Source organism: Dermacentor andersoni, chromosome 8, assembly GCF_023375885.2.
Source record: "Dermacentor andersoni chromosome 8, qqDerAnde1_hic_scaffold, whole genome shotgun sequence".
NCBI lineage: Eukaryota > Metazoa > Arthropoda > Arachnida > Ixodida > Ixodidae > Dermacentor > Dermacentor andersoni.
Window position 1 is genome coordinate 74,673,790 of NC_092821.1, and position 121,375 is coordinate 74,795,164.

Genomic DNA, 121,375 nt, shown 5'->3' on the forward strand with positions numbered 1-121,375 from the left:
TAAGGGAGCCGCGATATCAGAGTACCTGGGGATGTACCTCTGATAGTAGCCGGCGACACCTAAGAACGACCGAATATCGGTCTTCGTGCGCGGTTGCGGGAAGTCTCGCACAGCGGCCACTTTTATTTCAGAGGGGCGGCGACGACCCCGACCAATCACGTGTCCGAGGTAGACAACCTCGGCCTGTGCTAACTGGCACTTGGGAGCCTTGACTGTCAAGCCCGCATCGCGCAGGCGGGTTAGCACTGCCCGCAAGTGCGCCATATGCTCAGGCCAGGATGCGGAGAATATCGCTACGTCGTCTAGATACGGTAAAGCGAATTCTTGCTGTCCCCGCAACACTTTATCCATGAGGCTTGAAAAGCAGTATGGCGCGTTCTTCAAACCAAAACTCAAAACTTTAGGACGGAATGTCCCCATTGGTGAAATGAATGCCGCATACCTACTAGCCTCTTCTGTAAGTGGAACCTGCCAATAACCCCTGACAAGATCTAGGGTGGAAATAAACTGAGCGCTACTCACTCTCTCAAGGCGCTCCTCGATGTTAGGGATCGGATAAATTTGATCCTTAGTGATGGAATTAAGCCTGCGGTAGTCGACGCAAGGACGAGGTTCCTTGCCCGGTACCTCAACTAAAATCAAAGGGGAGGTATAATCACTCTCACCCGCTTCAATAACACCGAGCTGTAGCATTTTCTTTACCTCAGCCTCCATAATATCGCTCTGGCGGGGTGACACCCGGTACGCCTTGGATCGTACTGGCTCTGGGGAGGTAAGTTCTATGTCATGAGTAAGGACAGAAGTCCTACCAGGCCTCTCAGAGAACAGACCTTGAAACTCTTGTAAGAGCTGGTGTAGTTCGGTTTTCTGCTCAGGCGACAGCGATGCTTTACTTATTAAGTCACTAATGACTTGATCGGTGTCTTTCCTGTTCGTCACTGAGCCTAGTCCCGGAAGCTCGACCGGAAGCTCTTCGGGAACGTTTACCATCATGCACACCACTGCTTCCCGTTGCTTATAGGGTTTGAGCAGATTACAGTGGTAAACTTGCTGTGCTTTCCGCTTTCCTGGCAGACTCACCACGTAGTTAACGTCCGACAGTTTTTGAACAATCCGTGCTGGGCCCTCCCACTGCACGTCGAGTTTGTTCTTTAGCGATGTGCGCAATATCATGACCTCATCGCCCACCTCAAAACGACGGGCCCTGGCTGTCCGATCATAATAAACCTTGGCCCTCTGCTGGGCCTTTGCCATTGCTTCACCTGACAACTCCTGTGCCCTTCTTAAGCGTTCGAGGAGCTTAAGCACGTACTCTACCACGACTGGGTCGTCGCCCCTGCCTTCCCATGATTCTCGAAGCATGCGAAGCGGAGATCGCAGCGAGCGACCGTACACCAGCTCAGCTGGCGAAAACCCCGTAGCCGCATGCGGCGCGGTCCTTAATGCAAACATCACTCCAGGCAGACACAGCTCCCAGTCAGTTTGATGTTCAAAACACAATGCTCTCAACACGCGCTTCATGACGGAGTGGAGCTTCTCAACGGAATTCGACTGGGGGTGGTGCACTGAGCTGTGTAACAGCTTTACCCCGCACCTTTCGAGAAAGGCTGTCGTCAAAGCGCTAGTAAACACTGTACCCTGATCTGACTGGATTTCTGCAGGAAAACCAACTCGCGCAAATATGGACAGTAGTGCATTGACTATCTCAACTGAGCTGAGTTCTTTAAGCGGCACTGCTTCAGGGAACTTTGTCGCTGGGCAGATCACAGTCAAAATGTGTCGGTACCCCGTGGCTGTTACCGGCAGAGGTCCCACTGTATCAATAACGAGCCGTCTAAAAGGCTCCGTAATGATAGGTACCAACTTCAACGGCGCCCTCGATTTGTCCCCTGGCTTGCCCACCCGCTGACAGGTGTCGCATGTCTTCACAAAGTGGTCTGCGTCCCGAAAACACCCTGGCCAATAGTACTCTTGCAAGAGACGGTCCTTAGTTTTCTTAACTCCTAGGTGTCCGGACCACGAACCCCCATGCGACAAGCGCAACAGATCCTGACGATAGCATTGAGGCACGATCAGCTGATCGAACTCCACTCCCCTGCGGTCTAGATACTTCCGGTACAGGACCCCACCTCTTTCCACAAAGCGAGCATTTTTCTTGGCGATACCTTCCTTGACAATGCAGCGTATGTTTTCTAGGCTGCCATCCTTCTTTTGCTCGGCTATCAAAGCCGACCGGCTGACTTTTAGCAACCTGTTTAGTCCGTCTGACGTAGGCGCGATGAGCAAATCTGGAGACAGCTCTTCTAACCTTCCCGTGTCGGGATTTTCCTCTCCAGTATCTGGTGCCTTTAACGCTACAGGCTCAATTTTATTCAGTTCGGGCGTGCTCTGAATACCAGCTTGCTGCGCCTCTGACCCTTTCTCATCGTTCAACAACGTCGGCCCCGCATCTACCGCCTTTGCAGCGAGCTCCCGAACCTTCGATCTGGTTAAGGCCTGAACGCTAGCCTCACCAAACAAAAGCCCCTTTTCGCGCAGGAGGTGATCGGACCTGTTCGAAAATAGGTACGGGTACTGGGGGGGCAGCATAGATGACACTGCGGCCTCCGTCTCAAGTGCTCCGAAAGGTCCTTCAATAAGCACTTTTGCTACCGGCAGACACACGCTATGAGCTTCCACTGCTTGCTTGATCCATGCGCACTCGCCCGTGAACATATCGGGTTCTACGTAAGAGGGGTGAACTACATCCATCGTAGCTGCGGTATCGCGAAGCACTCGGCACTCTTTCCCGTTCACGAGGAGGTCTCGCATGTAAGGCTCGAGAAGCTTGATGTTCTCGTCAGTGCTGCATAATGACAAAAACACGACTTTTGGTTTTGTTTCTGGACACTGCGCCGAAAAGTGACCCGGCTTCTGACACGTATAACACACGCGCACTTGCCTCATCTCGAACCGCTTTCTGCGTTCGGCTTCGGCTGCCGCCGTCTCCTCACGTTCGGTCGGACACTGCGCCGAAAAGTGACCCGGCTTCTGGCACGTATAACACACGCGCGCTCGCCTCGTCTCGAACCGCTTTCTCATGGGCGTGAACTTCGGCCTCTCAAACTTGGAGCCAAATTCACCCTTTTGACCGTCCTTAGCTCCGCGAGCCCGACGCGTCACAAACTCCTCGGCTAGCTCAGCGGCTCGAGCCACCGTACTAACGTCTGGCCTATCCAAGACCCAGTACCGCACGTTCTCAGGTAACCGACTATAAAACTGTTCTAGCCCGAAACACTGCAGAACTTTCTCGTGGTCACCAAACGCTTTCTCTTCTTTGAGCCACTCCTGCATATTTGACATAAGCCTGTACGCAAACTCTGTATATGACTCACTGTTGCCTTTCTCATTTTCCCGAAACTTCCGACGGAACGCCTCCGCTGACAGCCTGTACTTTTTTAGCAGACTCGATTTCACTTTGTCGAAATCCTCTGCCTCCTCTCTCTCCAAGCGAGCGACTACGTCGGCCGCCTCGCCGGGTAGCAAAGTGAGCAAGCGCTGTGGCCACGTTTCCCGAGAGAACCCCTGCTTCTCGCACGTTCGCTCAAAGTTAACCAGGAACAAACCAATGTCCTCTCCAAGCTTAAACGGCCGCATCAGGTCAGTCATTTTGAACAATACTCGTTCTCCTGCACCGTGTGCCTGACTTCCATTACGAGCGCGTTCCATCTCTAACTCGAGACGCTTCATTTCCAAAGCGTGTTCGCGCTCTTCTTTTTCTTTCTGTTCTTTTCGTTCACGCTCATCTTTCTCTTTCTGTTCTTTAAGTTCGCGCTCCTGTTTCTCTTTTTGCTCTTTAAGTTCGCGCTCCTGTCTTTTTGCCGTCTCCCTCTCCTCAATGGTCTCAAGGCATTCCGACAGCTCGTCATCCTCAGCTTCTAACTCAAGAATAGCCCTTAGCAGTTCTGGTTTTCTGAGTTTGTCTGAGACATCCAGACCCAACTCTCTTGCAAGCTCCAGCAATTTCGGTTTGCGCAACGACTTCAAATCCATGGCTGCTCTGAATGCTGCTTTCTCTACTGCCTACTATTGTCTTGCCGCAAACTAACCCGGCAGCAACGACAACCACAATTACCAGCTCTGTTTCTGACACTAACAAAAGCCTGGCAAAACTCAGAAGAAGAAAGTCCCGCACTCACCAAACCTCGCAGCCAAGACTTCAGCGCAGTCGTTCCGCTGCAGGCAACCAGTCATCACACAGGGCTCGTTGCACTGCTCCCGGATGGTCGTTGTGCTGCTCAGCATACATTCAACCGCATCTCTTCGCTGCTGGCCTCCGTTGTCGCGATCCCACCGCTGCCACCAGTTGTTGGGGTCTCGGTGCTGACGCCCGTTATTGCCAATGGGTCGCAAGCCCCAAGGGTAGCGTTGGCCTGGCGGCCTGGGGCACTGGAAGCATCCGAAGGTCCCGGCAAAGCATGAGAAGACTGGTAACAGAACAACTTGTTTATTCTAACATAGCAAAAGAGCGGCCGGTCAGGTCGACCGAAGTGGAGAGACGGGAGAGCACGTAACTCAACAGAAGAAATCGGAGCCTCTCTCCTGGCGTCCGGGGGCAGCTGCTCTTATACTCTCGGCGTCGCGGGCCAGAAGGAAGGTCACGGGATGAGCCCACGCGACGGCGGAGCATGAGCTCACGACGGCGCGCACGGTCGAGCCGAGAGACATGCTGAACCGAGTGTAGTGACGCATCGCCAACCCGCCGACGGACAGACCTGCTGGCTCCTCACTTGGGGAGCTCCGCTCCCCGGCTACCGCGCTTTGACAAGCGTGGGCACACACACACACACGCACATACGAAGACACGTGGCACTGAAACACGCCTGGACACGCTTGGCGGGTAGGCGTTGCGGCGGCGTCGAACGGGCCAAAATGTCCGCCGCTTTGAACAAAGCCCCGGCGTCCGTTGCATCCGCGCCGGCATTACCGCGCGTTGTAGGCGAAACGTAACAAGGCTTTCCGTAGGAGGCGTATGTTACATGACCCATGCTTCACTCACTCAACCAGGTGCAGATAGCCTAATACCTTTTTTTTCTTATCATGCAGGTGACAGCGGCTACCCCTGGAACCATGACTACCGACTCGGATCCCGGGCCATCCTTTCACGCGCATTGCAGAAGCCAGGTACAACACTGCACACACTGACATGCAGTCCGTAGTGGACGGGTGCCTTGGATTTAGAGCCGCTACAACTACATTAACCAGTACTGCGCCCTACCCTATGAACCGCACCGTCCAGCCAACGTTGTTGCAGGGTGTGCGTTGTTACACAAACTTCGCCTTCACTAAGGAGACAGCGTGTTCGCTGATTTCGATGATGACTGTAAACAACAGTAGTGATGATGACAACGGCGATCCCCTCCCACAGGAAGTTCCCCCGAGTGAAGGCAACGCGAATAATGTATCTGGAAGGCTGCATTGCCAGGGACAATATTCTGAGATCATTCGGCACGACTCTGCAGCAGCACCAGCACTACTTTCGAATGGTGCGAAGGTGGCGGGGCCGACAGCAGCAGTAAACATGTTTCTGACACTGCCGGGCACATGCTTATTTATGCTGTTTGTAAGCCTAATAGAGAAACGAACCACCCTGAAGTGTTTGCAATTAGTGAATAGCTTACAGGTTTTTTAAAATAAAATATGCTAAAATAGCATCAGTGTTTTCACATAGCCTTTCCCAATGAGCCGTTGCTACTAGAGATGATTGCATCATTCCACGGTGACACTACATAAAAGCCTTTCTTTTGTAGCTGTGGACAGAACACCTCTTGCACAACAGCAGAATGTCGTAGCTAGCTCTCTTGGCGACTGGAGTTTGCCGATTAATTTGCTGCTGCAGTTGCTGTCGCTTCTGTCATCTTGGTGCATCTCGCTAATGCCGTCACCAACACTGACACCGCCATCTTCACCGCGCTTCGGTGGACATCGGTTTTCGTCTCCTCGCTTCCTGTTTGGACTACCGCAATGCACAACACTTTTCGCTCCACCACTTGTACGGTTCTCACGCAACTTGTAGGCCCTGCACAAGTTTGCCTCACAGACACCGAACTACCTTGTCGAATGAACAAGTCATGTTGAAAACGAACGCCTGGCATGTCAAACATATTAGCCTTCCTTCGAAGAGTGTACATTTTAGATAATTGTAAAATTGAAGGTTCGATAGTTGTAAATATTCATTTCTAGTGCAAGTAGCGTTGTTGAAAATTATTTATTGCCAGCGGAGCTGTTTGAGCTTCTAGTTCCGCTGTGGAGCGTTACCAGAAAACTCAGCCCAGCTGTGCGCTGCCTCACGTTGCCAAACAAACAGCTGCGAGAGCCCCGAGCCACGTAACCTTGTCGCAACCCGCGCACGTAGGGCGGAGTCATGACGTCACAGCGAGTAAAAGCCCGGAACAGCCGGCGTGGTGACTCATCTCTCGCCTCCTGTACTCCGTGCGTACGTGCTGCTGCCATGGGCAGACCGAAGAAAGTCCGGTCTCCCGAAGAATTAGCAGCTTACCAGGAAGAGCGCCGTACTGCCAAACGAGAACGAGAAACGCAGCTTCGGCGCTGAGCACCACGCCGAATCTGCGGCTGAGAAGAGGCGACGCTGAGTTGAGGATCCCGAGTTTCAGTCCAGAAAACACAAAAGTCACCGCCTCAACGCTCGACGTGGCCGAGAAAGCGACCCTGGCCTACGACTGCTCGAAAACGTCTAGCGTCAAGCCCACCCAGACAACAACTTAGCAAAACCTAGTGTAACCTCGCAAAACTTAGAAACGACTTAGCCAAGCCCACCGACAGCTTAGCAATGCCTATAAACAACTTAGGCAAGCCCCGTAAAATCTACGGGATCACAAGCTCCTCTGTTGACTCTAGCCTTGCACAACTAAGTGCAAGCTGCGCACGTTTTTGATATTGCCAATGTAAATAAAAGAATCTACCACAACTTGCAATGGGTCTAGTGGCCTCCTGCAAGCGCCGCATCTCCGCTGCCAGCTGCTGCTGCACCACGTGAAAGGCCTTCGTCTCTTCCACCAGCTGCTGATGCTGCTACGAAACAAATTCACTTACTCCAGCTACAGGTTATGTATTGCAAATGTTTCCATCAGAATCTTTCCGAATGTTATAGTTTCACCCAGGTCACTTTTGAAGGCCGTGAAAGCAAATGCATATGACGTGCGAAATTATAGTGCAAACTGTATACGATCTGTAATGTCACAAACATGTTAAAAGGTAACAAATACTACCAATTCACTTCTACCTGTAAGAAGTCAGTGTTGGTGATTAGTCGAAATTTTTACCCTCCGTGGTTGCTCAGTGGCTATGGTGTTGAGCTGCTGGGCACGAGATCGCGGGATCAAATCGCAGCCGTGGGGGCCGCATTTATAGGGGCGCGAAATGCTAAAACACACATGTACTTAGATTTAAGTGCATGTTAGAGAACCACAGGCGGTCGAAATTTTCGGAGTCCCTCACTACAGCGTGCCTCATAATCAGAAAGTGGTTTTGGCACGTTAAACCGTATAACTTAACTTTAATTAGTCGTATTGATAAACAAAGGCTCACGCTATGGTCGTACCTGTAACCACGGAAAGCTTTGTAAATTGCTATGTGACGGCCTGAGAAAGCAGTTGAAATAACACCTATCGCTTCGCTTTAAAACAAAACTAATCCAAAATTTAGCACCGCGAACTGGTTAGGTATGCAGCCGCATACTGAGATTGTGATAACAGCTGCGCCTCGACAGCTGCCCATGCTGTGGCGAATGGAAGTGCTTTCCGGGGTTCCGTATCGGCGACGAAATCGTCAGTTTTTGTGCATGCTTTGAGCTTTCTTCTGTTTTTTTTTATTTGCCGGTTTTTTTTTTCACTTTAAATAGTAATTGGGTGGTTTTCTTTTTTTCCTTTTTTTTGCCTCTCGTATTTCGTCTGCGCGGATGTGTTTCGTGTACACTTGGTTTTGCAGGACGGTTAGAGCGCCCTTTCGCGCCACATGCTTCAAAACGTGCAGCCGGTGGGATGTTGAGTTATTAGAGACTAATAGCTATTAGTATTAGTCGAGACTACTAATACTTCAGTTGACTACTAATAGTTGACTAAAAGTGACTAGTTGACTAGTGCAGAAACCCGCAAGGTGGAGAGAAGTAATTTTTTCCTTCATTAAATACTTCTCTCCAGCTTGCGGGCTTCCGCTGAACTATTGCGTCAAGATGTGGAAGTGCTCGGCAAGTTGCGCTGCAGTGACCATAGTATGGTAAGATCTGGAATTAGCCTAGACTTGAGAAGGGAATGGAATAAACTGGTACATAAGAAGCCGATCAACGAGTTACCGGTAAGAGAAGAAATAGAGGAATTCGAGATCAAGCTACAGAACAGGTATTCGGCTTTAACTCAGGAAGAGGACCTAGAAGAAGTTACCAATAGAAGTCATTGGTAACTTCGTTAAACAGGATACCGGTAAGCTATCGCAGGAAACGAAAGATCTTATTAAGAAACGCCAGTTTATGAGATCATCTAACCCTACACTTCCATAGAACTAGCAGAACTCTGCAAGTTAATCAACAAGCGTAAGATAGCCGACATAAGGAAGTATAATATGGATAAAATTGAACATGCTCTCAGGAACGCAGGAAGCCTAAAAGCGGTGAAGAAGAAACATGTAATAGGAATCAGATGTGTGCGTTAAGAGACAAAGCCGGCAATGTCATTACTAATGTGCATAAGATATTTCAAGTGGCTGAGGAGTTGTATAGAGACTTATACAGTACCAGTGGCACCCACGACGATAATGGAAGAGGGAATAGGGTAGAGGAATTCGAAATCCCAAAAGTAACGCCGGAAGAAATAAAGGAAGCCTTGGGAGTTATGCAAATGAGGAAGGCAGCTGGGGAGGATCAGATAACAGCCGATTTGTTGAAGCATGGTTGGCAGATTGTTCTAGAAAAGCTGCCCACCCTGTAACGCAACGCCTCATGACCTCAAGCGTACCGGAATCTTGGAAAAACGCCAAAATAATCTTAATCCATAAGACAGGGGACACCAAAGACACGAAAAATTACTGACCGATCAGCTTATTGCCCGTTTCCTACAAAGTGTTTACTAAGGTAATCGCAAATAGCATCACGAACACCTTTGCCTACTGTAAATCAAAGGACCAGGCAGGATTTCGTAAAAGCTACTCAACAATAGACCATATTCACACTATCAATCACGTGATAGATAAATATACGTAATATAACCTGCCCTTATATATAGCTTTCGTTGATTACGAGAAAGCGTTTGATTCAGTCGAAACCTCAGCAGTCATGCATGCATTATAGAATCAAGGTGTAGACGGGCCGTATGTAAAAATACTTAAAGATATCTACAGCAGCTCCAGAGCCACCATAGTCCTCTATAAAGAAAGCAACAAAATCCCCATAACGAAAGGCCTCAGGCAGGGAGATACGATCTCTCGAATGTTATTCACAGCGTGTTTACAGGAAGTGCGCAGAGACTTGCATTGGGAAGACTTGGGGATAAGAGTCAATGGAGAATACCTTAGTAACTTGCGATTCGCTGATAATACTGCCTTGCTTAGTAACTCAGGGGACTAATTGCAATGCATGCTCACTGACCTGGAGACCCAAAGCAGAAGGGTGGGTCTAAAAATTAATCTGCAGAAAACTAGAGTAATGTTTCGGTCTCGGAAGAGAACAGCAGTTTACGATACGTAGCGAGGCACTGGAAGTGGTAAGAGAATACGTCTACTTTGGTCAGGTAATGACCGCGGATCCATATCATGAGGCTGAAATTATCAGAAGAATAAGAATGGGCTAGGGTGCGTTTGGCAGACATTCTGAGGTCATTAACAGAAGGTTACCATTATCTCAGCATATCGTATTATGCTCTGTCCTTTTTGCAGAAGAGAAAAGGGCACCCTGCCTCACTTCTTGGCAGAGTGCACAGAACTCAAGACCCCCCCCCCCTCCTCTCCTTCCCACCAATACTCCCAATCTCCAACCCCTTGAGCGATGGGAGACCTTGTTATCCAGCCCCGCCTTACCGATTCAGCTCGCACTGACGGACAGGGGCCAGGAGCTGCTGGAAACATATGGGTCCCGTAACTAGGGAACCACCCCATCTTGTGCCTGCGTGCACCACCGATTTATTTCGGGCCCAGTAGAAGTTGCTTCATCATCATCATCTTGCTTTGTCGACGCAGCCGAATATGCGAACGGCCAAACATACGCCGCCGTAGTCATAGACGCAGAGTCAAAAATCAGAACCACATGCAGTGTATACACCAAACACTCGGAAATAGCGGAGGAAGTAGCGATTGCGCTGGCCCTCACAGAACAGGAATGCGAAGTCGTACTAAGTGACTCGCAAACAGCAGTAAAGAATCATGCCAAAGGTCGAATTTCCAAGGAAGCCCTGTCCATTCTGGCCAAAGCAGGCAGATCCAAAACCGCGAGCTCGAGGATCATATGGTTCCCCGCGCACGTCACCACGGAAGGCGACGCGTTCCCCAACCTAAACGAGACGGCGCACCGGACGGCGCGAGACATGACCCGCCGCGCCGAACAGGGCAACGCCTCTCGCACGATAGCGAACGCTTCTCGAGCAGAACGGGACAGGCTCACCAGATACAACGACATCACCAGTGCATATTTGAACGCCAGAAGGATATACCCACCACCGAGTCCCAAATTGAACAGGAGGCAGGCCGTCGCCTGGCGACAACTCCAGACAACACTCAAACACATGCTGTGGGAGTGCAATGTAGTTATAGGAGGGATGGCAGTTACTCCGGAGACCCTGTCGTCGAGGTGGGCCGCTGCTCTGCGCAGCTCAGACCTCGGAATCCAGATGTGGGCAGTCCAGCAAGCCCGTGAGGCGGCGTTGAGGCAGGGCCTTGACGTTCCTCCGTGGGAGACCTGAGCCCGGGTCGCGTTAAACCTTGCCGGACGTACAAGAAAGTTGTATCCATCCATCCATCGTATTTCGCAGGGTACATGTGGTTCATCAATACGGGATGCGCAAGCGATCCCGCCTGCGCTCGACGCAGGATTGTCTGTTGTTGCCTGGTGAGCTTGAGGTGCGGTTCTGGCATTCTGCACCTTTCCTCTCGGTACATCCGGGTAGTGTCCCGAAAGCTGGTAACCGGGTGCGGTAGCTCTTCCGGCTCGTGCTCGGCCCGGATTGACATTTCTCGGGCATGGTAGTCGGCGATGGTGTTGCCTGCTACCTGCGAGTGAGCCGGGATCCACAAGAGCTCTATGGCTCTTCCCGGAGGCTTGTGCTTGGCTAGAATGGCTCGGGTCGCGGAGGTGATTACCCCCCTGCGGAGGCTTCTGTAGGCTGTCTTAGAGTCGGTGACTATGGTGTCCACGCTCGGCTGTGCGAGTGCGAGGGCCACGGCCGCTTCTTCGGCAACTGTGGGGTCTGTTGTCTTCAGGGACGCGCTGACGATCAGCCTGCCTTTTGATGTAATCACCACCGCTGCACGGTCACTGTGTTTTCGGAGCGAGGCGTCCGCGTAGAGGACCCTGGGGTTCTCTTCCAGCTTCCGGGCTAGGGCTTTGGCTCGCGCGGTGCGCCTCTCGTCGTCCTTGCCCGGCGTGATGTACCGGGGAAGGGGTTTTGTCTGAATGATCGTTTTCCAGTCTTCCGGAAGGGCCGTCTTGATGGGTACTGGCTCGATCTGCCATCCTATCTTGCGTAGGACGGCTCGTCCGTGTTCCGTGTGACTGAGCCGGATTCTCTGATTAGAGAGGTGGGCTTCGATGAGCTCCTCCATTGTGTTGTGGGCGCCCATATCTAGCAGTTTTTGCGTGGACGAGTATATGGGCATGCCCAGTGCTTGTTTCGTTGCCTTACGAAGCATAGTGTTTAGGGTGTCCCTATTCGCCTTCGTCAGCTGGAGATACGGGGCGGAGTAGGTAACCCGCGACACGACGAACGCGCGTACCAGGCGCATGGCATCGTCCTATTTAAGGCCTCGGTTTCTGTTGGATACCCTCCGAATCATGCCAAGTATCTGTTCGGTTGTAGTCTTGATCTTTGCGATGGCGGCCTGTGCCTTTCCGTCGCTCTGAAGTAGTAGGCCGAGAATCCTAATCTGCTGTGTTGGCTTGATGGTCGTTCCGGCGATCGTGATAATCACGTTCGGCGGCAGCTCCTTCTTGGATTTTCCTGGTTGGATCATGAGCAGCTCTGATTTCTGGGGAGCGCAGCTCAGTCCGCACGACTTTGCGTACTCGTGCACGGTCGTTGCCGCCCGCTGCAAGACTTCCTCCATCCAGGCATCGGATCCGGCTCGGGCCATCCACACCGTAATATCGTCGGCGTAGAACGCGTGGTCCACGTCTTCTTCGATTTGCTTGAGTAGATCGGGCAGGGGCAGCAGCGCCAGATTGAAGAGCAGGGGCGACAAGACCGATTCCTGAGGGGTGCCCCTATCGCCGAGCTTGACAGGGTCCGACTTCTCCTCCCCTATCCTGATGGTCGCCGTTCGGTTTGACAGATAAATTTTTATGTAGCCGAATGTCTTTCGGCCACACCGGGTTTTGTTTAGATTCTGCAACACGCTCGCGTGGGACACGTTGTCAAACGCTCCCTTCAGGTCGAGGGTGAGTATCCCGCGTGGCGCGTGCCTCGTTGGCGGCTTGACGATCAGTTCGTGGAGTTGGATCATCACGTCTTGGGTGCTGAGATGTTGCCTGAAGCCGTACATCGTCTCTGGCATCTGATCCGTTTCTTCGAGGTGCTTCTGCAGCCGGCGAAGGACCATGCGCTCCATCACCTTCCCCACGCAAGATGTGAGGGAGATGGGCCGCAGGTTGTCTATCGTGAGGGCCTTGCCGGGCTTTGGAATGAAGCGAACCTCGGCGTCCTTCCATTCCTTCGGCAACTGCAAGCTCTCCCAGGCTTCGTTAATGTGCTCTAGGAGGCCGCGCGCAGCTGTACCGCTCATGTTACCGAGTAATTTGTAAGTTATGGCGCCCCTGCCAGGTGCACTTCTCTTGTTACTGTCATCTATCGCTGTCCACAGTTCCCTCATGGTAAACGGCCGGTCCAATTCTTCGTTGTCGGGTCCTTCGCACCTCTCTGGCACCGGGTACTGGGCCTTCTCTGTCTTTAGGTACTTGGCCTTCAGGTCTTCCAGGAGCCTGCGGCCGTCTCCCTTGTACGTGTTCAATACTTTGGTGAGGTTGCGATTGGTCGCACTTTTGCTACTCAGCGGGTCGATCAGATGCCTCAAGAGGCACCACGTCTTCCACGTCGAGCGCTTGCCCTGTAGGCCGTCGCAGGTTTTCAGCCAATTTTCCTTACATAGTTTGGCCGCGTACTCGGCGATCTGTTTGTTCAAGACTGCTATGCGCTTGGCCAGCTTTCTGTTGTGTCTCTGACGTTTCCACCGCCGCGTCAGCGAGTGTCGGGCCGCCCACATGTGGGTCAGTCTGGCGTCCACGTACGGTGTCTGCGACGTCGTTGCGATTTCTTGGGTAAATTTATCGAGGGCGTTCTTCTGGCCTCTCGCCCATTCGGTGTAGGTCCTTTGTGTTTCAGCTTGTCCCGGGTCTTCCTCGGATGCCTCTTCTTGTTCTTGGGTAAACTTTCTCATCATGTCCCAATCCGTGATCCGCGCTGTCCCCAGCACAGCCCGATATCGGGAGCCTCTGATCGTTATGCCGATCACGCTGTGGTCAGACCCCAGGTCCACTTCTTCGCTTCTCCAGGAGACGTCTAGCGTGCCTGATAACCACGACAGGTCTGGCGTGGTGTCCCTCGCGGCACTGTTGCCTCTTCTGGTGGTTACGTCCGGCTCGCTCAGGAGGGCCATCTCGTGATCCTCCATTGCTTTGGCCAATGCTTTTCCTCTCTTGGACTGAAACTTATAGCCCCACGTTGTGTGAGGGGCGTTAAAGTCGCCGAGGATCAGGAGCAGCCTGGTCCCCGCCAACCCTTTCGCCTGGCTCACGATGTGGTCAAATTCGTACTGCCGTTTTGACGGCCGGCAGTACGCGCTCATTACAAATGAATTGCCCGAGCTGCCAATTTCTCTCGCATGAATTTCGACCAGCGTGTGCTCGCACCCACCCTGCGCCGTGACATGTTGAGTAGCCGCCACGTTGCTGCGGACGAGCACCGCCGTCCCGTTCTCCGTGGGGTCCGTGTAAGTGACGTACCCCGGGAGTCTTGGTTTCCCGTTTGTTTCTTGTAGAGCAATTACATCGGGCTTGTTTTCTTGTCCGTCCATGTGTAATAGCAGTTCCGCTTCTTTGTTGCGAATCCCGCGGCAGTTCCATTGGTAAATTACGGTGGTATTCCCCCCGGTTTTCTTCTTGTGCTTCTTACTTGGCTTCTGCATCACCCTTTCCGGGCGTCTCGAGTCGATTGCGCCTTCTCGCGATCGCGCCTTTGATTTTTTTGGACCGCTCCTTTTTCAGGGACGCGAAGCGGTTCCTCAGCGAAGTTGAGGCTACATTTGGCGCTAGGCGCTTGTGCTTTACCGATCGCGTGTGAGGCTGACTCTCGACAGCCTCGAGTCGGGCGTCCATTTTGCCTAGCGTTTCATTAATTTGGGAAATTGCGGCCAAAATGGTCGTCAGCTCTCCTTCTCGTGGGATCTGTGTCGTTGCCGTGGTCGCGGTCTCTGCGGTCGCCGCTTCCTCTCCGTTCGCGCGGCACATTTCGGCGTCCATCGCCTCTTGACTACTTGATGCACGTTGCGTAACCGCAGCCTCTCCCGGCGTCCGCCATAGGCGGGGCGAGGGGGGGGTCCCTCCGCGGCAATATGCGCAAGCCTGCGGCGTTGTGTGCCGCCGTACTGTTGTTTTGGGGACTTGCAATTGCCGAGCTGCCGTTATTCGCCAGCGTTTCAATCTTATTCATAAGCGCCCGTATTTGGGCGTTCTGCTCCTGGATCTGAGCGTTTTGGCGCTCTATGATCCTCTTAAGTTCTATCACTCCGCTACTGTCCATTTGCGGATTCGCTTGTGAGTTAAGGGGGTGGGAGGGGGTGAGCGGTGGGAATTTGGTGTTGGTTTGAGCGACGGGAGACCTGTTGGTCCAGCCCACCTTTTTCTCGGCGATCCCTCGGCGTCCGGTTGACTCGCTCCGGGACCTTGAACTGGCCCCGGATCTCGAACTGGTCCGGGAGCGCGAGCGGCGGTTGCCGCTGCCGTTGCCGCCCCCGGATGGTGTCTTCGAGCGGGAACGACTCCGGCAGCCGTTTCCGCCGCCACTGTTGTTGCTGCTGCGGCCTGGCGTGTGTGACCGGCCCCGTTGTTTGGAGGCGCTACGGCGGGGTCAGCCTGCAGGACATCTCTTGTCTCGGTTTCTTCTCCCGGCGTCTTCTTCCTCTGCTCGGCGCCGTTCCCAGCGTCGCCGGCGGACGACGTAGGGCGTCTTGAAGCGGGCTTTGCAGGCCTTGTCCGCGGTCAGGTGTTTGCCTCCGCACAGGCCGCACTTCGGGACACATCTGTGGTCTTCGGCGGGGTTGGAAATTCCGCACCCTCGGCAGAGCCTGCTCGAAGGATCCGGGCACACGTCCATTCTGTGGCCCACTCTTCCGCACGCATAGCATACGTCAATTTGTTTTCTGTGCAACGTGCACGCCGTGAGCAGGTTACGGTATCTCACGTAATTGGGTACTTTGTGCCCTTCGAAAGCAATGACGACTGATTGGGTTTTACCGATTCGCTTTGCCTGTAGGGCCGTTGGGTTATGCTTGTGCACAACATTGTCCTGAATTTCCTTGGCCGTATCCTCGAGCGGCATGCCCCTTATGACGCCCTTCACCGTGCCGTGGGGGCCGCTTCGTAGGTACTTATTTCATGCGCCGTGCCGCGTATGTCGAGCCTTCCTACTGCAGCGTATCGGTCGGCGTGCTCTCTCTTGGAGGTGCTCACCACTACGATATTTTGCTGTAGGTTGGGGCACACGACGTCTTCACTTGCTTCATTGGCGGGGATCTGTGCCGCCGCGGCAATTGCACGACTTAGTTCAATGCGAGTCACGTCGCTCACGTGGAGCCCGCCTCGCGGTCGGAACACGATCTTTATGTCGCCGCGCGGCAAGTCTGGCATGCGCGCGCCCTTCAACCATTTGCCCTTGTTTATACGTTTCGCCCTTGAGTGACGTGTATCGCTGCCAGTGGCGCCACCGCCGAGGTTGTTGCTCCGGCTGTTGACATCAGCCGTGGCCTTGGCGCCATCTTGGCTCGTTTGAAGTACGGGATTTAGGCCTATCTTGCCCGTGCCTTTGTGCCTGACTCTCTCACCGGCAGTTTTCCAGCCTTGCGATCTTGTGCACTGGTCCGTCGAAATTTGGATTCCATCCACCTCTACACGCATAGCGGTAATCATCTTAGGTTAATGCTCACTTGCGTAATCACCGATGGTTCGATGTTCCGCTGGCGGCTTCACCGAGGCTCGGGCTGGGCCTACCACTCCCCCGGCCAAGGCCGAAGTCGACGTTAGGCCCAGCGGCGGACGCTCCTCTCGGAAGAGCCGCCAGTGATTGAGAATTAGGTTTGGGAAGGGCGCAACAGAACTAAGTCAGAAACAAAGGGAGCGCTAGTCGGAATGCTCATGCATTAGGAAGCGAAATAGAAAACAGTAGATTCAAAATGTCAAGAACACCTTTGATTATCAGGTACATTGAGTGGAAAGAAAACTTGGCTGCGCGTAACGTATTTTCGGATCGGAAATACAGAGAAGAATCAAGAGCTAGTGGAATTCTTAAGTGGTTTTATTATAGGTTTCGGGAATGATGCCGAAATTATCCTATTAGGTGACGTGAATACCCACATACAAGATTTAATTGGCTATACGGACAACAACGGGAAGCCAATGGTAGATCTTTGTGAGTAACATAACCTTGTCATCGTGAAAACAGGGCCTAAGTTTCAAGGGCAGACCACGTGGGAAGTGGGAAACCGGCAATCGACTATTGATTACTGCCTGATGACAGAAGGAATTCATGATAAGTTGAGAGAAATTGTCATTGACGTGGAAGGCTATAGCAGCACAGGTAGTGACCATAAACACATCATTTTGAATATGAGATATGTGGTTGCGATAAAGAGCAACGAGTGCAAAATGGCCAGTCCCAATTTGAACGCTGAACAAATAACACATGTCACAAGAGACGAGGAACAACTTGGCAAATGGCCAAGTAAAGAGTGGTAACATAGTGAACTTCTAAGTGTGATAACGACGGAAATACGGAAAGAGAAACAACATGTTCTTTGGAAAGGAGAAAAGAAACCGAAAAGCTGGTGGAACAGAGATATACAAGAAGCGATGGCTGAATGACAGAAAGCATTCCGCCAGCACAGGCAGGCAAAGAAGGCGCAGTTGCCGGAGGATGAAGTAGTCAGTAAATGGGAAATATATCTGGGAGAAAAATCTCTGGTTCAAATACTGGTGCAAGCAACGATAAAAGGTGAAAGGGAACGTTGGTTTGTCATAAATACGTGAGAAAAAGAAGTCCACACCTAGAATATTTCGGAACCACACAAAAGTATTACACAGGAAGTCAACAACAATACAACAACATATCTTAGACGATGTTGGAAACAAACTGGAAGGGCACGCGGCATTAAATTGCATCCCAAAAATAACAGTCGAATCTTTCCAAATCAATGAAGAGGTTGTATTTGAAGAAAAAAAAAGAGCACGAAAGAGAACGAGATTGAAAACGAACTGCTGATGAAAAATATAAATTGGAAGAAAGCGAAAATTCCTAAGCACACAGCCAGAAGCCTAGGTGAGGTTCTCCTTGGCTGGTTAATAAACTAGGACCAAGAAGTAAGGAAGCGCTGGTGAAAGTAGTGGAAGAAATCTGAAAGGCAGACAAATACCAGAGAGTTGGCGACAAAGAAGAATGAATTTAATTTATAAAGGTAAGAAGGACAAAGCTAGAATTCACTCGTATAGACCGTTGACCATTACATAGGTAACTTACAGTTTAGCAATGCATGTAATTAAATTAAAGCTGCAGGTATTCGCAGAGAACAATTACATTTTGGGAGAACTTCAGAATGATTTCAGAATAGGTAGGTGTTTGGATAATAACTTATTTGTTCTTACTCAGTGTATTAAAATTTCAAGGGTAGAAAGCGACCATTATGTGTGGCCTTTTTGGGCATTACAGGAGCGTATGACAATGTAGACTGCAACACATTGTGGGATTATCTGGAAGGGGAAGGCTTAGGCGACGAGTGTCTACCGCTTTTGAGAGAGATTTACCTAGAAAATACCGTTTGCGTTGAATGGGAAGGGATGAGGAGCGAGGAGCACGTTGATATCAACAAAGGACTCAGGTAGGTGTGCTCTCTATCTCCACTGCTGCTTATGTTGTACATGGTGAGGATAGAGAGGGTGCTAGAAGGAAGTAATAATGTGTTTATTCTCTCATGCAACAAGGCGGGTACAATAGTAGAGCAGCAGCTTCTAGGTTTCTTTTAAACGTATGACATTGTGTTGCTAGCTAAAAAGCGAAGTGATTTGCAAGAAAGTGGGGATCTGTGGACAGGAAAGCAAGACTTCAGGTTTGAAGTTTAGTGTAAATCAGGTGTCATGGTATTCAATGAAAACAGTGAACAGACAGTGGCAATGCAGGGCCAGGAAATGCCTCGGGTAAAATAATATATATACCTTAGTATATGGATAAACAAACGCAATAGATATATGGAAACAAAGGAAAAAAACAATAACAGTAAAGGGGAAGAGAAATGCAGGCATAATGAAACATAGAGCGCGATGTGGATACAATACCTACGCGGTCCTTCCGGGTATGTGGAAAGGTGTAATGGTTCCAGGACTTACTTTTGTCAATCCGGCTGTTTACTTCAAATGAGGGGTACAATCAGGACTGAATGGCAACCAAAGGCCAGTGGGACGCCTCGCATTGGGTGCTCACGGGAAGACTACAGATGAAGCTGTGCAGGGTGATATGGACTGGAGAAGTACTGAAGGGAGGGAAGCTAACAGTAAAAGGGATTATAGAGAACGAGTGAGGAATATGGAAGAAAATAAATTGGCTGGGAGAGTGTCTAGGTATTTGTACCGAAAAAACATTAATTCACAGCGGAGGAAAAGAGGAAAAGTTTCGAGCGTTCCCCGCTATCTTTGTTCACTGACTGACGTCCAGGAAAATCAGCATAGCGAGAAACTCGGGACATCGTGCTTCTCTTTGTAGAAGAAGCACGTCTGAGTGCGCATTCGTGCTTTCATCCTTGAGCACGCGCGGAGAAGAAAGCGGCGCACCGCAGATGATGATGCTTATGCTGATGTGACCTTTTCAAAAGGCACGTTAAGGACCCCGTGCACGTGAAGTTTGCAAATAACTGGCCAACTATTCCATGGGGAGCCTTTTAACGCCGTCCATGCAAAAGGTGACAAAGGTAGGCTCACAGGACGCTGGTAGAGACTCAGTCCAATCGGCGTACGCCTTACGAGGGTCATAGGAGCGCTGGCCGTGTACCCGGCACGACCACCAAATATGAAGAGGTTTATTGCCGACGTATAGTAGAGCAGTAGATGCGGGCAGAGTGCTGTATCCAAACTAGGCTGCTGCTGGCACTCCTCGTCTTTGTCACACAATATAAACAACCAAGAAAAGATTCCAAAGATCTGCGCGAAGTTTTAGCAATTTTTCACCTCATATTTTTTCCAATCGTGTCTTCGTTGCTTCCCCATCTGCTAGCTACTTAGTTAGCGCATCACTGAAGTTGCGTCGGTAGCGGCAGGCTGAGTCTTCAAGATTTTCAGCTCAGCCACGTGAGGTGGAACATCTCAGTGACAACCGGCGAATGCACGGAACACGCATTGTGCACATGAAATCGAGGCGGAGCAACGCGCCTCACCCGAGGTTTCAGATTGGATGCCATGGGCACCACTACGCTCTGTTGCGGTACTTTACCGTGCATTTAATCTTTCCGTCCCCTTTTCCCTTTCCCCAGTGTAGGGTAGCCAACCGGGCGCAGTCCTGGTTAACCTCCCTACCTTTCATTTATCATTTTCTCTCTCTCTCTCTCTCTCTTACCATGCATGGAATTAGCTCTCGGGTGGAACAACTGTGCCCCACACGAGGCACTGTACTTTTACAATGTAGCTGTTTATGGCTAACGTTCAGTGAAAACGGTTATCATCAGCAATGGCTCGAGCAACTGCTCGCGCGTTCATCGTCCTCTTCTTCCACCGCGTGCTCCGATAGCGCTCATGCCAACGTTCCCATTCTGCCCCTCCCTCTGCGATGGCTGCCAGTCGGCGCGGTGATTTTGGTCCCAAATTCTTTGCCTCAATATATCACGAAGTGAGAACACGAATGTATTAACGAATGCATAACACCAATGAACGCGAATGTATAAAAATAAATGTGAGTGCGTACATTTCGTCACACTTACCACCGATCAAGACAATAAAAGTGTTCTAACCTTTGTTCGAAATTCTATGTCACCTCTTCCTCATGTGCTACCCAGCTGCGCAACTCCATGGGGGGCCTGTTCTATTTACCTACCTTGACAGAGTGGAATGCCTCATGCTTTTTATTTTTGCTCGACAACCCATTTTACAGCGAAGCTGTTAAGGGCTAGTTCACCCAAGATAGGGTCCGTAGACACAAAACTCCCCATACGTGGGCCGATCCCGAAAATAGTGAAATGCCGGGCCGACCCGCGGCAGAGGTGCATTTAGCCATTCATAGGCCCATATACACAGCTTCGCTAGCCATCCTTCCTCAAAAACGGGAAGGGCACTAAGTTTCCCTTAAGCATGTGGCTTATGTGTGGAGCAAATATGTTTAGCATAACATCATTTACGCACTCATCCGCCGCGCGCAGATTCCAATTGCTGAAGTGCTCAAGAGAATGGCGCTGTTTTCGCATTCTTGTGAAGTGCTTTTCCAGAGACTCGAGCTATTAACTGAGAGCTTCGCCACAAAGCAACTACTCTGTCTTCTCAAGACATCAAGCCTGTCACTTTAAGGTTAGAACGTGTAAAACATCATCAAAAATAAAGCTGCAGAAGTGAACCTAACACCATGTCTTTTGCGACCATTTACTCCCCTCAGTTTATGTGAGACTGCTCGCGGACAATTGTTGAACTTTTTGTCGTGTGAAATGCGTGATTGAACACGTTTCCTGAAGTGCTTTTCTGCGAAAGATTTTTTGCTGATGCAATAAACGTGAGAAACTAATAAAACCTAAGAAATTACTTTGCACCAACGTTTACAACCATAAGAAGCCGTTGATACTTTTTGTTTGCATATTGGGTAAATTAAACATAAGGTTAGGGCAAGGGATCTTGGTGCGACCATTACAAGCAACCTGAATGAAAATGATAACTGAGTAAAGATCTCCTAATGAGCCACACAAACACTCGGCGTCGCAGACCGGATAATAAAGCACGGAACAACCCGCTGCAGGAGCCGTCAATCGCGTACGTGGCTGCAGAATTGCGATGGAAGCAAAATGCGAAAACCCTTGTGCACCCTACATTAGGGGAACGTTAAGTAACGCCTGGTGCTCAAAATCAATCTGGCGTACCGCACAAGGGCATCCCTCAAATTCAGATTGGGGTTTTGACACGTAAAAACACAGAATTTATTTTTGAACCAAGTGTCTAAAGCTGCTTCCCGCATACACAAGCTAGCAACTTAGTTGGTGTTAATAAAGATTTCGCACATCAATACGGATAAAGTTCTTCAGAATTCATATCCAGGGATTCTTCGCGCTACATTTAAAGTATGGTTGTCAGAATGCGTAAACTGCTACTCATCGTACACGCGCAGCTGCTGGTCATCGATTGTCCTAGGTGGTTAACTCCTCCAACATCAGAGGGAATGTACGTAATCACTTTCACGGCATTCATTGATTGCCTGGCTGTTATAATGAATAAGGCGCTTAATATGCCGCCGAACGGCGAGTACGTTGTGGACAAGAAGGTTAGAGGGGAATGTGAGTACAGTTCGCAAGAATCAGGCTACAGAAATAAGAAATCAACAGAAAATGACGCGGTCGAAGCCTGAGCAGTTGTCAGGCAGTCGTTAGTATTATAGATGGAGACGCGAGTGTGCAAGCTCCAGCGGTCGCATTGCGATACTATCTATGATTGCCACGTTTCGGCAGTTTCGGTCCCGGTTTCAATTCACGTCATGGATTCCTGCTAATTTAAAGAGCCAAGCTTTTCTTTGCGGAACTCGCCGGGTTTCGGGACCGCCGCTGCGGCTGCCTGGCCTCGCCGAATACGGCTGCCTGGCCTAGCCTGAAGCTACTCCCTCGCCGAATAAGTCAACCAATCAGAGCGGAGTTTTAGCACTACGTCGTGAAAGTACAATGGCGGACGTGGATCGTGTTTTGTTGTTGCTGTTGTTGTTGTTGTTGTTGTTGTCGTTGAACGCGTTCCTGGATAAGCACATATGATCGAACGTAATTTCTAGTGTCACAGCACTGTACTATAACATGGCCTTACAGCTGTTCATACACTCAGTAGCTATGGTGTTGGGTTGCTCAGCCCGAGGTCGCGGGATCGAATCCCGGCCACGGCGGCCGCATTTCATTGGGGGCGAAATGCGAAAACACCCGTGTACTTAGATTTAGGTGCACGTTAAATAGCCCCAGATGGTCTAAATTTCCGGAGTACCCCACTACGGCGTGCCTCATAATTAGAAAGTGGTTCTGGAACGTAAAAGCCCATATTTTTTTTAATTGTTCATGTATGAAACTTGCACCTTACACTTTTATAGCATGTGAACTAAATGTTGTAACAATAGCGGGATATATTTGCACCCGCGCAACAACATTCAACTAGGGCGGCGCCATGTCGTCTGCTACTGAGACCTCGCACGATGCGTGCGCGATGCCTGCACTTCCAAAGTAGCGAGTGCAAGAGAACCGTGATGTCGCGCACGTTGGGCGAGGTCAAACTGAAGAGCGTGGGGCAGGTGGTGCGTGGTGCGCCGTAGAATCAAGGACAAGAAGTGCTGCACTCCCTGAACTGGTGCCGAAGTTGCAGGCAAATCCGGACGAAGCTGTGAATAAAAGACGGCCATCACGAAATCGCACACATTCAATATTGAGAGACGTGATAGTGAAAGACCCACCAATAATGTCGGCGATCTCCTATTATTTAAAGAGCATCTGTATAAAATTACACGAACACTTGGCATTTAGTTTCCGTTGGTGTGGCATCGGGTGCAGACACATTTGGAGAATACCAGAAGAGAGGATTTCCACAAGCCTGGGACGTGTGCAACACTTTTTCTTTCTATTTCTTTAGGAGAATGGGTAGCGCGACATAGTCTGTCACGTGTCCTCTCGTATGGCCCATTGGAACTAGTTCCCCAATCGAAGCGCGAATCATTCGCAGGACAACAGGCTACAGTCGCAGGAAGTGACAGAATTGACAGTTAAGCTAGCACACTCACGATAATCGATAACGCTAGTACTCTGACAACTACCTAGCGAATGAAATTACCTACAAGGTTTTCTTCGAAGCGAAGGGCGAGAAGCACTGATTTTGTGCAATGTTAGCACCCGCTAGAAGGCTGTCCCATATGGCATTCAGGATGAAGAAAGTTCGCATATTAATTGGCTGGGAAATTGATATTTCTAATTAATGGAACATTGCCTAATTAGCGAGATGTTATTTTTATGGCGAATAATTCACTGTGCTCATCATAGAAAAATCCGGCGAGCGTTGACATCGAAGGCACCGCTCCACTTGTTCAATATTAAGAAAGAAGATAAATTAAGCTCAAGTGCTCCTACTCGGGCTATACATCTAAGTCTCTAAACACTGTACCCAGTCATGCTAGCTGAGTGTCGAACCTGGTGTAGGAAAAGCTATTCTAGCGTGTCGAGGTTCAGCAGACGGTCGGCGACGTCTTACACATAACGATAACGTCTCCTCTTTTCTTTAATTTATGGGGTTTTACGTGGCAAAATCACTTTCTCATTATGAGGCACGCCGTAGTGGAGGTCCCCCGAAATTTCGACCACTTGGGGTTCTTTAACGAGCACCTAAATCTAAGTACACGGGTGTTTTCGCCCCGATCGAAACGCGGCCGCAGTGGTCGGGATTCGATCTGGCGACCTCGTACGCAGCAGCCCAATTGCATAGCCACTGAGCAAGCACTGCAGGTTACCTTAACTTCCTTCTTTATTTCCGCAGCTGGAATGTGTGACTACGTCTGAGCGATATGGCAGATTCGCTCATACACTGAGAGAGGCGCCGACGTTACACTAAAGGCCACTGCTATTGATTTGTAGCATTTAGTTATGCAATGACCTTACATTTTTAGCTGGCGTAAACACGAAGCGTACTGAAATATTAAATCACGTATCCAACAAAATCTTCTGAATAATGAGATTGACTGTACTGCTTATATAGCGGAAAGCTAGAGGCACACACTATCGTTTCATTTTTCAAAACATGTGACGGTTGCTCTCGATTTCCCGAAGTGTCAAACGTCATAGTTGTTCTTCTTTCTTTTGGCTCCGAATGCGCATGCGTGGTCATGCAGTATTGCGCTGTGGCGAGTACACAGCAGTTCTGTTCATTCTCAGCACCAGACATGTCAAGAACCATTGGACGCAAGCTTCGAGCTCGACGCAGCAGGGACGACGCAACGCCGAGTACAAGCCATGCAGGCACCGACGACGCTCCATTCACTGTAGCCGACTGCAATACGTGAGTCTTCTGTGTCACACTTTTATAGAGGGTTGTGACGTGTACAGACGACGTGGAACGGACAGGTTAACAGTTAAATGAATAGATAGCGAAGCGAAGCGCCGTTCTTTTGGCAAGGCAATTCCCGGGTACCTGGTGTGCTACTCTGCTACCACACGGCCCCTACCAACAATAAAAGCTTCCGCTGTCTCTCTCTTCCACGGCAAGTACCGCGTTGTTCGCAGTTCCATTGTAACTCTATCATTTTAACTTAACGCTAGCGTTGCTACCGAAAGCGAATGTTTGCTTTCGATTGATGCATTTAATTTCCGTTTGTTTACCGCACGATAGACTGCATTTGCGTGACTGGTTAGCTGTCTCTAGAAAAGATTAGTGTAACTGCAAACAGTATAGGGAGTTCTCTCATGTTCACCATTGGAAGTAGTTTGCCAATCGAAGCGCTATTCGTTCCCAAGCCAGCAGCCTACAGTCGGAAGTAGTGACGGCACTCATAGTCAAGCGAACGCAACTGGTAGCAATAACACCAACACTATCACGACTACCTCCCGATTGAAATTACCTGCAATGTTTTCTTTGAAGTAAAGCGAAGGGCGAAGAGCACTGATTTGGTGCAAATTTACCACCCGCTAGAAGGCCGTCTGCTATCACATTTAGGAAAAAGATCTACTTATTTATCAGGGTGGGCAATCCATCAGTTTCCTTTATAGTTAATCGAATATTGTTTTATTGTCGATAGATTATTGCCATGGCGAATAATTCACTGAGGTCATCATAGTAAAATTAGGTGAGGTTTAACGTCGATTTCGGGGCTTGACATGTTCAAAATCAAGAAAGAAAAACGAATAATTAAATTTATGCTCCTACTAAGATGCCACATGTAGGTCTCTCAAAACACCCACCCATGCTAGGCTCATGTCGAACTTGGTGTAGGAAAAGCTATTTTAGGACTCGGACGGTCAGCATAAGGTGGGCGACGGGCCTGATGGGACGTCCGGATAACGTTAACTTCCTCCAATGCTTCCGCAGCTGGAATATATGATAAAGTAATGCCATCGTATTCTAACAACATGAAATCGCGACTAGATATAATTGTTTATGGCATGACATAAGTTCACCGATATCTTCCACCATCTGAAATAACACGTTGATAAAAAACGCCAAGTGCGTTGAAGACGCTTGTTTGCCCGGCAGTGACCTCAGCTGGTATTTATAAAATTTATACTATTTATGATATTTATGGAAGGCAGCACACGAGCACTTGATAATCTCGTAGGGCAATATTGCGCACCGCGACGGCCTAAGCTACAGAGGCAGTAGTACACCGTTTATTCTGCCACCTGCATCCCCGTAGCGAACGGTAATATTTTTTAAAGCGAAGCTATCTTTGGCTCAGCTACAGGCGTTCCCGCTCCTGCTGCTGTTTTACACACTAGAATATACACAGGATGGAGCCGCTATCTTCATACCCCAACTTGCGAATAATCCAGCGTTGTCAAGTCATGGTCTTTCCATCGTCGCCATACAGTTGTAGTGATTCCACTGCAGTCCACGCGTTATCGTTATGCCCGCGGCTTGAACTCTGAAATGGTGAGCGAGTCACGGAAAACTGCGCTGGGCGGGTCGCATCGCCGTGCAGCGGCAATACGTTATCATGTCGTCTTTGTCGTTGTGAAGCCACTGTCGTCGTCGCATCGTTTTGAACGCTGCTGGCTGCAATTTTGAACGATTGGCTGGTAGCGGACATGATGCATAATGGTAATTGAGACAGTCTTCGGTGGCAGTAATGGCAAGTAAGCGCGGACGTGAGCTCCATCATTATTATGCCGTCATTGTGATGCCGCCATCGTCATTTTATCGCAGTTAAGACATCGTGATCATTCCTTCGCTGTCCTTAATTCATCATTTCGATATTTTCCCTCTGTCGCCGCTGCGTATTTCCCATATTGTGCTGACGCCGCCAGCTTAGAGCCGTCGCCATCGGTACGCCGTCGTCATGCCACTATTCTCATTATGCCGTCGTCACAAAGCCGCCGTTAGGCCAACGCCTTTGCTTCGCTGTCATGTCTTTCTCAGTAAATCGATTGTCTTCTTCACATTGTCATCCTGTCTTCTTCGGGACACCACCCTCTTTATACGGCAGTCTCCATTACAGCAACATCATACCGCTATAGCGTCTTAACAACATCAACCAATTATCTTCTTGCTGTCATCCACATAGCAGTGGCGTCACCTCATTTTCCCATCTCGCCATCATTCTTCCATGATCCCGGCGATCTGATACCACGATCTTCTGCGATCGACATACCATCGCCATCATTCAACCATCAGCATCATGTTCCTGTCACATTTGGTTTTGACACCGTAGTCGCCATGCCATCGTCACCGCATAAGCGTTGTCACCTCATCGTGGCGAAGCATCGTGGTGATTGCACCACTGTCATGCAGTCGTCTTCATGCTGTCCTGGTCGTTCTGTCATGGCCGTCGTGATGCCATCATGATTCCTTTACCACCATTATGTCGTTTCCACACAGTCATGTTCACCCCATCATGGTCATTAAGTTGACTGTGACATAGTCATGCTTGGTATGTAGATGATCGAGTGCACCAAGTTTACGTTGTACACCAAGTTTATGCGCCCTATGGGCCGATTGGGCAAAACGGTGTCCAACTGGGCCGCGTAGTCTCTAATAACAATTTGTCGCCTAGCAGGAACGGCGTCCTTCACAAACACCAATAAAAGATTCGCATAAAGAGGCACTACAGCAGGCGATATCCATAGATTTTCTTTAAATGGGAACACTCGTGTATATCACTATTGTGGAAGTAATCCGCAAAGTTCTTTTGTGTACCGAGATATTTATTCAGAGTATCAAATAGTCTGTTCGTGTTTCAAACTAATTTCATCAAAAGAATACACCTGCATGCGCACGATGTGTTGTGGTGCTCATCCTATTCGGAAATTAAACTTTGCAGCACTTGCAGGGTGTACAGCGCAGCGGTAACAACAGATACAAAAGAGACACGGATGAGCACTAACTTCGAACTTGAATTTGAATCACATATTTCCAACAAGCATGTTACCATATCCTTCCTGGTGAACAGAGAAGCCATTCTCCAAGTGGCAGACATCGCGCGAGACTCAGTTAGGAGTGGTTCTAGAGGGACGCCACAAGGTCAGTCATATTGCCGACCCTCTTTAACCTCGCCATGATCGGTCTATCGAGGAAACTCTCCGAGTCGACGGCATTAACCACGCGGTATATGCAAACGACGTCACCATATGGTGCATCAGTGGCAGCGACAGACGCTTGGAGGCTTCGCTTCAAAAAGCCGTCGAGGTCATAGATGACTACCTGAGACCGAGCGGCCTCCGATGCTCGCCGCGAAAATCAAAGCTACTAACATACAGGCACAAGCGTAGGGGCCCCAAATAAAAAGGTCGGAGGCCTGTAGAGGACCACTCCAAGGGCAACTGATGGCTGTCATCTCCAGAGTGGACTCTCTCCGGGTGGTTCTGGGTATGACGATGGAATCGACCGGCTCCGCTAACCAGACCGTACTGAAGCTCACTGAGAAAGCGGACATTGCCATCAGATAGATAAGAAGGGTTACCAACCGGCAGCAAGAACTGAGCGAGGACAACATTGTCCGGTTTATTGGTGCGTTCGTGACGTGTCACTTAACCTACGTCGCTGACATGCACAACTGGCAGAGGTCGGAACGGGTCAAGCTGAAGGCGTTGATCAGGAAGGCAGTCAAGAGAGCCCGCGGGCTTCCCATGTACACGAGCTCGGAGCGACTGCTACACCTCGGCGTGCACAACACGCTTGAAGAGATCGCGGAGTCACTGGAGAGGGCGCAGTTTTTACCAGACTCTCTACCACCAGTGCCGGGAGAAACATCATGAGAGAACTTAGAGTTCCCCCAACGGTGATTGAAACCAGTTTCTGCAGCCTACCTCTAGAACAGAGATCTCATTGCCGTTGCCCTCATTCCTCGGAATGACCACTTTGAATACAACGTGGGTTGACGGAGGGCTAAGGCTAAAGCCCTCCTGGAAGAGGCCGGCGCGCGCCTGGAGTTGTTGTTTCGTCGACACAGCCCGGTACTTTGACGCAAAGGCGTTCACTAGTCAGCGTCGACCAAGTAGGGTAGATCAGGAACTCCTCGACGGTCCGGACGACGGCGGCCGCGGATACAGAACAGGCCGCAATAGCGTTGGCCCTGCTGGACGACGGGAGAACGTCGATATAAAGTGACTCGAGATCGGTGGTCCGAGCATTCTCCAAGGGCACCGTTTCGAAGCCGGTCTTGCGGTCCTACGAGACAGGAAAATCAAGCAACAAACGACGCTCTGGTTTCCCGCTGACATGGGAGAGATCAAAGGTGCCCCGTCGAACCTCAACAGAGCTGCGCGAGGAGTCGCCGACCTCGTAGCTATCGGGTGGCGCAGCGTTGAGGTTCCAGACAATAGGGATCTCCCTGCCTCGTACAACGAACTCGCTAACAATTTTATCTGAGGAGGCGGAAGTACATTGAAGAGACCTCAGGCATTGACAGTCACTCTTGTAAGTCGTCCATACCCTAGCCCGGGCCGCTTCCACCGAATATATCCCAATATTGAGACGTCGAACACTTGCACGCTTTGCTCAGACTTTGACAACTTAGATGGCATGCTCTTGTGGTGCCGCGCTTCACGGGGCGGCGAAGACGTTACCTCGCCCAAGTGGGAAACTGCACTACACAGTCTCGATTTAGAAGCCCAACTACGGAGCCCAACATGCACGCGACGTAGCCGAGAGGCTAGGTCTTTTTGTCCCGACGTGATAGTGGCTTGCTACGTGCTAGTGCACGTAGCGTTCTGATGGACCCTAATATAATTTTCCACCCACCCATCTGTCCATGTTTACATACTTGCTTGATGCAGATGGGAGTAAAAGACATTTAAAAGCAGCTTGAGAACAGCATTCGTACTTGGCAGTGCAGGGCAGAAAACACAGTACATTCATTAGACAACAGATAATTACAGTGACGTCAGAAAAAATCTCCGTCTAAGCACTCCGTACAGTTCGTTAACCAGAGAACCTGAAATGTGCGGCCCCGGTGTTTATCAGTGGGTGAATCCCGACGGTTCGTTAAACGACGGCTTGGTAGGCTGCCGGATGCTCCGTACGCAGTTGCTGCCTGCGCTAGGCTGCGTGAGCTTGTTCTTGTACCCGGGCTGCAGCATGTGATCAGCGTTTCTATCGGCGTGGCTGATAGAAAGCAGCCTGCTGCTAAGGAGTACGTATGACGCGTGGCCTACCCATTTCGTAACCGGAGAGAAACTGCTGCGCGCGCGCTCGGCTGCTACGAAGAGCAATAACGTCACCACTTACTAGGCCAATCCAACACCACCTAGATAGCACAAGGCCTTTTCACTCCTTTCCATGACGTTATATTACTTGGCCCGACTGCCATAGACTGTAATGAGGATGGAAATTTCGGGACAGGCAGCGTGACGTCATGGATCGGAGTTGACAGGCCTTGTGATATCGAGGCGGTGTTTTGCTGATCGCGCGCCCCTCTTTTCTCTCGTGTTCTTTTTCTTGTGCAACTTGTGCAAAGTGTGGAGTCCCGGATCACCTCTCCGATAACTGCAGTGACACACCTCACTGTGTGAACTGCAGTGGAGACCATCCAGCCTACTCACGCTCCTGTCCGAACTGGAAAAAAGAAAACGACATAATCACCCTCAAAGTCGAAGAAAATATTTCGTTTAAGGAAGCCCGTAAGGGGTGCTCACCTTTCCACAGCACAACTTATGCTGATGCGGCGCGTCGGGAGGCAGCGTCGCAGCGGCCAATGCCAAGTGCCCAGCCCGCGTGCAGCGAGCGGGTGTTTTGGTTTCTGCCCCCAGGGTGGAAGTAGGTAAGCCAACTCCATCCAACCAACAAACAGGCCAGCCTACCCATGGGTTGCCGGCCCCACAAGAGTTATCTGTGGCAACCTGTGCTACACGCACTGATCTCGCAGGACTGATAGCGGCCCCGAAGGTAGGCGCAGCCAAGGCTGCCTCCACCTCCCCGGTCACTTCCAGCGCTGGCAACAGCCGGCGCAGCTCAATCCCGCAGGGAGCCCCATCGACCTCCAGACTAGTGGGCGCAGGGATCTTGCATTTCAAGGCGGGACTCTCTCGAAAAACTTATCGCTCACAAGAGCGTGTTTCCGGCGCGTCACAAGAGGCAATGAACACTACACCTATCCTCAGGGCGCACAAAGCGCCTAAGGCGAGGCTCCGTCAAACGCTCCAGAAAGGACAAAACTCCCGTTACAGGGCCTCAAAAGGACTCTGTAGTCTAAGGCACCATTTCAGTTTCGTACACACAGCACCAACTTACTCTTATGGATACACAAATTATTCAGTGGAACGTCAGAGGTCTTCTAAGAAACCTTGATGATGTGCAAGAACTCATCCACGATCACAATCCAAAAGTGCTGTGTTTACAGGAAATACACTTAAAATCAAAACATACAAACTTTCTTCGACAGTATGTTACTTTTTGCAAAAATCGCGATGAAGCTTTCGCAGCACTTGGCGGTGTTGCCATTCTAATTAACAAAAGCACACCGTGTCAAACTTTACAGCTACGAAAGCCCCTTTAAGCAGTGGCGGTTCGAGTTTTTCTTGCTTACATGCCCCTGCATTACCTATTAAACAAACATCAGTCTTTTATAGATGAATTGCCAGAACCTTATATTGTTCTTGGCGATTTCAATGCACACAGCTACCTGTGGGGCGAACCTCGTATAGATGGCCGAAGTCGCCTTGTTGAACAGTTCCTTTTTTCTTCTGGTGCACGCCTGCTGAATAAGAAGGAACCCACATATTACTCTCTTGCAAACACAACCTTTTCTCCAATAGATCTTAGTATAGTTTCCCCGTCTATACTGCCCGAACTCCAATCGGAAGTTACGAACAGTCCTTACGGGAGCGACCACTTTCCCATACTGCTAAGGACATCTAAAGAAAATGAATATGCTCCACAAGCTCTTAGGTGGAAGATGTACAGCCAACTGGCAAAACTTTCTCTCACTAGCATCTCATGTGCTGATATGTCTTCTTTAGAAACTGATGCTGCTGTGGAATATTTTACAGCATTCAGAATAGATGCCGCATCTAAATGCGCATCCGAAGTAAGTGGTTTGGCATGCAAACGACGTGTACCGCGGTGGAACAACGAAAGTAGGATCGCCCGTAGGAAACGTAACAATGCGTGGGGATCGTTACGCGCCTCTCCCACTACAGAGAACCTTATTAACTTAAGGAGGTAAAGTCTCAAGCCAGGAGAACGCGCCGACAGGCCAGAAGAGCGAGTTGGCAGAAGTTTTTATCGGGCAGCAACTCTTATACAGATGAGGCAAAAGTATGCAACAGTGTTAATAAGATAAAAGGACGACAAACATATTCACCCCCTCTGGTAAACACAGAAGGCGATACCCTGCTTGATCAGGCAGACTCACTTGGGGAGCACTTTGAGAGCGTGTCAAGTTCCACCCGTTATTCAAAACCCTTTCTGAAATATAAACAAATAGAAAAATGAAAGCCACTCATAAGAAAGTCTCGGCAGAATGAACGGTGCAACCGTCCTTTTAGTATTGCAGAGTTCACGGTTGCCTTGAGCGCATGCAAGAGCTCTGCACTGGGATCTGATAGACTGTTCTATGAAATTATCAAAAACTTACACAATAATACGCCAGTCACGCTACTTACACTTTTCAACACTATCTGGGATGCAGGGTACCTTCCAAGCGCATGGAAAGAAGGCATTGTGCTCCCTGTTTTGAAACACGGCAAATACCCTTCCTCAGCGGCAAGTTACCGCCCGATAACCCTCACAAGTTGCATTTGTAAGGTCTTTGAAAAAATGATAAATCGGCGACTCATTCATTTTCTTGAACTGAGCAAAATGCTTGATCCCTATAGTGCGGCTTCCGAGAAGGGCGCTCCACAACCGACCATCTTGTACGTATTGAAGGAAATATCCTTGACGCATTTGTACACAAACAGTTTTTCTTATCGATATTCCTCGATATGGAGAAGGCATACGGCACAACGTGGCGCTACGGAGTCTTTTGAGATTTGTCAGAAATAGGCATTTATGGTATTATGCTAAACCTAATAGAAAGCTACCTGTCCAATCGTACCTCCCGGGTAAAAGTCAGTCGACAATGTACTGTAACGTCCTTTTACACAAGAAACTGGTGTACCCCATGGAGGCGTGCTCAGTTGCACACTCTTTATTGTTAAGATGACAACACTTCGTGCTTCCTTACCACCGGCCATTTTGTATTCCGTCTATGTGGACGACATTCAAATAGGTTTCAAATCCTGTAACCTTGCAGTGTGTGAGAGACAGGTACAGCATGCCTTGAACAAAGTGTCAGTGGGGGCAGAGAAAAATGGACTTAAGTTCAATCCTAAAAAAAGTTATTGCGTTCTTTTTACAAGAAAGAGGAGCCTGGTCCCGGATCCTTGTTTAGAACTGTGTTGACATCAAATACCTGTAAACAAACAGCACAAATTTCTAGGTGTTATTGGCCTCGAGCTCCACCACTGGAAAAGCTGGCGCCACCGTCGGCGTGACGTGCTAGGAGGGATCACGTGGACAGAGCGGCCGCGTCGACTGCTTCGGGAGCGCCGAAGCGAGCTGAAAACGAGTTTAAATTCCCTCGTACGCTGCGGTCCTCATTTAGTGGCGAAATTTTCCCGCTTCGAGTGTCACCTTTACAACGCTTGAAAGCACTACAATAGGTAGTGGCTGCCTTTGAAGGCGCGCAACATGGTAGGCTACTGCTCGGTGCCGCAGGGCCGGACGCACGTAACGGAGGCCGGTGTCAGCCTTATTCACACGTAGCAGCAGGACAAGAAGCTGCGTGAAGCTTGGCTCGTGAAACATAAAACTGGCAAACAGTCATCGGCTACAACTCGGGTATGCAGCAAGCACAGACGCGAGGAAGATTTCTGCTACGGCTCCCGGTCTGCGATGTTCTGAAAACGCGCACTGAGACGCTCGCCCGAGTCCGCTGCCCGACTAATGTCATGACTGTTTGGTCTATGAACTTGTCGATGCTATAGATACTGGCAAGTTCAGTGGAGGGGAAAGGCAACGGTAAGAAGCACATTTAAAAAAAGCATGGCATATGGTCATGTTTGTGTTATGAATTAATGCACTGGATTACAAGAAAAGGAGCAGCGGGAAATGGCATGCTGAGAACACCGATAACATACAGTGCGACGCAAATCGAGAAATAATATTGAAAGGTGAAAGAATTTAGAAGAAAAAAAAGAGTGAATCGTCGCGACGGCACATCACAGTCCCCGTAGGCGTCGAAGTCTCTACAGTGAAGTTATTTTTGAACAGCTCTGATAGCACCCACGCAACAATGGTTATACTGTCAAATGCTCATATTCTGCGGCCTGAAGCTCATGGCACGGTGCGAAAACGCACGCGCGGAGAAAGCGAAAAAGTGCGCGGACAAGCATGCAGACGCGCAGTCGGTCGCTGCGAATCTACGCGATCGCTGCATTGAGGCTTCGTTCTATTACGCTCCATTTAGTTATACAACCACTATAAGAACATATTTCACACAGCTTGCTCTCAGCGTTTACCTATCTTTCACGCAAGAAGCCGGTTCGGGAAACTCCATCGCGGCGACCGCGCGCAGTGGCGTTCACTGTACGTATTGGGTAAAGAGATAGCGTCTGTAAACGATTGTGTGCTTTCAGTTTGCCCAAGATTATTATTTAGACAGTAAAAAACTTCTCTCATTTCGAAAGTATTTACAGAAATGTCCGGGAGAGCTCGCGCGTGGTGTTTTCAGTGAGCGCTGACAGCAAAACCTATGAGGAGCGCGCCGCGCGAATCCCTCATACTACGCCAGCGAGGCGCTTCCGCTAGATGGCGACTCCGTAACTCCTCGCCGCCAATATTTGACTGTAGACTTACTTTCATTCCACACATTAAACATCTTAAAAAAACATGTCTGAGAACGATGAACATTATGAAACTTCTATCCCAGACTACATGGGGTAGTGACAGGAAGTGTCTAATGAATCTCTACAAGAGTCTAATTCGGTCACGATTGAATTATGGTGCCGTGGTGTATAACTCTGCCGCCCCGAGCGCGCTAAGGATGCGGGATCCTGTCCACCATCTAGGTATGCGCTTAGCCACTGGCGCTTTCAGAACAAGCCCGATTCAAAGCTTATACGCCGAATCGAATGAGTGGTCGCTCCATCTGCAGAGATAATACATCAGCTTTACCTGTTTCCTTAAAATGCACTCTAATCTGGAACATCCATGTTTTAATACCGTAACCGATATGACATGTGCTACACTTTTCCGCAATCGTCCGTCTATAAGACAGCCTTTCTCGCTGCGTGTGAAGGAGCTTAGCGATGAAATGCATGTCCCACTCCTCAAGCATCGCTTGATGTGCCTAGCCAAGCTATTACCTCCTTGGGAGTGGCAGGTGATAGAATGTGACGTATCCTTTCTAAAAATCACAAAGCACGCTCCAGAGGTCGAAATCCGAATGTATTTCCTAGAACTTCAGTACAAGCACTCCTGCGCAGAGTTCTACACAGACGCTTCGAAGTCAAATGCCGGGGTGTCCTATGCAGCCGTCGGCCCATCCTTCTCGGAATCTGATGTACTGCATCCGGAAACAAGCATCTTTATGGCCCGAGGCCTACGCACTACTGTCTGCTGTGAAGCATATAAGAAAATCAAAAAGCAGCGACCAATACAGACTCTCTAAGCGTCGTGAAGGCCTTGATGTCACTCTATACACAAAAAAAACATATTTAATGAACTCTATTCTGTCTTGTGTAAAGCGTACATATCTAACCAGCATATCATTATATGCTGGGTGCCTGGCCATAGGCTAATCAAAGGTAACGTTCTCGAAGACCAGATGGCTACGTCAATTGCATCCCCTGCTGTCAATACTACTCTTCGGTGCCTCTCACAGATCTGAAACCTTACATACGAAAGAAACTCCAAAACCATTGGCAATGCATGTGGGACGCAGAAATAAATAACAAATTGCATGGGATAAAGCCACATTTAGGTTCTTGGCCCTCCGCAACAAAATCACGGCGAACAGATGTCCTATTCTGTCGTCTCAGAATCGGACACACATTTGGGACCCATCATTTTCTACTCCCTGGAAGTGAACCTCCAACCTGTGGCAGGTGTGGTGAGAGGCTGACCGTCCTCCTCGTGCTCGTGGAGTGTCGGGAAGCCGAAATGGAGAGAAAGAAACATTTTCTGCTTGCGTTCCGTTATAACATTCCTCTACACCCGGCTATGTTGTTTGGTAAAGAACCGCTTTTTAACACCAAGGCAGTCCTCAACTTCTTAAATGATGTCGTTCTACATGTTATAAGCCCATTAAATTTGTAGAGCACCCTCGCTCCAGAGGATGCCGCTGCGATAATTGTTTTGCATAGCACATGCCTCCAGGCCCTTGTGCTTTAAGGGCTCTAAGGAGGCAGTAGTGCTCTAGCATACTTTATAACCTGATATATTTTGCACATATTATCGTTCTATTGAAATGCATCTCAATGTTCATAGTACACGTCATACGTCATCGCCACAATATTATTATACAGATTTTACGCACTTTATAGCGACTATTTTTAAGGTCCCTTTACAGCCACGACACACGCACATCATAGCACTCATAATTACACTGAGAACTCATTACCACGGACATGCGCTCTTTGGCCATATTTGGCCCTTGTGCCATTAAACATCAAATATTCATTCATTCTTTCTTTCGCGCATGGGTTTCCGCCGCAGAAGTTTTCGGCATACAGGCGACCGACAGACGGACGGACGACCTAGTCGGCTAGCCACATATAGCTTCGCTGTAAAAAGTAGTGCAGTGTGATAGCAAACGTGCAAATCCAACAATACGAGACATATATTATTAGAACACTTTTAACTTTGTTAAAATGGCACTCTCAAGCAATATTATTTTAGATCATAGACAAAATTTCTCGTTTGTTTTAAAAGAAAAAGAGGAGGTGGTTATATTTTGCCGCGTGATTTTAAACTCGTTTAAAATTTATTGTAACTAAGTGTTTGAAATCCATAATTTGTGCGCGGTTGTGGAACATGCCACTGTTTATGGCGTTCGTTGTGTTGCAGAACTTGGGGGAATTTTGTGTAAGTCGCCTACGTCTCGAAAAAACATTCTTTTGTCTTACCTGAATTTTATAGTACTTGGTAATGCGAAATTAATATGTTTTCTACTTTCTTGATATGGTATTTCATAAGGAGGATATTTTGCGGTCTGAACATAATGGTTTTAGATTTTTCTGCGTCAGTTGCCTTGGTTTTAGGTTTGTTTGCGTTAATTGCCAAGGCATTTCTTCTGAACCACACGTGAAGTTTTGCGAGAACATCATTTCCCCTACACATCAATTAACATACATTCGTTGTTGCAAAAATTATATATTTAACCTCATTATCTATTTTGCATCAAACCATTTACGTATATATTTAGTATTATGGACCCCAGTATGCTTCCTCTTGGGGGCCCTGTGGCTAATTGATTTCGACTCTTGGCGACAATATTCTAGGTGAGCCGATTGAGTGTGATCAGTCAAGTAGCTTGAAGGTAGATTAAGTAATGCATCGCGGACAACATACATTGATTTTCTTCATCTGAGTTATGTGATATATCCGGTCGCGCGCTTTCGAGAAGTCTACAAATACACTTAGGGTAAGTACTTTGAGTTAGGTAGTTGAACTTGATTACCGAAACTCAGAAATATATATAGAAAGAGAGCAAATATGATAAAATATTTAACATCAAAGAAAGTATATATATTATTTGAATATATTTCAATTTTTCGACAATAATGTTCAGTGGAAAGTGAGCGCTCGTCCATGTCTCCATTCTTGTCCCTTTTACAGTTGTGCTGAAAACCCTAGAAGATGCAACCATTGTCCTCAGTTATATTGTGAATCTGTCACATAGGTTATTCCCACTTGAGGGCGTGGAAAAAATCTCAATGCCTTTCAACACTGTGAAGGAGGACCAGGGAAGTGAATGGCGAACAGCACGTCCACCGCGGGTCGGCCCAACATTGCACTATCTTCCGGATCGGCCCACCTAGGGGAGCGTTTGACACCTGTTTCACCTCCGCCGTGGGTCAGCCCAGCATTGCACTATCTTCGGGATCGTCTGACATATGTGGATTGCTTAACGCCTGCTTCACCTCAGCGGCGGATCGGGCCACCATCGCACTATCTCTGGGATCGGTCCACGCATGTGGAGTTTTTTGCTTACGACGTGAAAATATCCTTGGACACTAAAGGTATACACCTTCGCTTTAATCAGATAATTACGTTGGTGGAATCAGAGCCCTTGCATGCGTTCTAAAATTTCTGTTGGCAGTGTCTGCGCAAGTCAATAAGTAGTTCCGCGAACGGAGGAAGTGCCTCCAACATGACAGTTAGGAGTGAACAGGCAGAGTGATGTAACTTATGAAGCATATTTTGCCTACGATGAAAATTAAACATGGCGAGTAACATGTTTCTTATCAGTCCAGTTTTAATGTTTCAAATGCACTCTTTTACAAAATTTTTGTCAGCTTTTTACTATTGGAAGTAGGTAAACATTCTGACGCCAATAAATATGTCTCATTGCAGGACGTATGAGGACACCAGGGATGGCATCCGGCGCACACCGTACAACCCGGCCAACGTAAAACGCGGTACGTGCTTTTGTTGTGGTACGTGGACTGCTTTTGGCCCACCAGTACAACTTCAAAAGACAGCCCCACATACACTGCAGGGGAACGTTATGTCTGTCACTCCAACGCGCATTCATTCCTTACAAGGAAATAGATAGTTAGCCTTGCTGCCCATTCCGAATGAAATACTTTATCACAAGCTTGACTGTGGCATTCCTGCAGTGAGGAAACCCTGGTAGACTTGCTCGTTCATATTAACTAGAAAGGTGCAGTTTTATTGCGGTGGAAACTAGATGGGCACTCTAGGTCCAATTCTGACGCCGATGTCGGCGTGATGTTCCGTATAAAGACCAAGGGCGATAACATCATCGCCGAGCACTGTGTGTGCGAGTGAAAGCGCGTAAGGGTGAGTAGACGATGATGGCTCATTCACGCACGCGCATGGGAGGGAAGAGGGGACGAAGTGCGCCGTTTTCCGTCGCGCGCAACGCACCAGGGGAAGGGGAGGCTGCGAGAGGGTTCTATTGCGCGGCGCTTGCTGCCGCGCGCGCCCAATCTCGAAAGCGATTTGTGGTTAGTACGAAGACTAGGTACACCGATGGATAATAGCTTCGTGTGCGCTCTGTTCTTGCTGCTTACTTTGCGTCGAAGCCAGGTAGCATGAAGGTCAATTCGCTCGATGCTGGTGCCACGCCGTCTTACTCCAGTGTGTTGATAGCGAGTGCGCGCTGCCATCGAGTGAAATGCGTTCACTTTGGCTTGGGCGCACGTGATACCATGCTTCGTAATTCAGTTAGTAATCGAATGTTCACAGGCCTATACAACCGATAAAACTACTATCCTTGCTTCGTACAGCTGCCTACTAATTCGCTACGGCAATCGATGCTTCTTCTTTCGGGCGAAACTACGACTTTTTTCAATGCTATTCCTTGCAAAAAAGTACACACGTACGCTTTTAGGTGCATGGGTAAGAAGTTGAGCCCATAGTATATGGCGTGATTAAGACACCACACTTAAAGGTATTTTGCGCTTGTCAATGTGTCCATGGTTTTATTTTCTCAGGCGAATGCTGCTTTGACTTCACTCTCACATGTGCCCAGCTGCTTTCATACTTTTATCCGAAGCAACCGTAACGGACACATTAAAGCAAAATTTTTCTTTCTTCCGTCGACTCTGGGACTGCTGTTGCTGCTGCAACTGCTTGCCGAAGCCGTGGCTCACATTGAGAATAATATCTTCCCGGTATCGTCGAGGTATGGCTGTCAGGTCCGGCTCATCACTGCAGTGTTGAACAATTGACAGTGCCGAAGGTAGTGCAGACACAAGATGTAGAGCAAACGGAGGCCTCCCGTGGTGGCAGGTGATACAGGCGAGCGCGGATGTAAGCTCGAGTACTAACAGGCTGTCGTTGTCCCGCCACCGCCTCATTCCGTCGACGTCATTCTATAGTGGCCGTTCTGTCGCAGTCATTTTATCGCCACCATGGCATTGCCGTCATTTTGCCGTTACCAGAGTCGCGTCATGCCATCATGGTCGTTCTATCATGATCACCTCGTCGTACTGTTGTAATCCCTGCATGCTGCTGACTACAGTCTCGATGATTGGCCAGTACCGAACATAGCGCAAACAATCGCCCTGTGTAGTGGGAATTGAGGTGGCCCTCACAAAATCCGTGGATCATGCTGAAGATAATGTCATACCTGCTGATTCCTGGTTCCAGGCTTGGAATATTGGCCTATACCGGACGTATGAAAACACCCCATGTAGTTCGAATTCATGCAGCTCGCGGCAGCAAATATTTCACATAAGCGTGAACGAAACCTCCAACCCTAACACGCAGTCGTCATATCATCGTCGTCGTCGTCAATCCGTCGTCCTCGGTCCGCCGTCTTCATCGCATCGTGGACATGCCATCCTGTTCGTTCTGTTCTCACTTTATCGCAGTGCAGCTGCCGTCCTCCCATTCTCGTCATTCCTTTGCCCAAGAGAACAGACTAGTGGGTTAGTTGGTAATGCATAGCTTGAGGCAAAGAAACAAATAGCACGTAGGACAGCAGAAGGGAACGAAGACACAACGCTACTAACAACTGAAATATTAAGGCACATGGTTACCCCGTATATACCATAATACAACAGGAAGTAAAAAAAAGGCCACCGTCGCGATATAGATTTCTTTCCGGAAAAATTATCCACCATAGGCCGCTTCCACGAGAGGAACATGATTTCTTTTTCTAACCGCGAAACAGATAGGCGAGTTGCAGAGTTACGGTTTCTAATCTATTCGGATGCCTCAATGTGGTTCTCATACCGTACTTGCTGCAAGCTGGCCACAATCTGAAGACAATTTTGGAATAGCGTTGACGTTGACGCTGTGTTTTCAGCCCCTTAGAAATTGTCGGGTTTCTGCGTGGAAGTTAGCAACACTGCAAAGATGCGCCATCACTTCAATAAATAACACCGAGAAGAGTTTCTTTCGCGCATGCAGGGCGTGGTATGCCGTATTCCTATAGGCTGCGGGAAGGAATACATTGCTCACATGGCAAGGTGCCGCAATAATCCCTTGCGAGAACATTTCAATAATGTCAATAATCAGGTAAAGTCTGATTATCCAGCCGCACTGTGCCTCCGTTGTGTCTGTAAATCCATGTTTGACAAATCACAAGTAAATACTAGAAACCCAGATCAAGTGACTAAGGAGATCATCGAGGCATTCGAAATGATAACAAACGATAAATCTGTAACTTGCCCATCTATTTCGCTATCAAAAAAAATCATGTTCCTATTATGGTAGCGTCCTAAAGAGGACGACTTTCCCGAAATCCATGTTGCGACAGTGGCTTTTTTTTTTCATACTGCAGTACTATAGTATATACGGCGTAACCATGTGCAATAAAAATTCAGTTGTTAGCAGGATTGTCTTTGTTCTCGACTTTTGTCTCAATTGCTATTTCGCGCTTGGCCTCAAGTTATTCCTTTGTCGTTAGGCCGTCCTAAGCACTCCTGCGTAGTTCCACCTTCGCCCTCCCTTTGTCATGTCGTTGTCATTCCACAATCGCCATACCGTTGTCGCCACGATCTCGTCATACTATTGTAATCATTTTAGCTTCGTTATCCTGTGGTCATTTTGTTATCTACATCTCTGTCGTTCACATCACCACATGATCATAATAATGACGTCATGGTCAGAACATCGGCATCATTCAAGTATCCGTATCAGCTTGTCATGCCTTCGTGTTCCTAATTTCATTGTCACGCCAACGTCGTCCTCCAATGGTCACGTCAGTGTCACTATTGCATCGTCGTCATAAAGAATTCTTCATGCCGCCGTAGCCATACAGACGTTTACGCTCCCTTATCATCCTTTAGTAGTCGTCATACAAATGTAACCGATTTTCCATCACCATTCCGTCATCGTCATGCCTTCATGCTGGTTCCATCATCCTCATTTTGCCGGAGTGATTACTCTGTGGCCATGCGATTGTCATCCTGCCGCTCTCGCCATTCCACCACTGTCTTTTCATTATCCTAAGTGATCTTCATGCCGTCGTGGTCGTTGCGTTATCGTAATTCCTTCGTCGTCATGCTTGGCATCTGCACGATGGAGCCGAACTGGTTTATATTGAGTGAGGCATTTCATAGTAAAATGTACCCAACTGGGCAGTGTTCTCTCCACTTGCAAGTGATCGCTAAGCAAGAACAGCTTTCTTAACTAACAACAATGAAAGATTCGCCTAAAGCGAGTCTCACAAGAGAAGTGATCCACAATTTTATTATTGACCCATCTACAAATTTGTTGCCTTGCAGCATGCGCCGGCACAGGATGTAATGCGAACGGATAACTGCGAGGTGGCAGGTTGATGTACGTAAACGTGGGCATGAGGTCCAATACAAGGACGCCGTTGCCGTCATTTCATCGTCGTCGTTTTGTCACGTTCTTTCTGTTGAATTGCTCATTCGTTGTGAAGCCGACTTCGTTGTTCCGCCGTCTTCTCTACGTCATCGTCATGGCGTTGTCATTTCATCAACATGTCGTATCACCATCGTCATTCCTTAATCATTTTAGCGTCATATCATCGTGATTCAGTGGTTGTCATCATGCCATCGTCTTCATTTGGTCGGCGTCAGACCATAGTAATGACACTGTAGTAATCGTGCTGCTGTCATTTCGTCATGCTGCTGCCGTTATTATGCATTTGTGGCCATTTCATATTCGGGATGCCGTTGTGGATAATCTATCGTTGGAATTCCGACTCCGTAGTGCCATTGTTATCTTCAGGATTCGTCATCTTGGTGTTGTCACGCGGTCGTGGTTATGCCAGTTATATCATCGAAGAATTGTCAAAGGTTGTTGTGAAAGATCGGCTTCTTGCAAATGTGACCATTTTGTCATCCCAATGTCATCGTTAGGCTACCATGGACATTTTATCATGGACATTCTGAGGTGAGGTGTCAGTCATCTTACTATTCTCATGCGCTCATCGTGATACCATTGTAATGGGATCGTCATCCTATTAACGTCATCATTTCAGTATCGTCATTGTATAATAGTTGGGATTGAAGCGTCATCATACCATTGTCAGTACATCTCCTTGACACCCTATTGATGTTATGCCGTCGGCGTTATGCCGTCATCTTCACAGAACAGCCTGATTCTCAAACGCCAATAAGAGCTTCACTTCAACCAGTTCTTGCACATAGAGAAATTCACGTAACTTTTCGAAGTTAGAACCTCAACTGGCTTTTAATGTTAGTAGCGACAACGAGTTGCTCCTAGACAGATCTTTGTAGGCAATCATGCTTTTGTGATAATACAGAGGAAGCTATACTCTTCTTGTGTTCAGTTTCTAAGATGTGCTTCCATGGACATAATAGTTTTATGCTTTCCCCACGCTGTAAAAGTTAATGAAATATCTGTCATACATATTCGCCATGTAATCATTCTCACGTCGTTGTCTTAATTCTGTTGTAACGTCGGAGTCGCCATAGCCTCAACGTCACATTATGGTCGTCACGTCATCTCTGTCGCCGTCATCAAATCGCATTCCTCGCACACACAATTGAAAGTTTCGCTTAAGCTGATTCGTACAGCTCGTGCGATCCACAAACTTTTCTACTGCACACAAGCTCGGTTCCTTCTTCGACTTAATACCAACATAAAGTGGAGCCTAGGCTGATCTTTGTTGAAAAAGAAACCTTTATTCAACTATGGATTTGTGATGAAGGTTCTCTTCTGAATATGTGTTGTTATGCTCGTTACAGTATTCAAATGTTTTGCGTGTACTGTGACAATGACCCACTTGTGTGTGCATTAAGCCAATGATATGACTTAACGATGACGTAATAAAGCAACTGGCATGTGGTCTTCCGGGCAAAGCACTTCTGTCCAATTTGATTTCTAGTCAAAAACAGGCGCCAGCCGGTATGTAGCCAAAATTGGGGGTATGTGTTTGCATGACGTGTTCCATTTCGTTGTTTGGCTTAGAATTGTAAAGGATAGATTACATTGCAAGTGCATGTGATCATGCTCGTATCTTGCTGCATCAAGTTGCTCTCGCTTGTATTGCGGGCGTTGTTTCCGAACAAGCGCTTTGTATGGCTGCACCCATTCCAAAGGGGGTAAAGGGGAGGGGGGGGGGGGGGTATTGCCTAAATGGCCACCTTGTGCACGTGTCCATTTCGTCTGCTGCTGAAGTGCTGATTAACTGGGAGCATCTACCTTCTTTCGACTTGTACCAAAGCACAGCCAATCAGAACCTCAGTACCAGACGAAATGCACATGTCCACTAGGCAGTCACAGAATATCCCCCTCCCCCAGCTCTCGTACCACTAAAGCTGAGCTACAAATTGTTTTTGACGTTTTAGCGCAAAATGTTCACAAAAAGGGAGTCACCCTTGACCAAGGGTGAATCATTGAATCTGCTGTTTTCAGGGCATACAGACATCACAAACATTGGAAGCAGTGGTAAGCCGCTTCAGGTTTCCAGCCACAGCAGCGATGAGGCGATACCAAGTACAAGCCGCGCAATCATGGAAATAGCTTCAGTCATTCCGAAAGACAACGCCAGGTAAGCCTAGACTATGAAAGGTTCTTTGAGGTAATGAAACTACAGAAAGGGTCGAATATGCTACCTGCGGCACAATTGCACTTGCATAGACACACCTTGTGTCCAGGGAACGTCTGATACCTGAAATGCCAATCTATCAGCTGTTTTTCAGCGAAGCTGTATACGGCTACCCCATTTGCCCATCCGTCTGCCTCCTGAACGCCAAAAGCGCCCACGGCGCAACCTCATGCCCATGCGCGAAAAAAGAAGCCGCGAGCCAAACGAGGAAAGAGCTCGTTTACGCCGTGCCGATGCTGCATCCCGGGCACAACAGGCTCGTGCAGCCGAGCGCAAACAGCAACTGCGTACGGAGGGTGCGGCAGCCTATCAAGGCGTCGTTTAATGAACCACCGGGATTCACCCAGTGATAAACGTCGAGGCTGCACGTTTAGGCTTCGCTAATTAACCACCTCGGGCGGTTATTTTTCATCTCCCGCAGCGCTCCGCATTCACTCTCATCTTTTGGAGTGCTCGTTCGCTCATTTAGGAGTTAGGACGCCTACGCTCACCGCAGGAACGGTCGCCTAAGAATTCCGCTCTAAAACACAATAAAAGCAAGGCCGATACTCTCTAACAGGAATTCTTGTAAATGTACCAAGCTTCTGGTCTGTATGATAATATGGTCTCATGTTGTAGTGACGGTCAAAAACACAGTAGCAAAACGGTGAACGGCGAAAGTAGCCTTTTAACGGAGCTACCTAGCTGAGCACAGATGTCCATGCACGCACAGTACATGCGGAGGTGCGTTTTGCGCATATATACGAATATTTTATGTATAAAAAAAATAATAAAGAAGATAATGCAAAACCAAGGTGCAGGAAACAGAATGAAGTTTGAACTGTTGGAGTATGGACGATGGCGGCCTGCGTAGATGGGCCTTAAACAGTGTGATCACTATTCTTGTCTTAGGATGATTGTTTTTTGATAGCCACCTATATTGAAGTTATACCGATATATGCGCTTTGGGAAAATAATTGCACCCTCATTATACAATTATCTGAAAAGCGTTCCTAAATTTCTGTATCATAATTCATCGGATCTGACTTCGCGTAATTTATGAGAGATTGTGAATTTATGTGAACAGCGTGTGGTGAAATATGTGAAAATCATCAAAACTGAGAAATGTAATCTTCAAGCGGCACTGATAGTAATGGTTTTTCACCAGCGCACGTAGTTCTTTTTTATCACATGCATTGCATACCTTTGGTCAGTCTGTTACGTCCGGTCCAGTCAAGTGTAGTGCCGACTTGTCAAATCCTTGCTTTAGAGGATACAAGCAGTTTATATTGGAACATCACAACTTTATTCTATATGTAGAGTGTTTGATGTTGTACGACTACCAACACAAGACGGAACTGATATTCTTCACTTTACATCGAAATTGACCCTGTCAATATTTACCATCCGAACACTCGAGTGAAGCTAGCTCAAACCTTTTGAGGAAATATCAGGCATGGTTAGGGATATTGTTGGCCTTAGGTTAGAAGAACTAGTGAGGCTTATTTATTGCTGACAAATGGCCCCGTCCTCTACTATATAGGACTTTCAGATAAGAAGCAGTATGGATTAGGATTTCTAATCCATAGGAAAACAGCAAGCAACATTGACGAATTGTACAGCATTATGGGGAAGGTAGCAGCAGTCTTAATAAATTGTAAGAAGAACTATAGATTAAAGGTAGTACAAGCCTACGCTCCAACCTCCAGTCATGCTGATGATAAAATAGATCAGATGTACGAGGTTGTTGAATTAGCGATGAGAAAAGTGCAAACTCAGTATTTATTTATTTATTTATTTATTTATTTATTTATTTATTTATCATACCCTCAGGGCCATTACGGCATTATAGAGGGGAGTGGTTACAAGCAAAAACGGGTAAATACAACAAACAGGAGTTGCTAGTGCAGAAAATTATGTATATAAATATGTATAAACAAAACTATTTAACAAATGGCACCTAGATATACAATGTTAGCCAAGGCATTTGTGAGTACAGGTTGAACAATATGAAAAAAAGGTTCCTAGTTATACAGTGTTAGCTATGACATTCTTGAATAATTGGTGATCTGCGATAGTGGCTATCGAGGCGGGGAGGTGATTCCACTCATTGGAAGTGCGTGGTACAAATGACTGCAAAAAAGCGTTGGATCTGCAAAATGAAATGTCAACCTTATGAATGTGGTCTAGTCTGGGTGATACATACGGAGGCGGAGAAATAAGTTTGTTGCGTAGCAGCGGGTGATGAAATAATTTATGAAAAAGGCACAAACGGAACAATTTTCGACGTGATAACAAGGACGGTAGGTTAAGGCTAGATTTCATGGCACTAATACTCGCGGTTCTATTATAGTTAGAAAGAATGAAACGAGTAGAGTTATTCTGAACCATTTCCAGTGAGTGTATTAGGTTTACTTGACCTGGATCCCATATTGAAGCAGCGTACTCAAGTTAAGGTCGTATTAGAGTTTTATAGAGGATTAATTTTAAGGAAGAAGGTGCTTTGGAGAAGTTGCGTCGTAAGTAACCTAGCATTCTGTTAGCGTTACTTATTATATGGGTGATGTGGGTATTCCAAGTAAGATCAGAGGTGATGTGAAGGCCAAGGTACTTGTAAGTTGTTACCAATTCTAATGGAGTGTTATTAAGGGAGTACACAGGAGGTTCACTGGTAGTTCGAGATACACGCATGAATTTACACTTGTTAACGTTTAGTTCCATTAACCATGAATTGCACCATGCAGAAATGGCGTTAAGGTCAGCTTGAAGCCTGGTAGCATCCTCGTCGCGAGTTATTTCGGTGTAAATTACGCAGTCGTCAGCAAATAGGTGAATTTGAGATGAAACACAGGAAGGTAAGTCGTTAATATATATGAGAAATAGGAGGGGTCCAAGCACGGAGCCTTGTGGTACACCTGAATAAACAGGACTCAGATTAGATGTTACTTCGTTAGCTGAAACGAACTGTGAACGGTTAGTGAGGAAAACTTCAAGCCAGTACAGAATTTTAGGCTCAAGGTTTAGTTGTTGCAGTTTGTAGATCAATAAGCTATGGCACACTTTATCGAACGCTTTTGCGAAGTCCAAAAAAATTAGATCTGCAACTGAAGAGTGGTCAAGCAATAGGTTTAGTTTATGCGTGAATGATACTAGTTGGGTGTCACATGAGTATGTTTTGCGGAAGCCGTGTTGAAACTCAGAAAAAAAGGAGTTTTCTTCTAAGAAGTTGGCAATATGAGAAGATAGAACATGCTCGATAATTTTGCATGGTATACTCGTTAAGGAAATAGGCCGATAGTTCAGTGGGGAATGTTTAGAACCTGTTTTGTAGAGTGGAATCACCTTCCCCACCTTCCAATCAGCAGGCAGTGACCCATTGTCAAGTGATTGCTGGAAAATCTTTGCAAGAATGATGGACTGCAAGAAAGTATACTGTAGTAATGGGAGATTTCAATGCATAAGTAGGTAAAAAGCAGGCTGATGATCAAGCAATTGGCAACTACGGCGTCGATTCTAGGAATAATGGAGGAGAGATGTTGGTGGAAATCGGGGAAAGGAATACGCTGCGAATACTGAACAACTTCTTCAGGCAGCGTAGAAACGAAACGCGGACCTGTCAAAGCCCTAATGGCGAAAGAAGACATGAAATTGTTTACATACTTTCTGCTGTTCCAAGAACACTGCAGCATGTTGAAATGTGACGGAGGGTAAAGTCCAACCATCATAGGTTAGTGACGTCTAGGATTTGCCTCAATTTGAAGATAGAAAGCGTATAATTGGCAAAAAAACATGTCAGCGTATGCGCAGTAAGCGTAAAAGACCAATTCAGGCTCGTACATGCAAGCAAATATGCAGCTTTATAAGAAAGGTGAAAATGACATAGACGTAATTAAGAAAAGCGTAACTAAGCTGCCATGAGAAGCAGCAATTCAAGTGGGAGGTACGGCACTATCGCAACCAGGAGGTAAGCTCTGCCAAGTAACAAAGGATCTAATAAAGAAACGACAAGGAATGAAAGTGTCCAACTCGGGAGATTAGGTAGAATCCGCGGAATTGCCAAAACTGATCAAGAAGAAAATAAGATATTCGAAATTATAACGTAAAGAACAATAAGGAAGCAGTAAAAAATGGACGCAGCATGAAATCAGTGAGAAAGAAAGCTGGTATACGACAAGCCAAGATGTATGCACTGAACGATAAGCGGGGCGATATCATGAGCATTCTCGAAGATATAGTAAAAGCAGCGGGAGAATCCTATACTGACCTGTACAGTACCCAGAAATGCCACGAAAGCTCCATTTGAAGGAGCCATAAACACGTTATAGGGGCTCCTCGTGTAAGTAGCGATGAAGTCAGAAGGGCCTTTTAAGACATGAAATGGGGAAAGGCCGCAGGATAAGATGCAATAACAGTCGATTTGTAGAAAGATGAAGAAGACATCATGCTTGAGAAGTTGGTGACCCTTTATACGAACTCTCTCACGACTTTAAGGGTCCCAGAGAAGTGAGAGAATGCCAACATTATATTAATCCAAAAAGGGCAGACGTTCAAGAACTTAAAAAATTATAGGCCCATTAGCTTGCTTCTAGTATTGTATAAAATATTCACCAATTTCCAATAGAATAAGAGCAACACCGGACTTCATTGAACCAAGGGCAGTTCATTCACTTCATTCAACCAACCGGCTGGCTTCGGGAAGGGATACTCTACAATGGGTCTCATCCATGTTATCAATCAGGTAATCAAGAAATCCCCATAGTACAATAAGCTTTCATACAATAGGAAAATGCATTTGATTCAGTAGAGATTTGAGCAGTCATAGAGGCATTACATAATACAGGAGTACAGGACGCTTACGTCAATATCTCGGAAAATATCTACCGAGATTCTACAGCTACCTTTATAACTCCACAAGAAAAGCGGGAAGATACCTGTAAATAAAGGGGTCAGACAAGGAGGCCCAATCTATTCATTGTTATTCAGTGCCTGGATTGAAGCATTATTCAAGCTATTAAATTGTAAAGACTTAGGAGTGAGTATAAACCGGAAAATCTCGGCAACCTTCGATGTGCAGATGACATTGTCCTGTATAGCGACATTAGGTACGAGTTACAACAAATGATTGATGGCTTCAACAGAGGGAGTGTAAGAGTGGGGTTGAAGGTGAATATGCAGAAGACAGAGATAATGCTCATTAGTCGAGCAAGGGAACAAGAGTTCAGGATCGCCACTCAGCATCTAGTCTTAGGAGTACGTTTACCTAGGTCGATTACTTACAGGAGACTCTGGTCACAAGAAGAAAATTTACAGAACATTAAAAATGGGTTGGAGTGTACACAGCAGACATTGCCAGATCCTGACTGGAAGCTTGCCACTATGATCGAAAAGAAAGCTGGACAATCATTGCCTTTTACCGGTGCTAACATATGGGGCAGAAACTTGGCGGTTCACAAAGGAGCTGGAGAACAAGTTAAGGGCGGTACAAAGAGCAATTGGACGAAAAACGTTAGACGTAACGTTAAGAGGCTGGAAGATAGTGCTGTGGGTCAGAGCAAACGCGGATAGCCTATATCCTAATGGACATTAATAAAAAAAGTGTAATTTGGTAGGTCATGTAATTCGTAGCTTAGATAACCGATGGACAATTATGGTTACAGAATGGGAGCCAACAAAAGGGAAGCGCAATCCAGGACAACAGAAGTTTAGGTGGGAAAATCAAATTAAGTAATTCGCAGGCGCTAGGTGGAATCTCTTGGCGCCTGAGTAATTGGAGATCACAGCGAGATGCCTTCGTCCTGCAGTGGACAGGATATAGGCTGATTATGATGCTCATTTTAGTGTTTGCAAATTATAGGAAAGCACCATGTCGAAGCAAAACGTACCAAAGGGGCGAATTATTGGGTGGCATTACAAAAGAAATTCGCTTTGACATACATGGCCTAGAAGATACTCGACTCATTCCAAACAATACCATAAGATATGAAGAAAACATTTGATTTTCAAGTATTCCCCTCTTGGCAGTACAAATACATGGGCGACTGCGCGTTCGAAAACAACTCGGCCTCAGTCGACGCGATTTATTGCTTCATACCACCCATACTTTTCCAGGCTTCAGGCCTAGTAAGACCGATATACGTTGCGTCGTTTGAGATTTCTATAGTAAAGAACACTCTTCGGGCCATTCAAGGACTAATATGGAGTTCATCAACAATTGGTGAGAAGACACTGGGTGTCATGAGTACCCGTTGGCAAAAAGAAACATAATAAAGCCAGATGATAACCTAACAAAGACGAAAGGGAGTAATATTTTAGCTTGCCTAAATTAGTTATAGCTACGTAGTGTGAGCAACAGAAGAATTCGACTAGTCTAGACTAGGCTCTCAATTGGTAATTTTTGATGTGACAGCGTTAAATGGCCCGTTGAGCGAAAAGCCGGCGGCGTCTGCAGCAGCGAACGACTTGCCATTGGCTGCGACGCCACGTCACGTGACCATTTCGTGCGCCAGGGAGGGATGAAGTCATCACCGCCACGCCACCCTCACTTTGCCTCTCTGTAGCCTGTGTTATCCGCGCGTTCCTTGTCTGTGGAAGCTCTCACATTCGTACCAGGTGAGCCACGGCAAGGCCAAATCATAGCGCGCCAAGCGCTTGACCGCCAGAAGTATACAACTTGAAGGACCGCTCAGCAACGTTCAATCGGACATGATGCTTTCGAGTTCACAACCCATAACTACTTATGCTCATAAACAATTCCGATGGAAACTGTCATTACTATATCACATGTGCTACCTCAAGGATGGTCCGAGAATACTGGCAGATGCCTCCGAGATTTTTCGACACCGCCTAATCTTGGAGGGCGTGGCGCTGATTCCCATAACACTCTAGGTCAAGCGTTCTATGCGGCGCACGATACTTGCGATGGGGGGGGGGGGGGGTGCAGTTTTCGTATTTTCTTCGGTGGAAAAAAGCCTGAATATTTAAATTGTGGCGTTTTATCTGCCGAAACCACGAACTGATTATGAGGTACGCCGTACTGGGCGACACCGGAAATTTGGACCAAGTGGTGTCCTTTACCCTGCATCTAAATTTAAGCACACGAGTGTTTTTACTTACTGATGTGAGCTGTCCCCGCAGGGGCGCCTGCGTCAGCAGGCGTTTGGTGTGTTGCGATACCACGTACCCGAGCACACGAGGGCTGTACCCTCCCGTGTGTAGCCGTGCGCGGCTCAGCCGTGACCGGGGACAGGGGGATCATGGGGGTTGAGCCGATGCCGGGTGTTTGGACCTTTAAGGCCCCCCGGCGGAGGCAACACACCTCTTTGGCCTCTACTTCACGTAGACGGCACCCCCGGACTGACCCACCCGGGGGAAATCGGCAGTCGCCTCTTCCTGTCTCTTTCTCGTCGAATCTTCGTCTTTCTCTCTCACTTTCTGGCCTTTCCTATCTTCTCTCTTCTGTGTACTGCCTTTCTCCTTGGCGGCAAGGGTTAACCTTGTGTGGCTATCTTACCTTGGGTACGCCATATTTGGTTATAGTGATGGCATACGACCGGAGTAGTGCAGACTTGTACGCAAGCTCTGCCACGTCCCCTTCGTTGGACTCCATGGTCAGCGGTCGCCGCTGTTGCCGAACAAACACATTTTCATTTGGCAGCGCAAGCCTCTGCAGTCTATGATCGGCGTCTGAAAAGATGCCGCACCGAAGTACCATTCCAATTCTCCTTTCGTAGCAACGCTCCATCTTTCCCCAAGTACTATGTAATCCACAGCGAAACCAACATGCCAGTAAGAAAGTTATCTCCATTCCTTGTAGCGAAATGCCTGAAAGATGAAATCGGATGGACATACAAAGCCTCCAAAATGTCTAGCGGAGACCTCCTCCTATAACTGAATAATAAAGATCAAGTAGATAAGCTTTCTGAACTTACCAGTATTGGCTAGGCGACAGTGACTGTTTCAGCCCACAGAACACTCAATACAAGCAGGAGAGTAATATCTGAAGAAGACTTTATTGGATTAAGCGACGAGGAACTGCTGGAAGGTTTCCAGGAACAAAATGTTACCAAAGTACAGAGAATAGTAATCCGCATAAACGATCTAGAAATCCCCACCAAACACGTTATACTCACCTTCGGAACAAGCGTAACGCCTGCTTCGCTCGATGCAGGTTATGTTAAAGTCAATGTGAGACCATATATCCCAAACCCCAGACGATGTTTCAAGTGCCAAAGGTTTGGACACGCTTCACATGCATGCCGAGGACAAACAACTTGTGCTAAATGCAGCTCCAACGAACACCAATCTGAGAACTGCACTTCTTCCCTACATTGTGTTAACTGCAAGGGAGATCATCCAGCTTATTCACGGTCCTGCCCTTGCTGGAAAAAAGAAAAAGAAGTCATTGCTCTAACTGTCAAAGGAAAAAATCTCGTTCTATGAAGCCAGAAAGCGGCTATCGTACCTTCCTCGAAGAAGTTACGCCGATGTTACGCAGATGGGGGCAGCGTCACAGAGGTCTCAGGAGTCCACCGAGACCACGCATAGTGGACCCGCCGTGATCCCTCCCGCACTCGTGGTGGAAGCAGCCGGCGCTGTTCCATCCTCTTCAGAGGCCCTGCAGACACCAGTCCCGCAGGGCCCTAAGATCAAAGATCAAGGGAACTCCAAGGCGCCGAGACGCGTCTCGGCGCAAAACTCTCGGTCTTCCAGCGCCTCAGAGAGAGCGATAGAGGTCCACACAAGAACCCCGGTGTCACTGACACCGAAGGACAAGCGTTCTGTCGAGCGTGGTAAGAGGGACAAAATCCAAGTAACCACTCAAAATAAGAAATGATAACCTAAAAGTTATCGCTCATTTGTATTAGCCTTTTTAAATCCATGTCACCTAACATCTCACCTCTTACATTTTCCGCAGTGCCATTTCTTACATTTCTATTTCAACATGTCTTTTATTATCCATTGGAATTGTAGAGGGCTTTTACACAACTTAGGTGACATCAAAGACATGTTAAGTAACCTCTCTCCTGTGTCCTTGTGCTTACAAGAAAGAAACTTAGGCAAAAAGCGCAAAAACATTTTAAAAGGCTTCACTGTTGTACGGCGCGACCGTACTCAGGCGAACCGGCTTTCGGATGGTGTAGCTATTGTTCTACAGAGTGGCATTGCACCTAGAGAAGTTTCCATTAGTAGTCACATAGAAGTCGTTGCTGTCACGGTTTTAGCACACATAACCATTACCATTTTTTCGATGTACATACCACCACATTCACATTTTACTTTATTCTAAATTAACTTTTATTGCACACGTAAAGTACCTCAAGGTCAAATGCTTAAAAACAACGAACTTACTTAGTGTTATCCCACACAACATGGGGCAGCGACAGGAAATGTTTAATGAATCTTAACAAGAGCCTCATTCGATCACGGCTGGACTACGGTGCCGTGATCTATCATTCTGCAGCCCCGAGCGCGCTAAAGATGCTAGATCCGGTCCACCATCTAGGAATCTGACTGGTCACTGGAGCTTTCAGAACAAGTCCCATTGAAAGTTTATATGCAGAATCAAATGAGTGGTCACTTCATCTGCAGAGAACATACATCAGCCAAACATATTTTCTGAAAGTCCACTCTAATCCTCAACATCCGTGTTTTAATACCATTAACGATATGACATATGCTACACTCTTTCATAATCGTCCCTCCGTAAGACAGCCTTTCTCGCTGCGTGTGAGGGAGCTTAGTGATCAAATGCATGTCCCACTCCTCGAGCTCCGCCTAATGCATCCAGCCGAGCTGCTACCTCCTTGGGAGTGGCAGCTCATACAATGCGATATATCTTTTGTGCAAGTCACAAAGCATGCTCCAGAGATTGAAATCCAAATGCATTTCCGGGAACTCCAGTACAAATACTCCTGCACGGAGTTCTACACAGATGCATCGAAGTCACACGACGGGGTGTCCTATGCAGCCGTCGGTCCATCCTTCTCGGAATCCGATGTACTACATCCGGAAACCAGTATCTTTACGGCCGATGCCTACGCACTGTTGTCGGTTGTAAAGCATATAAAGAAATCAAAACTCCAGAAATCAGTTATATATACGGACTCCCTTAGTGTTGTGAAGGCCTTGATGTCATTCTGTAACCACAAAAATCCGGTAAATAATGAACTCTACTCTGTCCTGTGCAAAGCATATATATCTAACCAACATGTGATTATATGCTGGGTGCATGGACATAGGGGCATCGAGGGTAACGTTCTAGCGGACCAGATGGCCACATCAATATCAATGCATGCAGTTAATCCTACTGCTTCGGTCTCTGTCACAGACCTGAAGCCTTTCTTAAGAAGAAAACTGCGAAACTGCTGGCAACACTTGTGGGACCTGGAAACAAATAATAAGCTGCATGTAATAAAGCCACAATTAGGTTTCTGGCCTCCTGTAACAAAATCCCGCCGGACAGATGACCTATTCTGTCGTCTAAGAATAGGACACACATTTGGCACACAACTTTTTACTCACGGGAAACGAGCCTCCAACCTGTGGTAGATGCGGGGAGAGGCTGACCGTCCTCCACGTCCTACTGGAGTGTCGGGAAGCCGAAGCTGAAAGAAAGAAATATTTTCTCTTAGCATACCGGCAGCACATCGCCCTTCATCCTGTTATGTTACATGGTCCAGAACCACTCATTGACACCAACGCAGTCCTCGGTTTTTTTAGATGTTGTGTTGCACGTTATTAGCCCCACATGTTCGTAGCGCCTCCTCTCTTCAGATGATGCTGCTGTGATAATTATTTTGAATAGCACATGCCTCTAGGCCTTTGTGGTTCAAGGGCTCTGGCGAGGCAGTAGTGCTGTAAGCAATTTAATATCTCGCATATTTTAAATAGTGCATCATTCTTCTACGATGAATTTTAATGTTCATAGTATTCGTCATTAGTCATCGCCATAATTTTACAGCACGTAGATTTTACGCACTTTACAGCGACTATTTTTAGGCCACTTTACAGCCAAGTCACATCTTCTTCACAGGACCCATCATTCCACCGCGAAATCACTAACACTGTCTTGGCGCTCTTTGGCCATATCTGGCCCTTGCGCCACTAAACCACACACATCATCACATTTTACTGTAAAAGATCTGGGGTTAACTCTAAACCAGCTACCTAAATGTTTCTTATTAGCGGGTGATTTTAACGCTCATGACATATTATGGGGTAGTAAAGCAACTGACACCAGGGGACAAACACTTGAAGATTTTATCCTGACAAACGAAATATGCCTTTCAAACACTGGTGCAGCAACCTACCGCTCCCCAAGCACAGAAGCTGTGAGCTGTCTAGATCTGGCGCTGTGCACTCCATCTCTCTTCATCTATTTTAAATGTAGTGTTACTAACAATCCTTATGGTAGTGATCATATGCCCGGCATTATTGAAAAAAACATCCTTTCCCTACAGTAACATTAAGATCAACCCGTTGGAAACTCCATCTAGCAGACTGGCCTCTCTTCAGCGAGAAGGCCAGTCTGGATGACATATCAGATGATCAAACGATAGACGAAATGAATGAAAACATTATTGCCTCCATACTTGCTGCAGCAGAACAGACGATCCAGGAATCCTCCGCCTTCTTTAGGAAAAAACTAAAACACTGGTGGACGAATGAATGTACTCAAACTAAAGAAAACACAAAATAAAGTGTGGGGTATCTTTCGGCGATACCCAACACAATATCACCTCCTGTATTTCAAAAAAGCAAAGGCGAAAGCCAGGTACACGCGTAAGCAAGCCGAAAGACAGTCTTGGCAAACGTATGTATCCTCCATCAATAGCTCAATAACATCCAAACGAATGTGGGATAAGCTTCGTAAGTTTAGAAGCGAGTACGCTCCTTATATGATCCCCATACTCTCACCTCTAGGCACACAAACGAATTTAAATTAACAAGCAGACATATTAGGGCAGCATTTCCATAACATATCAAGCTCAATAAACTATTCCATTGAATTTCAAAAATATAAACAATCAGCAGAAAAACAAAAGCTTCCGACAACAGGAAGTTCCGAGAGATCATATAATGCCCCCTTAACACTTCCGGAAATCAGCAGAGTACTCACTACTGGCAAAAAAACAGCGCCAGGTCCGGACAGGTTACATTACACAATGCTCGCACACATATCTCCAAATGCAGTTAAGACATTGCTCCGCTTCAACATAATCTGGGAAACAAGAAAAATGCCGAATGAGTAGAAAAAAAAAACATTATCATCCCTTTTTTAAAACCAGGAATGCATCCTACAACAGCTACCAGCTACCGACCTATAGCACTCACAAGCTGTCTTGCCAAGTCCTATGAATCCATTATAAACATCAGATTGGCATACGTCCTTCAAACTGAGAACCTGCTCGATAAGCATCAGTGTGGGTACAAGAAAGGCTGCTCTACAACAGATCATTTAGTTCGGCTAGAACACGAGATACGTGTAGCCTTTCTACACAAGCAATACTGTCTCACAGTTTTTTTTATCTAGAAAAGGCGTACGACACAACATGGAGGTTTGGTATTTTAAAGGACTTAGCGGATTTAGAGATCGGCGGTAGAATGCTTAAATGTCTTGCAGATTTCATGTCCGATCGAACATTCCAAGTGCGTTTAGGAACGGTGCTGTCCCACGTACTTATTCAAGAAAACGGTATACCTGAGGAATGTGTATTAAGCACAACATTGTTTGTGGTGAAAATGAACTGGCTCAATAATGTAATTCCATCCTCTGTAATGCACTCACTATATGTGGATGATCTACAAATTGCGTGTCGTGCATCGAACATGGCAACCTGCGAACGACAAATTCAAATTACATTGAACAAACTAACGCAGTAGGCATCTGAAAATGGCTTTCGCTTCTCAAGTGAAGAAACTATTAGTGTTGTCTTTACACAAAAAAGAGGCCTACAACCAGATCCGATCCTCAAACTACAGGAAGCCACACTACCGGTAAAAAAATAACACAAGTTTCTGGGTGTTCTGTTTGAATAAAAAGTTGAACTTTCTCGCACACATAAATAGTAGTAAAATCAAAGCGAACAATGCACTTAACATTCTAAAAATCCCCTCCCGGAAACGGTGGGGCTCTGACCGTAAATGCCTGCTACGCATCTACCGCACTTTGGTGCGTAGTATATTAGACTACGGTAGCATCATGTATGGTTCAGCCAGACTATCTTACGTCCGACGGCTTGATCCAGTTCATAACCTAGGACTACGACTGGCATGCGGTGCTTACAGAACATCACCTATCCAGAGTTTGCATGTTGAATGTAATGAGTCTGCTTTACAGCATCGCAGAGCGCCACTAACTTTTTCCTACATACTCAGAATCCGATCCTCTCCAGAACACATATGCTGCAACATCGTCACACTGTGCAGCTGACCCTTACATTACACAAATAAACCAAACATGATTAGGCCGCCTATCCTGCGATACGAACAATACTGTCGGGATTATGACATCCCTCGGGAAGTCCTCCAGGTTGCCAGAAAGCCAGAACGGTTGCCCCCGCGGTGTGATTTCACAGCGTTAGGTGTCTGGAGACTAACACATTTAAAGAAAAGTCACACCACATGAACACATCATACAAGAATTCCGCGCTCTTCAAGACAAGTATAAAAATTACATGGAATTTGATACAGATGGCTCTAAAACAAACACGCGGGTGTGGGGGCCGTAACAGAAAAGTGGGAAACAAGTATTCGACTACCTCAGCATGTCTCTGTCTACACAGCCGAAGTGTACGCAATATGGACGCTGGTTCATAAGATCATTGCTGACAAACTTGAAAACACCGTCATATACACGGATTCATTAAGCGTACTGAAGCCTCTACCCATGCAATCCCAAAGTGAACCCTTGTCAGGCGATATTTTGAACGCATTATTGTCAAACAAATATGGCAGATCATTAGGTTTTGTTGGGTGCCAAGCCATGTTGGGATATTGGGTAACGAAGCTGCAGATAGATGCGCATCAATGGCAGCGTACAAAAACATTGAAAATACAGCACTTCCATATAAAGACAGTGTCAACAATGCGATTCGGAAGGCCTTGACGTCAAAATGGCAACGCGATTGGGACAACTGTTTAAGCAAGAAGCTACATCTAATTAAACCTGAAATTTGCGAGTGGAACTCATGCAGTCACCAGGAACGGTTCTGCGAGGTGATCTTGTGTCGACTTCGAATTGGACGCGCACTTCTGACGCACCATTTCCTTCTCCGAAAGGAAAACCCGCGAACTTGCGAAAAACATAATGAAGCTCTTACAGTCATGCACATCCTAATATGTCCACACATCGACACACTGAGACGGAGGTTTTTACACAGCCTGTATAATTTGCACACTCCATTAAACTCTGCCCTACTTCTAGCAGAAGACCCCCTAGTGCCATTTCCTAACCTGTTCGACGTTTAGAAAAAATTGGTTCTTTACACCAACTATAATGTAATGCAGGCTTACCTGCTCTAACGTTCCGTTTTATTTTGTCTTGTGACTGGCACAGCATGGCCTTAGTTGCCTTTTTGGCATTAAACCCACACCAACTAACTGATATGACCTGTGCGAGAGTGGACACGGGACAATAGTAAGGCGACAAGGACAAGCGCCTTACTGTTCTGCCATGTCCACTCTTGTGTTGGTCCCACTCACACCTTTTTTTAGCACTTAGCCGCCGTCAAATAGCAGCTGCCGTGGCCGGGATTCCATCCCGCGACCTCGTGCTCAGCAGTCCTAAGCAACTGCTAAGCAACCACGGCGGGTAGGCCTGAATATTTGTGAGCATTTATTACATATGCACCTGCGTTTTAAACAAAAACATAGTTTACGGAAGTTGCGCTAACTGCACTATCTGCGACTAGGCATATTGCGCGGAAAGTAATACGGTTACAGTTTGCATTTAAAGGTTTCTGCGTGCACGTGCTCATTATTAGCAAGAAATTGTACTATAAATCTCTATTTACAGAAAGGTTCAATTATCTACTTTGCGTCTTGCAGCATCGTTCTTGCGATAAATTAGCCAAGAAAGCGCAGAGGCAGACTTAATAAACACACAACGAGGTGCAGATATCAACTGGAGGGTTTTATTTCGATTACAGCGATAAACAAAAATGACTGCTAACCAGGAAAGAAAAAAGCGCACACGCCGCATGATAAAACTCAGCGGGAATAATGTTGAACAGACGAACAACAAAATGTAAAAAAAGAACTACCACATGTTTGCAACAAAAGAAAAACAACGAGAATGTGCACAGCCTTGCGTGCGTAGATTGCAGAGAAGTGCCGATCCACCCATGGCGCATTAGAGGGCACGTTGTTGCCTCGCTTCTCGCAGCAGTTTTTGGCACTGCAGCACGTGTGGTTGCAATCCATACTTTCCACATTGTAAGCTGCTGGAATATTGAAACGCATATTCAGACCTGGTTGCTGTAGCGTACGCCGTTAATTTATTTATTTAATTATTTACACAAAGAGCGTCTGTATGAAGCCCACATGTCTGGGCGACCACGAAGGCGCCCCTGAAATGTGCGAGTTACACAATAAAATGCGCCACTCGACTCCTGAAGACGCCGCACGGGAAAATGAGTGCATACCGTACTACATCACGATTTCCTAAACTAACATAGGCGTTCTCCAAGTAAAGATTACATAGTACCGACAAGAATTACGAAACGACACGTAACAACGATTGGTGACTAGCACCATCAGCTACTTTCACAGTGCACGCTGTTTGCCACGTCAGCCCGGCAGCGCAGGCGCGCTTGGCTCGACGGATAACTACACGGACGTCACGAGCGGTTCTAAAGCTCCAAGTGTGGGCGGTTTGAAGTTTATAAATGACAGCGTTCTAGCGGGGACTGCAAAGAGACGATAGCAAAAAAGAAAAAGAAACACTTTCCCTGTCCCTGAGCCGGCTCGCATAAGCTCAGAGATAGTTTGTTTCGCTAGCTCAAACATACATTTGCGTCTTTGCCGAGATTATTCGTATGAGTCAGTAACGACAAAAACAGAGAGGCAAACTACATATGCCAATACTACACCTGTGACAAAGTGCTGCCATGGACGCCATTGCGCATCTTGCCGCTTCGTAGCCCTAATAGAGGCTTCACGGCGCTGTTGATCGCGTTTTATCGACGGGAATCGGACAAACCGCGTTGTCCTGCAGGGATGGTTGCGGGAAGTGCAGCCACAGGCGACAGACGACATTGGCGTCGCGCCATATTTTGATGGCGCTGATGTTCGAAAGGTGTTCCGTGCGCGGGGCAGCGAGAATGGCGAGGCTCACAAGTGAGTGAAACAATTTTATTGGAGGTCCGACGAGGATGCAACCTCATCGCGCACCCGGCTAGTCCCACGTCGGGACCGGCATGTCGGGACCGGCACTGGCCCGGTGGTGGGTACGCCGGTCAGCTAGAATTTGCTTGTCTAGAGCGGGGCTACACCGAAGCGAATCCCACCTCTCCTCACTGAACTTGGGGTATCTCGACCCGTACTCGCAGAGCATGTCTGCTAGAGTGGAGGTCTGCCCACAGTACGGGCAGGCGTCTTCGCGATACACGTCGTGCTAAACATCGTGTAGAACGGCCAGAAAGGGATATGTGCCGGTCTGTAGGGTCTAAGAGAACCGGCTTGCACCCTATTCAATTTAAAAGTGCAGCGATTGTCACGGCCAGACTCGACTCTCTCGTCCGAGAGAGTCGAGTCCGGCCGGTAGTTCTGTGCACTTCAGAAATCACTTCCGTCCTCAGCCGCTAGGGCGCTGTGCATGCGCACTTCAGCGTCACAAAAGGCGACTTAGGTTTGGATAGAAGGAGCTCCAATTCCTTTGGGGAGCACACCAGGCTGCGCTGTTCGACGTATGCAACAACGTCGTTGATGGCTTGCTGCAGCGTGTCTTGAATGTCTCCGTCGCTTCCCCCGATGACCCACAGGGGGATGCCGTCTGCGTAGAGGCTATGCTTGAGGTTGGGGATGATGTCTTATCGAGGCGGTAGTCCGAGCAAGGCCACGTTAAGGAGAAAAGGGGACAGAAGCGATGCTTGCGGCGTGGCTTTGTTGCCGAAGTGAATAATTGGCGACTGCAGCTCTCCGATGCTGACGATGGCCGTGCGACCTGTAAGAAATTTCTTTACGTAGTTACATGTTCGCTTTCCAAGATGGAGTTGTGCCGGTTGGGTCAGTATGGCCTCATGCGTGACGTTACCGAAGGCCTTTGTAAGGTATAATCCCAAGATGGCTCTGGTGTCCAGCCTGGAGCCTTTATCATCATAGATAATTTGGTGCTTGAACTGAATCATGATATCTTGAGCAGAAAGTTTAGCGCGTAAGTCAACCATGGTATTGGGGAAAAGATCGTTGGCGTTAATACGTCTGCGAAAGCGTGCGAATATGACGTGTTCAAGGACCTTTCCGACACATGAAGTAAAGGAGATAGGCCGGAGGTTTTTGAGTAGGAGGCGCTTCCCTGGTTTGAGAATCTTGATTTTGGCTTCTTTCCATTGCGAAGGGAGGTGTTCAGTTCCCAATTCGCGTTAAAATAATCTGTGCGGGCTAGTAGAGAATCCGCATCCAGGTTGCGAAACATTTTGTTAGTAATGGCATCATGTCCCGAGGCTGAGTTAGGGCGGAGTGCGAGAATGGCTTCACGTACTTCTGCTGCTTGTATGGGCGCGTCCAGGTGGTCGTTAACAGTGCCAGTGTATGCTAGAGTGGGTGTAGTAGGATCAGGTCCGACGTGGCCGTCTATCAACTCTTGAGGAACTTGTGCGTCCGTGCTCGGATGGCTGTGAATAATCTTTCGCAAGCTGCGCTGCTGTGTGTTCATTCTGTTGGCCGATTCGCGGAGGCAATGGAGTATATTCAACGACTTGGGGAGGTTTGATTGCCTCAATATGCCGTCGCATGTGCTGTGGCAATTTTGACAAGTTGTGGTGCTAGTCTTCTATGTGAAGGATGGGAGGGCTAATACGTCGAGCTTGTGTTCGCATCTCCGTTGCAGACTTGCGAGAGCTTCCCATACATACAGTAACTTGCTATGTGCCTCCTGCAGATTGGCTTCCTCAGGCACCAATATAGCGGCTTCGCTCACATCTTGTAGCAAGGATGCGTCCCAACCTTCCAAAGGGGGTTAGGTACCGCAGAAAGAGGCGAGGGCTCCCGCCTGCCAGAAAGCTTCGCAATTCGTGACGCGTAGTTGGCGGTCCTAGATTCCGCGGGCCCGCTTTAACTGCTGTTTGGATGAAATAGTGGTCGCTGCCAAAGTAGGCTTTTGTGTTCATGCAGTCTGCCTGCAGAATTCGATTTGGGAATGTCAGGTACTGAGTAGCGTCTCTGCTAGCGCTATTTGCCGTGCGAGTGGGACAAGTTGAATCCGTGACAACAGTAAGACCTGGACTGTGTCCTTCAAGCCATAGTTGCCTTCTCTTTCGGCGGTCCACCGTGTATCCCCATGCGACCGCACGGGCGCATAAGTCCCCTGCGATTAGCAGGGGGGCTTCCATAGCTACTTGATCCCGTTCGGTGAAAAGTCGTAAAAACCTAGGTTGTTGTTGTTTGGGGCTGCTGTATACACTCAGGATGAAGAGGCTCTGTTGCGTCCGCGTTGCCGACGGAGTAAGCTCCAGGAGAATGTGGGCTGCTGTATCGATGCCTTTGTCATGCTATATAACCAGAATGTTTAGATTAACTAGTGTGGTTATTGGGACCAGCCGTTATCATCATAAAGTGCTGTGTACGCTGTGTACCCCGAAAGCTTAGCCGGTTCTTCGGTGTCTTGTAATGCGAAAACACCGGGGGAAGTATGTGGTGCGAGAGAGGTAATGTATTGCTGCAAGTGTGCTAGTTTTCGGCGGAAACCCAGGCATTTACTCTGCCAAATGTAGCAGGTCAGTAGTTCTGGAGCACTCGCAGATATCTTTGCAAGGACGTGCGTACCACTTTTTTATGGGACCCGCTCTGGGACGGAGTAGGGTGTTTTCCAGTTCTGTCAAAGGGGTGTTGTGATATCGAGCCAGAGTCGCGACCATGTCCTGAAGCGCTTTGCGCGTGTCGTTCATTATGAAGGCCCAATAAGGAGCTATCAGTCTTTTGACAAAATATATGGACCGATCTCTAAAACGGGGCAGTCTAACACTACGTGTCACGACAGTCGAAGTGAACAATGCCAACTTCGGCTTGCATTTTTTTCTTACACTATGCGTCTTTCATGCTTACCAGCAGAAGCAGCAGTAGCAGTTGCAGCAGTAGCAGTTGCAGCAGTAGCAGTTGTAGCAGTAGTAATAGCAGCAGCAGCAGCGGTGAGTCATCGACCAGAAAAGAAAAGCGGCCTAGGAGCAACCTCCAATCAATGCCAATGCCGGTGTGAGGTGATCCCTATATACGAGATCTCAACGTTGGCTCTGCAAAAGCTGTGCCAATATAGTGTTGTATACAGCGGAACTGCAGGTGGTTCATTTTATTGTAACAATGAGTAGCGTCATAGAAAACGAGTTTCTGTTTAATGAATGTATATTTCTTCTGTGTTGGCTTCCGGCATGGCACATCTCCTGTGCGTGACCAGTCTGCTATGTCTAGAAATACCACCACGGCCGCATTTAGATGTGGGTGAAATACGGAAACGAACGTGCTAGATTTAGGTGCGCGTTCGAGAACCTCACATGGCGCAAATTTTTCCGGAGTCTGCCACCACGGCACGCCTCGTAATCATATCGTGATTTTGGTACTGAAAACCCCACAATTTCTTCCAAAAAATGTATGACTGCTAAGTAAGACTGATTTTCGGATATTGCAGAAAGAGCAACCACGTGTATTCGTGCCGCACGAAACAATCTTCAGGTATATTGTAAAAAGATATCGCTGGTTCAAGTATAACTTCAATTCTTTTTAAAGTGATTACCTGCACGAAATTACCGTATTGCACTATCCTGATATTCATGAAATGGAGCACGTGACCACATAGCAAACAGACTTACGAAATTTAAGTCATGTGATAGTCCGGGAAATGCAGAAGCAGAAAAGCGCGCCGTTTCTTCAGCCGCTTCCAACCATTTATACCGAACCTTATTTTTACAGCAAAGCTGTATTTGGCTAGGGTTCCATGCATTTTTGTTCCCCGGGACCAAAAACTGTCATTATCAATGGCTCCTCCCGCCGTAAGCATTCATGCTCCCGTAAGGATGCAAAAAATACAATGGCGCTTAGCCACGTAAGACAGAGGCTACAAGAGCTCAGCAAAGTAAGGCAAACAATGCTTAAATTCTTTCTAATCCTGCACACAACGTACAGAACAGCATATAGAAAACTGTCATCAATGGAGATGTCATCACCAATGGGTACCCCGTGTGCAATGGCCCATGCCCCCGTAAGCAAGCAAAAATGCAATGACTCAAAGTCCGGTAAGGTTCATGGCTGCTCATATTGCGTGAATAAGCTCCGATCACACTACCCCAGTTGTTGTTGTCGGTGTTTTCATAGAGGATGTGTATGTACCGGAAAGGGAGCGGTTTGCGTGTTCTGTGTGGCGGACATGTATCTTGCGATGCCACAGTGATCCGGCGCAACCGACCACCCAGCGGCGTGCGTGCTTCGACTTGATATTATCAAAGAATATGACGGCAGTTGCCAGTGAAATGTTCAATACCGATCAAGACAATGAGAGTGTGCGTACCTTTAGTCATGATGATCACCCATCAACATAATAAATGAGTTCATGCCTTTGTTCAAAATTATGTGACGCCTCCATGACAACCATCTTCAAAGAGTGGAATAACTCACGACTTTTTCTGCTGTGCTTTATTCTGAAACGCCCGCGAATACAAACTATTTCATTTCAATTTCATATGAATGCACTATAATTGTCACGTATTCCGAAGCTATCAGAGTAAATCTGAACCTGAACATACCAGGTAGCGTGATCGCTCTGTCAGAACCTTCTCCCGTGCCTTTACATCTCCACATAGAAAGAAAAAGACGTGCAGATTTAAATGCAGATAGAATAAACTTTAATGTCCAACGGGTAAGGTGATCTACCCACCCCCCGACACGCAGGTCAGGGGCCGAGTGCCGCCGCCTCAGATGCAGGCTGGGAGGTCTTGGGTCCCAGCAGCCTCTTCAGCCAGTTGGACGAGCCGGAGCTGTAGTTCAGAGTCCGAGCTGCCCAGCAGGGTCTCCCAGGTGTCTCTACTACCTATTTTGTGCGTTCTCCCAGGAGAGTACGGACATTCCCATATTATGTGGTCGAGGGTACCTCTCGCCCCACAAAGATTACATTTATCGCTCCTGGCCTCGGGGAACATGTGGTTCGCCATAACCGGGTGCGGATATGTATAAGTTTGTAGTCGTCTCCACGCGACTGCTTGTCTGTTTAATTTTGGGTCTGGCGGGGATACCAGTCTACGAGCCAATCTATAATGCTGCGTGATCTCCCCATATTTTAGCATGCCCTCTCCTCTCCCTCGGTCATCGAGGGGCCCCGTAGCGGCTCGGCGGTAGAGATCTCGAGCCAGCTCGTGGGCCACCTCGTTGCCGGGGACGGCTTCGTGCGCCGGAGTCCAAATTATTTGAATTTTTCTATCTAGCTTTCCCTGGCCTAGGATTCTGGCCGCTAAGGGCGAGATCCTTCCCTTGCTAAAATTTTGTATGGCAGTTTTGCTGTCACTGATCACAAATTTCGCGTCCGTTCCAGCGCAAGCTAATGCGATCGCTGTCACCGCGCAGAGTGACAGCGGTCACGGGAATAGAGACTTTTAGCTCAGCGGGTTTACGTTTCGCTCCGCTCGAGGTCGCCACCGTTGCGCCAGCGGAGCGGCTCGCGAAAAAAGAATTTTAGCCCGGCGGATCACTCACCCGCTCGAGCGGGGTAAAGAGCGGGGCGCTCTGCTGCCCCACCTAGTGGTCCGAATAGGAGTTACTGAGAAATGAATTTGAATTACGCTTGCTCTTATTATGCAAGAAATGTTGAATAAAGATATATTACATGTTCTCAGTACATTATTTGTTAATAATGTACTGAGTACTAATGTACGGGTCAGCGCCGCAGTCGCCGTCGTCGATGCAGAACTGCCGGCGTTCATGTTCGCGGCTGCCATCTTGCATTTCCCATACACGCCCGCGCGCGCTTACGCACGCTCGCGCGCTGCGTATACCCTCCGCTGGGGAGTGCTTTCCGGCGTAAACGCTGCTCCGTAAAACCGCTGGCCGCCTCAGCGTGGTGCGCATGCGCAGTCGCGTCTCCGCTCGCCCGCTCCGCTCCGCTGGCCGTAAACCCGCTGGGCTAAAACTCTCTATTAGAGTGTTTTAGTTGAGCGTGTTTACGCTCCGCTAAGCAGTTAAGCGGAGCGGAAGCGCGAATGCGCATGCGCCGCACGCTTAGCCGTAAGCGGGATAGCGGAGCGAGGAACACGGTCCGCTTAGAAGCTGCCTGAGCGGAGCGTGCCGCGCAGCACTTTGGCTAGCGTTGGCGTCCGAACGGATTGGATGCCGAAAGCAAGCGCGCTGGCTAACACGTGGCGTTCCCCAAGACGGCGCTTTATTTTCCATTGGATAAAATGGACCGGTAACGCATTACAAGCGCGCGTCTAGATACTTCATGGAGAAACAAGTTATATATATATACATATGTACGTTTTACGGTATAAGAGTGATCATAAAGTGTTTTTATTTTCTTTCATTACCCTGAATTTAGCCAGGGGGCGCTGCAACTACGAAAGGTCCGCTCCGCTACGCTAAACGTGCAACTAAAACGTGAAAATCGCCCGACGCTCCGCTGTGGCTTAGCGGGGCTGCTCGGAGCGGAGCGTACCGTAAAGACGCTCAACTAAAACACTCTATTACCACGGCCGCTGACGGCCGTTGCCACCGTAAAACTGCCGCCACCTCCCGCCGCGTCTACATAGGCCACCTCATGTTCCGAGATATTACCACATCTCATATTTAATGCTTCGGCTCGTTTATGCCTCCTGTCTTTGCTATGTTCCGGGTGCATGTTTTTTGGCAGGGGGGGGGGGGGGGGGGATAATCAGATTTTTTCTAACTTCCCCATCTACTTCCACCTTTTGGGTGGGGCCTCTGTCCGGATTTATTCCAACTTTGGCCAATATGGCTCTTCCTGTCCTCGTGGTGCTAAGTCTCTCAATTTGAGAGGTTCGCACCGCTTCCGCCAGTTCTGCCCATGTGTTGTGCACTCCTAGAGTCATCAGTCTCTCTGTTGATGTACACATGGGCAGTCCCAGCGCTCGTTTTACGCAATTTCTCATTAGAGAATCAATCTTTTCTCTTTCCACCACTTTCAAATCGAGATATGGCGTTGCATAGCTCACCCGGCTGAATATGTACGCCTGTATTAGTTTAATTAAATTTTTCTCCTTTAACCCTCGGCCTTTGCTGGCCACCCGCCTAATTAGGCTCAGGGTCTGCATTGCGTGATTCTGCAGCCTCTTGACGGTCTCGCCATTGTGGCCGTGTGACTGGAGAATCAGGCACAAGATTCTAGTTTGCCCGACTATTGGTACTTCTTTACCCGCCACTTTAATTTTGATCTCCGACGGTGCCTTGCACCTTAAGTGTTTCGGATTGTATATAAACAATTCTGATTTCTGCGGCGAGCATGCTAGGTCTCTCTCGGCCGCGTATTCGACTATGATGTCGGTGGCGACCTGGAGCAGGCTTTCGACGGCTGAATCACTTCCCCGGTAGACCCAGAGGGGGATATCATCCGCATATATACTAAATTTTAATCCCTCGAGCTTTGCCAATTGCTCGGGGAGTTCTCTCATAGCCACGTTGAAGAGTAGGGGAGACAGCACTGATCCTTGGGGCGTACCCTTACTCCCTAGCTCATTTGTGGGGGATTCCAGCGTTTGGAACCTCATGCAAGCAGTTCTTCCCGTCAGGAATTCTCTGATGTATCGATATGTCCTGGTACCTACATTAATCTTGTTCAGCCCTTCCAGGACCGCCTCATGCTTTACGTTGTCAAAAGCCTTCGTGAGGTCCAGTCCCAGAATTGCTTTTGCATCTTTAGACCTTGAGTCTATTATATCATGTTTGATTTGGAGAATGACGTCCTGCGTACACAAGTGAGGTCGGAACCCGACCATCTCATGTGGCCACAGATCGCCCTGCTCCATAAAGCCCATCAGTCTGGTCTGGACAACGTGCTCCATCAATTTCCCCACGCATGAAGTTAAGGAAATTGGCCGTAAGCTTTCCAATTGCGGAGGCTTCCCGGGTTTTGGTATTAAAATAATGCTTGCCGTCTTCCACTGTTGTGGGAGCTCGCCTTTTTCCCAGCATTCCTGCATGTACTTCGTTAGATAACTAATGGAATCATCGTCTAAGTTCCTGAGCATTTTGTTCGTTACCCTGTCAGGGCCCGGAGCCGACTTCGTTCTGAGTCTTACAATCTCTGCTCGCACTTCCGCTTCTGTGATGGGGGCGTCCAACGCCTCGTTAGGCGCTCCACCATAGTCGGGTAGTGGAGTTCGCGATGTTTCCCCCACGAACGTCTCAATTAATTTCTTCATGAAATAATCATCGTTCCCTACGAACGCGTGCCTAGCTTTTGCCAATCTTATACCGGATTGAGTTTTCGAGCTTGCGGGGTCCAACAAGTGCCGGAGGATGCTCCACGTCTTGGAGAGGTTCATGCTCCCCTCCATTTCGTCACACTTGTTGGCCCAATTTTGCTCGCATAATGTAAAAGTATAATGTTCAATTTTCTTATTATGCCATTTTTGGGCTTTGTGATTTAAATGCAAGAAGTACAAGCATCCGCACTACTTCAGTTTCTTTGTGTTTACATATTGCCATAGCGCCGGGCAAAATTTGAAAAAGTCTATTTGCCACGTGGTTCAGTATTATCTTTCACAAAGATGACAGCTTGAATATGAAATTAGTCAAAACTATTAGACGCATGTTGCGGCAAGGTAGCTTGATTTTTAGGTGCGCTTCATGTTATTGAATTTTTGCAGAATTAAATCCCTTTTCTCGTCAAATGCTTCACGTATTTTAAATATTTGTGCTAATAAAGAAGTGCAAACTTGTTTTACCAGGGAACTTCTTAATTTCATTTAAATGTGTAATTCTGTTTCTATTGCCGCGACGAAAAAGCGGAAACTAATATTAGATACAGTAGTTATCATTTACCCACAACTATAATAGAATGTCATTCCTCAGCTGCGCATTTACTGATGCTTGCGTCTCAATAGCACAATTCGAGGCGATTGCCAAAATCAATTCAGTTAGGTAAGGAATTCGCGCAGTAGCAGTTTCTTATGGCATAAGAGAAATATTCTTAGCGCTGCTGGCAACAAGATCATTACACAGTGTGTAGTTCTTGATCGGTTCATCTCCCTGTCTTTGTTCTGTAATTTAAGGGCTTAATGTGAGCCGCACCTAAGACAACCATATGACTCAACCTTTCAGAATGAAATCATTGTGTCAATACATACGGTAAATCAGACGGCTTTGGTGTAGCCTGGAATTGTCGTCCGACCCTTATGACTAAAGTTGACAATAAAACCATGAAAAAATAATGGTGATCACGACTTTCATTCGGCACATAGGAAACTAAAACGCAACTTTAAATAGGTGCGCTGTACTGCATCATTCAAATATATAAGTAAGGATACTGTGAGAAAATTTAAAATGCTACAAAGCCGAACTAACGCTAGACTAATATTGGCAGAAGCAGCATAATACAATAACCATCTTGACAATGTTTTCTGCGAACACGAAACACTAGAGAAATACTTTTATTGGCTTCTAAGTAGAGGATAAGAAATCATGATAATTTGCTTTACAATACATGGCGAAGGAATGAGCGATGCAGGACAGTCTGCAGCATTCATGCACGTTTCTGTGAGGTAGGAAATATTTGGAAGGAAGCTCACTAACAGGCACAGCGAGAGGGGCTGATCCACCAGAAGCCCGGAATTCTGCACAGAGCATGAAAACTGCGCAGCAGGATAACTTCCGTAGCTTAAGTTGCCGGGCTAGTTGAATTTGCATGCTATTTTAAAGAGAGGGTTTTGCAACACCACGAAGAGGATAGCGCACAGGTATTCGTCCTGCATTTCTGTTGTTCTTGTAGCATCATCCTTTCTATATAGCATGTCCGCTTACAACTGGAAATGGCATTTACCTTGAAAAGGACGTTTTCAATCTATTGCCGGTCTCGCCTGGGCCAGCACATGCATGAGCTATGGAAGCAGAAATATACAAGAAATGTCACAATACATGGATGCACGTGGTAATGGACATTCACCATTGTGCATTGATTAAAGCTCAAGGGCACTGGGGGGCAGCAGAGGCTTGTGAACCTGCATGACGAGTTGGACGCACATCTCGAACAGCCTCTAACAGAGCACATAGAGGTGAGGATAAATTCCACTTGATTTGAAGGTTGTTTAAAGATAAATGTACCTTCAATGTGAGCAGCTATCGAGGAAAGAAGATGGATGTAGTCCAGAGCCCTAACAGGAGCCGGCAATTGTACAGAAAGCAAAGAAACTGGGCTGCATGCCAAATACCTGCCGGACGCTGAGTAAGCAACACCGTTTTGCCTTCTTATCGAAACCCTTCCAGGGTATCGCAAGCCTCATCTCCCATTGCACCTACATGACGTGCAGAGGCAGATATGTCGCGAGACAAAATACAGGTAGATGCTGTGCGGTGCAAGTTTGCGTATACAGAACGTATTACCAGCAGCTGCCAGGAGTTGGGTGCCGCTCAAGGGTGCAGCAAAAACATGTGGGCCATTCTGAGGCAGAACTGGCAGTGAGCGGAAAAGAACAGCACGATAAAATATGGGTTGCAGAATGAGTAAACAATATTTCCTACATTGGGCACTGATGCTGAAGCTTCTCGCCTGGGGTAGACAATCTGTTACCTGCACACGTGAACAATACACTTATGTAAGAATGCTACTGCATGCTCTGACACAGTGCAAGTAGCCTGGTAATTACGCCATACATGTTCTCGTAATGAGAATTCCTATGTCTATTATTTTGTAATTTGCTCAACATGACCTTTCCCAAGTTCTCTCTAGCCATGAAGCTCAAGTACGTTATGCGCATGGTCAGTGAAAAAAAAAATTTTTTTTGTACAACGTTAAGACTTTCAAGTGTGAGCTTACGTTGAGCTGGTGGCTCTTGCGGTTAGGGCTGCTCCCTAAGGCTTAATATAGATGGTGTCGCATTCTTAAAATCTTTTATTCCGAACTTGTTTAAGACTAGCTGCTCGTATTGATTTTCTTCAAAATGATCCTGGACACAAAAAAAAACAAATCAGATTGACATCATGTCACAGCATCAAAACACCAGAAACATCAGAAACGTCACAGAACAGTGTACGAATATTCTATGCAGAAGCAGGGACACAGAAGGAAGTATAGTTGCGCTTCAGTAAAAATTTGGTCCTCTTATCTACTACACGACAAATAGGCACCACGCCGAAATTACCACGACTATTTTAGATTTATGCGCTAACCGCATGAGGCGACAATCCAAAGCGACACACGGCACGATGACCTGGAGGCCGCTGAACTACGGTCGCTCACAGCGCCGTTCAGATTCTGAGTACGCAGAAAATTTTACCCATCGCCATCATCGCGCAGAAGTGGTTTGTGAAATTGGACAATATGAAGAAGGCGTTTAGCATACATAGGCGACTTCCGATGTAACTGTCTCGTGTTCTACAGAGCGGTTCCAGCGAAGGAACTGCCAACGCTCGCCCCATCTTCAGCCATCTATCTACACAGTACAATGAAAACGTTGTAGAATCTATGAAACAGCAACGAACGTTGCAGTTTATGCCCCCACTTATGACACATATCCGTACTTCGTAAATTTATTTAAGCGCCACAGTAAAATGTTATGGCCCATGCCTAATTGTTCGATAACGAGGAGAAAGAACGCTACACCACAGAAATCAAGCAGCTGAGAAATCGTCGCTCTGGCGTACTGTGTAAGTACCTTTCTCCGCGCTTGTTTCTGACGCTGCCCTATTACGTCTTCAAGAATACACCACCTAGACCAAACAAGACTGTTACTACGTTTACTTTATCTGCGTCCAGTCCCGTCTCTTTGTGCAAAAGCGGCAGCGACAGACGATGACGTCATCGTCTGACCTGTCGCTGGGTTACATCACCTCATACGGTTACCGCTTTCTAGCCGTAAAACTAACTGGCTGGGGCGAGCGACTGCCATGGTGGCTGAACAACGACATGAAATTTTGCGTGTGATTGAGTCGGAAGTGGACTGTTCACGCAGCATGGCAAAGCAATACACAGCAGAGAGTAACAACCCACGAGCACTTCCCTCACAAAGGCACGACGAAACCGTAGGTTTGACATTGACTCGTTCTATTCTGTGGAGCCAGGCTTTCCGACGAACTCCCTTCTCTTTTCCGCACGGTAAGGTAACAAGCTATTCCCTTGACTGTCATGGTTATGACATCCGAACGCGCAGCAACAAGTCATAGCGAGACCACGAGCGAGACGGAGTCGGACCGGCGCTTCGCATGCATGCCATATGTGCATGTGACGAGCAGAGGGGCACTTTCAACATGGCGCTGAGGCTGAACAGCCAAAATATAAAGTGCTTAAAGCTCACGCGCTATCACGTGACAGCAATCGCCCAATCGAAGATAGAGGGAAGAGGAAAGCGGCATAGTTCAAAAGATGGTGGTACTTTTCCCGAAGGTGGAGGGGCTTTAAGTATACCGCCAATTGCCAATGGAAGTGCAATGATACGCATCAGGCGAGAAATACCTCACGTCACCTTAACTGTGCAAGACCTTTGTTCAACTCGCTTGGAAGTGGCCGATGTGCAAGTGTCCCTAGGAAAATGAAAACTAAGTGTGGCGTCGATTTATATAACTCCACGAAGGAAAGTCTCCATGGAGGCTTTTCTAATGTACTTTTGCATTTGTTGCCCCTCACCTGGAACAATCTGTGATGACTTTAGTGCACATAATTTACTTTACGAAGAAAAATTTGTAGTTGTTCGAAGCAAGAAACTTGCCGCTGCCGCGAATGCTGCTGGCTTAACTGTGGCGAACGACGGCAAACCGTTTTTCTTCCGTACGATGGACGTCGTGTTACATTCTAAAGACCACTTGGTGTGATCTACAACGCCCCAGACAGGATGACCAGCGACCATTCTCAGATCTTCGCAATCATCATCAGATTTCAGACTGCCTTCGGCAATTCTGTACTTTGACACGCTGGGACACATACAGCGAAGCTTTGGATCAACCCCATGGTGAGCTGTTTCCAGATATATTACGAGACAAGAGAGTGGCCGTTTCAGTGTTGAAAATGCCAGGCCATTTCTCTACTCCTGATTTGAAACTAAGCAATGTCTGCACAGCGCGTGCTAAAACGGAGCGTAATGGGATCAACGCCGTCATCCGTCGTCACTCAAGAAAGCTTGAGCCAGCCACAATAGCCTGCTTTCCGTGAGGGCTTATCGGCTTTTACTCCCATGACAAGCATATGGGAAGCGATCAATAACCTATCGTGAAAAATTCGCCCACAGAGGCCATCGTTGCAGAAAATAATTGATCGCGTCTGGAGCATATTAGAGATCACAGAAGCGTGGAATACAGCATAGGTGGGGCGAGTGTTCATGTCTGGAAAGTATCCTGCGAACCTTGCCTCATATTGCTAACATCATGCGTAACGAAATTGATGGAAAGACTATTATGGTCGTAGTTAACGTGGTGTCTTGAGCGAGGAAGTAGACTGCCATCTTGTGCGTCCACATTTTGTTTACGGTTGAGTGCCCAGGACAGTGTCATGGATTTACTAATTACATCGACCACCATCGTGTCGACGGAGTTTCGACTCTCGCAATTTTTTATGGACATTGCCAATGCATACGACTGCGTGCTTCATACAGGCATCATCAACGGACTCCAGACCGCGGGCGTCTCCGGGAATGCTTCTCGATTCATCGATCAGTTTGACATTGAGTCCACGATATGCTCGGAAATATGAGCGAATAGCGACGTATTTCGCTCGGCGCCCCACCACAAACTGTGCTACCTCCTTTGTTTTTTACGTTGCCATGGCCAGCCTCGTACATGCACTGAAAGTAGGTTGGACAGAAGTTAGTGCCCATGCACGCAGATGACATATGCATTTGGATATGGGGGGAACCAACACAAGCGTTTGGCTCGGATAACCCAGGGCACAGTCTCCTTAATCGACACTTGGCCTATCAATGCTTTATCGACGCTTGGCCTATCTTTACCAGAGGAAAAATCTGCTTCCGTGTTTTTCCGGGACAGTCAACACGCCTGACGCTCAAAAATGAAGGTCATCCAACACGCCGTGACACTAATGTTCGATTCCTGGGCATCACCATCGACAGGATGCTACTACGGCAACGCGCAGTCCTAAATGTTGTCTTCATCAGTGCAAATAGCCAACGCGATGTGCCGCTTGGCGAGTGCACGTTGGGGAAACAATTTTATGTTCCTGCTTAAGCAGAACCCTGCACTGATAACGAGCAGCATTTTCCATCAGCTTCCGTTCATGTTACCATCTCTGAGCCAATTCCAGCACTTGGAGGCAGTGCACGGAAAGGGACCTTGTTTGGCGATGGTGTTCCTCAGGCCGATTCAAACAAGCTTAGCCATGAAGCATTCTTTTCAACTGTGCTTTTTGGAATCTCGGGTCTTGCTGACGCTGCTGTTCAGGCTGGGCGAGTCCCCGGGCGCACGAAGCCTCTACGGAAGCTAAGAGCAAGAATTCGCTTGCATTTCAATGCGGTGCTGAACACCTTTCGATTTTTAGGATGGGAATAGCCTAAAAGGACTCACTTAGACCCATCAAGGCTTTTTTTCGAAAGTTTAGTGCAGCCTCAGTACATCCCAACAACCAGCGAAACGACACCGTTTCAACTGTCCAAGTAAAATATATTACGCTAGACCTCTTGATAAGAGTTCCAAACCCACATACAAATGCACCATTCGGGCAGGAGTGTGCACAAACAGATAGCTTCGCAGCGGCATTCTGCATACCCTCCCTTCATATGTCATAGTCTGGCCGCCTGTATCGCGTAGTTTTGTCTGCAACAGTAGAAGCTGCCGCAATTACCGCGGTCTGGGTCAAACTACCCGCCTATTCCGTACGTGGCGTCCTGGTGCTCGCGAACTCAAAATCATTGTTACAATGTTCGCGCCTTAACCTACTTCGAGACAAGTTTACAAGGCAATCTCTGCCACACATGAAAATTCTAATAAGGAAGCGATTCAATGTGAAATTTCATTGGATCCTGTCCCACGTAGGACTTAAGGAAAATGAAAAAGCTGACACTCTTGCATGCCTATCACAGACATGTGTCCCAAAAGTAAGAGCGCCAAATATTTTTCACAACGTAAGGCTGGTATCCCCATTCATTTCAGGGCTATCCACCAGACTCCACACCAAGCCTGTGTGACCCACGAATTACTCGCGAAGTAGCAATGGCGCTGTACCGCACCAGAACCGACTCCACACACTCCCCGACGTTGTGATTCAAAGCTGGACGATGCCCTTTTCCGCTCTGTGCCTTCTGTGGTGATATCGACGACATCGAACATTTCATTAGGCTATGCCCACACTTCGACACGGAAACCAAGTCAATGGTAGACAGACTGCAAAAGAAGTCTTACGATAGTGGATGCGCAAGTACTGAGTGGTAGACAGTTTCGAAGAATTCTAGAACAACTGCGTTCAACTGAAAGCCAATATTGACAAAAGTCTATCTGAGCATACGTTCACTTGTGTGACCTGTGCAGGCCACATGACGGGGAAGTTTCTGGGCAATTATTTAGTACCGTTATTGATTCTGGGCAGCTGAGTCCCACATTGTTTGTATAGTTTACAGTCATGTTTAATGCACCAATATAATAGGTAGACTACACCCGCTATGGAGCTGTCACACTCATTTGACTAAATCTCGAAGACTGTGCCATCCAACACTATTTGTCGCGAGGAGCGAAGTGTACAATGCAACTTCAATCGCTTTTCTTAAACTATGCGTCTTTTTTCTTTACCAGCAGCAGCAGCAGCAGTAGCAGCAGCACCAGCACTAGCAGCAGCAGTACTAGTAGTAGCAGCAGCAACAGCAGTAGTAGCAGCAGCAGCAGCGATGAGTCAACACCTAAGAAAAACAGGGCGGCCATGGAGAAACCTCCAACCACTATGAAAGGCGGTGTGAGGTGAGCCCTGTATATGAAATCTTAACATTGCCTCTGCAAAACCTGTGCCAATAAAGTGCTGTATGCAGCTCGACTGCAACCTGGTTCACTTTATTGTACCCACGAGTAACGCCACCGAAAGCGAAGGTTTTTTTTTAATTAATGTATATTTCATTTCGGTTGGATACCCGCAAGGCACATCTGCTTTGCGTGACCTGTCCGCCTTGTCGAGAAAAATCACGACGGCCACATTTATATGTTGGTGAAATGCGGAAACAAATGTTTTAGATTAAGGTTCAGGTTAAGAAACTTACGAGGTGCAAATTATTCCGGTGTCCCCCACTACAGTGTGCATCATAATCACATCTTGTTTTTGGCATATAAAACCCCATAAATTTAATAGAAACTATATTCTGACTTCAAACTAAAAGTGCCTTTCAAATATTGCAAAAAGACAGACCCCGTGTATTCGTACGACGCGAAACACAGTTCTGGGTACATTCTAGAAAACATATTATCGCCGGTTCAAGTATGGTTTCAAGTTTCTTTAAGGCGCTTGCCTACACGAAAGTACCGTATTGTGCTATCGGGATAGTAATGAAATGAAACACTTGAGCATGTGGCAAACACACTGGAAAACTTCAAATCACGTGGTCGTGCTGGAAATTCGAAAACAGAAAAGAGCGCCGTTTCTTCGGCCACGTCCAACCCTATATACCAAACTACTTTTTTCCTAGTCCTTATTCTGAAACGCCTGCGAACACAAACTCTTTCATTCGAATTTCATATGAATGCACTCCAATTGTCGCGTATTCGGAAGCTATCGGATTAAATACTGAACATAACAGTTAGCAGGATCACTCTGTCACAATCTTCGGTTTTCATCTCCTGTGCAATATCCACATAAACAAAGAAAGACGTGCAAAGTGAAATGCAAAAAAAAAACAGGAGATTCCGCACTAGTTACCTTTTTTGTTTGCATGTTGACATAGCGCCGCGCAACATTTGAACAAGACTATTTGCCACGTACTTCAGTATTTCCTTTCACGAAGATGACCGTAGCTCGAACATGAAACTTGTCAGAACTATTAGACGCATGTTCGTGCAAGGTAACTCTATCTTTAGGTGCGCTTGATGTTTTGGCAATTTGCCACAATGAAATCACTTTTCTCGTCACAGGCTTCGCGTATTTTTTACATTTGTACTAATAAAAAGTTCAAACGTGTTTTAATAGGAAACTTCTCAATCGCATTATGTGTGTGTAGATCTGTATTTTAATTGCAGCAACAAAAGAGAGGAAACTGATAATACATTCAGGTAGTTATCATTCGTCCACAACTATAGCAGCATGTCATTCGTCAGCGACGTAGTTAATGAGACTTGCTTCTCAATGGCGCCCTTTGAGGCAATTGCCAAAATTAATTTCATTAGTTAACAAATTCGCACAGCACAGGTTTTTTATGGCATAGGAGAAATATTCCTTGCACTGCTGGTAATATTTTTGTACAGGGAGTAGTTGTGAATCGATTCAATTCATCCGTCTTAGTCCATTCATTGAAGTGCCTAATGTCAGCCTCGCTTAAGACAATCATATGACTAAACATTTTAGAATGAAATAATTGTATCAATGCTTTAAGATACGCTATTACTTCAGACGGCTTTTATATAGCCAGGAATGATCGTCCGTCAGTTATGACTAAAGTTGGCATTAAAACAGTGTTAAAGTCACGGTGATCACGACTTTCTTTTTCTAGGTGCATATGAAAAGAAAGGCAATATTTTTATATATGCGATGCACTACAATATTCGATTATATAATTCAAGAGAGTGTTAGAACCTTTAGAACACTAAAAGCCCTCCTAACGCTAAACCTATTTCGGTAAAACCAGCATATAACAAAAACCGTCTTCACAAAATGTTTTCTGGGAATATAAATATTGCAGAAACATTTTATATGGTTTCTAAATAGAGTTTAATAAATACTGATATTTTCATTACAAAGGATAATGAAGAAATGAAGAATGCAGAACAGCCTGTAGCATTCATTACCGTTTCTGTGAGGTAGCAACTATTTCCGATTCTTGGGAGGCAACCTTTCGCAGTCATGATTTTACAACTGATGAAAGCGATGTTGTTTCGATATATAGATAATTGAGAGATGTGACTAGGCTTCACCTTTGTTATATATAAATCGACCGATAATATATGCAGAAACTCCGTTCGAGTTGCCTAAGTATGCAATAACATAACCCAAATTTCGGGTTGGGCCACGTCCAAATTTCAAGTTGGCCCGCGCCCAAATTTGTAGTTGGCCCACGCCCAGCTTTCATCTGGCCTACGCGTAACTTTGAAAGTGGCCCTCGCGCAACTTTGAAACTGGCTCACGCGCAACTTTGAAACTGGCCCAAGCGCAACTTCAAGACTGGCCCACGCCCAAATATCAGTTGGCCACCCCCCTTTTAATTGGGCAGGGCATTTCTCGGGCGGCTAAGAGAAAGAACTCGCTGCCGTTTACATGCAGTGCAGGACACCTTCCGATTGTTAGTATCGGAATAGCCTAAAAGAAGCCGCCTCGACCCGTAAACTTTTTTTTTTCAGGTGTTGCCTGCAGCCTCAGTATATCCCACCTACACTTCCAAACGCACCATTTCAACTGTCCAATAAAAATTTATTGTGCTAGACCTCTTGATCACAGCGCTTCGAATCCGCCTACAAGTGCAGCAAACTGGCCGGTGTGTCCACAAACAGAAATTGGCGCAGCGCAATACTGTATACCCTCCTTTGATGTGTCACGGTGTAGCCACCGGGACCCCGTAATTTCGTCTACAAAAGTGGGAACTGTCGCAATTACAGCGGCTTTGCGAAAACTGCGCGCGTATGCCGTACGTGACGTCGGGGTGCTGACGGACTCGAAGTCATCGTTACAAACTTTACACCGTGGCCTACCTCAACACAGGTTTAGAAGGCTGTCTCTGGCGCTGATCAAAGTTGTAATGAGGAAGGGCATTCGACGACAAATTTATTGGAACCTATCCCACGTAGGAATTGAAGAAAATGAAAAACTGACCCTCTTGCACGCCTAGCACTGACATGTGTCCCAAAAGTATGAGCGGCAAAATTTCTTCAGGACACTAAGGATGCAATACCCGTCCACAACTGCTAATTGATGATCGCCCACGAGCGTACCTTGTAACTACGTTACGAGAGAGTACGCCCAAGTTGGGAGTGGTGGGAAACTTCAGCGAATTCTAGAATGCTTGCGTTCAACTGAATGGCAATCTTGACGAAAGTCTATATGAACATTCCTTTATTTGTTTGACCTCTGCAGGCCACATGACGGGGCAATTTCTGGGAAGCTACTTAGTACAGTGATTTATACTGGGTGGCTGAGTCGCATATTTTTTGTGTATTGCTCATTGATTACTAACGCAACTAAATTATAAGTAGACTTCACCCCTTATGGAGTTATCATATTCATTTGACGAAACATATGGACCAATCTCGGAGACGGTGCCATCTAACACTATCTGTCACGAGAGAAGTGAACAATGCTAACTTCTCTCCTATTTGCACTATGCGTCACGAGAGAAGTGAACAATGCTAACTTCTCTCCTATTTGCACTATGCGTCTTTTGTCTTTGCCAGTAGCAGCACCAGCAGCACTAGTAGCAGCAGCAGCGATGAGATAAGGCCACAGAAAAACAAGGCGGCCGTGGAGCAACCTCCAACAACTGTGAAAGACGGTGTGAGGTGAGGCCTATGTACGAAATCTTAACATTGGCTCTGCGAAAGCTGTGCTAATATAGTGTTGTATGCAACGAAACTGCAGCTGGTTCACTTTATTGTACCAACGAGTAGCACCACCGAAAGAGAATGTTCTTTTTTAATTAATGTATATTTTTGCTGTTGGATACATCCAAGGCACACCTGCTTTGTGTGACCGGTCCACTTTGTCGAGAAAAACCACGATGGCTGCGTTTATATTTTGGTGAAATGCGGGAACAAATGTTTTAGATTAAGGCTCAAGTTAGGAAATTTACGTGGTTCAAATTATTCCGCAGTCCCCCACTACAGTTTGCCTCATAATCACATCTTGGTTTTGGCACTTGAAATAACATAATTTTTATAGAAAAAATATTCTGGCTTCAAACTAAAAGTGTCTTTCAAATATTGCAAAAAGGCAGACCACGTGTATTCGTACGGCGCGAAACACAATTTTGGGTACATTCTAGAAAACATATTATTGCCGGCTCAAGTATGCTTTCAAGTTTCCTTAAGGTGCTTGCCTACACGAAAGCACCGTATTGTACTGTCATGATAGTAATGAAATGAAACACTTGAGCATGTGGCAAACACACTGGAAAGCTTCAAGTCACGTGGTCGTGCTGGAAATTCGAAAACAGAAAAGAGCGCAGTTTCTTCGGCCACTTCTAACCCTATATACCAAACTACTTTTGGTATATGTACATGTACAATGTACCAGTTGCCAGAGACTCCTCTTTTAGTTGGAGATTTTAATGCTCATTGCACTCTTTGGGACAGCGATAAAACTGACCAAAGAGGGCAGCTTATTGAAGATTTCGTTTTATCAAATTGCGCTTGTATTTAATCTGAGGTGCGCCAACCTATTTCTCAACTACATCACAAAATTTAATTGCCTGGATTTAGCCTTTTGCTCACCATGTGGTTTTACTGATTCAAATGGGAAGTCCTGAACACCTCACATGGCAGCGATCATCTACCTGCTGTTATCGAAATCGCATCATCACTACCCATTACATATGTTAAACCACGTCGCTGGAAAATCCTTCTTGCTGCAGTACTGGCCGCTTGTCATGAAACATGCAGAACTCGACGAAGTATTCTCAAGTGAGCTAAGCGTAAACGAAATTAATGAAACGTTCATTGCGATTTTAATGTCAGCGGCACGAAAGGCAATACCTCAAGCAACTAGCCTTGTGCGCAAGAACACCTATCCCTGGAGGTCTACTGAGCGTGCGCAGAAACAAAGAAGCGTCAAAATAGGGCCTGGGGAATCTTGAGAAGATACCCGTCCTATGTCAACCTCTTATACTTTAAACAGGCAAAAGCACGATTTTTTCAAAGGCAGGCGGAAAAATCATCGTGGAAGAAATATATATCCTCAATTAACAGTTCAGTGACATCTAAGCGAATGTGGGAACAGTTGGGAAAGTTTCGGGGAGATTACTCATCTTACACAATACTGTCACTCACAACTCCAGGCACAAAAACACCACCACGATGACAGGCAGAGATACTTGGAGAACATTTCTGTGATGTATCCAGTTCAACGAATTATACAAAGGAATTTTTAAAGTGCAAACAGTCTGCAGAAAAGCAGAAGGTGCCCACTACTAGTGCGTCAAATTACCTGTTCAATACCCCCATCACACAAGAGGAAATAAATAGCGCCCTTTCTGCAGAAAAAAAAACAGCAGAAAGTCACCAACGTATTCACTATGCCATGCTGCACATCTGTCTCAAGCATTTGTAGGTGCTCTCCTAAAAATTTTTCAACAGAATCTGCGAATCTGGTGCGATGCCGGAAGAGTGGAAAAAGACAATAGTAATGCTATTTCTTAAAGGTAGTACATCCCGAACATCCGCAAACAGCTACAGACCCATTGCCCTCACAAGCTGCTTGGCAAAATCGTGTGAAAGAATTACCTATAGGAGTCTCATTTATTGTAGAATCATTACACCTATTATACCCCCCCCCCCCCCAGGGTGGATATAGAAAGGATTGCTGAACTAATGACCATCTTGTCTGTCTACAGCATGACATTCGATACGCATTTTTCCACAAGCAACACTGTCTTGCACTTTTCTTCGATTTATAAAAAGGCGATGATACCACGTGGAGGTATGGAATCTTACGAGACCAGGCTGACCTCGGGATCGGTGGTAAAATGCTGAGCTGCCTAGCTGATTTTATGTCTAATAGGTCATTTCAGGTAGATCTGGGCTCACTAGTCTCATTCATTTACACAGGAAAATGGCGTTCCACAAGGCTGTGTTCTCAGCACCACACTAGTGATAGTAATATGAACTCAATTAATAAGATTATGCCTTTCTCTCTTATGCACTGTATACGTAGACGATCTCCATGTGGTTTTCCGCGCCTCAACTTTGTGAACCTGTGAAAGGCAGCTTTAAATCACAATATAAACTTACAGAACGCGCTAACAAAACTGGTTTCTATTTCTCCACATAGAAAGCGGCTATAGTTTTGTTCTCTCAGAAACGCATCGATCCGGTCCTAAAATTGAATGACGTCACACTGCCGCTCAAACAAGACCATAAGTTTTTAGGGGTAACCTTTGGCACCAAACTAAACTTCTTAGCTCACATAGCAACACTGAAGATTGCAGCAAATAAAGCCTCGAATATCCTAAAGTTTCATTTCACAAGGAGTGGGGTTCCGACCGAAGATGTCTTTTACGTATCTACCGGTCTCTTATGTGCAGCATTCTATACGACTGCGTGGTTTATGGCTCATGCAGACAGTCTGATATTCGACGACTTGATCCAGTACATTACTTCGGCCTGCGACTGGCAAGTGGTGCCTACAGAACGTCACCTGTTCCAAGTTCAACGTTGAGTGTAATGAACCTCCCTGAAAGCAGCGGCAGAGCTTCGCTCACTTTTTCCTACGTGCTTAGAGTTCAGTCGTCCGCACAACACATAAGCTACAAGATCGTCACACAGTGCAACTCACGCCTACACTACACAAATAAACCGAACCTTATTAGGCCGCCTGTCCTGCGATTGAGGAGTATTGACAGGAGTATGACATTCCTAATGAAGTCCTTCATGTTCCCAAAAAACACGGCTGCTACCGTGGTACGATTTCAGACAGTTGTGCGACTCGACATTAACACATTTAAAGAAAAGAGACACAACACACAAACACATTATACAAGAATTCTGTGCGCTTCGGGATAAATATCCAAATAACATGAAATTTTACATTGATGACTCTAAAACGAAACAAAACGTGGGTGTAGGGGCCGTAAGGGAAAATTGGGAAACAAGTATCGGATTGCCACAGCACGCCTGTTTTCACTGCTGGAGTTAATGGTATATGGGTTGTAGTTAGAAAAGGTATCACTGACAAACACAAAAATACAGTCATATACACCTATTCATTAAGTCCACTAAAGGCTCTACATCTAAAATCTCAGCGTGTATCCCTGTTGGGGGTTATTCTAAACATAGTGGCGCTAAAGAAATACGGCGTATCAATTCGTTTCTGCTGGGTTCCAAGCCATGTCGGTATACCAGGTACTGAAGCAGCTGATAATTGTGCATCAATGGCAGCTTACAAAGACATAAAAAACGCAACAGTTCCATATGAAGATAGCATCCGTGTGTTTAGGAAGGTCTTAACGTCAAAGTGGCAACATGAATGGGACCATCGTACGGACAAGCTACGTCTCACTAAACCCGTACTTGGGGAGTGGAAGTCGTGCAACCACTAGCAGCAGTTCTTTGAAGTATTTTTATGCCGAATACGCATGGACACAAACACAATTATATACTGACAAAAAAGACGCACAAACATGCGATAAATGCCAAGTACCACCAACAGTTATGCATATATTACTGACAAAACCTTTTGCACAAATTTTATAAACTACATATACCTTTACACCCAGCTTTACATGGAGGAGATGATCCGGTGGTCCCATTATCTGACGTGCGTAAATTATTACATGACCCTGGCTTTTCACACAAAATATAGATTACCACAGCCTTTTTCTTCTTCAATGGTATATCAAAAACACCTCGTCTTTGGCGCAGCATACCCTTGGCCGCGTTTGCGCCACTAAACCAAATTTAACCGAATAACACAAGCTGACCCACGTCCAAATTTGACTTTCACGGGCACCCAAGCTTCACACCTTAATCTACCTCAAGACAAGTTTACACTATGGTGTTGGGCTGCTGAGCACGAGGTCGTGGGATCGAATCCCGGCCACGGCGGCCGCATTTCGATGGGGGCGAAATGCGAAAACACCCGTGTACTTAGATTTAAGTGCACGTTAAAGAACTCCAGGTGGTCAAAATTTCCGGAGTCCTCCACTACGGCGTGCCTCATAATCAGAAAGTGGTTTTGGCACGTAAAACCCCATAATTAAAAAACAAAGTTACAAGGCAATCTCCGGCTCTCATCAAAGTTCTAATGAGGAAGCGAATCAACGTGAAATTTCATTGGATCCTATCCCACGTAGCCATTGAAGGAAATGAAAAAGCTCACGCTCTTGCATGCCTACAACATACATGTGTCCCAAAAGTAAGAGCGCCAAACGTTTTTAAGAACACTAAGGATACAGTCCCGATTCATTCAGGGCCATCCATCAGACTCAAAACAAAGCTTGTGTGACCCATGAATTTACTTGCGAAGTAGCAACCGTGTTCCACCGCATCATAATCGACCTCACACACTCCCCGGCTTTGCGATTCACGAATACACGATGCGCTTCTCCGCTCTGTGCCTTCTGTGTTGATCTCGGCGACAGCGAACACTTCATTAGGCTATGCCCACAGTTGGACATAGAAACAAATGCGATAGCCTACAGCCTGCAAAAGAATGGTCTATCTCAAAGGGCCCTTGAAGACGTCGTTTTCCTGGGTGTGCCCGCGGCAATCAGGAAGACAGAGCAACGACTTCTGACTGCATTCATGTGAGATGTGGGGCTCTTCGACACCCGCTGATACACGCAGTGACAGTCACAGGAGGTTCTGGCGGAACAATTGTCGGCAATGTAAGCCAGGCAAACGCCACCCTCTGCCACACCAGCCCAACCACCACTGTAATATGTGTTACCGCTAGAAAGCACCGACGAGTAAGGCGACTGCCATTCTCCTCTTCAGCCACAGCCCTCTACTGCAGCCGCTAAAAAGAATGTGGTAAAGTGATCAGAGAACCATTGTCTTTGCCAAGGCTCCAGCATTGTACAAAAACGTAGACATACCAGAAAGCCCTCAAGCGACCGCAGCTGGTAATTGGCGATCGGCTACGAACTTATTTTCTAACTACGTTACGAGAGAGCACGCGTAAGTACGAAGAGGTGGATAGCTTGTTTATTCCAGAATACTTGCGTTCAACTGAAGGCCAATCTTAACCAAAGTCGATGTGAACATTAGTTCATTTGTGTGACCAAGGCAGGCCACGTGACGGGAAAATTTCTGAGCGGCTGTTTAGTAGCGATTTATTCTGGGCAGCTGAGTCGCATCTTTTTTGTATACTGTGCATTTATTGTTACTGCGACAAAATTGTGGGCGGACTTAACCCACTTCGGAGCTATCACATTCATTTGACAAATCTCGAAAACGGTGCCGTCTAACATACGTGTTGCGAGAGAACTGGAGAATGGTAACTTACGTCCTTTTTTTATTACAATATGCATTTTTATTCAGCAGCAGCAGCACTAGTAGCAGCAGCAGCGATGAGTCAACGCCAAGGATAAACAAGGCGGCCATGGAGCAGCCTTCAACCGATGTGAAAGGCGGTGTGAGGTGAGCCCTATATACCAAATCTCAACGTTGCCTCTGCAAAAGCTGTGCCCAATTTCTGTTGTATGCAGCGCAACTGCAGCTGGTTCGTCTTAAACTACAGAAAGTAAATGTTTGTCAATCAATGTATACTTCTTTTGCGACGGATTCCAGCACGACACATCAGTTTTGTGTGACCGGCCCGCTTTCTCTAGAAAAAACAACGACGACCGCATCAAGGTGTGGGTGAAATGCGGGAACAAACGTGTTAGATTTACGTTGCCCGCTAACGAACATCACGTGGTGGAAATTAATCCGGAGTCCCACACTACGTTGCGCCTCACAATCATATCGTGGTTTTCGCTCATAATACCCCATAATTTGTCTAGAAAGAAAATATTCTGACTGCGAACTAAAAGTACCTCTAAAAAATTGAACACATTTTTCAGTATATTCTAGAAAATATATTATTGCCGGTTGAAGGATGGCTTCAAGTCTCTTCAGAGTGCTTGCCTGCACGAATTTACCGTATTGAACTATCGTGATATTTATGAAATGGAGGACGTGAGCACGCGGCAAACTGACTCGCACGCCTCAAGTCACGTGGTAGTGTGGGAAATGCAAAAGACGTAAAGGGCGCCGTTTCTTCGGCCGCTTCCGACCCTTTATAACAAACCTCATTTCTTGTGCTGTCCTTTATTCTGGAACGCCCACAAATACAACCTACTTTATTCGAATTTAATGTGAATGCGCTCTCACTGTCACTGTCGCTGTCTCACTTTCTCGCTCCTTCAAAATTTTCTGTTCTCATCTCCCTTGCAAGATCCAAAAAGCCAGAGAAATACGTGCAAATTGCAATACAAGAAGCACGGGGATACGCACTGCTCAATTCTTTTTTTGTGTGTTTACGTCTTGCCACAGCTCCACGCATCATTTCAACACCAAGGCTATTTGCCACGTGCTTCAGCATTTCCTTTCACAAAGATCACAGTAGCTCGAACAAGAATATAGTAAGAAACATTAGACGGATGTTCTGGCAAGGTGCCTTTATATTTAGGTGCGCTTGATGTTTTTGTATCTTGCACAATGAAATCGCTTTTCTCGTGAAAGTCTTCGCGTATTTTTATCATTTCTGCCAATAAAGAACTGCAAACGTATTTTACTAGGGCACTTCTCAATTGCGTGTAAATGTGTGCGATACTATATTTGCGTTGCTGTGAGAAAAGAGCGGAAACTGATAAGATTCAGGTTATCATTTGCGCACAACTATAGTAGCATATCATTCATCAGATACGTAGTCCCCGAGGCTTCCGTCTCAATTGCGCCTTTCAGGTGATTGCTAAATTAAGTTGGATTAGTGAAAGAATTCGCACAGCAGCACTTTATTATGACATATGAAAAATATTATCAACACTGATGACCACATATTTATACAGTGCGTAGATGTGAATCGATTCATTTCATCCGTCTTAGTCCAATCAATGAAGTGCCTAATGTCAGCCTCGCTTAAGAAAATCATATGACTGAACATTTCAGAATGAAAAGAGTGGATCAATGCTTGTAGATACGCTATTACATCAGACGGCTTTCTTACAGCTTGGAATTGTCATCCGTTCAGCTATGACTAAATTTGACATTAAAACCATAAAAAAATCACGGTGATCACGATTTTCCCTCGGGGAATACGAAAATAAAATACAGCTTCTAATAGGTGACTATAAATTATTCAAATATAAAGTCAGTAGACTATTAGAAGCTTTAAAACACTATGAAATTGATCCAACTGAAAACTGATATCAGCAAGAGCAGCCTAACAACCATCCTGACAAAAACGTTTCTGCGAGCACATAAAACTACAAAAAAACACTTATTGGCTTCTAAATAGACGTTGACACACCATTATATTTTGCCTTCCAATAAATAGCGAAGAAATTAGGGATGCAGGATTGCCTGGACCATTCAATAACGTTTCTGTGAGGTAGAAGATATTTACAATCTTGACCTGTTATCATTTTTCGGACGCAAGTTACCACATTCCTTATTTTTATCACTTACTGATGAAAGCGATGTTCGTTCGAGAGAGAGAAATGTGAGATATATAACTAGCATTTTCCGTATAATATATAAATTGACCGATAAAATATATAGAAATTTTCCTTGAGTTGTCTAAGCATGCATTAGCATAACGCAAATTTCATGTTGACCCACTTCCAAAATTCAAGTTGGCGCACTTCCCACTTTCAAGTTGGCGCACTTCCCACTTTCAAGTTGGCGCACTTCCAAATTTCAAGTTGGCGCACTTCCAAATTTCAAGTTGGCGCGCTTCCAAATTTCGAGTTGGCTCGCTTCCGAATTTCAAGTTGGCCCGCTTCCGAATTTCAAGTTGGCCCGCTTCCGAATTTCAAGTTGGTCCGCGCCCCAATGTGCGGAGAGCGCGGAGAAAGAGACAAAATCCCAATAACCACGTTAAATAATAAAGCGATATGAGCATTCTTTAGATCTGAGTCACCTAACATCTTTCTTATCCTCATTCACACTTTAATGCCATTTTTACAACTTCCAGTTTCAAAATGGCTTGTATTTATCCACGGAAATAGTAGAGGGCTTTCACACAACTTTGGTGATATCAAAGAAATATTACGTAACTTCTCTCCTGTGGCCTCGTGCTCACAGGAAACAAACTTCGGCGAAAAACACAGAAACATTTTAATAGGCTTCACTGTTGTATGCGCGACCAGACTCGGGCAAACCGGCTTTCGGGTGGTGTAGCCATTGTTCTGCAGAGCAACACTGCAGCTAGAGAAGTTTCCATTAGTAGTCACGTAGAAGCCGTTGATATCACTGTTTTAGCACACAAAACCATCACCATTTGTTCAATATATCTACCGCCACATTCACATTTTACTGTAAGAGATATGGAGTTAATTTTAAACCAGCTACCTGAGCCTTTTTATACCGCGTGATTTTAAAGCACATAACACATTATATGGGGTAGCAAAACAACTGACACGAGGGGACAAAGACTTGAATATTTTATCCTGAGAAACGACATACGCCTTTCAAGCACTCGTGCGGCAACCTACTGCACCCCAACCATAGCAGCTATGAGCTGTCTAGATCTGGCGCTGCGTACTCAATCTTTTTTATCTATTTCAAATGCAGTGCAATTGACAATCCTTCTGGCAGTGACCATATGCCTGGCATTATTAAAAAAACATCTCCTTTCCCTACAGTACCATTAAGATCACCCCGTTGGAAATTTCATCTAGCAGACTGGCCTCTCTTCTGCGAAAAGGCTAGTCTGGATGACATATCAGATTCAGATGATCAAACAATAGAAGAAATGAACAAATGAAGAAGAAATGAACAAATGAATGAAGAAATGAACAAAAATATTACTTCCGCTGTACTTGCTGCAGCAGAACAGACGATCCCGCAATCCTCCGGCTTCTTAAGGAAAACGTTAAAACTGTGGTGGGACGAATGAATGTACACAAACTAAAAAAGCACAAAACAAAGTGGGGAATATCTTTCGGAGGCACTCAACACAAAATAACCTACTCTACTTAAAAAAAAAACAAAGGCAAAATGCAGGTATACGCACCGGCAAACCCAAAGACAGTCTTTGAATGTATCCTCCATAAATAGCTCAATAACATCCAAAATAATGTGCGATCAGCTTCGTAAGTTTAGAGGTGAATATGCTCCTTACACGATCCCCATACTCTCACCCCCAGGTACGCAAACGAATCTAAATAAAGAAACAGACATATAGGGCAGCATTTCCATGACACATCAAGCTCAGTGAACTATTCCGCTACATTCCTAAAATATAAGCAATATAAGCTTCCCACCACAGGAAGCTCAGAGAGATCGTATAATGCCCCTAACAGTTCCGGAAATCAGTAGAATACTCACTACTGGCAAAAAAAACAGCACCTGGTCCGGACAGAGTACATTACGCAATGCTCGCTCACCTACCTCCTAAAGCAGTTGAAACCTTGCTTCGCTTTTTTAATATAATCTCGGAAACCGGAAAAATGCCCAGTTAGTGGAAGAAAGCCATCATAATTCCTTTCTTGAAAGCTGGAAAACCTCCCGCAACAACCAGCTACCGACCTGTAGCACTCACAAGCTGTCTTGCCAAGTCTTATGAATCCATTATAAACATCAAACTGAGATCCTGCTCGGTAATCATCAGTATGGGTACAAGAACAGTTGCTCCACAACAGATCATCTAGCCCGGCTAGAACACGAGACACGTGCAGCCTTTCTACACAAGTAATACTGTCTCACAGTTTTCTTCGATCTAAAAAAGGCGTACGACACAACTTCGAGGTTTGGTATTCTAAGGGACTTAGCGGATTTAGGGATCCGCAGAAGAATGCTAACATGTATAGCTGATTTCATGTCCCACCGAACATTCAAAGTGCGCTTAAGAAACGGTGCTATTCCGCGTATCCATTCAGGAAAATGGTATACCACAGGGATGTGTATTAAGCACAACATTGTTTGTGGTGAACATTAACTCAGTCACTAATGTAATTCCAACCTCTATAATGCACTTATTATCTGTGGATGATCTACAAATTTCGTGTCGTGCATCAAACTTGGCAACCTGTGACCAAATCCAAATTGGGCTAACCAAACTCACCCAGTGCGCATCTGAAAACGGTTTCTGCTGCTCAAGTGAAAAAACTATTAGTGTTGTCTTTTCACAAAAGAAGAGGCCTACAACCAGATCCTATCCTTAAGCTACCGGAAGCCACACTTCAGTAAAACAAGAACACAAATTTCTGGGTGTTCTGTTTGATAAATAGTTGAACTTTCTTGCACACATAAATAGTTTTAAACATAAAGCGAACAATGCACATAACGTCATCAAAGTCCTCTCCCAGAAGCGCTGGGGCTCTGGCCATAAATGCCTGCTACACATCTACTGCACTTTAGTAGGTAGCACATTAGACTATGGTAGCATCATATGTGCTTCAGACAGACAGTCTTGCATCTGGCGACACGACTCGGTTCATAACCTCGGCCTACGACTGGCAAGTGCCGCTTATAGAACATCACCTATTTAGACTTTATACGTCGACTGTAATGAGTATCCTTTACAACAGCGCAGAGTGCTACTAACTGTTTCCTACGTACTCAGAAACAAGTCCTCACCACAACACATGTGCTACAACATCGTCACGCAGTGCAGCACACACTTACTCTACATAAATAAACCAGACATGATTATGCCGCTTATCCTGCAATACGAGGAATATTGTCGGGATTATGACTTCCCTCGGGAAGTCCTCCAGGTGGCCAGAAAGCCAGAACATTTGCCTCCATGGTTTGATTTCACACTGTTATGCGACTGGACATTAACACACTTAAGGAAGAGACCCACCACACGAACGCAATACACAAGAATCCCGCGCTCTTCATGACAAATATAAAGATTACATCAAATTTAAACTGATGGCTCTAAAACGAAAAAACACGTGGGTGTGGGGGCCTTTAACAGAAAGTTGGGAAACAAGTATTCGATCACCACAGCATGCCTCTGTCTACACAGTCGAAGTATACGCAATATGGGCGGTATTTCAAAAGATCATCTCTGACACGCTTCTAAACACTGTCATATATACATAGATTCATTAAGCATACTCAAGGCCCTACACGTGAACTCCGAATGTGAATCCCTGTTAAAGGATATTTTACAGGCATTAACGTCAAACAAATACGACAGATCAATTAGGTTTTGGTGGGTACCAAGCCATGTTGGGATACCGGGCAACAAAGCAGCGGATAGACGCGCATCAATGGCAGCGTACAAAAACATTACAAATACAACTCTTCCATATAAATACAGTACCAGTCCGATTCTGAAGGCGTTGAGGTCAAAATGGCAACACGAATGAGGCCATTGTTTAAGCAATAAGCTAAACCTTAGTCATGCAGTCACCAGCAACGGTTCTACGAGGTGATCTTGTGTCAACTTCGGATTGGAGACAAATCTGACGCACAATTTCTTCCTCCGAAAAGCAAAGCCGCCAATTTGTGGAAAATCCATTGAACAACTTAAAGCTATACACATCCTAATAACATGTACACACATCAACACAGAGACGGATGTTTTAACGTGACAGCATTAAGGAGCTCGTGTCGCAGAAAAGCCGGTGTCGTTGGCGTCGGCGGCGTTGACTGTGAGCGAAAAATCCCGGAAGGAAATTCATAAATAAAGACAACTTGCAAGATGGGCTGTGGGAGATGGAGACGCTACCACTCAGTCATGAGTTGAATGGTTCAATGCGCGACAAAAGCGCCTCTAATGAATGCGATGTTGCCTTAGAAACATGCCGTAGAATGGTACACTGCTGCGTATAACGGTAATTATGAGCATGTAAATTACAGAAGTCGCAGTTAAACGAGTAGCGAAGGACGTTTCCACTACATTTCTTCTGCGCTTGGCGCACACGCAGAGCCATCTTGCGGCAAACACAGAAGATCCCCTCCTCGCAATATACGGCGCTGCCCCGACAGGTGGCGCGCCACTCGCCCGCTTCTCCCCTTCGTATCGTTTGAGCGCATTGGGGCCGTGCGGGGACCAATGCGAGGATGCCCCAATACGCTTGCGTTTAATAAGTATTCTCGCTCTCCCCTACCAACTTCCAGTGTGCGTCACTCGAACCCTCGTGTTTAGGTTATTCGGCTCCTCTTTCCACTCACAGCGCGATTCCTAGGTGCTGCGTCCGATGCGGGACGCCTCTGATGCGATCGCTGTGCCGTAGCGCGTCTGGTGGGAAAGCGTCCCCTGCGATGTGTGCCGTGCTGCCGGCGAGGAGCCATGCGTCTGCGTGGTGCTCCTGGAACAAATAATTCGAAAAAAGTTGTGCTGTGGACTTAGAAGTGTTGTATATGAAAGCTATGTCTTTGGGTGACTCAAGAGCATGCCGGGCGAATGAGTCGGCGGTGCGAACGGGGTGCGATAAAGCTATCGCGTTCCACTCTTGAAGGCGAAGCTTAAGCGTCCTCCAATTTTTTACACAACCTGTATAATTTACATATACCATTACATCCTGCCCTATTACGGCAAATGACCCCCTGATGCCATTTACTAACCTGTTCGACATTTTACAGAAAACTGGTTATTTACACCAACTATAATGCAATGCAGGTTTACCTACTCTAACGTTGTTTCCTTTTGTCTTGTGACTGGCGCAGCATGGCCTTAGTTCTTTGTGCCATTAAACCCAAACCAACCAACTAGAGTAAGCGCTGGTGTCCGTGTGTCTTCCAGAAAGTCCAACACAATTCGCGTATATATATATATATATATATATATATATATATATATATATATATATATATATATATATATATATATATATACACACATTTGGTGCCGCTGAAGGCGGGAGCATCTCGTTGGCGTAGTGCACCTCAAAAGACAAGTTATGCATGGGGATGATCGGGCTGCGCAACGTCCGGAGACATGCCAAGAAAGAGAAAGGAGCTTCATGCTGAAGCGTTCCAGATCTGTAACGACGCAGCACCTCCACGAAAGTGCGAGAGACGTTCCGCTTTCGTTAAGCCTTCACATAGCAGAAAGAAAGCCAAGGCGAGAGGTCACACAGTTCAGGCAATGCAGGCACAAGGCTTTGAATAACTCGTTGTAGTCCTCATTGAAACAGTTCATACTGCTTGTTCTTTTCCAGCACATCATTTATGTATGTATATACTACCCACACTAGTGGTGGAAGTTCTTGATGTCAATGCTGTACCAGCTTCCCGTTCTCTTTCGAGCTGCCGACAGGTGCACCCGCCTGTAAGAGGAATGTTGCACCCCAGCTGCTCGGCTTCTGCTAACTCTGCAGTCCCAGGCACCCCAATTTGGACTCTCAATAACCGTCAGCGTGATCCCCAGCTTTTGGCAGGGGTCCGTAGTGATGACATTGACGATTTATGAACGACTACGATAGAATTAGCGAGTATAACAAGTGAGGCGATCATAAAAGTTACTTAACGTCCCATTCTACCAAACTCATGTCGCGAGAACATGCTTCCTCAACCACGAATAGAAAATTGGCCATTAGGCCGAATTCAGCCAGAATATCCGACAGATCTTCGGCACTACTGCTGACCGATCTGATTCCGTCAAAAAAGAAGTTCGCCAGCCACTGTCAACATGAAACCAAGCCGTATACATCGTACATTGAAGACGTCTTGGAGCTTTGCCGACGTGTTAGCGCTGGCATAATGGAAGCAGAACGCATTCCACGTGTTTTAAAGGGAACAAGCCCGTTGGCATTTAAAGCCCTGGTGGTTCAAGATCCCACTCCGGTCACTTACATCACCACTATACGCCAGCGGCTTGGCGAGCGTCGCTCTCTTTTGGTACCGCTTCCCTGCGGCATTGTGCGTCTTCCCGGTGAGGTTGACCTGCATGATGTATGGTCTCTCATAGATACCATCATGCCTGAAAAGCTACGATCAAGATGCGACTTCTACCTCAGCAACCTCTAACCAGTACGGGCCTCCTAGACCCCGTCAGATTAGCGTTTGTGACACGAGCAACATCTTGGAATAAATTTAGCTTGGAATATTTCTAGCAATTACCTCAGCACCGCAGCCAATTTCAAGTAATGAATACTGTAAAACTTGTTATCGTGCTTCATTTAGAGTCTTCTCTTAGGTGGTTACGATTTTTCGCAGCACCGCATTTAAACTCGTGAAAATTCTATTGTCTTCCGATAGTGCTCATAAATTACGAGTGGCGTCATGTTGAGGTTTAGTTGGTTGACCCACCGTGATTGCTTAATGGCTTTGGTGTTGCGCTACTAAGCACTCATTTTTTGTACCTAAACCCATTTGTACAAGGCATGTAGCAACAAACCCAACCTCAGACATCAGTGATCAAATTCCGGCTGCAGCGGCCGCATTTCGAAGGGAACGAAATGCAAAAACCGTGTGCCTAGGTACACGGTAATGAAGCCCAGGAGGTCAAATTTGTACCGTAGTCCCCACCACGGCTTGTCTCACAATGCGATCGTGGTTTTGGAATGTAAAACCCGATTATTTATCATGATTTAGATGAAACTCTATACCTTCACATGAATAGTATTTGCAAGAACGAATGCCTCCGATTCCATAACAAAAGTTGTTATGCCATTTCAGAACACTTTTGTGTGAGTGGATCTGTAGGAATCCTGACATAACAATGCAGTCTGCAAGAATATACAAATAAAAGCGTATTATATTGCTGTTTGCATATAAGCACCATAAGAAGTCGTTTATATTGCGATTCTTTATTGGTATTTTGTTGCTTTCTTTTTGGAGTCACCGTAGTCCTCTACAAAGGGAACTACAATATCCCAATAAAGAAAGGCGTCAGACAGGGAGATACGATCTCTCCAATGCTATTCACAGCGTGTTTACAGGAGGTATTCAGAGACCGTAATTGGGAAGAATTGGGGATAAGAGTTAATTACCGTAGTAACTTGCGATTCGCTGATGATATTACCTTGCTTAGGAACTCAGGGGACCAATTGCAATGCATGCTCACTGACCTGGATAGACAAAACAGAAGGGTGGGTCTAAAAATTAATCTGCAGAAAACTACAGTAAAGTTTAACAGTCTCGCAAGAGAACAACAGTTTACGATAAGTAGCGAGGCATTGGAAGTGGTAAGGGAAAACATGTACTTAGGGCAGGTAGTGACCGCGGATTCGGATAATGAGACTGAAATAATCAGAAGAATAAGAGTGGGCTGGGGTGCAGGCATTCTTAGATCATGAAGAGCAGGTTGCCATTATCCCTCAAGAGAAAAGTATAAAACAGCTGTGTCTTACCAGTACTCACGTACGGAGCAGGTATCTGAAGGCTTACGAAAAGGGTTCTACTTAAATTCAGGACGGCGCAACGAGCTATGGAACGAAGAATGATGGGTGTAACGTTAAGGGATAAGAAAAGAGGAGATTGCGGAGGGAACAAACGCGAGCTGAAAACATCTTAGTTGAAATCAAGAAAAAAAATGGGCATGGGCAGGACATGTAATGAGGAGGGAAGATAACCGATGGTCATTAAGAGTTACGGAATGGATTCCAAGGGAAGGGAAGCGTAACAGGGGGCGCCAGAAAGATAGGTCGTCGGATGAGATGAAGAAGTTTGCAGGGACAACATGGCCACAATTAGCACTTGACCGGGGTAGTTGGAGGAGCATCGGAGAGGCCTTTGCCCTGCAGTGGGCGTAACCAGGATGATGATGATGATGATTATTATGATGATCATGATGATCACCATAAGCCTATGTACGAAGGTTCTGGGTTCGTCTCCAACCTAGCGACCGGTCATGCCTTCGTTCACTTTCATTTTCCCTTTTCTTTATTATTTTGTACATGTTCAAAATCAATGACATATAAGTAACCCTATGCTTTCGTTGGTTTCATAGCCTGTTGACTTTATATGTTCGTGATTAACAAAATCAAGCCTCTCTCTCTCCTCGTTCGCTAAAGGCTATCGAAATACTCCCTGATTTCCCTGCACGTCAAATTAAACAAAGTATATTAGTTCGATAAGTCATGCGTTTCAAATGGCTAGTTATCTCGTCTTTTTTATATCACATGCGGGAAAGTACTTGCTGCTTCTCGCAAAAAATAAAAACTTATTGCAGTCTTCCTGTTGCAGATGTTACTCTGCCAATGTGAAATCCTGCGTCAACCTATTTGTAGTGTTGCGGACAAAAGGAAGGCAAATAATTGGTGTGCAACCACCGAAAATTTTCCCGCTAGTCCGTCGAGCTTGGACCGTCAACTCGCAACGTAAAATGGCGACAAGCCTCATGTTTTCGAGGAATGTTCCAAATCCTTCGCGCAAATGCCGCAACTCGAGCGATGGAGCAGGAAACGAGCGGACATAAAGCCATTCCTTTTCGATATATATTCAACGCGATTTGCCCACAGGACTCATAATAATTCATTTACATCGTCGCATCCACACGGGTGAAAAAAATAATTTCCTTGCCTTTAATGTGATCCGTCGTTTGTGCAGCAACGCACTTTCAAGAACCATCTCCAAAGGCACACGAGCGAGAAAATGCAAGTAACAAGTTGTGAGCATTTAGGATGAACAGGCTACTTTCGGATAATTAATATTCGCAAAATTGTCTAGGCGTCATCAGGTGACAACAGTTATGTTTGTTCCGCATACTTTATCTATTTGTGAGATTCCTGAAAGAGCCACCCAGTTTGCAAGGGTTTACAAATGAAAGCGTACGAGGTTGTTGTCCCGCAGTAAATCAACATCTTAAGCCTATCAGAGTAATCCTCCCATTCGGTACATCAAATGCACCAAATATTTTTAGTTAGAGAAGTATCCCTTTTCAGATGACTCCTGTTATAGAGAAAGTGTTCTCACTGGTTCTCACATTGTGGGGAAGTAGTTCTTTCTGCTCTTGGCTAAAAAATACTCTTACTGTCTTTCCCTAACGGCAGTTATTGTGTCTATTTACAATATTCCGTCCGTCTATTCGTAGGAATGCTGGCGCACGAAAAGCAAGAAATCGGCACAGTGTAACCAGCAACACTGTTTCTGGGGGAGCATCGAACCAGGAGAATCATCTCGAGCACACTAGCATCAAGCTCTATGCCTGCAAGGAATGCCACGAATACTTTTCCGGAATGTCGGAACTCGAGAGACACAGCAGGAAACACATGGGCGAAAAGCCCTTCATTTGTAATGAATGCCCCAAGTCATTCCCCCGTAGCAGCGATTTGGAGGCACATCGCCGCACGCACACGGGTGAAAAACCCTATGTCTGCGAAACATGCCATAAAAGCTTCACAAGGAATCATAACCTCAAACAGCATATCAGATGCCATACGGGGGAAAAACCCTTTGTCTGCGAATTATGCCCCAGAAAGTTCGCAAGGAAGAGTTACCTCACGCACCACCTCGCTGACCATGCAGGTAAAAAAGATTTTGTCTGCAAAATGTGTCATAAAAGGTTCGCAAGGAAGCAACACCTCAAGTATCATCTCACCAGCCATACGGGTGAAAAGCCCTTTGCCTGTAATATTTGTTCTAAATCTTACACGCGGAAGACCCATCTCACCAGGCACTTTCAAAAGCATACCGCCGAAAATTCTAACGCTAGCCCATAATGCCCTCAATCATTGGCGCCCGAGCGATGTCTCGATGAAAATCTCTACACGTGTAGAGGCGAAGACCTCGGCATTGCGAAGGATGAACAGAATTCGTTACGCGCGAGTTGCCTCCGGAACATTACTGCAGTAAACACAGGGATGAGAAACCGCATCAGTTTACGCAGTGCCGCAGTCGCTTAGAGGGCACGAAAACCCTCGACAGATGTTTTTACTAGCAACATACGCCCTATGTGTGAAGACTTATTTTTAGAGACATGGTTGAAAATTTCACGCATTCCATTGCGCGAATTGCTAAATGACCACGATAACCAATTGGGTGCGCTGATAAACTCACTCGTCTGCAGAGCATTTATCGCCTCTATAAATATGATTCATGGTAGCAAACATCTCCCGACGAGTGGCCCAATTTTTAGCCATGTATACAAGTTCACGCAATGGGTGACAGTGTGAGCAAAGCGCATGGTGCGCTTTTGAGCTCCTGTGACGGCGAAAACACTTGGAGAAATCCTCGACGTAAGCTGTGTTAACTGGCTGTCAAAACATTACGAGGGGAGACATTACCGCAAGAGTTTGAACAATTTTGCAATTGAGTAATATTCGTCTGGTTCTTCGTTCCGCAATTCAGTCTTGATGACAAACTATAGCAGGTTGCCACTTTTATATTGCTGGGGCTTGGGCGTGAAACTGCCAGATGAATCACCATAACTACCTATTCAGTGCAGAAAATTTCAGTTGCAAGCATTTTGGCCTCATTTAAACAAGTTTTTATTCTGAATGTCTTTAACTATTGACCTCTCATCATTGTGGAAATGAACATCTACCGCGACCTGAGGCTTTAACGGCTGAGGAATGCGTTCCATTATCAGAAAAGGAGCAGCATCCTTTCTTCAGATTGCAAGTACCCAGTCAATTGTCCAGGTATTTCGTTAGATTACTTTTTCACGTATTTAATTTTTTCACATATCCGTAACTGCGAGTACCGAAGGTACTGGCAGTAAATATTCCCCACTATTTACCCAACATTAAGCACAAAACCAGGTTTTCGAATTGGACTCATATTTGTGTGCTTAGATCTTATTTGCTTCACAAATGTTTTTATTTTGAGTTCAAAACTATTTTTATTGTATTTATTAACATGTTCAATGATCCCCCATATACAACCTTGGTGTTTCTTTCTCTCTTTCCTGAAAATCGTGTATTACTTCCGTCAGATTAGGCTGATTATTGCTAGAGAATTTAAGTGATGTTCACTCTAGCAGACGCTCCGGCTCATAGACAACATAAATTCCATTTAATTTTATTTAGCATAAAAGACGAGAATCGGACAAAACATATGGAGGGTGTGATGGCCCACTTCTGGGGGCAAAGGTTCGTGTGCTCAATGGTTCGGTTGGTTCTCTTAGGCGGAGCCTCCGAGAACCCAATTGAGGACAAAGCCATTGGTTTGAACACCCACACACAAAGACTTTTAATCAAACTGAAAAAAAGGCATAAAGTAAATAGAAAGAAACAGAAAGCATGCCTAAAATAAACACTCAACAAGACATTGCGGCAAAGAACACACATAGGGCATGCATGTGGTTAACGGGTGCGCGAGTCCGGGCTTGCCAACGAGGGTGGGGCCGCGTCACAATCTCAACGCGGCGACGCGGCGACAAGCAGGCGAAAGGAGTGGTGCCGGTCTCACCATGGGTCGCGGTGTAGGCTGACCGACCGGGCGACCGGAGTGCGCCCGCTCTGGCTAGGCGAGGAAAAGTGGGCGGCTTGGTGGCAGGAGTGGACGGCGGCAGCGTTCTGGCCGGGCAGCTGGATGTAGAGCTCGGGCCCGTAGCCCGACTGCTCCTGTCTCGCCCACGGCGCAGAAGCTCGAACGCCGGCCTCGAGGAGCTGACGGCACGCTCAGGTAGACGGGCGACGCACAGGAACAGGTTGGCAGGAGGCCCCGGTCGGGTGAAGTCCTGGTGGGCTCGGGTCCGGAACCCGACGGCCCGTCTTCAACGCCCGCTCCGGTGGTTGACCTCCTCCTGCCGTCGCTTCCTGGGACTCTCCTGGCGTCTCCCCGGCGTCTCACTGCGTGTCCTCTTGCGTGTCGGAGCTTTCTCACATATTATTAACCATCTCTCTTGCACCCACCTGTGCAAGTCTGCCCCATGCAAACCCAATCGTTGGGCCACGGTGGCTAAGTCAAACAGACTAATTTCTGGCTCTTTCTTGCCCACATATGCGCCTTCCGCCTCTGCGACTTTTAGCCGCAGTCGTAAATTTTTCTCCTCAAGGCCGATGAGCTTCTGCGCCAGTGGGCAGGACGAGAACAGTCGGGCTTCGGGCCCGAGCTCTACATCCAGCTGCCCGGCCAGAACGCCGCCGCCGTCCACTCCTGCCACCAAGCCGCCTACTTTTCCTCGCCTAGCCAGAACTGGCGCACTCCGGTCGCCCGGTCGGTCATCTTACACCGCGACCTATGGTGAGACCGACGCCACTCCTTTCGCCAGTTTGTCGCCGCGTCGCCGCGTCGAGACTGCGACGCGTCCCCGCCCTCGTGGCAAGCCCGGACTCGCGCACTCGTTAACCTCACGCAAGCCCTATGTATGTTCCTTGCCGCAATGTCTGCTTGAGTGTTTATTTGAGGCATGTTTTCTATTTTCTTCTATTTATCTTAAGCCTTTTTTAGTTTGATTAAAAGTATTTGTGTGTGTGTTCATACCAACGGCTTTGTCCTCAATTGGGTTCTCGGAGGCTCCGCCTAAGAGAACCAACCAAACCATTGAGTAAACGAACCTTTGCCCCCATAAGTGGGTCATCACAGAGGGATAACAAAGAAACTTCGAAAGGAGGTTATGAGTGGGAGAAACAAATGTTCTTTTAGTTTCAAAGAAGCCTTCTTGACTTTGAAGGGCAATTTCCTGTCCACGTGGAATATAAAGGGTTTTCAGTGAACACTTTCAAACTTTTTAAAGGTTGCCTGCGGCAGATAGCTCTATTCTACTTGATGAGCCGGTCTACTCGAAGCAGCGGACACTACTTTCACAAAAAAATTTAAATGCAAGATCGATCAATTAACAAAAATTCATACATTACTTTTTAGCTAATTATCTTATGACCCATATCTCAATTTACAAGTTCTTGCAGTGGACATCGCAAGGCGAATCCACTCGTAACGATTTATCAGGACGACACCAGTTTCGATATATAAATTCCCGAACATTGCGGAGAAATGCACAGACTGGTCGGACAAAGTCTTTCTGTGAAAATATGCTTTTTGGACCGTATGGCTGCAGTCAGAAAAAAAGCCGAGGTTTCATTCATTAGTAGTATGGCACATATGGAAGATATAATTCCAAGCTGCAGGGTCAAAAACCAGGTGAAACTGTAAGGCTTGAGGTGTCTTCTTTATAAAGGTTTGCGAGGTTCTCTATTATGTACCGACGACGCGAATAGTTCTCCGTTTGTATAATTCAACAACGCTGGATGGAAGCATGGTGTGGCTTAAGATGGTAGAATTTTCCTTTTCTAGGCAGCCTAAGGTGCGCTATAGTACCTCAAGTATACTTTAGGCATTGCAATTGGCACTGTAAAAAACTGATTCGTGTTTTCAATTCGAAGTTGCAGTCAACAGATGGGTTGAGCGAACAATGCATGCCTCGCAACAACGACAGTTGTTTGCTACCGTTGGGAGAGGGGTGTGCCATATTGTCGATAAAGCCTACTGAAGGCCACTATGAAACGTTTCATGACTGGCAATTGATTGGCTCTTGATCTTAACCACGAAACATTTCTTTAAGTTGATTGTTGTTATGGTATTACTGAAGCATATACATAATATACATGACGCACCATCGTGTTAGCAGCAATGAGCAATTCGCTTCATGGGGGCCTGTTTCAGAGAGCGGTGACATAGCATAAAATTTTTCGCACGTAATGCACGCCTAACTTTTTCTTTTACGCATTAATAAAGTGGCCATATTCGAGAACAACTCACCAGAGTAATAATAGTCATGACGAGAGCTTCGCCCGGTAGTGCCTTTCTAACACGGACACATTTTGACAACAAATACCAAGACATTTCTTCTATGTAAAATTCAATATCCCTCATAGCCAAGTACTACGGTAACGTTCAGCCTTTAGCAAAGCATCATACATAGCTTCGGGTGTTAAATGGTTGAATTTGCAGACATTCTTTTTACGCTAATTTGATGGACAGACGCGGCGATTATATGCATTGCAAAACCAGTGAACCTTTTCAACGCTACGTAGCTTCCGATATCCCAGCGGCAAATTTTCTCGACTCTCGCCCCTTTCGAACAAAGAAATGTGGTTCAGGAATGGTAGCAGAAAGAAGCCGACATATGCTTCAATAAGTACGGCTCCAGCCACCCATACCCCAAGCATACACGAAGGGAACAGGCGCACGCGGCATCCCAGCGAGCCTGACCGAGCGGCGTCCTGGCCGTGACGTCACTCGCGAGAGGGCGCCACTCCAAGTTCTCGAAGCTAATATGCAACTGCTTCATTTCGGGACACCTGGTGGATAACGAAACTGCAATGCAAATATTGCACGCGTCGACGCTACGCGCCACGCAAGTCACATAGCCTGTCAATTGGCACAATAAGATGCTAATGATGATGAACATGGTTTAATGGCATTCCCATTGAAAGGGACAGTGACCGTCGCCTGGAGTGCTTGAATTATTCACGTATGGCATACATGTGTTTCATGACATTAAATCATCCGCACAATCTTTTTCTTCCCCAAGATTTTTCTACCTACCGTGTACCGCTACCTGTGCAACTGCTACATGCTCTGCCACCTAATATATTAATATGCAACTCAACACAAAGTGCGTATACGTATAGACGATACGCGGTGCACATCTCGCATCGCAAGCCGAGTAGCACAATACTATGTTAATGATGGTGATTATATATTGCATCGCACTTGAAACGCGGCGGTGACCTAGTCACCTAACCAGCTTCATTTAATCAGGCACACAATATATATTTTTACTAGGGGTCTTGTATATATCTCCGTAAACGACATTTTCTTCATCAGACCTTCTTTAACTGCCTTCTACGGCTACCTGTGCATCTGATACATTGCGTTCTATATGCAGCAATAATATGCAACTGCATTGGAAAGTGTGGATATATCGACGCTAGGCGGGGATTACGCGGCGTAAAAGTATTGATCCCTGGAGGGATCATCATTCGACGGACACACTTATGTACGTCTAGGCAATACCATTCGAAATAAGGCGCACGATAATGGGGAACCGGTAACAATGTGTGTATGAGTGCAGCACTACAGTGTACTACAATACGGTTGAGTAGGACGAACGGCTGAGGCGGTGCTTGCTTTGCAATGAGGCGCGCGACGACGAAAAATGTTGCGGCGGCGATGCGATCGAAGTGGAGTGGGCCGCATCAAGTTGGCGCCGTTGGAAACTGCTGATGCTACATTTCAGAAGGGTGATTCGTACTACTACGTTCCCTGGTACATGGGTTCAGACCGCGCAAACTGTCTTTATAATGATACATGACACGTATTTATGCCTTAGGAATGCATGCCTTTCTTTCTCTTTATTTCATTTTAATCTTTATATTTCCGCTTGGTGATTGCGCGCGAATCGCGGCGCCACGGTCAGCTTTCATTTTAATGTCATACTGCACGGTTTCCTTTGGAGAACAAATCCTTTAAAGCGAGAGCTCTAGTGCTGCATATACCAAGCGAGAAAGCGCTGTAAATCTGATCTTCAAGGTCAGCCAAAGTCAAACTGGGGTCGGTATATTGTAAAGCTGCTTTAAAGTGATCTTATTCCGAATCCGCCACTACCCCTCGGTTATTGGCCCACATTATTCAGGACGCGCCCATTTTGCCTGGCTCAAGTGACGTCAGGAATCCTCAAAAACCGACATGTCAAAGTGACGGTTACGCACTAATTATGTTTAATTATGCCGAACCAACCCGGCAATATCGTGGCATAACTGGCGACTGCCCCGCTCCTTTTGGAATACAACATGGCTTCCTTCTCGGTTGCGTTGGCGGCGGCGGCTCGTCACCTATGCCGCTGCGGGAGGAGGGAGCCCGAGGATGCGTTCGACGTGACAGGCGGCCTGTTTCGGCGGCAGTTTCGCCTGAAGAGACTGTGCGGTGGCTGTGCGACGACCTGGCGGAGGAACTCGGAGGCGTGACAGCAACAGTGATGTTGGTAGAGCGACAAGTGTTGTGCGCGTTGCGTTTCTTCGTCACGGTCAGTTGCCGAGGGACGGCACGGGGCAAGGAGACGTTTGGCGTGACCCAGCCGGTGGTGAGCAAGTGTGTGTGACGTTTGGCGGAGGCCATCATCCACGCAGGTACCCGCAACAAGTGGGTCCACTTCTCGAGGACGCCCTAGGACAAGGCAGCCGTTAAAGAAGCGTTCCTCCGACGCGGCGCCAGTCCCGGCGTCATCGGATGCGTGAACGGCAGCCTTTCGCCATTATCGCACCGATGGACGAGCAGATAGCAATGTTCATGTGCCAAAAGGGCTGCTACGCCCTCAATGCATAGCTCGTGTCATTAGTTTTCTATAGTTTGCCCGTCATAGCAACGCGTGGCTGATGCTGTGCGCGCTCTCGTCAGATATGTGACACAAGCACGTGGATTCTCGCCATGGACGCTCTTCAACCGGAGTCAGACCAGGACGCCTACGTCTGGAGAGCAGCGTTGTTGCGTCGTCGGTTCCAGGAGGGACGCCGTGCCAAGAGAACCTCAAAGGTGAGCAGCGGCAAAAATTTATACAGTTGCAATTCTGGCAGCATGCAGTAAAGTGCGCTCACGCTGTACGAGGATGTTTTAGCCCAAACCGCCTATGTTGTAGTACTTTGGTAAACTGGAATGCTCGCATTTTTCACTGCGTCTGCGCGAAAGAATGTGACAACACACCTATGCTGTACTTGAAACTTATTTTTAACATTGAAATGTATTGTAATTGAAATAAATTGCCTATAAGTACATTTAGATACGAAATATATGCAAAAGGAGGTCTCATATTCAAAGACTGTAAAGCGAGACCTCCTCTTGATACTTACATGAAAATAAGAAAATTTGTGCATGCATGATTAAAGAGCATAAATACCTAATACACACTGAAACATAGGTATGAAAGAACAGCAAAGAAGAGAAAGCAGTACATTGATCAAGTATGCCTTCCTCAAAAATGCCATTGTTGCAGATTGCCACGATATGGGCCTACTGCTACATCCTCCTCGGGGCCAACCAACGAGGCGACACTGGACCGCTCCCAGCCTGTGGTTTCGCTACGCATGCAAGGCCCAATACGGATCTTGCTCGACTACTTGTCTGGCAACCTAGAACCAATACTAGAGTCGTCACAGCCAATGGGGGATTTAAAGGCCAGCCAGCCATCTTCCGCTTCGGGCACGACATCGCTTCAAGTATGCCTTCCTCACCAATGCCATTTTTGTAGGTTGGTTACCTGGAGTGCTGCTTCAGTTAACTATATCGATTGTTCTATCATAGCGATGTCGTGCCCGACAGAGTGGACTGACGCGTTTAAGCGGTCGGTTATGCTGTTATCAAAATTGTACTTTACTTTGTTTGAACTGTTACTTGTCTTCGCGAATGACGTCCAGCAGGATTCTGATCCAATGTCGAAGGTTGAGGCCGACGCCTTCGCTGCTACCTTGGAACGAATAAATAACCTTGAAGACGCCGTGGCTGCTGTGCAAGCCGATCGTAAAACTTTCCAAAGGGACAGGCAGGTGCTTTGGAAAGTGTTCGAAAACATGCAGAAAATGAGAAGCCTTTGCGCACTGATTTCAAACAAGCGAACCAACAACGCGCTGCCACTGTAAACGACATTAAGCTGCTAAATACAAAGCTAGTAGCGCTGGAACTATCAGTCCCATCTCAACGAGCTGGGGATTCTGGAACGTGTTTGAAAACATTGCGTGACGTTTCCAATCAGCTGTATAAAATGTCTTCTAGATGTTAAAATGCGGAAAACTGTGTGCAGCGATCAAACCTGCTCTTCTTTGCAATAGCAGATCAACCTGAAGAAAACTGGGCTGCTTCAGAAAAAAAAAAAAACTGATACAATTTCCGGCGTAATATTGGGCACGCAATTCACGACTGCGAAGTTTGAGAGGGTGCACTGATTAGGGAAGTTTATGGAAGGCAGGGTGAGGCCTATTATTGTGAAAATGACATTCTTCAAAAACAAAGGCCGTATTTTGTCTTCTGCACGCAAACTAAATGGATCTGGTTTTTCAATTTGGGAAGATTTTTCGCCAGCTACCCGGCAGACAAGAAAGCAGATAATTGCTGTTGGCAAAACAGAAGCTAAGCCTTGTACTTCATCAACCGATCAACTACGCATTGGGGACGCCATTTATATTTTTCATAGCACTTGCAAAAGCATTGTTCCTTGTGTGAAATAGTTGCAAACCACACTGCTTGATGTGAACCGCAAAAAGTCAAAGCCACCGGTCATAGCACCATCATTGTTGATATCTTACCCAAATATCCGAAGTCTATGGCCTGAACGCGACGATATTGCCTCATTTCTTGATGACTGCAGTTCAGATATTCCTGTTCTTACTGAAATATGGCTACACCGTGAAATAACAGAAAAATGAAATATCTCCACATGGTAGCGCATTTAACAGGTTAAAGTGTGATCGCAGTGAAAAGAGAGGTGGTGGCGTACTCCTCGGTATGAAAAGATCAGTTACCTCACAATTTATTAATGTAGATTCCAGTATTGAGATATTATGGGCTATATGTCGAAATTTCAGGAACAAGGTACTGATAGGATGTTGTTATCATCCTCTCGATACAAATGAGTACTTTCTTGTCGAACTGTGCAATAGTATTTCAAAAGCCCTTGAGCTCTGTCAAGCTGATGTCGTCTATCTTTTTGGTGACTTTATTTTTCTTTTGATCGGCTGGAATAACCTATCATCCTCTTGTCATACATCAATGGAGTTCATTTCTTTAATGGGTTCAGTTTATTCCGAATGATTACCCAACCCACACGTAGCGGTAACATTTTAGATTTAGTTTTAACGAACACCGCTGAAACAGTTGGTGAAGTTGTTTACTTAGACGGTTTCAGCGATGGCAAGCTACCACAACGTAATCTTTAGATCCTCTTGAAATTTACAGGCGCCCCAAGCAAAATCATCCGTGATTACAACAGAGGAGACTATGACAATATTAACAAAGAACTTGAGACATTTCTTTCTGGCACCTTCTTAGCTTCCTTTTCTGCTCGGTCAGTCAACGAAAACTGGCTTCTGTTTAAAGAAAAGTTGTCTGCTTTATTGGAAACGTATATACCCTAATCACGATAACAGGCGATAGACGGAATACTTGGTTCACCAAGTACTCTACCTTCAAAGGCTAAGAAACCAGAAGAATAGGCTATGCGCAACTGCAAAGCGTACAAACTCGCCCGTGGTATGGGATAAATATATCTCGTTTTTGAAATATTACTGCTCGTCTTTAAAAGAGGCTAAAGAAAGATACTACTCGCAATATCTACCTTCACTACTTAAAAACAACCCAAAAAATCTTGGCAGGCAATTTCACCTCGTAGTGGCTCGCATCACATTTCTAAGTGATGGCAATCAAGCTCTAATCAGTGACAAGGAATGCCCAGTCGTATTGAATGCATTTTTTTCATCCATATTCACAATAGAAGACCATTCAAATCTGCCGCAAGCCACTGATCTAGATTACCAGTACATGCAATCCATCAATGTAACAGAGGATGGTATCACAGGTCTCATAACTAACCTTAAGTCCACTTCTTCGGGTGTCGATAATATTAACTAAAAAATTTTTAAAAATACAGCCACACTGTCTAGCAATTTTTTATGTCTTATTTTCCGCCAGTCATCATCAGGCCAGCTTCCCATAGACAGGAAAATTGCAAAAGTGATACCAGTACACAAATGTGGCAGCAAGAATTACCCAGAAAACTATCGCCCAATATCATTGGCAAGTATTTACGGCAAAATGCTTGCAACATATTGCATCTCACATATATCATCATCTGGAATCAAATAATTTTTTTCTTTAATGATCAACACAAGTTTAGGAAAGGCTTTTCATGTGAGGCACAGTTACTAGAATTCACTACAGACTTGCATTTTAACATGAACCATAGTCTTCAAACGGATTTTATTTTTCTCGACTTCTCCAAAGCCTTCGACTGTGTCGGTCACTGCTGTTTAAATTCCAAGTTATCCGTTCTCTAATTAGAGTGCTTAACGCTGTCCTGCATTCGTAACTTTCAAAAAAATTATGATCAACTTACAGCGGTTAATAATTTTACGTCACCCCTTGCATATGTCAGTTCCGGTGTACCGAAGGCAGCATACTAGGACCCTTGCTTTTTCTAATTTACATCAATGATCTGGCCAATAACATCTCATCCTGCAGGCGTGTTTCTGAAGATGATTGTATATTATATCAACCAATTCGCAGCCTTCATGATCATAGCATTCTTCAAGAGGACCCTCAACTCTTTACGAAATGTTGTAAAGACTGGCAAATGAAACTTAACTCATCTTAATGCAAACTAATACCATTCACGCGAAAAACACGATTTCATAGGTTTTCCTAATATATAAATGCAGTCCTGGTATTTCAGGCATCAGTATATAAATATCAAGGCCTTTCACATCACAACCATGTGCGCAAACGCTTCCGAATCTCTTGGGTATATTCGTCGCGACTTGTGTAACTGCCCGTCTAACAGCCGTAAATTAGCATTCCTCTCATTTGTACACCTCCAGCTTGAGTTCGCGTCCGCAGTATGGTCTCCCTACCATGAATACTTAATCCACATATTAAAACCAATCCAAAACCGAGCTGATCGATTCGTTACCCAAAATTACAGCTACCAGTCTAGCATTGCACAAAGGAAACTCGACCTCTCCCTTCAATCACTGAGTAGCCGACATGACATAGCACTCCTGTCCTTGCTCCATAGATATGTTCACCAAATGAAACCATCAAACTTGCCACTGGAATGCGCGTCTTGCACATCACGACGACCTTATAATGACTTAAGCCTCACTCGCATTTATGACAGCACTTACGCATTTAATTTCTCGGCTCTACAACGAGCGATTCGTTTATGGAATTCGCTTCCTAACAGCACTGTCGCGCAAATGAGCAATGATAAATTCAGAATACTGAACCCGCAGTTTTCCCCTTAACAGATGCATTCATTTGCACATATAGCATCTCATGTAATACGTGTCACATATGCGCCATGTCTTCTTATTGCTGCTGTTGTCATAATTTTGTTTGTTTTATGTGCTCGCGCTATGTGCGTTATTTTACGCGACTGATACGCCGCTTTTTATATTACCGTGAACTGTACTTTTATTCCTTTCCCGACAACTCTTTGTATTGATTTAGCTTTTTTATTTGTAGCACTATTTTGCAAGCACCTGATCATTAAAAACATTTTTGGCTATCATGCTTTTAGCGCTCGTATATCTGTATTCTCTTGTCACTTGTACAGCGACGCCCCACCTTACTGAATGCTCCCCTTGGGTCCGGTAAGGTGCGTTGAAATAAGAAAACTTAAAAATAAAAAGTCTACTTGGTAACACCTTACAAGAACATTCCGAACTCGAATTTATATGAACCGATCGCAGAATGTTCTTTATGCATATTGGGTTAGATATTCCATAGCGACGTTGAGGCAAAATTAGCGGTGAATTTTCCCTAATTAGTTCTTCGTTAGGAAACAAAACGTTTTTCTGTGAAGCGAAACTGCTAAAACGACATGGGGAACTAATCAGGGTAATAATGGCTATTTGGAGTTTTCCATGACGAATTTGTAAAATAAAATCTGAGGGAATATTTGCTTAAGTTACGCAATGGTAGTATATTGTGAACAGGAAGCAACAAGGATATATTATCTGTGCGAGTGTTAAAATTTATGCTATGTCTAGCCTCCTTTTGAATGTGCAGCAAAGGGTTTACCACAGGTATAGATGCAGTAATTAAAGACTATAAATAAATACGTAATAAAGCGATAGCAGGCTTTGAAAATGAAAGCGTGACCTAGCCTTTAGAAAATTTCAAATGCCGTATACCGATTCCTTCATTAGTTAGTTTATATGCGTAGTAAATGTCACATGCGTATCCAATTTCTTCCCCCGGAAGGAAGTGTTGTCCCAAACAAATATTATATCACTACCAGTGTGAATATATGCCTTGCTAGAAATGTACCTATTGTGCGAAGAAAAGATCATAAACTTACACTTCTTAATATTAATACTAAGTCCATTATTCCAGCACCATTCAATACGTTGGAGGCGTCTTTGTTAATTTTGGATAAAGGGGAACTTGTACATTTACTTGCACTTAGTATGTAGATACAGTTTGAAGTACAGTGCATGTGTCTTGTGACACTCCTTTAACACTGATGTTCATTCAGGAATGCAGATCACGCAACTCGTCCAGACACCTTCTTGAATGCTGAAAGTAGGGGTGTTACCATTTAGCAGCCATTCTTATGTGCGCTAATCACAGCTGCGTCAGGTGCTCATCTTGTACATTCCTTGATTACAGCCTCTCCGTAGGAGGCGTATGTTAAATGACCCATGCTTCACTCACTCAACCTTGTGCAGATAACCTAATACTATTTTTTTCTTATCATGCAAGTGACAGCGGCTACCCCTGGAACCATGACTCCTGACTCCGATCCCACGCCATCCTCTCACGCGCATTGCAGAAGACAGGTAGAACACTGCGCACGCTACCATGCAGTCCGTAGTGGACCGGTGCATGGGACTTCTGAAGAGCCGCTTCCACTACATTCAGCAGTACTGCGCCCTCCCCTAAAACCGCACCGTGCAGCCAACGTTGTTGCAGCGTGTGCAATGTTGCACATGAATATAATGTAACATTTATCGATAGGAAAGACAGAGAGGTCGACCTGAGCTAGTGCGCTCTAGTCTGCTACTCTGCACTGGGGAAGAGGGAAGCAAACTTCGCCTTGACTAAGAAGACAGCGTGTTCGTTGATGTCGATGATGACTGTAATAACCGCAGTACTGATGGTGACAACGGCGATCCCCCCCCCCACAGGAATTTCCCCGAGTGAAGGCAGCACGTATAATGTATCTGGAAGGCTGCGCTGCCAGGGACAATATTGTAATATCATGCAGCACGACTGTGCAGCAGCACCAGCACTACTTTCGAACGGTGCGAAGGCGGCGGAGCCGACAACAGCAGTAAACATGTTTCTGACACTGCAGGGCGCATGTTTATTTTTGATGTTTGTGAGCCTAATAGAGAGAAGTAACCAACCTGAAGTGTCTGCAATTAGTGAATAGCTTACTGGTTTTTTTAATAAAATCTGCTAAAATATAATCAGCGTTTTCACATAGCCTGTGCCAAGGAGCCTTTACTACTAGAGATGAAATTCCATCATTCTACTCTGACACTACATGAAAGCCTTTCTTATAGTAATTGTGGACAGAAAACACCTCGTACTCAACAGCACAATGTTCTAGCCACTTCTTTGCGTAACTGGAGTCTGCCGATTGATCTGCTGCTGCAGTTGCTGTTGTTTCTGCCATCTTCATGCACCTCGCTAATGCCGTCACCGACACTGACACCGCCATCTACACTGCGCATGGGTGGACATCGGTTTTCGTCTCCTCGCTTCCTTTTTGGACTGCTGCAAAGCACAAAACTTTTCGCTTCACCACGTGTACTGTTCTCACGCAACTTGCAGGACCTGCGCAGTTTTGCCACAGAGACACCGAACTGTTCCTTTTCCAATGGCCAAGTCATGTTGAAAACGATGGCCTGGCATGTCAAGCGTAGTATTCTTCCTTGGAAGAGTGTACATTTTAGATAATTGTTAAACTCAAGGGTCGATAATTATATTCAATTCTAGTGCAAGTAACATTGTTGAAATTATTTATTAACTATGTCACCTCCGAGGAGACGGAGGAACGAAACATTATATGGTTCCCGGCTCACACGTCCCCCGACACCCCCGTACCCAACCTCAACGAGGAGGTCCACCGCGTAGCGCGAGGTCTCACGTTCCGCGCCCGCGAAGAAGGAACCTCTCTTGGGGTTGGAAATCCAACGGAGGCATGGACAGAGAGGGACAGAATGACCAGATACTGTGATATTACAAAATTTTATCAAAACTCAAGGCAGGTTTATCCGCCCCCTAACCCCAAACTCGACAGGGCCCAAGCGGTAGACTGGCGGCAGCTACAAACAAAGACCTTCCCCAACCCCGTCCATCTCAGGAGGATATATCCGGACGTCTACTCAGATGATAACTGCAAGCTATGCAGCAGGGCTCACGCAACTCTTAGACACATTCTCTGGGAATGTGACGTTATATGCGAAGAAAATGCAGTTTCCCCAGATGAAGCTGCGGCGCGATGGACGGCCGCGTTGCGCAGCTCAAACCTCGAAAATCAACTATGGGCCATCCAGCAAGCCCGAAAGGCGGCGAGGAGACATGATCTCCGGACCTCCACGGGGGCGGCCTAGGCCCAGGCCTCGAATTTGCCGGATTGTTAATAAAGTTGTTACCACCACCACCAGCGGAGTTGTGTAATCTTCTAGTCCGGCTATGGAGCATTACCAGAAAACTCACCCCACCGGTGCGCCGCCTGACGTTGCCAAGCAACCACCTGCGAGAACACAAAGCCACGTAAGCTCCTCCCAACCCGCGCACGTAGGACGGAGTCATGACGTCACAAGTGAGTAAAAGCTCGCAACAGCCGGCGTGGCGACACATCTCTCGCCTCCTGTACTCCGTGCGTACGTGCTGTTGCCATGGGCAGACCGAAGAAAGTCCGGACTCCAGATGAAGAAGCGGCTTACCAGAAAGAGCGTGTACTGCCTAACGAGATGTTTGACAGGAAGAGCGCCGTACTGCCAAACGAGGACGAGAAACGCAGCATTGGCGCAGAACGCTGCGGCTGAGAAGAGGCGACGCAGAGTTCAGGATGCCGAGTTTCAGTGCAGGAAATGCAAGAGTCGCCGCATGAACGCTCGGCGTGGCCGAGAAAGCGGCCCGGCCTGCGACTGCTCGAAAACGCTTAGCGTCAAGCTCGCCAAGACAACAACTGCGATACCTACCCTAACCTCGCAAAACTTAGAAACGACTTAAGCAAGCCCACCGACAGCTTAGCAAAACCTAGCGTAACCTCGCAAAACTTACAAACAGCTTAGGCAGGCCACATAGAAGCTAGGTGATCACAAGCTCCTCTGTTGACTTCAGCCTTGCACAACTAAGTGCAAGCTGCGCACGTTTTTTTTTTATATATTGCCAATGTAAATAACAGAATCTAACACAACTTCAGTGTCATCTTAAGTCAATGTGAATGACAGTCATTGCGATGCATAGCTGTAAGCCCACAGGGCACTAGTTCATGGTAAGAGAATAACAATATGATATTCACTACATGGGACCCAATATACTGTAAGTGGGCCGTCTGCACATTAAATCATAGAAATCTCTGACGCGAGCATAATGATATTTTTCAAGCTCATGCGCAACCATTAACCTTCACTCAGCAAATTCATATCACAAAAATGTCTTGCCTGTTGTGCATTCAACATGATGGTAGCACACAATAGAATTTATTTTTAATGACTTGTACCATAACAAGACGTGCATATGAAACATCAGTGACGTGCATTTAAAAAACGAGGCAAGTTGGGAAATCAACAGAAAGCTATTTGTCCAACCGCACATTCCGCGTGAAAGTCGGGAATGTACTTTCACGTCCATTTATACAGGAAACTGGTGTACCCCAAGGAGGTGTGCTCAGCTGCACCCTCTTTATAGTTAAGATGAACACACTCCGCGCTTCATTACCACCAGCTATATTTTGTTCCGTCTACGTAGATCACATACAAATAGGTTTTAAATACTGTAACCTTGCAGTACGCGAAAGACAAGTACAGCAGGGATTGAACAATATGTCTAAGTGGGCGGACGAAAATGGGTTTAAAATCAACCCCCACAAAAGTTCTTACGTTATTTTTACAAGAAAGAGCAGCCTGGTTCCAGACCGGAGCGTGGAACTATGTGGACAGCAAATACCTGTCAAGAAAGCACAAATTTCTAGGTGTAATACTTGACTGTAAGCTTACTTTCATCTCGCACATAAGATACCTGAAAACTAAATGTCTAAAAACAATGAACTTGCTGAAAATGCTATCTCACACAACATGGGGTAGCGACAGGAAATGTCTAATGAATGTCTAATGTCTAATGAACAAGAGCCTCGTTCAATCACGGCTAGACTATGGTACCATAGTATACAACTCTGCCGCCCCGAGCGCACTAAAGATGCTGGATCCCGTCCACCACCTCGGTATCCGTCTGGCGGCAGGCGCATTCAGAACTGGCCCGATCGAAAGCGTATACGTAGAATCGAATGAGTGGTCACTCCATATGCAGAGATCATATATCAGCGTCACATATTTTCTTAAAATGCACAGTAATCTTGATCATCCGTGTTCTAAAACCATTAGTGATTTGACGTACACTGCCCTTTACCACAATCGACCCTCAGTGAGAAGGCCTTTCTCGCTGCGCGAAAAAGGCGGCGTCGAGGTGAAATGGATGTCCCACTCGTCGAACACCGCTGTATGCCTCCAGCGAAGTATCTACCTCCGTGGGAGTGGCAGGTGATTGAATGTGATATATCTTTTGTAAGGCTTACAAAACATGCACCAGAACTCGAACTTCGGATGCATTTCCATGAACTCCAATCGAAGTATTCTTGTCCTGAATTTTACACCGATGCATCAAAATCGCATGTTGGCGTGTCTTACGCGGCTGTTGGCTCCTCTTTTTCTGAATCAGGTCTATTGAACCCCCATACCAGTATATTTACCGCAGAAGCCTATACTGTCTGCGGTCAAACACATAAAGAAATTAGGACTAGAAAAAGCAATTATCTTTACGGACTCGTTAAGTGTCGTAAAAGCGCTCATGTTCCTAGGAAAACACAAAACTTCTGTTCTTATTCAGCTTTACTCGTATTTGTCCAATATTTATTCAGCTTGCAGACATGTAATAATATGCTGGGTTCCTGGCCATAGATGCATCGAAGGTAATGTGCTGGCTGACCAAATGGCCACATCAATTGCATCTCAAGCCATAAATCATACCACTGCTATACCTACCACAGATCTCAAGCCTTTTTTGCGAACTAAACTCCGAAGACACTGGCAACGCTCGTGGGACAGCGAAACTAATAATAAGCTCCATCTGATTACACCAAAGTTAGGTTTCTGGCTTTCCGTTACTAAATCACGAAGAGTAGACGTCCTATTCTGCCGACTCAGAATAGGACACACATATGGTACTCACAATTTTCTATTGACTGGCAATGAACCTCCAACCTGTGGCAGATGTGGTGAGCGGCTTACCATCCTCCATGTCCTTGTGGAGTGTCGGGAAGCCGAAAGAGAAAGAAGGGAACATTTTCCTCTAGCGTACCGCCATTGTCTCCCTCTCCATCCTGGTATGTTTATTGGTAAAGAACCCCTTTTTACCACCCAAGCTGTCCTAGGTTATTTAAAAGAGGTGGTCTTGCACGTTAATAACCCAAAGGTGTCGTAGCGCATCCTCTCTACAGAGGATGCCGCTGTGATAGTTCTTTTATATAGCACATGCCTCCAGGCCCTTGTGTCTCAAGGGCTCTAAAGAGGCCATGGGGCTCTAGTGAATTTTAGAAACTTGTGCATATTTTTTAATCGTATCATTATTTTGCAATGCACGTAAATGCTCAGAGTACTCATCATTTGTCATAGCCATAATTTTATTACACGTACATTTTCCGCACTTTACAGTGACTATATTCTAGGCCTCTTTACAGCCACGTCACATCAACTTCATAGAACCCATCACTCCACTAACAAATCAATAACACTTGCATGGCGCTCTTTGGCCATACCTGGCCCTTGCGCCAATAAAAACCACACATTCCATTCCAATCCAAGTTGGGAAATCATTAGCAGTTTCATGGTCTGTGATATGTCAATGTCTACAAGAGCAGTGTGGCAGTGAATGTCGTAAACAGTGTCCGCATCGATGGCTGCATTAGGCATATCAAAGACTGCGCCTTAACAGTGGAGACTAGGCTTTCTTGCTATCACAGGTAAGGACACCTGGAATATCACAATGACTATCACAAGTAAGAGGCACTTGGTGTTAACAAAATTCTAATACGGCCAACAGTGGCTTCCATAGGCACGGAACTTTCGGGTTTGCAAACATGGCATACTGTTGTGCCCGTAAAACCAGCCCGGGTTCCGAATCTACAAATGCAGAATTTATCCTGCGAACGCCCTTTGGACAAACCCGGTGCTGCGCCGCAAGGCACAGCGCCCGAATGCTCCCTTGACAAGTCAAGATGCTGCGCCGCCAGACAGCGGCGTCCTGTAGAGGAGCATCGGCGAGCGACGTGTCCAAACGTGCAGCAAATTGCTAGACAGCCAGGCGCCGGTCTCCCTTGCCTCTGGAGGCAAACTTGAAGCGGGTGGCCAGCGCGGTCGCTGGTTGGACCGCTCGGATGACCGTAAGGTGCTGGCTTTGTATTGGGCCATTTGAGTGACAACTGTTCCTCGGGGCTTTATAAGCCCCAACGCTGCCGCCTGGAAAACCGGATCCACCGAACCACCGTGAGCCGAGTGCCGCTCTCCAGTGGAGTGAGATGTGTTACGCGTTGGGGTCTCGCCGGACGTCGCCGTGCAGGAACAGTCGCGTTTGCTTTTAGCGCTCGGACACCGGGCCGATCCGACCTTGTCCTGTATAATGACCTGTACATAGTGTATAAAGTCCCTTTTGTTATTCTCACCAACGCCTGACTCGGAGTCTTCGCTACCGACTAGAGAGCTGGCAATGCTCTGTCACGAAACGGGTGACGAGCGTTACGGGACCACCTCAAAGTCGCAACAATACATATAGCATGAAAACTCCAACAAGGAATTTTGATACCAGTTATCGCAGTGCTCTAGTTAAGTGCACGTACAGCAGATGTGTGTCAAGCACTGTTGTGTTTAAAATTATAATGATCACATCGTGCACATGTTCATTGAAAAGCCGTACGTACTGAAACTTCGCAGCAACAGCAAAAAGAAAACACAAACCTAACCAAAATGTTACAAAAATTACACATGTATACTGTGCTTTCTCACTGGGACAAATTTATACGGAAACTGAAACTACGTATGAAAAATTTGCTTTTCAAAAGCTACGGAGTAGCAACACACATTTATAAACATTTTTATGTGTAGCTGTTGGCCCAGTCATCGGATTGTGTAGCCACTGTTTCCCCAGTGTGTAGAAAAACACTCGTATTATTGTTTAATGCAACATACAAGAAAAAAGTATGTGCCATGTGCCTTCGTGTTCCAAAGCACATCGCAGCAAAATCAGCTTTTGCTGCCGTAGTCATGAATTACCTGCACATCATTTCACAAGGCTGACTTGAACTCGTCAAAACAGCTTGTGAGGGCTTGTGAGCACCCGCACCAAATTCCGCAGCGTCACTTTGAACGGAAAGATAGCCTACACTCGTAGCTGGTCGCACTAAAGAATCATATGAAAGAAAAAAAAACCGCTGACGTTCCTCAATGCCGAGGCGGCTCATGGAGGCCTTGTGCCCGGGCAGCCAGGAGCTGCCGCAGGGTGCTGGCAATGAGTACAGTGGCCTCCTGCAAGCGCCGCATCTCCACTGTCAGCTGCTGCTGCACCACGTGAGCGGCCTTCATCTCTTCCACCAGCTGCTGATGATGCTGCGAAACAAATTCACTTACTCCAGCTACAGGTTATCTAATGCAAATGTTTCCATTGGAATCTTTGCAAATGTTATAGTTTCACCCAGGCTACTCTTGAGGGCAGGCTACTCTTGAAAGCAAATGCATATGACGTGAGAAATTATAGTGCAAGCTGCATACGATCTGTAATGTCACAAACATGTTAAAAGGTAACAAATGCTACCAATTCACTTCTACCTGTCAGAAGTCACTGTTGGTGATTAGTCGAATTGATAAAGGCTCACGCTATGATCGTGCCTGTAACCACGGAAACGCTTTGCAAATTGCTATGTGACGGCCTGAGAAAGCAGTTGAAATAACACCTATCGCTTCGCTTTAAAACAAACTTAATTAAGACAAAATTTAGCACCACGAACCCGTTAGGTATGCGGCCGCACACTCAGATTGTGATGACAGTGGCGCCTCGACAGCTGCTCATGCTGTGGCGAATGGAAGTGCTTTCCGGTGCTCTGTGCGGCGACGAAATCAATTTTTTGTGCATGCTTTGAGCTTGCTTCTGTTTTTGATTTGCCGTTTTCGACCACACTACCGGCATTCGAGACCACTGTGCGGCAGGCTGTTTCTAAACTCCGTCATAACTTCAATGCGTTCTTCCTTCCGCATGCCATAAACACATTCAACAAGAGCGGAAACTCCCATAGAGCTCAGCGGCTGAACCAACTGTAGTGCACCAAGCCACCGGCAATAATACCTGAACCATACTTTCGGTTTTGGGCGTGCGGGCGTTTTGAACGCTAGTTGGTACGCGTCACGCCGGCTGCCCTGATCGGCGGGTCTTTTTTCTTTTTCCGCTTCTACTGCTCAATCGTGCGCGGTCTGTGCGCAAGGCTCGTAATTTACTTTTTTCAGCTGATGCTGTCCGGTGGAGCTTCGTACGGGAACTACTGCTGCTTACTTGGTTTCACAACGTTGGATGAATGCATGAAAAACCCAGAACGATCGTTTATATGAAGCAAAAAACACTTCCTCATTTCGCAAGGCATTTTTCTTCTACTTTATGAAATTGCACGTGGTGCAGATTCGATGGAGGTTTGTAAAGATCGTTCGCAATCATTTCAATTAAATAAACGATTCCGCACTAAGGCCGCGTTTGCGCTTAGCAGTAGATGATGAGATTACGGCCACCAAAGGGCTCCTGGCTATACCACCCAAAAATAAGCATAATTAAAATTAAACTCTGGGGCTTTGCCTGCCAGAACCACGATTTGATTATGAGGCACGCTGTAGTGGGGGACTACGCATTAATTTTAACCACCTGGGGATCTTTAACGTGCCTACTGATGAAAGGCCTACTGAGGAAAACCATATGCGCAAAAATACACACGAGAGATACATACTGCTTGAGGAACAATAAAAAACATTTGTTCGCCAAAGGGAACCGTACAAATAACATAGTAGAATGAAAGCCGACACTGCGGCCGCAATGCACGAGCAGTCAGCGGGCGGCATTAAAGATCGATAAAATGAAATAAAGAAGAGAAAGATAGGCGTCTATTCCTAAGGCATGAATGCGTGTCATATCCAATTATAAACACCATTTGAGCGGTCTGATCACAAACAGTAGCGCGCGAAGCAGTACGAACGACCCCGCCGAGCGGAATCGCCAGCAGTTTCCAACGGCGCGACCTTGATGCGGCCCAATCCACTTCGATGGCAGCGCCGCCACAGTATTTTTCGTCGTCGCGCGCCTCACCGCAAAGCATGCGCCGCCCCAGCCGCTCGTTCCACTCAACCACGACCTACTGGAACTCCAGACCTGCACAGATATCCGGCTTCTATGGGAGCAGCTTGCGCCCACTTTCGTTCAACCGACGGCCGTAGGTGGCGCTTTTATAACCTGTTCGTCTGCTACGCGGTGGGCGGCTGTGCGGCGTTGTAATTAGTACGGCAGCTGTTGTGTTGTGACGAACTGCTTGTCTAGTTGATGATTTTTGCTAACACAGTGACAGTGATGTCACAAAGCTTTGATCGGTCACTTGGCTTCAAAAGTTGACTGCCCGAACCTACAAAATGTTGGAGCGTGTAGTCCGCTGCTCTCTGAAATAGCGTTAAATAGCCGCTCCTACTGCCTTTTTCAAGCATACTATTATAAATCACATTGCTTATAGAGTTCGTAAAGTACACAACAGTTTCATTGAATACGTTGTAAAATTCGTTTCTGCGCTCTTTAGAAACTTGAAGCCACCGTAATGTTCGACGACAGAACGATTACCACTCATTTTAACTCTTAAAAGTTGTCCGTGAATGCGTCGCGAGTTCAAAAAGTGAATTACGCACACAGCTTCACTGCGTACGTATCTTAAGCACCACCATTACGCTGCCGCCTTACCACGCAGGAAACCTAGCTTTACAGTTTGAAAAGAGTTCCGTGACGCGATTTAAGGCCTGCAGTGCAGCACGTTTTAAAGCACTGGGATCATTTTTGCAAGCTTTCTACTGAGCTAGACATCCAACGACATTAAAAATAAGAAATGCTCACGTACCTTTCCTTGAAACAGAATCGATCAACCTATTGCACATATCGGGCGGAGGAAGCTTACTCGTGAATACTTTTACTATACTTTTACCAGATCATCTTCCTTTCACTACGGCACACAGCAGTAAATCCTAATGTCATCTAGGACATTAGGCTGTCTGTAATCAACCAAAAAAGCTAGATTATCCTATGAATCTTTTTTAACAATTTTTCCAGTCTCTTAAGGAGGCTAGGAAAGGGAAATTTATACCGTCGATCTAGCATTCAGCGACCACCTATGCTCGTTGTTTACATTTCTTGCACCGCTCATCCTCTTCTAGTTTCACTATTCGAACGCAAAGCATTCGCAAATATGTATTTTTTGTATATTTGTGAATTTATTCATTTACCGCCAATACAAGCGCTTTGTGCCTGCCGAAATGGCAAGACAAGCGCTGAACAGATCGCAGAAGCAGACGACAGCGAACAGGTTATAACTAGCGCCACTCTGCTCGTACGTTCTTTCCCTAGCGGCAAAAGGGGCGAACTAGACCAGGCGTGCTGGAGGAGGGAGATCTGTGCAG

General features: G+C 46.5%; 1 protein-coding gene and 1 long non-coding RNA gene across 2 annotated transcripts; both read left to right on the plus strand.

The window, feature by feature from the left end:
- The first annotated feature begins 24,558 nt into the window (after positions 1-24,558).
- On the plus strand, positions 24,559-44,519 carry LOC140219823 (uncharacterized). Its single transcript, XR_011896045.1, has 3 exons — positions 24,559-24,706; positions 38,417-38,481; positions 44,390-44,519. It is a non-coding gene; the product is annotated as an uncharacterized lncRNA (long non-coding RNA).
- An 8,536-nt stretch (positions 44,520-53,055) lies between these two features.
- Positions 53,056-99,802, plus strand: LOC126538795 (uncharacterized). Its single transcript, XM_072284089.1, has 5 exons — positions 53,056-53,261; positions 76,659-76,820; positions 80,445-80,549; positions 86,247-86,342; positions 97,843-99,802. The coding sequence occupies exons 1-5, from the start codon at positions 53,056-53,058 to the stop codon at positions 98,468-98,470; spliced, it is 1,197 nt and encodes a 398-aa protein (XP_072140190.1). The 3' UTR covers positions 98,471-99,802.
- The last annotated feature ends 21,573 nt before the right edge of the window (positions 99,803-121,375 follow it).

What these genes read in the sequence shown, in the direction of transcription:
- LOC126538795 (XM_072284089.1), top strand. Translation starts at nt 53,056, where the DNA reads ATGGGGGCAGCGTCACAGAGGTCTCAGGAGTCCACCGAGACCACGCAT. An exon ending in ACTGTGAAAGACGGTGTGAG is followed by an intron (nt 80,550 to 86,246) that starts GTGAGGCCTATG and finishes TTTATTCAGCAG; the next exon opens with CAGCAGCACTAGTAGCAGCA. An exon ending in GATGTGAAAGGCGGTGTGAG is followed by an intron (nt 86,343 to 97,842) that starts GTGAGCCCTATA and finishes GTCTATTCGTAG; the next exon opens with GAATGCTGGCGCACGAAAAG.